Source organism: Uloborus diversus, chromosome 3, assembly GCF_026930045.1.
Source record: "Uloborus diversus isolate 005 chromosome 3, Udiv.v.3.1, whole genome shotgun sequence".
Lineage (NCBI taxonomy): Eukaryota > Metazoa > Arthropoda > Arachnida > Araneae > Uloboridae > Uloborus > Uloborus diversus.
This window is the reverse complement of record NC_072733.1, coordinates 16629905-16774083: the sequence shown is the minus strand read 5'-3', so window position 1 is coordinate 16774083 and position 144179 is coordinate 16629905. Positions and strand designations below refer to the sequence as shown.

Below are 144179 nucleotides of genomic sequence, written 5' to 3'. Positions count from 1 at the left end.
AAAATCTGTGAAAAGGAAATTGTGTCTAACAGAAAAGACATCAACAGACACAAAGGCAAAAGAAAAAAAAATGCAAAAAGGTGCGTCCAAACATTGCATCCTTCGGATGAAGCTGAAGAAGATTAGTTCTGCATAGAGTGCTCTAAACCGTACTCAGAATCCAAAAAACCAACTAAACGGCTTCAATGCCGTAATTGTGACAAATGGGCACATGACCGATGTGCTAAGTTTAATAAATTATATGCTTGTGAAAATTGTAATTCGCGAACAATGATAATGATGATGATAGTTTATTAGAATAAGTCATTAATGAAGTAAATTTGTAAAGCCAAAAAGTTTTTGATTTTTAACGTGGTTAAGAATTTTTAAAATTTAACAGAATAGGCCATAAAATGTGTAAAATTCATTTCATTACTAAAATATATCTCATGTAACAACTAACCCCATACACTGTAATAACATGCCCCGTGGTGGGGTAAGTTGTTACAATCTACATATATTCAAAAAACTTTAAATATTTTGGAGTAGTGGCTTCTAATCATTTTTAAAAAATATGTTACGAATGTTAAACAAACTAGATGCATTTTAAAGTTTCATGAGTGTAAATAATTAAAATAGTTAAGCGTAAAAAATTATTGAAAAAAATTGTAAGAACTAACCCCGGTCTCCCCTACACACTCTTTGTGTGCTCCACAGACCAGTGGCCAGCATATTTTAGTATTTTTTCGTGCAATTTATATACTTAATAGAGTAACTAAAAATGGGACTCAAATCTATGCTTAAGTCAAATTATAAAATTTATGGGTTAGACGACTAACATTTTAACCCATCCATGTTTAGTGCCCGCTTCAGATAGACATTGACAGTGAAAATTTTATGCATTGAAGTTTTTTTCTTCAGTTAAAAAATTGCCGAAATCAAAATATGTTTATGCAGCTGCAACTTGTTTTTTTCTGTAAGAGTGATTAAGATCCTGTTATACTAGGCAGTGAGAATGATGAGCATTTTGCTAATCTTTGTCTAGACTAAGCAAAACCTCCAGAGGCAACTTCAAATTCCTTATACTTCCAGGACCCCCCCCCCCCCGTCATATACTTGTTACGAGATACGGTCAAATTACTCTAACATTCAGATTCTAAGGTGAAAGTTCTAACCACTTTTTCTTTGTCAGGGAAGAAGTTTATAATCCCAAGTCCAGACGTAATAAGGTTGAATAATCTGGTGACTAGACGATTGAAGTTCGTCTTTGAAGTTCGTCTTAAAAATCACAGCTTTTTTTAAGAAAATCTAATTGGAATCTTGTTAACAAAACGATAACTCCTTATTGATTGTTCATGAGAAGATATAATTATAATCAACCAGGTTCTATATTAGCCATTAAAAAAAAAGCATTTTAAATCTTTTTAATACCTCACATTACTTTAAACTCTTAATTCTAAAAAAAAAAGATTACACTAGCCTGAAATGAAATGGCTGCCTCCGAAGTTTGATTTTATTTATTTTTATAAATTAATTTATTTATTTATTTATTTTTTAGAATATATTTTTATCATGTCCAAATCAAGTTTGAAGTCATCATGAACCATCGATTTTTTAAGATTAAGTAGAGTTAGTAAATTTAAAAAAAAAGCATATTTTTGGTATTTTTAGACACACAGTTAATATATATTTATTGAAAAATTACTACATAATAAAGTAACAGTTGAAGAATGTTCCGTAAAATTTTCATCAGTTTTGTGGAGAAATTAGCCATTTACTGCGACTCTCCATGGATGACTGAAGACAAAAAAAAAGTTTAGTTATGGTAGCCTCATAACCCATCAAATTTGCATTGAGTAAACACCTTCTCCCACCCCTCAAACCCTGGAAAAATTCAAAATGACAAGCCTGCTTATACGAAGTGTAGTTACGATAAGCAGTTCGGGAATATTAAGAAATTTAGAATTTCTGTACTTATTCATGTCTTGAGCAAACCAATGTGATTTTAGTCAATAGTAATAATTACTGTGAATAAGAAACAATTACCTTTTCACAGATTATAGGTAGTTCAAGTATTTGGTAAATATTCACTTCAAATTACTTCCGAGTTAGCAGAAGATCAGTTTTCAGTGGTAGATTTATGGGTTTAAGGGGCTCGTTGAAATATATTTTTGGGGACCCCTTTGTCTATAATTATCATCATAATTGGTTGGATAGCCCATTGCGAACCTTGGCCTTCTTCAGGAGATCACGCCAGGCTGTCCTCCTCTTTGTCGTTGACCTCCAGTTTTTGATTTTAATAAAATCAAAATTAGTGTCCACACAGTAGATCTATCTCATTTTTGGTCTACCCATTGGTCGCTGTCCAAATGGGACCGCACTGAAGACCGTCAACGCAGCTCTATCATTTTCCATTCTCGAGCGATGACCAGCCCATCCCATTGTTTAGTTTGGTAAATTTGAAAATATTGATATTTCTAAAAAGTTTATTAAGTCTTTGTCTATCATAGAACTAAGTAAAAAAATAAAAAAAAAAGGCTGCAATTTTGAATCATCTTTATAATCTTATGATCCTGGGAGCCCCTTACAATTGCAACATGGTAGATCTGCCTCTGCATCTTTAGAATTTTTTTTTTTTTTTACTTGTCTTGATGCTGTTCTATATATTTCGGTCTAAGCTCGGATTTTTTTAATGCAAAACCGAAATACGTCATAGCTTCAGAACAACTGTAACATATCTAATTCCAGATATAACACTAAGATATCTTACTGTTGCTTTGAGCGGACAACATAGGGTTTTTTTAAAGAAATACAACCGAGATTTTATTAGTATTTGAAATAAATTGATATGATATTTTTAATTGTCATTCTTTATTTTCAACTTTAACTTTTTAATCACCAGTAGAATTGCTGGAAAAGTAGGAAAAATTCTTAACATTTTTTGACTGTTCCACAACCCAACTAGTTTTTAACTCATAAATAAAATGCATTTTCATGTGATTATGCTTAACTTCAACACACAGAAGAATCAAACTGAAGTATATTTACGAATAAAAATACATTGAATCAATACTGAATTAAAAGAAATGTCAAATATATCATTAAAAATTCATATATTTTTTACATTATATTAGTCAACAATATAACAACTTTTTAGTAACGCTAACAAAATTCGTGGTTGTTTCACAAAATAAGATTGTATGTGACAAAACATAAGTTTCAAGGATTTTAAATATAATACGAGTTAAAATATGAAAGCCATAAGGTATGAAGATGAAGCCAAGCTTTCACGGCTGCAAACGGAGCATTTGTAAATGGAGATGTAAAATTTCCGGAAATTTTGAAGTGGTGGAAAAAGACCGGTTTTTTACCGGTTTTTTTCGGGAAAATTTGGAAAAAATGGACATTTTGATTTCTTTATGAATAAAATTAGGGTTTCTTAATAGCTCTGTGTTTCTTTTAATATATAAAGGGTTAAGCATTAAAAAACATATGCAATCTGGGCATCTTCTTTTTCTTCTTGACAGAAATACACATAAAGGTAAGATTAATTAGAAAAAAGAACCTTTCTGTTTTATAACTGAGAGCTTTCATGGTCAAACACCAGGAATAAGTCCAGTCGTCATTCAACCATTAATATTGGGTAATGTGTGTCTAATCATAAAAATTACGTTTTATATTTTAGATTGCCTTTGAAACTTGAAACATTAATTGAAATTTTCGACTTTCAAACATGATTTTTTTTTTTTTTTTTTGAAAGAAAAATAATACAATGTTACTGTCTGAAAGTAAAAGCAATTGAGTTTTGATTTTTTCCAACTCAGTCTAAGTCCAAATCAAAACTAAATCGGTTTTTCATAAGCTGAACCAAAACTTAAACTGGAGTTTCAGTTTATTCATATGGCCGTGCTAAGCACAGTAGTAAATGTAGTCATACCAGCACTTTTAAACAAAACTGAGTTATTAGAACCAAGTTGTTCTGTGTTTCGTATTTTACATAATGAATAAAATGTTTTGGGGTCATTTGATCAAGAACTTAAAAAAAGAAAAAAAGAAAAGAAATCTGAATCAAATATATGGAAGAGCCAAACTTTAAACACAATATATCAGCTTGAGCCCAACTTCAAATTCCACTTTTTTGCTTAGCACGGCAGTATACAGGGTGCGGCAAAAAAATATATCGGACGAAAATTGCACCATCGAATAAAAGTAAAGTAATTTCATTTTAATAAGTGCCTAATTTATTTTTGTCTCTCACTTGATTAGAAAATAGTTTACAATATATTTCCTAGTTTATGTATTGTTTTTCGGTTTTCTTACAATTTCAGATAAAATACCTGCTATTTTAAGTTGTTTAACCAAGTATAACGACAGTTCGTTTGCTTGTTGTGCCCCGGCAAACAGTATTTGAAACGGTATGTCGTTTCGAGTGACTCAGAAATGATAGTCGATGTCCTGAAAGTTGACAAAATGAACAATGAACATTTGAGTTAATCGTTAGGTCATCCAAAAGTGAGTTCAATGAAATCCTTGGGTTTCCACGAGAGCAGTCGTTCGAAAGATGTTAATTTTTGACCGATAAGTGCGACTAAGCGAAAAAACAGCTCAAACAGAAGTTTTACGAGTTCCAAAAAGTTCATGCATTTGTATGACTCCAAAGGTGCCAAAAACGTTTGAGACGGGCCGCAAAGCCACACTGAAAGAGGTAGTATTCAACAAGCTCATATCCCCCAGAACAATAAGAATTGGTCTGTAGCCAAGCACCTTAAAAAACGTTAAATATCGCAAAAATCCGGAGTCAGGCTTGGTCTGTGATGGAATCAGCAAAAACGAAAAAAAATCTCTAGTTTTTCGGGGATGAGGGCCGTAAAATGAATAAAAAAAAGTGAGCCAGAAGGACATTTTAGAAGTTATTGTACTTCTGTGAGCCTAAGAGCACTTCAGCAATGTAAACAGGACATTTTTCTTGATCCACACCGATCCATATGGGCAAAAAGACAATAATGGTGCAGGGCGCATTTTTTTTTTTTTTTCCTTTTTTTTTTTTTTGACATGATATTATCTTTTGAGTGAACGCTTTACTCGCTAGCCCTCAACCCCATTTATTACTGTATGGCCTAGTTAGGAGTCGAAGGTCTACCTAAACTACACGTAAGTTTGAACTCTCTAAACCAATTGCTTTATAGGGAATAGGATTGATTAAAGGACTTGTGGCCCTTGAATAAAAAATTCAATAAGCAGTTGCATCTCTGTATTACTGCAAAAGCCTGCTAGTTTGAAACCAATTAAATTTATTGATTGCTAAAGGTCTACTCATATTATTATGTTTTGTATTTTGTTAATTTATTCATTTTTAATAAAGTTTAGTGGAAAATTGCTTGCCCGGGTTTTTTTGCGGCATCCTGTATATTTGATTCGCACAATCAGCAGAAACATAGTTTTGTGGTTGATGTTATGCTTGTTTGTTTCATGAAGAAGGAAAATAAGTTCTTCACTAAAGTTATTGGTTTAAGCTTTTTTGCAAAAGGTATTTTTAAATGTTTTTTGATCAATATGCAAATTATATTATCATACAAAAACTTGCATTAAGGTTAGACAGTATTTTAACATAAAATGGGGGGGGGGAGGAAATCGCATCAGAATTTAAGTGGGAAAAAATTCTAATCACTTTTTGCTGAAAATTTCGATTAAAACTCTGAAAAGTTGAAAAAATTCATTTTTTTTGTTTCAATTTTTCCGAAGTGGAAATTTACTAATTCGGAAAAAAACGGATTTTTCCGTTTTCTTCGGAAATTTTCCGGTTTTTTCCGACTGTTTTCATCTCTATTTGTAAACAAAATTTATAAGTCTCAATGCAAAATTTAACTACGTAATATCCATCCACGACTTGCAACATTTGAAAACTTGATTCATATTGTATTCAAATAATTGTTTAATTAGACCAAGAATATCGTTCAGAGTTTAAAAAATACAGAACTTTATGACAATCGTGACTATTACAATGAACTGTGTTTTCAAACACAGGTTGCAAGCAGAGGCGCTTGAGCAGAGTATAAGCAGCATTGCGCTCCGCAAAGAGCAGCACTGCGAAATTCTCGAAAACCATTTTGGCAGCTTTCGAATTTCGCCAATGCACTGTAATTGAGAGGGTTTCAAAATTCGCTTCCCGGCGCCTAAAATGCTCGGCGCCCAAAGTTTCCGGAGCCCAAAGTTCTCGGCGCCCACCCAAAATGCTCGGCACCCAAAGTTCCCGGCGCCTAAAGTGCTCGGAGCCCAATGTTCCCGGCGCCCAATCGACGGCGCCCAATCTTCGGCGCCCAATCTTCCCATTTCGTCTACCAGCACCACCGTCGCGTTGGCCTCACGATGCTGCTCCTCTTGCGAAAACCGTCCCCAGGTTGCGTCCATATCCTACACACACAAGCATACACACACACGCCTACACACTCATGCCTGCGCACAAACACAAACACACACTCATTCCTGCACACAGACACAAACACATATGCCTAATACATACACACTAGGGTGGTCACAAGGTACATGGAGAAAACCTTTTTTCAACTAATCTTTTACAGCACTCCCCTAAAATGTGCAAATAGATTGTAAAATGTGATTTGCAAAATTTTAAGTCATTTCGATGATATTAACACGTGCCGCAAAGGGGCTGGAGTTACAAAAAAAAAGCGGTTTTTAGCAAAAAATCGTAGTTTTTCATTTGTAAAACCAAAACTATTCATTCTAAAACTTTCTTTCCGGTTTCATTTTATAGGGAATTTAATTTTCTTTAAGTCTAATTTCATTTAAATTCTTGTAAAAATTTATTGAACATTATTCAGGATTTTCCAAGTCAGGTCGTAGCTAATATCCTCAAAATCGCTTAAAAAGAATGAATCATTAAAAAATAATTGTATTAGTTCTTTTAGTTAATGGTTGTAACCCCCTTATAATGCTAAGTAATCAGAGCAAAAACAGCAATATTATCAGAAATATTTACAGTGAAACTCCGTTACGACCGATACAACGAAAAATCCGATTTAACGAAAGAAAATTTCAGCCCTGATTTGATTTCCATTACATTGCTTGAATTTCATTACTACTAAAACCTCGTTACAACTAAAAGTTCTGGTAATTCGAAGTTCGTTGTAACAGAATTTCACTGTACAATCGTTATGTCTCTAAAACTCAAAGCAAAAACAAACAACTGCGAGTAAAACTTTGGAAATTAGCTGTAGAGACCATAAATACGGAACGTTGCTTTATTCCTTGGTGGTCAGATCTAAGCAATAGCTTAAAAATCCCAGTCTTGTAAGGGCTTTCGATCACCTAGAGAAAGGAAAATTTACGATTCCCAGGAAAGTGATCTGTGTTCTTGGACGGGGACTTGTTAGGGCTTCGGCAGTGCAAAACTGCGTTTTGTGAGTACAGTTGTTACAGAAAAAGTTTTTGTATTTAGCAAATCTCTACCACATTTTAGAAGTTGGTTTAAAAGACGATTTGATTTGCAAAATAGGTACGTCCACTAGTCCTCAACCAGATATTTTTCAAGAATTTCAGGATGAATGATAGAGATAAGAAGCAATCCAAAGCAAGTATAGAACATTAAAAACAAAATAAGCAATCCTGGTGAAATTTCAAGCTTTCTTTATGAAAAATAAAATCAGTAGCAGCCTAAGGATGACTACAAGCAATTCATTTAACTTTGCCTAACTTGTTTAGGGAGTCTTTCTCCAAACAACGTTACTTTTCGAGTACCTGGCGCTATTCATCGCATCAGATGGATGACAAAGCCCGTATAGGTAGTGAGAAGCAAAGGGATGTAAGTGGACTTTTTTTTTAAAGTTCTTTATAAAACGCTTTCAGATCCTAGGCTTTCATTTGAACTTTTTTTTTCTAAATCATGCTACATGACAGCCCCTACCAGAGCTAGTAGTACCATCTCTTGCCCCTAAGCAGAGTAGAGGTTCTCCTCAAAATTTTAATTCTGTCAATTACATCCCTTTTCTTCTCACTGCCTCATATACTCTTTAAAAATATATCTTTTCATGAGTCTACTTTCCTTAATCGATTTAAAGATAAAAGGTATTGAAGATATTTGGTTGTTTATCATCGATATTTACGGAAAAGTATGGTTTATGTCTGCGATTTAGCTTTGGCCCCCAACCAAGATCTACAGTTAGTAAAATGTTTGGTTCAATACTAGAGTATTTATGAAGATGATATAGGCACAGAACTACATAAAATAATTAGCCATATGTGGTCCTGAACTCAGAGAAAGTTGCATTTCCCTTTTTTGATGATACAAAAAAAAAAAAAAAAAAAAAATCAAAACAAGGGAGGCTGCAAAATTAAAATCTAAAGCAGGAGATAATGAAGATGATTTTGATGATAGGGGTACAAAAGGCACAGCTCAATCTGAAAAAAGCTTAGTTTATTGAACAAAGAAGTATATTTTTTTCATTTCTCCTCCAACTATTTAACAGATTCAACTTTTTTACAGAGATTCGAAATCGATACAAAGTTTTCAAATACTGATCTTGATGAATAGTGTAGAAACCAATATTATATTAAAACTAAAAAGATAGTAAACAATTTAAGGGTTGTCAATGTCACAGCTGAAAGAGGTGTAAAACTAATTTGTAACTAACTTGTTTCTACTACAAGTTATATCTGAATGCAGGCACATTTTTCCACATTTATCAAAATCTGTCATATCGAAGCTATTACCACTTTGATTTGTCAATGAAAGTAATAACATAATGACGTATGTCTTTTAGGGCTCGACCGATGGCATTTTTGGCCGATGGGCCGATGCCGATTGTTGACCGATTGTTCAAAGATGGCCGATGGCCGATTGTTTTCCTCCAAATGGCCGATTGCCGATGGCCGATGGCCGATGCCGTTGGCCGATGGCAAAAAAAAAAAAAAAAAAAGAAAAAAAAATCATACAAAAATAAATTGATGAGATTGTCAGGGATTTAAAGTATCATTGATTCATTTCACTTTACTTCCTTTTTACGAATAAGGAATTGTAAACACAAAAAAGAATTAGATTTCGAGTTAAATTTCTATTTTACGATCACCATATTTATACATATACTCTTGTGATGTCTTCATGCGCGTAAACTTGCGTCCCTCAAAAACGTTATGAAATAGTAAGTTGAAAACTCATACGTATGTAGGTAGTATGATCTAAAAGTTCGAGGACAAATTCTATAAAACCTTACCCTGAATAGTTCACATTGCTGAAGCACATCTATCTACAAAATAGTCACCTTGAACGACTATGCACTTCTGCCAACGTTCGTATAGCTTTTAGAAGCACTCCTGGAAGACATTTTTCGTAACCTCCTGCAAGACCTCTTACGCTGCTGCTTTTAACTTCATCGTGGGGAAGAAGGCGACTTTCATGTTGAGGATGCACGTTTCAATTGGTCAATACTCTGATATGATAAACAAATAACATAACGTTTCGTCGGACTTAGTTCCGTGTGATTTTTACCTGTTCCCAGCAAAAAAAAAAAAAAAAAAATGCGCGCCGCTTTCTTCCGTGAGGAGAAGATAAAGATGCATCATAGAAGGTAGCGAAAAATGTTTCCAGGAGTGTTTCCAAAAGTTATATGAACACTGGCAGAAGTACACATTCACAAGACGACCTTTTGAAGGTGGATGTGCTTCGTTAATGTGAACTATTCTGGGTAAGGTTTTATACAGCTGGTCCTCGAACTTTTGGATCGTACTACGTACAATCTGTATAGGGTGTAGTTGTGCTTCTCCTTTTTTGACTGCTGTGATTAAAAAGAAAGAACAACAGCAAAAAAAAAAAAAAAAAGAGACTGTTTAATAACCAATTGATTTGTCTTTTTTTTAAATTGAACATATAGCTAAGATTTCAGTAATATTGTAATAATGTATGGATTTAGGTACATTAAACATAATTATAAAACATTAAATTATGTTGTTTAATCATTCAAAAAAAAATTAAGAATAAAACTATGAAACAGGAATATTTTTATACTTATTTAAAATTTATGAATAGAAAAGTTTGCATTTTTCAAAAAAAAAAAAAACCTATAACAGTGACATAAATTTTGCTGGAAAAAGATGTAGCCATGAAAAGAGCGAGATTCTTAAAATGCAACTACAATAAAAAAAAAACTCAATATTTACACCAAGTTAATAACTGAATACATATACTACGTGATCTGATGTTTGCACAATATTGAGCAGTTGGATTGTTTAATCTTTTATGAAGCTTTACAAACAAGTTCAAATTAATTTTTTCAATTTAACAATAATTTTCTGAAATTTAAAAAAATTGCATAATAGAAAATCCTTGAAACTTTTAATGAAAAAACTAAAATAACTTATTCATTGATTTTATATAAATACATAAAAATAGTTACAACAGAAAAAAATCGATTGCTATTAATGATGCAAAAAAGACGGCGCATTACGAAATATAAGTGAAACAAGTATGAGAAATACGCAAAATGACACTTCTTGACCGAAATAAATAATCGCTAAATATTTAAAAAATACTTGAAACGACGAGGTAGGGTTAGGGGATCACCCTCTGATTTTGGAGTAACTCACACTTCGGCCCCAACCTCGACCTCATTTTTTCAGTACAGAACCGCTACCCCCCAACGCCTCGGAAGAGTTTCTGAATCTACTTCAGCACTTCTGATAAAAAATTCAGAAGTCCCTTTGATTTCCGAATTATGTCACCATTGAAAACGTCTTTAATCAATTTCTTACATTAATGCTTTAAATTCTTTCTAAACAATAGATAAAGTTTGAAGAAAAAAAAATCTTTCATTTTATGAACGGTGTTAGTTTTAAATAACTCAGAAGTACAACTAGAGTTTAATTTCAGAAATATAGGGAGTGGAAGGAGGGGCACGCAAATGTTCTCGGAAATTCAAAAAAATAGTCGTAAAAAATAGAGTTCATAATAATCATAAACATTCAGCAGAAAAACCCTTTCAAAACTTGCACCCGAGTTTGTTTTGACGTGCAGTGGCGGAATTGAAACATAGCAAATGTTGCAATTGCGCGAGAGGCCCCATAACCATAGGGGCACCGTAGGAGTTACAAAAATGCTTATGATAAATGTTTTACAACTTCTGCGATAGAGAAATAGGGCCCTAAAATGTATTTCGACGGGCCCCAAACTTGTAACTCCGCCGAAGCGATACAGAAAAGACTGCATAACTGTGATTCATATAACAAATACCGAAAAATTACAAATTGCCGTCGGTTCAAAGGGACTCTAATAAAATGACACAAAAACCGGTTTCGCCATCTCATATTTGTTTCAGTGATCTGAGATGCTATATTAGTTTCGCATTGAAATAAGTAATAAATAGCCACAAAAAATGAGTAAACAGGCTTTTCAGAACACCCGAGCGAAAACAAAAAGGGAAGTGCACAACTGGAACGTACGCACACCCCACATGCGAAAATTTATCCTTCTACAGCTTACCATTTTTGAGTTATGACTTAGGAGAGATGCATACGTATTAACTTGTTTGGTACCTGAATGCAGTATTAAAAACTCTTTTAGGGGTGACTAAAATAGAAATTCATACTGAAATTTAAGTAAGCAATTTTATATAATAACAATAACTCCCTTTACTTTGTACTAAAAAATAAAACAGCAAAGGTCCTTTCTTTTTCAAAAACATCGGCCAATTCCATCGGCTTTTCGATGTTTTTTAAGGCCGATGGGCCGATGTTTCCTGCAAGTTAGCATCGGCCGCCGATGCCGATGCCGATGGCTAAATTGTTGAACCATCGGCGCCGATGCATCGGCCAGGCCGATGCATCGGTCGAGTCCTAATGCCTTTTCAGTGTATGTCATTTAACAGTGTAAGTAATAAAATGCATTAGATTTTTTTTTCTTTTTTGTAGTTTATAAACCCTTTGCTTTCTCTGATAAACAGCTTAGTCCCTTTATTTTAAATCAGCAATTTGATGCATTTTATTTTTAAAATACCTCCAAATGAAGCCTTTTTAATGGATAAATTAAAATTAACAAAGAGCAAATAAATGTAATTGAATATTGTAATGCTTTTAGGTCTTTGCATGAAAATTCCTTATTGATGATATCATCCATAACCTGACTTGAATAATGCCAAGAATCATTCTGTAACTTTTATTTAAATAAATGGATAAAACATCTCATCACGAGAATAAAAATTTCTATAAAATGAAACCAGAACGAAGTTTCTAGGATGAAAAGTTTTGGTTTTAAAGGGGAAAAATTACGATTTTTTTGCTAAAAATCGCTGTTTTACGTAACTTTAGCCTCTTTGCGGCACGTGTTAATATTATCGATTAAGCTGAAACTTTGTAAATCATGTTTTCTAGTCCATTGGCACATTTTAGGGGGGTGCCGCGGAAGAAATTCGAAAATCGATTTTTTGTGACCACCCTAATACACACACACGAATGCCTACACACACACACGCGCGCGTACACACACAATACTGCATACACAACACGCACACACATGCATACATACACACATATACACGCACCCACATCCATGCGCCTACACAAACACACACTCTCATTCATACACACACACGCTCGTGATTGCGAAAAACATAATTTGAATTAAAGATGCCAAACATTCAAATTATTATAATTTTTTTATCTGGTTTTAATTTGGCCAATGCTGGTGACATTTAAAGAGTTACTCACTGAATCACGTTAATATTGCCGATAATGTGGAAAAAATCTGTGTAAAACGTCTTTTTGCTTCGGTTCGCAAGAACCTAGGGGTGAAAATATTTAGTGTTTCCTTGCTTCCTCCAAGGCGCTATTACCATTATAAATTGGCGTAAAAGGAAGTCATGTGACTCACACATCAGCTCGTTTGTAAAAGGAAGTAAAAATGAATAATAAAAAAAAAAGCACGGATACGATTTACTATGCACGTCATGAGCTGCCCTCTTTGCGCAACACCTGAGAGCAGGAAATTTACTTTAATGTTTGCTTCAACGCCAATTTTTGATTCGCGTTCTTCTTTCACCCTACGTCGGAAGCGGACATCGGTCACTCCGGTACCTGTTTACGAAAGTACTATGGGTTTTTCTCTACTTGAGACCCAAATTTTAATTTATTATGCAGTAGATTTTTTTAATGGCTATTTTAAAGAATACTGCTGTTAAGAGCAGGGAAGATTTATTTTTGGGGAAAAAAAAATCCTATTCGTAAGTGTAAGGTACCTTTCCGTTAAATTGCTACTCCATAAGATAATTCGAAGAAAGTGAAGAAACATACTGTTACTATGGATACGTCAATGCTTATTTATAATGAAAACGAGATGTGATCACTGCCCTTTCCTTGGTAAATATGTTATTTTCTTTCATTTGTGCTTTCAAGTATCAAATTTCATTATTTTCTAGTGTTGAATTTATTTTGGTGGAGATGATCAAAATTTTAGGTGATGTTGGAAATATTTTTTGTTCGCTTTCTAATGTTGTTGTTGTTGTTGTCGTGTCCAAAGAAGTGCAGAATGCGAAAGGTTTAAATGGCTCCAAAAGTCTTAAGAACAAGATGCGCTAATTCTGGAGCCCGATGACTGTAAAGGATTTCATGTGGTGGTGCTCCAAGTTGGAGGAGGGAGCGAATAATGGCCTGGCAATTAAAGACATGGTCAGGGGTTAGTTGTGAATAGGGACAGTGCTTGCAGATGGGATAGGATTTAATATTATTTGGTAGAATCTTCATGCCCTTGAAATGTCCAGTACGTAGCCTAACTATTGTAGAAGAGAGGTTTCTTGGGCAGTGGAGGTCAGGGATTGTTGCCTTGCTGAAAAGCTGATTATAGATCCTTCGCCTGGCTACAGCATTAACGTCTTTGAAGGTGGCTGTTAGTGGTTGGTCTTGGTCACGTGCCTCCTTTGCAAGGGCATCTGCACACTCATTTCCCTCGAATCCGACATGAGCTGGGATCCACTGGAGAATGCAGGTTGTCTTGAGTGATTGGAGAAAAAAATTAATTTCTTGTGTCAATCTTGTCATACCGTTACGTATGGCTTCAAGTGCTGATTTTGAGTCGAAAAAAATCACGATTTCTTCTATTAGGTCTTCAGGAGTAGGGGAAGAAAGACAATGAGCAAGAGCCTCTTTAATAGCAACAAATTCGCTAGTAAAGTTTGAGGCGATTTGGCCAGTGGGTATTTTAAGCTTGACATTATTTCCTGAGGGATAAATGATGGAGATTCCTGCGCCACCTCTATTACAGTCAATGTCAGAGGAACCATCTGTGTAGATTAATACACTGTTTTCTTTTGCAAGTGAACGAATAGTGTCTTCGCCTTTCTGTAATAACATTTGATTTGGTTCCTTCTTAGAGCATGGTTCAAGTAGGTAGGTATTGATTTTAGTACTCTTTGGAGGTCTAAAAGTAGAGTGGTTCTTGCGTTATGTCCAGGGAAGAATCGCTTTCTAATGATTAAATAAATTATGCAACTACTTGGAAGGATAAGATACCATAAAGTTGTTTGTGGATTGCTAGAAACAGTGGCGTAGCTAGACCCGACTTTCGGGGGGGGGGGGGTTACTTCTTTTACATATATATATATATATATATATATATATATATATATATATATATATAATATGTGTTTATATATATAATCGCTTGGAATTTTTTCCTTTTCTTCTTTTTTTTCTTTCTCTTCTCTCTTCTTTTTCTCTTTTTTTTTTTTTTTGAGACTAACGTTTCGGGGGGGGGGGGGGTTGTCCCCAAACCCCCCCCCCCCTTAGCTACGCCCCTGGCTAGAAAAACCTTTCTGACACATTTTTTTGAAATGTGTTCATGTGTTTCACCATAAAATGTGTGTGTACAAATTTCAATAATAGTTTACTTTAATGGAGTAGGATAAATATAGCAGTAAAAGTTATGAACATGCAATGGGTTCAAATATCTAAATTATGTTTATTTGATGGTATTCTTTATACCAGGGTTTCCTTATTTGTTTGACAAGTGGAACCCTTTTGAACGTCCACTTTTTTATTGGAAACCCCCCCCCCCCCCAGTAGTACAGTTTCAATTCAACTCAACTTTTTAGGAATGGTTTATTTGCAATAAAAGTGTGTTTTTATTTGAAAAAAAAGTATTAATAGCCTTAAAAAAGTAATTTTAAACTTAACACAATGTTTCTGAAAAATTCTTTAAACAGCATAGTTTCAAACAAAATTTTAAAAATTTAATTTTAATGATACAAGTGGTATCTATTTTTACTATGGCAAATACAGCCTTAATATCAGACTTTATGGATGAAATTTGCATTTTCTGATCTGGTTCAACACAAAGTCTGTTGAGATATTTTTTTTTTTGCCGAGAATAAGTGGGAACACACATGTAGAGCAAATGGTATACGTGCCAACACGAAATTTCGTGACAGTAAAAAAATTAATCTTTTAAATTTCAGTTGGAATCGCAATAAATGTCATCAATTGATATTTCTGGTGCAAAGAAAGATCAGATGGTAGTTTAATGAAAAAGAGTCATATATTCTGGAACTGATATAATTTTATGCCATAGATTTACAACATACGGGTTTTTAATCCACTATTAATATGTTTTCCACTGCTTCTTTGGAAAATATTTATTAAAAACTTCACTCAAGCCTTTTGTGATTAATTTGAACATTTTGAAAAAAAAAGACTGCTAGTTTTGTGAACCCTTGAGAGATACCCATGGAACCATGCTGATCCCGCAGAACACAATTTAAAAATGCTGTTTTATACTTTTGCAAAAAAATGTTGTAGTAGCATTAATTTTAATCTTCTAATGTACTGATATTTTTATGTACAGACAACTCTCATTTATTGAGGTTAATTAGTTCCAGCCTTCTCTGCAATAATTGAATTTCTGCAAAGTAGGTTTATTTATTTATAAAGGAAATGTTTTCCTTGTTAGAGCCTGAGAAACTTATTTACGGTCTTTTGAATACGTTTTTAAAACTAATTAGAGTCCTAAAGACATGAAATAACATTCTTCAGCCACTATTACACTCATATAATTCAATATATTACACCAACTATGAAAATAAGACCGTATTAGGCATTATTATGAATACCACATTTTCACATAGTTATTACAGTGCCCACCGCTTATTAAAATTGCATTCGTTCTAAGGACATTTGATTTTATAAAATGGATAATTTTATAAACCTGCATACCTACACTTAAAGAAAGGAAAGGTTTTGGAGTTAAAACACTCTAAAAACAAAATGAATTACTTTATTTATTTTTCTTTTTAAGTATTTTAAAAAACGATTGACATTTTAACTAAACATGCGAAGTATATTCCTTTTATTTCCATAAGGATTTTAAAATGTTGGTGTATTGTTGTTTGATTAATAGAAATGGAGAGCAAAGATTTACTATCTTTTGAACGTTCACAAAATGTTTCGTAACTTTTAACATTATGTTTTCCTCTTTGCTCTAAAGTGCATCATATAACCATTCGCCTTTCTGACATCTATTAAGGAGGGTAAATTTGGCAGAGATTTCCTCATGATTGGAGACCGCTTCCCTGACTTCTTGGTGTTTCTTGATCAATTTTTTTACCTATGATGACAAAAGTTTGATTTTATAAAACGGCGATAGTGATTTTATTAAAAGATGATTTTAACATATTTTGATATTGCAACCATTCTGTTCTTCCAGATTTAATTTTAAAAATCGGCTGATTTTATAATCCAGTGATTTTATTAGTGGTGGGCACTGTATTGACTACTCATTGAACTGTGCATTGAACTACTCATACATCGAGAATTTTTATGCACTATCACTAATCTGTAAAACAGTGTAACATGTTTGATGATAAAATGAGTGAATTTTAAATACCCAGGTAGGCAAAATTTTCCCTACCTGGCCTCTGCATTATTTCTTTATTGAAGGTTTTGTTCACTGTTTGAAAAGCAAGAAGTTTAATGCTACTTACAAATACATTTAGCCTTTTTCTATAATACAGTGATATACACTTCCTAGTGAGTGTTTAACGATTGAAAACAGATAGCAATAATTGACGCTTTCTGAAGCATTTTATAAATCCCCCCACCCCTGAACTGACTCTACTATAACCCTTTATAAGAACATGCGTTATTGAAAATCATTGTTTTGTAACTTTTTAAAGGAAAAACCTAATCTGAGACCATCATAAAAGCTAATGAATTAATTAAGACTGTTTATTTAAAATGTCATAAATTTATGTACATTTTACCAGATTATTAATAATGTAATGTCACTGTTTATATTTACTAAAATCCTGTTTATTTATAAGTAGAAAAAAATATATGGTATCTTTTGGCTCAAAAAAAAAAGACATCAACTAACTATAGGAATTTTTAAAATTAAGGATTACAAATTACTTTATAGGTTCATTTGCATACTGCTACCAGTCGACCAGTGACTAACCATAGCGTTCTGATAGAGCTACCGGTTAACTCGTTGTTTCCGAAGTCATTCTAATAGTTTCACTGGTAGATCCACCGGTCGATCGCTGGTTGATTAGTTGATTAAACCAAGTAACATTTTTGACCAATAATAAGTATTTTTCACCTGCATGTTATTCATCTGCACAAGTAACCAGTGATCAACCAAAAGCGTTCGATGAAGCATCAGTTGGTGACCAGTTGAACAACTGGTTAATAACTGCTGAAGTCATTAGCTGTCATGTGATCAACCAACCGGTAGCAGTATGTGAACGAAACTTATATATTGTTTCTTAGTATCCTAAACAGTTTCTTGTTTTGCATAATGTATTTTAATGGGTTTTTATATAATTATTTAATGAATATACTAAAAAGTTTTAAATAGTTGCAGGAAATAAATTAGTGCAAAAAAATTTTACCTAAAATATGCCTCAAGTTGCCTAAACTTTTACTGATGAAGGAAGATATGTGTTAAAATGTGGACAATTGCAGCTGTTAATAAGAAGTTTGATGGGTAAGAAAATAGATTTTAGTTGTAAGCTAATTTTTATCTTAGTGTAGAACAGTAGTGATCAACCTTCTTTTACCTGAGGGCCGCACTTCATATTAAGATAACTCTGGTGGGTCAGAGTGCACATTATTCTTTTTTCTTTTTCTTTTCCAGATAATGCGGGAAAGTTGCTGAAAAAGAAGAAAAGTTATAAACCGAGAATTTGTTGTCATTAAATATGTTTACTTTGTCAATACAAAGTTTCCATCTCTTTTAGAGACTAATTTCTGACTATTTGGCATCCAATTTGCAACAATCATTCTTAATGTCAAATTAAGATTATTGGTTGTTTCAGAAGTCTCCTCAGAACATAGTTTAACGTTTCATAACCTTTTCACCTTTTCGGCCGCTAGAGGGCGCCTGTGATGCAGGGAGTGTTTTTTGCTGCTAATTTGATAAGTGTTTTTTTACTATAATTTTTCATTATTACTGTCTAGTTTTAGGTTTTTTTACTTCACTTTATCATGTAATTTAGTTTTATTGTGTTTTGGGGGCTCATTTTTGCTGTTATTGTATTCTTGAAGTGTTTTTGCATTTTTTGGAGCTAAGCCTAACATGTGGTGATCTCCTGGTTTTTGATCTTGTGTGCTTTATTGGGTGTAGCAACTCTGTTTATTTACTGCTGTTTTTTAGTATTTATTCTGTGTTTTTTTGCATTTTTATCTTACTGTTTTGCCTTTTGGAACATATTCACTGAGTAGAAATGGGTGTTATATGCATTATGAAAGAGGTAAAGAGTGGGAAGGGGGACAGGTGGATCTCTTGTGATTTATGTCATATGTTCTGCCTGTATAAGGGGGAAAATGAGTCTGTTTTTGAAGAGGATTATATTTGCACTAAATGTGCTGAACTCTCAGACTTAAGACTTAAGATGCTAGTTTTGGAAGCCCAGTTAGCATTAGGGTGTAAGCCAGTTGTAGAGGGTATAAATGTTCCAGAGATTCAGGGGGAAGTTTCAAATGAGGAGTTAGATTGGGAAACTAAGGGTGTAATTTTGGGGGACTCTATGGTAAGGGAGGTGGGTAACACAGTTGGGAGAGTAAAGCGTAAGGTGGCTAGGTGTTGTTTACCAGGGGCTCGGGTAAAAGACGTTAATATGGTTGCTGAAAAGAAGGGAGTATTGAATAAGGAGGACATGGTTACTTTGTGGGTGGGAACAAATGATGTAGGCCACAGTAAAAATGAGGAGTTTTCTAGGGAATGGGAAACCCTGTAGGATAAAGCAACCAGCTTTTCGACGAATGTCCAAGTGGTATGTTTGCTTCCCAGGTATGGAGTGCATAGGAGCTGGCTAAATCAACGTGCTAGGTGTATGAACTTGCTACTGAAGTCAATTTGCGAAAAGCGCAGTATCAGGTTCATTGATGTATGGAGTCACTGTAAACGGGATTGGATTGCTAGGGATGGCCTGCATCTGAGCTCTACAGGGGTCAAAATGGTTAGTGGATTGATTTTAAGGGCTTTGGAGTCAAAAAACTAAGTTGGAATGGGGGGCATGGTTCAAGCACCAGGTATCGAGAGAATGTAATGTTTTTGGGTATTGCTAGAAATGGAAATAAAGTGACAAACAAGAGTAGTAATGTTAACAATTGTAATTTAGGAAATTTCAGGGTGTTAAATAAAAGCAACTTAGGCATGCTTAAAGTTTTCTATACCAATGCTCGCAGTATTAGGAACAAGATGGATGAATTGAAAAGCATAGTTATGGATGAGAAGTTGGATGTTATCGGAATTACAGAGACATGGGCTACCGAATCTGATGCAGAGTTATTACATATTGCTGGGTATAATTTGTTCAGACAGGATAGAGTAGGTAAAAGAGGTGGTGGGGTTTTATTTTATGTTAGAGACAATTTTATTTGCAATGAATTGGTCATAAATGATAAGCCTACTGATATTGATATGGTTTGGCTGGAGTTGATGAGCAGTAAGGGCATAAAGCTACGCTTTGGAAACATTTATAGGCCACCTAATTCAAACCAGGGACAAGATGAACAGATGTACCGTATTATTAGTGACATGTCTAGTAAGGGATCCGTTATCATAATGGGGGATTTCAATTTTCCGGGTATTGATTGGAATAATTTTTATCCTGGTAATGGCAAAGAAGAGGAATTTTTAAAAGTAATTGGTGACTGTTTCTTAGATCAAGTTGTAACTCAGGGAACTCGAGAGGAGGCCATTTTGGATCTAGTTTTTTGTGACATAGGTAGTTTTGTTCAGGGGTTGAGTGTAGGGGAGCATATTGGAGATAGTGATCATAACAGCATTAGGTTCCGGGTTAAATTTGAAGTGTGCAAAGATGATAATTTTAGGTTTGTGCCCAATTTCAGAAACACCGATTTTGTTGCACTTAGGCAGAGCTTGAAAGAGGTTTTTTCGTCAGGGTTGGAAAATAGCGACGTAGATCAGCAGTGGACGGAATTTAAGGATAAACTTGCTAAAACCGTTGGGGACTATGTTCCATTTAGGAGAAAAGGTGTTAGTACCAAAATTTGGCCCATGTGGTTCTCCAGGGAGACTAAAGAAGCTCTTAATTATAAGCAAGCCACTTTTCGTAAGTTTAAAGAAACTGGTCAGAGTGCGGAGAGGCTCCAGTATGGTAAGGCAAGGCGAAATTTTAAGTATTTGGTACGGATTCAGAAAAGGGAATTGGAGCAAAGGCTGGCAGATGACATTGATGGGAACCCTAAGAGGTTTTTTGTTTACGCTAATTCCGGGAAAGCTCGAAACAGTCAAATTGGGCCTTTGGTTGATGAGCATGGAAATTTAATCCAAAACGATAGGGATATTGCAAATGTTCTAAATAACTTTTTTTCCAGTGTGTTTAACGATAACTGTATCTCAACAGTTGACACTAACAAGACACAAGCTATTATACAGCTTGAGGATTTTGTATTTTCCAGGGAGGAGGTTTTATTTCATTTGAAAAAGATTAAAGCAACTAAAGCTCCGGGACCAGATAATATTTATCCAAAAATTTTAGTTGAGTGTGCAGAGGAATTAGTGGATGTTATTTTGAATATTTTCAATGCTTCTTATAACTCGGGGACGGTGCCAGAGGACTGGAAGCTGGCTAACATAACGCCACTCTTCAAGAAGGGGTCTAAAGGTATTGCTGGGAATTATAGACCTGTAAGTTTGACTTCGGTGATTTGTAAGATTTTCGAAACTTTGATCAAAATTAAGATCATGATGTTCTTAGAGACTAATAGTCTGTTGACTAGTTTGCAGTATGGTTTCAGGAAAGGTAAATCCTGTACTACTAATTTATTGCATTTCTACGACAAGGTTACCTCAGCTTTAGATAACAAAAAATGTGTGGATGTTGTTTATATTGATTTTCAAAAAGCTTTTGACAAGGTACCGCATGTTGCTCTTCTCAGCAAGTTAGCTGACATTGGAATAGGAGGAAAAACTTTACTTTGGGTTAGAAATTGGCTTACTGGTAGGAAGCAAAGAGTAGTTGTGTGAGGAAATTATTCTAATTGGAGTGATGTTTTAAGTGGGGTTCCTCAGGGATCAGTTTTAGGGCCTCTTTTGTTTATTATATTTATGAATGACATCAATGAAAATATTTCTGGAAGCATGAATTGTTTTGCTGACGATGTAAAAGTTATGGGGATTGTCGAAAATGAAGAACAAGTAAAACAGCTGCAAGAGGATTTAGATCATATTACTAAGTGGGCAGATAAATGGGGTATGGCAGTTAATGTAGGGAAATGTCAAGTGCTACACTTAGGTCTTGGAAATAAGCGTATGAGATATCGTTTACAGGGTTCAGTCATAAATCAGGCAGATAATGTTATGGATCTGGGTGTCTTTATAAATCAGGACTTCAAGTTTAGTCAACAGTGCAGTATTGCTAGTAACAAAGCCAACAAAATGCTTGGGTTCATCAATAGGTCTATTTCAAACAAATCTAAGAAAGTTCTTCTGCCTTTATATAGGAGTTTAGTAAGACCTCATTTGGAGTATGCTGTTCAGTTTTGGTCGCCTTATCTGAAGAAAGATATTTTTGTATTGGAAAGGGTTCAAAGAAGGGTAACTAAATTAGTAAGGGGACTCTCAGATTTAGATTATGATACCAGACTTAATAGGCTTAACATGTATAGCCTGGAGCAAAGGAGAGTCAGAGGGGACATGATTCAGTTATTTAAATTTATCAAAATGAAAGATGTAAATGGATTAAATTTTTGCGGGGAAAGCAGGACAAGGGGTCATTGTTTTAAGCTATTTAAATCTCAGGCTAACTTGGAAATCAGGAAAAACTACTACTTTAGCAGGGTCGTGGGCACTTGGAATAGCTTACCGGAAGAGGCGGTAATGAGCAAGGGAGTGGATAGCTTTAAGAGGGCCATTGATCTTCATTGGGGACTAATTAATTGACTAGGACCAGCCTAGCTGGGCCCAGTGCCTGTTGCTGGTCGTCACATTTGTATTTGTATTTGTATAATATTGCACAGAACAACCTCAACATTGATCAGCTTTGCAGACCACATGTGGCTCGGAGGTCATAGGTTGAGCACTAATTGTGTGGAATGTTTTTGTATACTTATATGTGGAACATTATGACTAATGAAAATATTGTCATTCTCATATTGGCATGGCAGAGGTTTTTTTTTTTTTTTTTGTAAATGTCATTGTCATATAATTTGTTTTGAAAACTATATGTTTTTGTTTTTCCTGGTTCAGCAATTTTATTGGGTTTCGGTTTCATCTTTTTTCTTCAATTTAAAAAAAATATTTCTATTTATTTTGAACTTTATCAAAACATTGATTCATATATTTTTACAGGCCCTTAGGTTCGTATAATGGATTAACTGACATTCATTTAGCACATTATTTTGCACGACCAATCAGGCGTTCACATCTACAATTTGCTAATTTGGTATGTATGATTTCATTACTCATCCATATTTTGCATGCTTAGATTTACAGCAGTTTGATAGAGTATATCAAGAGATTTCAAAAATTTTCATCCTATTTATCCTTTTTTGGTGTGTGTATCATGAACTATGCCTACCTCAGCAAAACACTTTAGTGTTATTAAAATGTGTTTTCACTTAAGTTCAACTGCTAAAGTTGAAGTATTAATTGGTAATTTAAACTAAAAACTGTACATTTTATTTTAATAGACATTTTAACTACAATGTTTTTACTAATCAGAAATAAAATCTAAACAGTTTCAGGAATTAATTAGTGAGAATGCTGGATAAGGAAGTAATTCATGTGATTGCCATTGATCATCATCTCCAAAAATAGTTTAAATCTAGTAACGTCATAGAGAATAGCTTAAGTGGTGCAATTTTAGGCATCACAACTTCGAAAAATTTCTGAGGGAGAGTACTCACCTCCTCCCTCAATACCTCAGCATGTAATGTATGAAACTGCAAATATTTCAATATCGATATTTTTCTGGAGATAGTCTGAAATGAGTTTTTAGTGCTTCCTTTCGAGAAAATTTCCAGAGGAACGTCTGCAAACCCCAATCCTTTCCCTAATTTCTCCCCTCAGTAGTATCAAACCTCCCCTTCATGCCTGAGGTTGAGTTTTTGCAACAGAGCAAAAACAGAGACTGTAGCTCTATTACTAGTACTGAACAGCTTTTGTACATGCTGGATAAAACTAGCTGTCAGTCAAAATCCAGATGTTTTTCTATTCAGTGCAGGAATCTTGCATCATTAAGAGCGCCCTCACCCAAGTAGCATTGAATCTTGGCGCAATATTGTACTTGGTTGGCTGAATGTTGGCGTACGATTTACACCCAATATTGGCTGAAGCTCGTAGGGGATACATTTTAACAATATCGGCCAATATTGCTATTGCAATCTTGAGCCATTATTGCATGCCGATCTAATGCCAATATTGGCGTTACGTTGGCTAAATAGTGGCTCACAATATTGGCTGAAGCACGGAGGGGATACATTTTGACAATATCGGCCAATATTGCTATTGCAATCTTGAGCCATTATTGCATGCCGATCTAAGGCCAATATTGGCGTTACGTTGGCTAAATAGTGGCTCACAATATTGGCTGAAGCACGGAGGGGATACATTTTGACAATATTGGCCAATATTGCAATCACACTCTTTAGCCATTATTGCATGCCGATTTTAAGCCAATATTGGTTAAATAGTGGCTTCCATTATTGTTATTGTTATATATACTGCTGTCTACACAAAATGCGACATCAAGAAGGTGCAGTCAGAATGATACAAAATTTTACACTTGATGACAACATTGATTACAAAATAAAAATAAAATGAACATTTATTACTGAAAAATCCCAAATGAATGGAGGTTTAAGTACCCTGTTGAATCAACTCTAGCTTGAATGTACAACACTATACAGTCGAACATTGAGGTATACTAGTCTCATATGATGTAATACGTCAATTCCTATCAGTTAATGTAAAGCACTACTAATTCAATCAAACTCATAGATTGTTCAATTTACCGCCAAGTCATTCCAGATATGCTCAATTTGTGACAAATCATGACATCACGCAGGTCAGAAAAGGTGATAATGTGGGAGAGGAACCCCCCCCCCCCCTCCCTGCTGTGTGTGACGGTGCATTGCCTTATTGAACACGAGTCTCAACACATGACAAAAATATACCATTAGGTTGTGATAGTGCAGCGAGTCAATGTTAGAGGTGATCCTGTCCTACACACAATATAGCACCCCATAGCATCACTACAGCTGTCAATGTGGTGTGCTCCTAAAAAGCAGGCTTTATTAGGATCGCATACACTTGGAGTAGGTTCGAGTTCAAATCGATTTGCTAGCAACCGAATGGTTTCTGATTGCTCTCATAGCGATGAATCCAGATCGAATTTCGCAAAAATAACATTTTTTTAAGGTTATGGAGAACACGTTGTGAACTACCAAATAATGCTTTGGCTTTTCAGCGGCATACCCCACCCACAGCTGGGATGCCTTTATGGGTTGCAATCATGTACAAAACATAGTCACTTCTAATATTGATCCACAGCACTACGACAGGTCACCATGTGGTCCCCATGACACCAAACTGCGTTAATATCATTATTCAGTCACATGTGTTGGCACTCATGGCGGGGCTCCCAGGAAGACACTGCTTGATCACACACAACAAGGGTGTGAAGGGACTTCCTTTTCCACTTTCTATGTCCAGTGCGTCACCCTGCTTTGTCACAAATTGAGCATATCTGGGATCACTTGAGATGGTAAATTGCGTAGGCTATGAGCTTGATGGAATTAGGTGCACATTTCTAGTACCTGTGTAGTAGGATATCCTACAAGACTGATATGCTTCAATGTTTGACTGTATTACCTCGTACATTCACGCAATAGGTAGCTCGACAGGAGACTTAAACCTCCATTCATTTGGGATTTTTCCAGTAATAAATGATCAATTTGTTCTCATTTTGTAATCACTTTCTGATAGTAAGGTTGCCATCACGTGTATAAAATTTCATTTCACTCTGACAACTATCCTTCTTGGTGTTGCATTTCGTGTGGCCAGCAGTGTAGCTAGCTGTTACAGTTTAACCAGGACTGAAATTGTTAGGATTCCAACAATTTCAACGAAAAGGAAGAAGGAATTAAAAGTCGCTTTCCTGGAAGCTTCGACCACGTAAACACTGAAGATGACTGCTGCAGATGCAGTTGAAACGTTTGTGGTAACAACACTCAGACCACAGCAGAACAGCCCAAAATCTCACAACATCATCAATTTAATTCATACTAAAAGTGCCTAGTTATTAAATGTTGGTCAGAAAAAAAGAGAATTTCTTATGACTGTGCACCAATTAATGTATATTTTATTTTTGAATCATATAACTGTAAAAGTAGCTAACAGAAGAAAAATGAAACAGTCAATGCTAACTCCATAAAAATTGATGAAAATGTAAAATGAAATATAATAAAAAGAAAACTTAATTTTAATTCTACATATTGTAATAATAACATAAGAAAATAAAGAGTGATTTGAGGAAGCATTTACTATTTTAAAGACTTTAATTTGTGCTAACTGAAAATATCGGATATTTCCGAATTCTGCTCAAAACTTACTAACATTGCTAAATATTAGTTACAAAAGTTCCTGAGCAGAATTCATAGAGTTAATTCTCCCTCGACGAACAAATAGAAAATTTGTACACATTTGGTTTCATTGCAATTCTACGGTTGCACAGAAAGTAAATGTAATTGAAGTACAGTGCAAAAGTTGCTCAAAATCTGTGCTTGATCGTTTTCATTGTCATTCAAATTAATAATAAACTTTTAAATTTGAAATAACTGATTAGTAAAGTTATTTTGCAATATTGAACAATTAATGGTAGGAATTTTTATTCCTATTTAAAAAAAATAAATATGAACATCATTTTTAAGTACCCTTTTCTTTGACCCGAATAGTTCAGAAATAGCAACTTAATTTTGCAAGAATTAACTCCTTCAGTAAAATGTTTGACCATGTTTATGTAAATAAAGTAAGTAGATCTTTAAAATTTCTTTATCAAATACTCCAGCATATGTCTAATATTTTCACATAAACAAAAAGTATTCAGTAATGAACTAACAATTATTGTCAAAGAAAAATAATAAGATCTATTTCACAAAATTGGCATTCATTATAATAAATGTGGAAACAAACTACACTCAAACCTAGTTTTGTGTGGTGGATAGGGACCGCATAAAAAAATTCACTCAAAACTTCACTATTAGCTACAAAAAAATGTTTTGGTAACACAGTCTCACTTGAAAATAACCCAAAACTTACGAAACAACTGTAGGAATTTCTTCTTTAAACAAATTCAAGACACTTTTCACTCCAGGTATCCCCGTACCTACCACTTTTTGTGGCTTAACCAGTTAGATGGAACCCTGAAGACAGCTCTGCTTTTGCAACTACTTTGAATCTCGCCAACCATTTAAATCCGCTTTTAAAATATACATCAGAGAACGATTCATCACTTAAAAATACTACCGAGCACTTGTTTTATAGACAAGTTAGTCAATTGAGTCACAATTTGATTGAAATTTTCATGTACCACAAAGAAAAAGGATCCCACACAAACAGGTTTGAGTGTACTGCAAACAAAGTTGTTAAGTTTTCTTTTTTAAAATGGATGTAATGTAGGTGACAATGAACACTGAATAATCTAAAAATCATTTATTATTGATGCAAATATAGGTTGCACTTATTGCTGTGAAATTATGGACAAGCAGTCAGTCTAGTACATATGTTTGAAAACTAAAACACATAAAAAAATACTTCCACTTACCATAATGAAAGGAAAATTTAAAAAGTTGAAAATGATTATTAAACCCTTTGCATTTTGGCTTAACTTTTGACATCACTTTTTAGCTCTGTGTTGTCTTAGTTTTTATAAAAAATAAAAACATTTATTTTTATTTATAAACAAATAAATATTCCAAACATAGTGCAAAAGAACTTATGGCTTACTTTACATGTTTTTCCCCTCACCTTTAAATTTCCAAATTCTTCAACATTATTAAATTTTAATCTATTTGATATCACTTTTAATAGACGAAAGAGTATGAACACTTAATTTTTTTGTGCAAAAGAGATGATGTGGAACAATTTATAATTTGTTTTAAGGTTGAAAAGGAACATTCACTAGAACAGTTTGATACAGGCAACGGTATAAATAGAATTATTTGTAAAGCAAATGGACAATTCTATGGTGTTGGACCTAGAATTTGCACAACATTTATCAATAAAAGTTCAGATTTTCTAGATAAACAGAGCCATTTTTTTTTTTTTTTGCTCAATACTTATGCATGTAGAAACAATTAAAAAACCTACGAAATTTATAGAAAAAAGTTATAACTTGAAATATGAAAAACGTCATGGTGTTGAACATACATTCAAGAGATTCTTCACATGTCACGTCAAAAATAAGGGTTTGGCACAAAAAATTCAACACTGGTGTAAAATCATAGTTAATCAAAGCATCTTGGTTTTATTCGAATTTGGATACATTTCTTGTACTTTATCAGATAGAACTTCAATTATTTCCGTAACAATGGTTGACGCTAAATAGTTTACACTACCTTTACTGCCATTTAATCGTACATGCTCAGCTGAAAATAGACCATGGAACTTAATTCTCATTCCGTAATGAGTCAAAAGTCTTATGATCATCAAAACGCAAGTCCGTGTAGAGAAATGAACTTGGTAGCATAAAACTAGTCCGTAAAACCTTCTTTCAGATTTCTAAAAGTTTACTTGATTATTGTCAATAAAATTAGGTGTTATAGAGCATTGTGAAAAGGAATGCAGTTTTCCAGTAGAAATTTGAATTTTCACGGAAAGTTTTTCTCATGATACATTCTCACTTTTTCCCAGATTTTTTTTTTTTAGAGTTCCTGCCACATCCACAATGTAGAATCATGAAAATAAAACTCCTGGAATCTTCATCATATGTTTTCAAAGTCAAATATCGATCCAGAATTTACTCCAGTTTCAAATGTTAGTTCAGAATTCTCAATGTTCGACGCAATTTAGAATGTCACTGTTCGATTATGATTTCGAGTTTTGAAAACACAATGTCGATCCAAAATTTTCAGTTTCACATCGTTTCAGCAATTTCTTCAATGTTAGATATCTACCCAGAATTTTATTCAGCATTTAATATTTCTTCAAAAATTTTTTGCCTTATTTCATTACTTTTATTTTGGAAGACAAAGTTCATCATAAAATATCATTTAAGAAATGAAGGCAACAATAAAATTTTAAGGAAAGTATCTCCGATATACGGACAAAAGCATTTACCATGTGCAGCGGCGAGGAAGAGCAACAAAACACAAAATGTGCAGACAAAGTTGAAGTTTCTTTTTCGCTGGTTTTTAAAAAAATACAAATGCGTTTAAAGTGAACTCAAATAGCTCCATTTTTTGAGGACTCTCTCTACGTTCAAAATTTGTTTTAGCATTCTAAAACAGTTTGTGGAGCTTCAGGTAATCAGGCTCAGTGTTTAATTGCTCATTCAGGAAAATGAATCATTTTTCAGATTTTAAAGTCAGAACAAACAACGTAAGTAGAAGCACAAATTTGTAACAAATTTGTTTACAAATTTGTGCTTCTACTTACGTTGTTTGTTCTGACTTTACTATTCAGCACAAAGGTATTTATTTATCTTATTATTTTTCAGATTTGTTTCAAAATCGGTTGAACATCAAAGAGCCATCTTCCGCCCAATATTGGCTTTCCAGAGTTTGACCAATTTTTTGCCAATATTGTCTCACAGTCTAAATACAACAATGGTTGCGCATTGTTAAGCCAATATTGGGACAAGATTGTATGTCAATCTAAGTACAATATTGCTAATGCAATGAGATGCCAATATTGGCACAAGATTATCTGCCAATCTAAGTACAATATTGTTAATGCAATGGGAAGCCAATATTGGCTTAACATTGCAAAACTCGTGCCAATATTGGCCAAGACATTGCCAACGTGAACAATCTCACGCCAATATTGAGCCAAGATAAAATGCTACTTGGGCAGTTGGTATTATCTTAGAGTAAAAACATAACTTTGGTCAGGATTTTCATCTGGATAGTGAAGTTACTCTGAATAAGGTAGGTAGGTGTTTTCACAATGATTCTACTACTACAAATCCCATGCTCTTTTTCACTACTGACAGTGAAAATCTGGACAGCATTAGATAAAATACCGTTCTGTGTTTCCAGGGCAATCCATTGATGCTAATCTGGTAAATCCTTCGTTTTTCTTTGCACTAGTATAAGGGACTAAGTCTTTTTGAGAATGAATGCTAAGAAGTCCTTGCAAAAGACTAATAGTTTCATTGAGTGTCTCTCAATGAATATCTATTATGATGTATGATTTGCTAAGAAAAAAGGCTCTTTCTTTTTAGTCTTTTATTAGAAATCCACTTATAAAGAAGCATAGAGGAATAATTATAAGTATAACCATTGTAGAGTTTATTAAAGCAGTTTGCCAGTTTAACTTACATTAAATTCAATGTGTTGCTTATGGTATTCAAAGAAAGCAATTTCAGCTGAGAAACTATTTTGTAAACCAGCAATTCAGCAGGCGGTACGTAATTGAATATGCTTAAGTTTATACAAATTAGTTGAAGTACTGGATCGTTTATCTTCATTTCCTGGTGTTTTTTTTTTTTTTTTTTTTTTTTCATTTTCAAAATTTCTTTAGATCACATCTGATGGTGTTATTGTTCCTGAAAGAAGAGTTAAAGTTGAAAATTTGCAGTATGAAAAAAAGAAAAAATTATGTGATATATTAGCAACTGCTGTGGTGCAAAATGCTGTTCATGAAGAAGGGAGCTGGAATAAAAAGCTGTGCAATTACTTGGAAAATATTTCAAAAATGAACAATGTTGAAAACATTAAGGTGAGCATTCTGTCATAAATTGTGGATCAATTTTTTTTACAGAACATCTTAAAATTACGTTGTTTTTTTCCTAACTATAATGAAGCACAAAATGGGATTCAATTGGTAAAATAAGGATAATACGACCAAGGGAGGATCCAGAAAATATTCAAGGAGGAAGCAATCGATTTCACACACACACACACAGATATCCAGGAGCTGTTTTATAAATTCCCAAACCTCTGCCATCTAACATCATGGAAGACCATCTCAAGTTAAGTTGTTTTATTTTTTTTCCAGGGGGAGGGGGGGATTTTATTTTTTAAAAAATTGCAAAGGAGTGTACTGAAACCCCTCATCAAAGATGTTCAATAGTTTTTTTTTTTTTTTTTTTTTTTTGACTTCAATTTAAAGAACTTTTTAGGGGAGATCCCCTGAACCCCATCTTATGTATATTCAGCTAAGATCATCTAAAATTAAGCTTTTGGAACTTCGAAAAAACTTCCTGTACTAAGTTCCAATCCCTGTCACAAAAAGTATTAAGCAATGTGCTACAACTGCTTTTCCCAGTCTACAATTCTGAAAAAATTCCAAGGGAGAGCGCTCTTTTTCATAACTCAGCTCCAAGCTCTGTAATGTCCTAGCTCTTCTCTTAAAGCTTTTCCTTCCAACACCACAAGGTGCCATAGTCAGACCCTTAGTGAGTTAGTTGCCTTGGTTCTCTGCTATATAAAGCTTTGTTTTTTAACGTAAATTTTTTAGGAACTAAAAGCCCCCTCTTTTATAGTAAGCCCTTCTTACTATAAAAGAGAGTAACATTCATGCAATTTTCCTGCAATGGATTTCATTGTAAATTCTTGAGGGTTACTAAATCCACTAAAATTCATTATATAGTCTAATAATTCGTTTTATATGTAGCTGTTCAGCTTGTCTGTGATCATTATGTTTATATGGCTCAGAAAGAAAAGCATTAAGCATGAAGAGAGAATTTAACTTGAGCATACAAAATTGACTCATACACTGTGAAGGGATCTCTTTTCTCTGAGTCAATTGATAGCAAAGGCATGCTCACTGTATACATGCAATATACCAGACAGTCTAGTTATCTAGGTGGTAACTTATTGCAATAAAGTGGTAGATAAAATTAATTTATCTCACTAGCGAGTGTCTATAGCATGATGCGGTTTTACTCATGGATTGAGGTTATAGCTTCGGTATTTAGCAATAAGTTACCACCTTTAAGTCAGGGCTACCAGGCTGTCTGGTATATTGAATGTAGTAGCCTTAACCACGGCTTAGGGGTGGTAACTTATTGCAAAATACCCAAGCTATGCTCTCAATTCATGAGTCAAACCGCACCATGAAGCGGACACTCGCTGGCAAGATAAATATATTTTATTTACCAGTTTATTGGCACTCTCAGCTTCAGTGAAATAACCTCTGCCTCCAGCTTGGTTAATCACTATTCCAGGCATAAGAGTTCTAACAAGAACAAAACTGCAGTCTCTGGATATGATAACCAGCCTGCCTGGTATAATGCATGTAGTTCTGCCTTAGCACTGGCTTAGGAGCAGTAACTTATTGCTAAATGCTCACTACATATTTTAAACTTCCTATTTATTCAGGAAATGGAATTTAGTACAATAGTGTAAACAAAAGTACTTTGTTTTCATAAGCATAATTTATGTATAAATTTTCATGAAATATGAACTTTTCTTTAAATTTGTATAAATTTAAATTAAATAATAGCGTCTTACATTCAATTTTTTTACAGAAAACAAAAAAGAAGTGTGCCAAATTTGATTCTGAGGGTTCTAACAAGAAAAGCTTATCAAGTGAATTTTTTCATGAATGTTCTTATTTCAAACCAAATCAACAAAATATTGATGGAAAACCAATTAATTTTTGTCATTCAGCACCAGCAGATTTTTCTTATATACCGTATGCTAGTAAAGCAGCAACTTCTATGCAAAAGGTACGACATTTTTCTCTATCATTTATTATTAAAATAAAATTAACTATTGGAGCTGACTTTCAATTAGCCTACATTTTAAAACTGAAGCAGTTATTCAGAGCCTCACTAAATGACACTACAATTATTTGTACTAATGAAAGAGCACACAAAGAGTTTAGTCAGAACAAACAACGTAAGTAGAAGCACAAATTATTACAGCAGACACGTGTTTCGGCGTTACAGGGAACGCCTTTTTCAATGCAAAAAATAATGAGCTTATGGATGAAAAGACATCCATTTGGCTTTTGTCGGATGTCTTTTCATCCATAAGCTCATTATTTTTTGCATTGAAAAAGGCGTTCCCTGTAACGCCGAAACACGTGTCTGCTGTAATAATTTGTGCTTCTACTTACGTTGTTTGTTCTGACTTTACTATTCAGCACAAAGGTATTTATTTATCTTAACACAAAGAGTTTGTTTAATGTCAGCTCCACCTGTGAGGTAATACTCAGTTGATTTTCTCCCCAAATTTGGAATATGGATATAAACACTTCAGTAATATTAGTTCCTTCATAATAGCTCCATTCCTCATCAGCAGTATTTTTGACACTATTAATTGTAAGTTAAAAACCAGAGTTATGGCCTATTAATACTCAAGTAGTTATTAGGGTTTCCAATCCCAAAATCCCGCAGGATCCCGCATGATATTTAGCAAGACTGATCCCGCGGTATCAAGAGCAAAATCCCATGGGATTCTCAATCCCACAAAGATTTTCCATGCAAGCGTTTTCAACTTTTGCCTTTCATAAAACAAATGTTTTCACAAACATCATCTGAAGTTTGAATCCCCCTCCTTGTATATTTGAAAGAAAAACTTTGGGCCGCATATGATGAACAGTGGATTTACCATTTAAGACACAATAAAATAAGAGTTTATTTTTCTGAGAATGCATTGGGTATTCTGATTCGAGGTTTTGGTTTTCATTATTTCAGATATTGAGAATATGCGTAAAATTTACAAACGTTTTCGAAAACCATCCCTAAAACTTGAATCCCAGAAAATTGCGCTTTAGAAAAAGATTGAGAAAGTGTATAACTGATTATAAAATCCACTGGAGTAACCAAAATGCAATATTGGAACGCTTATGTAAGCTTAAGGAATGCACTCAAAACTTTTAACTTACTGAAAGTGCACCAAGTGTTAATAATACGAGGTAGTAAGAAGCAAAGGGATGTAAGTGGCAAAATAATAAAATTGGAGATAACCAGTACACATGGTAGGTGAACCTCTCCTCTGTCTGGGGCAAGAGATGGTACTAGTAGCTCTGGTAGTTGCTGCTATACAGCATGATTTAAGGAAAAAAGTTCAATGAAAGCCTATCTAGGACGTTATCTTTAAATGCATATTTACTCAAAACTTGAAAACGTCCACTTACATTCCTTTGCTTCGTACTGCCTCACATGTTTCTCCAAAGAAAAAAAGCAACGAAACGCCTGACATTATTTAAGCTCTAACCTGTAGAAGGTGCCTGTCAATGTCTTTATCATCGTGAAGCTAATATTTTAATATGAATGGATTTCGAAAATTATGTTGGATAAATTATCTGAGTTACTGCAATATTCTGCTCTGCACGGCTCTAAAAGAGTGACTTGGCTGATTGACTGAAACTAGGATGAAACACAGTTATCCAAAATTTTTTACTGAGGCTACGATTTGAAGAACCAATTGGCATTCACCCCCTGCCGTAATGAATTAAATGCCCTGATATATTGATGAACGTTAATTAAGCAACAAGCTTGTTCTCAGTGCAAGTTATATTGGATATAGCAAGATACGCAAATCAAATATATATGGTTTTTGTCCGAAATTTGTAATTATTAAACAAAACTAAACATGACCTCCATTGGAAAAGAAAAGTCTATTTTAGAAGGTGATGAAGTTTATTGGGGATCTTTTGCTGAATGTCCACAATTATTTAATCTCTGTAAAACCAAATGCAGTGGCACCACAGTGCACGTTTTGGGCAAGGCATTATTTTTTGTGCAAAAACCTTTTCCATCCCATACGATTTCCATGACGCACTGGACTTTTTTAGGGCACAGTTTTGCGTGCCAAACGATAGTTGCTGATAGGGATGTGAATTTGTAGTACTCTACAACTGGTGTACAGAATTCGAACAAACTATTAATTTAAATAACAATCAGTTCTAAGAGCACAACTTTTTCTATTTGAAATTAAAATCTAACATTTTGAAGAAAGAATTCCATCCTGTGGGATCCCAGGATACTGCGGGATTGGCTCCTTCCAATTCTGAAATCCTGCGGGACTGAAATAGGCAAGGGATTGGAAACCCTAGTAGTTATCCTGATACATTGTATTGGCCACCTTATTCACTGGACATGCATCCAAGGAATTCTATCTTTGGATTCACATGAGATGTTTGATAACAACAAAAGCCAATACTGCCATTGGCTGATAAATGGAAGCATCTACAAAAGTAAGTTTTTGAGATGTTTGAAGAAATGTTTTTTTTTTTTTTTTTTTTTTAAATTCTCCACAAACACCAGTCAAGTTTAGGAATAGGGTAGTATTTTTATGCTTACTTTTCTGCAGAAACCATATAAACAAGGTTATACAATAAAGCTCAAGTAAAATATATGCCAAAAAAGAATTAAAAAAAAATAAAAAAATTGTAGCTGCTGCTGTTTATCTGCCCATGGCAGAACAGTCAATTTGTCTCAAAAAATCTATAACTGACTCATTTTCAAGCATAAAAAAAGAAATGCTTGAATACACGTAAGCATGTAATTGACAACTTTAGTTGTGCTATTGTATCATCTCTGCGGATCCATTAAATTCCTTTTCTGCATACTCTTCAATTAAAAAAAAAAAAAAAAAAACTCATAGTGCTTCTGCAATAGCTTTAGATCCATTTCAGTGAAATTTGTAGGTAAATTAAAATTCGCCCTAAATTTCCAACTGTGTGCAAGTTTGAAAAAAAAATTACTAGCTGATAAAAAGACTTCTTTGTTGGGTAAACAATGCAAATTTTAATGCTTGTCTTTATTTTATTGGGTATAAATATTTCTCATACTTTTACTTACATGTTTCAAATGTCTTGAATTGCAAACAAAATCTTTGTACTTTTATCAATTTTGTATTTTTAAAAATGTATTTGCAGTTTTTAGTGAATATTTTGTAGCGGAAGGTTTAGATGAAAAAGAATTAAACTTTTTTTAAAGGGTCGATTCTCTCAGAAATTACTAATCTTACAAAAACTAATGCTGATTTTTAATTTAATATACTTAATTTTTCAGCCTTTAGAATTCATTTCTTTACATTCTCAAGAATTAAAATAGTGCAAATGATTTGTTTCAATATGATATTGTACTTTCACTATTATTTTTAAATACAGCTTTAAGATTCCTTATTTTAATGCGCAAAATCTTTCTGTGATAAATTTAAAAAATGAAATAAAATAAAACAGCATAGAAAAAGTGTTTATAAACATTACAGTAAACTCTCAATTTATCTGCAACTTTCAGAACTTTTACATTTTCAGAAAAAAAAATACTTTTCGGTGATTATTAACTGAATGTAGATAAATAAACATTTGAACTTACGTGTAAAATCTATTTTTAAACATTCCGGTTTTTTCTTAACCCTCCCGACCAATGACATCAAACCTTCCAAGGTCACAGATCTGCACTACTTACAGCTTTAGATCTACACCACTTACTGATTTTTAGATCAACACTACTTACTGAATTTTAGATCTACTTTACTGATATGCATTAACGAGTGACTGGACCTGGCTTGAGAAAATTCTCCCCCCCCCCCTTTTCCCTGTGCATTTTTTGTGTAACCTTGTTTCATCTGTTGTAGGTAATCTATCGGGTGAGTGCAAAAGTTCGTGCGGAGTTTGTGAAAGAAAGTCATACACTGATTAGGCAAGAAAAACTCTTTATTCAATTAATGATATATTCTCCATCGTTGTCTATAATCTTCGTCTAACGTTCTGGCAGCATACGGATGCCCCGATCATAAAAACTGCGTGGTTTAGATTCGAAGAACGAAGACACGACGTTTTGTAAGACATTCAAAGAGTCAAGTTTTTTCATTTAAATGACTTTGCAATGACCGGAATAAGTGATAATCCGATGGTGCGATATCAGGAGAATACGGTGGATGAGTTAGGACATCCCATTTCAGGCTGTTCAGTTTGTGTAGCGTCGGTCTAGCCTTATCTTGATGAAAGACTACGCCTTTGCGATTTGACAAACTCGGACTTTTCTGTTTGATTTCTCGGTTCAGATTAGTTAATTGACGACAGTACTTGTCCGAATCAATCCTTTGACCCACGGGGAGAAACTCAAAATGAATTATACCCTTGCAATCCCACCAAACACAGAGCATCACCTTCATCGGGTGCAAACTGGCCTTTGCCTTTGCGTCACCATGTTCACCTGCCTGTTTCCATGTGCGTTTGCGCTGAATGTTGTTGTACAGGACCCATCACTAATCGATCCAAAAACGGCTCGTTTTTGAGCCGCCTGAGTAAAGATACGGCAGCAGAAATTCGTTGGATTTTGTTGCTCTCGGTCAACAAATGGGGCACCCATATATCGAGCTTTAAACCAAATCCGATTTTTTTAAACGCCAAAAAGTGGTTGATTGGTCAACTTCAAGTGCTGTAGCAACTTCCTCTGTTGAAATTCGCGGAGTATTCTAAACTAAAGAACGCAAAACATCGTCATCAATGTTGGAAGGTCGACCTGAGTGTGGCTCGTCTTCCAGCTTAAAATCTCTGCATCGAAATTTTGCAAACCATTTTTCCACAGTTCGTTTTGCTGGTGCTTGATCTTGATAAACGTCTTGAATGTTTTTTACGACTGCTGCAACGTTTATTGCCTTCCGAAATGCGCAAAGCGTAAATGCACCTTATCAACACTCATTTTAAAAGTAATCTTTCTCAAAGCAGTTTGTATCTGCACAAATTATTTTGATTGGAATGGAAGCTGCACACGTCACCTTTCCAACGATCTGACTTACGTAGATAGTGGTATTAATGACAACACGTTACGCCCGTTCTAACACCATCTATTGCAACTCCGCACGAACTTTTGCACTCACCCAATAGTTCCTCGATTTCCTCGCATACATGTGTAATCTGCTTGCAATAATTAGGGATCCTTTTTTAGCTTTTACATACACTATTGTTTTTAGCAATAGGTTTAGTACAAGTGTTATTGATATTTTTAAGCTTTTGCATACAATAGCATTGTTTTTATCTAGTTTTCGGATTATCAGCGAATTTGTTATTATCTGCGGTTACCGTGCCACCCTGTTCTGCTTGTAATCAGAGGTTTACTGTAATGAAGTAACTATAATTTTTAAGATCTTGTTCTCTAAATATATACTTTGACACTGTTTCAGCGCTGCATATCTGCAACAGAGCATTCTCCATACATTACACCTCTTTTTATGAGCAAATTCTTTAAGCAGACGATTAAGCCTACACATAAAAAAGCACATGTAAGAAAAAGAAAGAAACGTAGAAGACACATTCATTCAGGAGAAACATTGAAGACACCCGATTTTGACTTATCAAAAGATACTTTTAAAAAGGTAAAATGTTTTTCTTTTGTATATGAATATATGTATATTATATGTATATTATAAATTAATTTTGTATATGTATATTATAAATTAATTAAAGGATATCCCTAAAATATCCCCCCCCCCTTTTTTTGAAAGATCAAATGCTGCAACATAAGATTAAATTATGAGAAAATTTTCTGTTTTAGCTCTTTATATACCACTTTAGTGCTTCCATTGTGTTTATTTTGCACTAACTATGGCAACATGTAATGGACAAAAATATTTCTTTTAGGGTTATTAGTTATTCATTAAACAACAAAATGGTGTACAAGAACAATTTTTCATCACAAGTATTTAAAAATTGTTGATGATGTACTATGTTCCATTAAAGTCTTTTTATAGAGCAATGATGGTTACCAAACTGAGAAATCACTTAATTATATTTGAAAACATAAATATAATGGCCAGCAACACTTGCCTGAGCCCAGCTTGGAGAGTCCAAGCTGGTCTCAGAGCCTATCAGAGAACTCTGACTTTCTGAAAAAAAGAGAAAGTGATGCAGAAATTGAAAACTTATCAAGGATTCCTTTGCCTAGTTTTTAATCTGTAAAATTTTTTGCAGTGATTGTAATATTTTCTCCTTATTAGGAATGCAATTCTAAAATTATTTAACGAAAAGAATATATTTTAATAATTTATTTTTAGATTCGTTTATGCCCAAATTTTGAAATGTGCTATCTTTTTCATGCCCTAGTGAAATAAGAATTTTTCAATTTTTTACTCATATTAAATTTTCTAAAGGCATGAAGGGGGAAAACCCTTATCTAAAAATTGTATATGATTTTATTTTTTTTTTAAAGAAAGGTTTTTAGGTTTGGCGGAATTTAATTGCATTGCATTTTTTTTTTCTTTTTTTCTGTTATTAAAGTTTTGTAATCTGCAAAATTTACTTCTCTGTAGTATTAGCAAAAAAAAGTTTAGGACAGAAAGGGTTAATGGTTCCATTTCAGTGAAGTGCCCTTTTATATGAAGACTTGACTGTCAGAAACAGGTTAAGGGTTTAACGGCCCAAGAAATTGAAAAAAAAAAATAAGAAACTAGCATTAAGACTTATTAACCTTGCAAATATATACTGCAGGCCTCTGGGGAGGGCCCAACAGATTTTGTTGCATGGAGGCCCAAAATTTATAGATTGGTACCTGGTCAGGAACAAAAAGAGTTCCAATATTTTTTTGATATTGTGAAACGTCTATGAGCATCTTCCTACATAGAACTACCTCCATTAATGACCAATTTTCTAAGACACAAATTTTCCTCCCTATCTACTCAGTGTTAAAAAATCCTCCAGAAAAGACCGCTGAAATCTCTCATAATGACCAGCAAATTGAAAACTCAGCAGCAAAAAATGAAAGAGTTTTTGAAAAGAGATAAAAGCAATAAGATATTTAGTCCAACCTTTTGAGGCAATGGCACCAATTTTTCCGTCGTAGTTGATTAGGGACACGCCAACAACAACAACCAAAATAAGAGAAAAAGCTTATTTTTTTTAGGCATTTCAAATATATTCCTTTTGTGCCTCTTTGTTTAGAGTCACAAAAATGTTACAAAATAGAGAGAGTAGCTTTTTGCACCTTTGGGAAGCTAAGGTGTTGTATATCTCGAATCAGGTTTGGCATGCAGTTATCTTTGTGGGAGGTAATTGATAGGGAAAAGTAGTTTTCCAAAAGGTTGTTCTTCATATTTAGTTGTTGCTTACAAACAGAACAAGGGAATTTCTAGGTTATTTAAGTGGTCATAATCTATTTTAGCTCACTAGAACAGGTAATACAAAGAAAGGCTCATACAATATACTAACATCTCGGTTATCCCATCTGGAGAATGCAGTTTCATCCTTGTTATGTTACTGGTGAGAAAATCGCATTATAACAATTTTGTGTAAGTCGGATCGCATTGTAGCGGGACTCGACTGTAACCAAATGTAATTCTTACTGAATAGCGTCAATGTTATGACTTGAAATGCATTCTTAATTCCTAGTTCCAAAATAATTATAGTTGGATTTTATATATTTGCTATTTTCCTATGTGGAAAAACTATTGTTTCTAGAATTGCACAGTAGTTTTAAAATGTAATCAAATTGTAAATTTTCCATTATCATTTTGATAGTTGTTATATCAAATGCACCTTGCATTGGGCCCACCTAGCAAACAAATATCTCTCCTTACTTGCCCAATGATGATCCAGGGATGGATACACAAGGGGAGGGGGGGAGCACAAGTGTTATTTATTTGGACATTATTAAACAGCTTAATTTAAAATTGAATATTGTAATTCTTACATATTAACAGATAACAAATTCCAGATGTAACATAATTCAATCACTTTATTAGTTTCTTTCTTTTTAATTTTGTTTGTAGAGTGTTGTTTATGAAAAACAAATTGATATGAAGCAGTGTAAAATTACGTTATACTATCATGGACGTTCTCCAATAATTCACAGCTCTAATCATGTAATGCAAGATGTACTTATAAAGCAGCAACATCGCGGAGGAACTCCTGTTGTTGTTTACAAAGGAAAAATTGTCATTGAAGGTAATTCTATACTTTTTACATTTCTATTTTTATAACCTAATACATTCTGATAGTGAAATTTTAATATTTATTGAAACTATATTGCTGAGAGCAAGAGTTATATAAGCCATGGATTAAAGTAGATTTTCTTTTCAAATAGTCCATGGTTGTATATAATTAGATAATGTTTACATTCCTTCAACAAATAAAATAAAAACGTTAAAATTTTTTTATCAACTTTACATTGCGCAAACAAAAAAGGACTTAAAATTTTGAAATGATTTCTTGTAGTAGGGGAATGTGGGCAAAATGAAACATTTACTCCGCTTTTAGCGCCACCTATCTGGTAATAATTTAACTATATAGTAGCACATGAAATCTATTCCAGCCAGGAAAAGAATACCACCGGATTAAAGCGTATGATAATACAGGCAATTTTCAAAAATTGATACTCATATTGTAATATTTTGTTGCAAGTCAAAAATTGTTTTTTGTTTTCTTTTCCCTGATAAAGTTCTTGTTATTAACATTTCAAATATTAATTGAGAACTTCTAATACTCTGAAATATTTATTTAGTTAAGCTTATTTGTATTTTAAATCTTTTGTATAATTAGTCAAGTCCTTGCTGGGGCAAAGTGAAATAGTTTGTATTGCTTACTTACTCAATCATTTACTTATACATTTATAAATTAATTCATTTACCTTCTTCCATTTAGTTATTCACTTAATTATTCATTCATTCACTTTTTTGCTCACTCATTTATTTATTTTTCTTAATGCAATAATTAATTTATTTATTGAATTTTCAGTTTATTGTTTCAGTATCTTTTCATTTTTTTCATTAAATCTTGTATTTACTGACTCATTTAATCAAAAATATTTTCAATATTTGAATAGAAAATGTTTCATTTCTCACTTTGCCCCATGGAAAAAAAAGTGAAATTTTTCCACTTTTTTTTTTCATATCGCAAATGAAAATTGATATAAAAAAATCTGTTTCTTCGCAAGTTTTATTATAAAATAGAATGTTTCTTTTTCATGCAGCGTAATTTTTAAAATAAATATCCAATTTGTTCATTTTGAAAAAGCTCAGTCATCTTAATTATTTTACTTTGCCCCTCATTCCCCTATAACTAAAGTAATGATCTAAGATTTTATTTTGTGAAATAATGCATTAACTCGCAGTATGTTTTTATGTAACATGAGCCTTCTGCAATAAGGTTTTATTCTGACTATTTTTTCTAGTTGTTACTCACATCCAATTGTTTGGATTACATTTTGTGATCAAATTTAAAAAATGTCAGCAAAAGCAGATAGACATATGATACACAAGACTTTGTTCTTTCATGATCACCCCCACTATCAGAGGTACTTTTAATGCCTCCATAGGCATATTTAAGCTATTAAGAAGCAAAAATATACCTGAAAAATTTAGTAAATAGTATTTTTACGCTTTGTATGTTGAGTAAAAATTTAAAATTTAGCTTTGTGGAAAATTAAAACAAAGTAATTTGAATTTTTAAAATATTATATTGAACGCTTTTTTTCAAATTCAAAATATCAGAAATTCTAAAAGTTGAAAACTTCATCTTTTATCTTAGCCTTAGAAAGTTAGCTTACTTTATGGAATTATCACTATTATTTTTTTCATTGTTTTCAAATATTTCACTCCTCTGCAAAATGTCAAGGATTATTTCTATGCCTGGAAAAAAAAACTCTAGCAATATCTATAAGTATACATGATGGCATTTTCAATTTTGAAAGAAATATGCTTTTGATTTCTGATAAATTTTTGAAAAAATGATTACCTACTAGTCTGTATTTATGTATTAAAACATTTTGGTAAAAATTAAGCTTTTTTAAAAACCTTTTTGGAATAATAAAAATAACCTTTCGTTGAAAAGCTTTTAAATTTGCTACCTATTTTAGATTCCTTGACATTTGTTTCTTTGGATCACCAAGGATTTTCATTCAGCATAACTGTATTTATTGATGGAATTCGAGATCTTAAGTTAAGCTCTTGCTGTGTGTTTCGTTATCCATCAGGAAAACGTTTAGGAGGTTCTAGTGGCAGCTTTTCAATTCGGAAAATTGAAGGTGGAACACCATGCCTGAAGTAATTTCATTTATTTACTGATGTATTATGATACATTTTCAATCTGAATGAACATTACTTAATTTATATTCAAACATCTCCAATGTTATATCATAACTTATTTGCATTAAAAGAAATATTTTTGCTCCAGGTGTCAATATAATGCAGTTCAAACAAAAAGTACGCAGTCTAAACATGAGAATGACATGCGTGAAATTCTGTTAAATGATAACAACTCTAAGTCATTTGAAATTATAGACGTAACTAAAATTGACTGTAAGTATTAATTTTTCTTTTATGTTTTACAATCCGTACATAAAATACACATTGCTTTTATGATATATATATATATATATATATATATATATATATATATATATATATATATATATGTAAATGAAAAAAAAATTAAGGAAAAGAAAGAAGAAAATAAATCCAATGCAGGCACATAAATCTTCTAAACTGAGTGCAAAGTTTAGTAAAAAGTTCTTAGGAACTAAGGTCATATACTCCACCCTTGGCAACTATTTCCTGTTGGCGCCAAGAAAACAATGTATGATGACATATGTCATACATCGTTCTTAGCGATGCTTTTTTAGCTCCAACAGGAAAAATTCAGGTGAAAAAACATGATCAAAGCACTTCAGAACACAATATATAAAAACAACATAAAACCACAACAAAAAACATCGCCAATATTTGTTTCAAAAATACCAGAAACTAAAAAGTTTTTGCACACAAAGAAAAATTACTAGAAGGTATTTAAAATGCTTAAACAAACAAATTACTATCACAGCAAGAAACTGGCATTTTCTAATATTTATTCATCGAAATACAACTACTGAATTTAAACTAACACAAAATAAGCTTTCCTATAAGGTATATTGCACGAAAAAACAATAATCTATCAAACGCGGAACCCGCTAACAAGTAAACAAGTTTGAACAGATCTAAGGTTGCCTTCGGGATGCAAACTCAAGTTAGTTTCGCCAGGGATGCCATGCTTAAAAAATTATCTCCGCATTGGCGAGAAAAATATTCCAATTTTGTGCAAAAAATTGGATGTCGCCAAATGGGGAGGGGGGCGGTATATCACATCTGTACCAGTTCTAAATCTAAAACTTTTTTCCTAAGGTTGTCTTTAATTTTATTTCTACATGCTTAAAAAAGTATTACAGTAGTGTAGGAATTATTTGGGACAAACATATTTTTAAAGAAAACTTCTTTTATCGAGGATTGTCTGCTTCAAACCAGTTTCAAGTGTATTGTCTAAGAATGTGGGACTGCCCTTGACTAACTAAAACCTATTTGACTACACAAACATGACATTTCGAAAGTTTTCCCTTCATTTGCTGTAAGAAATGGTTGATTGTGTGAATTGTCTGCTTCTGAGGCATGTTTAAAAAATGGATATCACTCCAAGAAAAAGGTCTAGAAATGCTACCCTTAGTCAGCATATACTTCTATGGCTGTGAGGGATATTGCTGCATCAGTTGGAATTGGAAAATCCAGTATTTCTAGGACTATTAATTAGCAGAAGAATTTTTGGACAGTGTCTCCAAAACAGAAGGGTAAATGTTGGCGCAAGCGTAAGACCACACCTCTAACAGACAAATTTCTTGTAAAAAATAGTAATATGCATCCTTGAAAAACAAGTAAAGATCTTTAGAGCGAATTATTAGTTACTGGTTTGAGCATAGGTTCATTGAAAGCTTTCTGAATCTGAGAGATTTGCAAGAACAAAAATCGAAAAAAAATTATTTACACCTGCAATGAAGAGAAACATTTTGACTGGGTTAAGAAATATTAATCCTGCACTGCACAAGATTAGAAGAAGGTTGTATTCAGTTACAAAACTCATTTTATTGTGCGAGAATTTCGACAAAGATTTGTCAAGTGAAGTAAAGGAGAACTCATTAGGAAAAAACATCTTATTCAAACAGTTAAGCACCCTCAGGAAGAGATGTTGGGGTTATTTTACATTTGGAGGATCTGGCCACTTAGTACTAGTGAAAGGGATGATAAACTCTAAAAAAATTGTGTTTAGTAATAGAAAGATAAAATCTTGAGCATGATGCAAATGATCGCTGGTGGTGTTAGTATCTGTTGACAAGTCCTTTCAAACATGTTTTTTCAAGAACAGACATTAACGGTTTTGGATTGCCCTGGTAATTTTCCTGATGGAAACCCTATCAAAAATTTGTGGAGCATTGTCTGTGACATGTGAGTAAAATGGACTGCTCAACAAAGAAAACAAAGATTGAGAATGCTATAAAAGTTTTGTTTGGTGAAGGACGAGATCAAAAATTCATATTCTAATTTAGTGAAATCCATGCCAAACCATGGACACGATCTTATTCAAGCTAGAGGAGGACATATTTCGTATTAGATTGCTGTACCGGGCATGTACATTAACCTAGACCAGTTGAACAACATTTGTAAACACTTTTGAGCTTGTCCCAATTAATTTGCACAGTACTGTATATGCTGAAAGTGCATATGCATGTTCTAAGTAGTGATGAAAAATGGTGATAACAGCAGAGATTTTGAGTGTCAAATAAATGAGAGAATAACTACTCACTGGTATCATAAACTTTTGTTGATCAAAAGAAAAAACTGCCATGTTTAAGTATTCATTAAGATCTTAATATATAAGGATAAAGTGGAACCTTGAAATACTTTTAGAACTTTGTTCATTATGAACATTTAAAAAATGATTTAGAAATTATGAAAATCAATAAAAATACTTAAAAAGCTGGTGACATATCAAGTACTAATGGAGAAAAAAGACATATTTTGAGAAAATTAAACTTCTCCACATTACTTTTTTTTTCACCAAATTCTGATAGAGCCCCAAAAAAGTAGAAAAAAAAAATAGGTCACAAGAACAAATTTATAGAATAACATTTTTTATTAGTTTTCATGACTTCGTCTTAAAACTTGTATTTTATGTGCTTAGTAAAATGAACCTTTAACATTCTACTACGAATATAAAATGTAAAATGGCATGTCAGACTTCTAAATGGCACTATCAGACAAGGTACATAACAAAGGTGTACACACCATTTATATGCTGTAAAATAGAAAGCAATAAAAAGAAATTGTTGGTAGTCTGATGAGAAATGTTATAACTGGCTAACTCATTTATATTGAAACTGTGCTACTAGTTGCTCTACAGTGAGTGGAAGACTTTAAAATTTGTAAAATAAAAAGCATGCATGCTAGTCTTGTCATGTCCATACAAGACTTTTAGTTCAACTGCATCAGAGTTTACATAAGCTAACACTTTTCGTAATGAATGGCACCGATTTTTACAGAGCAGTGCAAAAAGTTTTTAAACATCAGAATTTCATAGTGTTTAAGATCTGCTTTAGATTGTGTATGAAAAATACTAAATTTTAAGAACATGTTTTGAGGGTTCACCATTGAACCAAGATTCAGAAGAAAAAGGGATTTCAATATTGTTTACAGTTCATACTCAAATGCCTTACCTTATATTTAGTTTATTGAGCAAACGTTTAGTTGAATGTTACTTTAGGGCTGCATAAATGTTTTATACTATCAGAGAACATCTTGCTTGAAAAAGAGTTTCTTTTTTTTTTTTTGACATAATCCCACGAAAATCCTAGGCAGCATGAGTCAAATTACGTTTCACAGAAAGCAAGTTGTCATCAGTGCCGACTTTTTATTTTTTTCTGGCATTGCAGTGAACCCTCAAGATATTTTCCAAAAACTTTTCGCAGTCCTCAAACAACATTCAACTTAGTTTTATTCACTGTTGATATTAGGAACAATATATGTATATAATTAGGCACAAAATATTAAAATGATGTTTTTAAAAATACAAAGTATTATAGCAAATCATTGCAGGTTGTTAAATGTATCTATGACAAGATGTTATATGCATGGGAAATGTGCTAATAAGTTACATTTTTGAATATTTCTTATAATTTTGTATTTCAGTGTAAGTTATAATCTAAAAAATAACTGAAATTAAGAAAGTTATGTTGCGAGTTGTTGTTTGCATATAAATGTTTTAACAAAATGCTTTGTATTTAGACCAAAATTTAGAGAAAACTTTGCAATTTTGCTCATGCTGTTGTCTTCCACACTGCCTTCATAAAGTTTAAAAAATGCTCTCATAAAATACTTTAAAATTAAGTAATAAAAGAATTAAAAGTTTAAATGTACTCTCATTTTTGTGCATTCTGCTGAATTTAAAATTAAAATCTGTCAGTATGTTAATACATATAAGCTTAGTTTTACTTGTGTCAAGGAGGTAAAACTCTCTACCTTTCTAACTACAAATTACTCTCTCTGTTTCGAATCGGCCGCTACATTTAGGTCAAAATTTTTGTCAAAAATTAGTTGCTACATTTAAATAGTTTTGTACTAAATATTGAAACTGATGATTTAATGACTTTGTTTAAACATTTTTCAGAGTATTATGCCATCAATCATTTTTATGCATTTATTTAGCATACCTTCCTTTATAGTAGTTTCCAAAAACCAGGATTCACAGTCTTAAGCCCATGCCCCACTATGTAAGGATTATTCTCAATAATCGCATAAAAGTATCTTCTAGCATAAAAGTATCTTCTAATGAATTCTGAATTCATTATAAAGCAAACTGATCGGTATACTAATGGTAGAGTACTTACAAAAAGGATTGATGAAACTTATTTTATTATGAATTTAAGGAAGGAAGGAGATAATACATGGTTAGTGTAAATGTTGTTCATTTAGACAGCAAAGCACCCTGAAATCCTTAAATAATTTTCAAACAAAATCATAAAATCAACAGTATCAATAATCAGTACAAAAGTATTCAAATATAGCTACTAGTTTAGAATGAAGAGAGTATAGTGTTGCTCTAATAAGTTGAGCTATAAGCATGACAATGTTTACCTCTTTTTGGGGAGTTTAGTGAAAAAGGAACGTGCTAATGGGTGGATTTGAGTTGGAATATTTGAACAGAACTACTACAAAAGTAACTCAATTCAATTCCATCACCAGTTTGGGTAATTACCCTTCCCTTTTACCTGGTAAACACTGTAAACCAGGGCCAAATTAAGGCATAGGACATTGGCCCAGGGTACCAAATCTAACTGAAGTTTTAAATAACTGCATTAATTTCATATCTCACTCTAGGAAGGTGTAAATAAAATCTTTTAAAAGTTTCACATTAAAATTATCTCTTTCCCAAATCCCAAAAGCTTCTCCAGGCTCAATGCTATATTTACATTAAAAACGTATACAATGTATGCTTTTAGTATTTACATCGGACTGTAACCAAGCAAAAAAAGACAACCTCTTACATTATAATGCATAATTATCATCATACACTGAATGCCAAAATAACTGGTATAGGCATGTTTATGCAAATAACACATGCATCAGAGAGCTAATCAGATTAATGTGATGCAATCAGCAGTTGTTATATCAGAGTAAACGTCTGTCAACGTTTTTAGATGAGGTAATAGTGATTTAAATGAGTTTGATCCTGGTGCTATAATTGGTGCATGAGAAACAGGACACGGCATTTCCGAGGTTTTGATAAAGTTCAGATTGTCATCTAAAACCATTTCTAGCGTGTAACATGAACATAAAGAAACAGGTGAAACAAGCATCTCAGGTATCACTGTGACTGGGAACCGATGGAGAAAGAGCGGGATCAAAGATGGTAGACGAGAATCATTAAACGTGGTAGACGAGCAATCCACCTATCCACAACTTACTAAATAATTCAACGCTGGAACATCAAAAATTGTCAGCGTAAAATCTGTTCATGAGGGATTTGGGCTTTCTGAGTTGAAAACATACTTGTATAAAATTGTTGACTGAACAACACAAAGCTTTACACCCTGCCTGAACCCAACAACACCACCATTGAACTGTTGGGGACTGAAAGCACATTGTCTGGTCTGACAAGTCTTGTTTTCAGTTGCATTTTTCAGATGGATTTACAGAGATATGAATATAACCTAATGAATTTATGGGCCATTCATGCCAACAAGAGTGTTTAGGGTGTGTGTTGTGCATGTTATGCAATGTGGTCAGTTGGAATGATATTGGACCCCTGTGTGTGTGTGTGGTATGTCTGGATATGGATACAAATTTAATAGCTAGTAAATACATAAACATCCTATTCGACCACCCACACCTATTCATGTCTATCGTGCATTCAGACAGACATGGACAATTCCAGTAGGACAATGTATCACCCAATGCATCAGGAATTGATACCGACCAGCTGCATGAACAGTGACTTGAAACATTTCCACTGTCCAACTAAACCTCTTTAAAGAATATTAGTAAAAATATCTGCCATGCCTTCAAACGTGTTGTTCAGGAGAGATCAACCCTACCTTGCACTACCACAGATTTGGATTACACTGCAGTATTTGTAGAATAAATTATCTCCAGGATAATTTCAGATAGTAGTGGAGCTCGTGTTCAGGCAATTATGTGTGGTGTCGGGATCGTAACATGATATACCAGTTCTTAAGAAGGTATACCAGTTATTTTTGCTCTTTAGTGCATTACTCTTATGCTATTGCTACTTATATAATATGATACATACTGTATAATGTATGATAACATATTAAATTTCAATTAAAATACTGCGAATTTGGCCTGGTTGTAATAATATTTAGGTATTAAAAAAAATCCCCACCCCCGGCCACAAATTATAGCCTAAATGTGAGGTGGAGGCACCAAAAAAAGTTTGTACTCAGTGTCCTTAAAACGTCATAGTCTGGCCTCGTTGTCAAGATCATAGCTAAACTTATCAGATCCTATTTTATTCTTATACCAGAAAATGTAAACAAGCACTGAACATAGAATAAAGAATTCAGACTTGAACATTACTGCTCTGATGCAATCATTTTTGATTGAATCATACATGTAGCCACATCTGTTATTATATTGCAAAAACCAGTTTTGAAAGAGTGAAGAGTGAAATTTTTCAATTTAGTTAGAAAAGTTATATTTTGAGATAAGTTTTCTGTGAGTCAAAATGCACATAATGTTAAAAATTTTAGATTTTATGGTCATATTTCACCATATTAGGAACACTGTCTTTGCTGCTGTTAATAATTCATGATATTAAAATTGAAAAGTAATACTCACTTAATAAAATAAAATGAATTTTATAAATTAGTACAAGAGTTTATTTATGTATTTTGCACATTCAGGCCCTACTGTGCAACCTAACCAGTTACTCAGCAATCAGGTAAGAAAATTATTACCTATTTATTTCACACAATTTTATTGCTTTGCATTTTTGCACTTAAGCAATAACAGTTCATTAGGTTGAAATTTATGCACAATTTGTAACTTTTGACACTGATTTTTATTATTATTTTAATGCTAGATACACCAACCTCTTATTTTCCTTTTTATGAATGTCAGTTATGCTTTCAATGTACATGCTCATCTAATACATATTATTCTCTCAAACAAAACAGAGCAACAATGAAATTTCAAAAACATCAGCTGAATCTATTAGTAATGCAGAGGAGGATATTGAAGAAATATCTGACATTACTGACCATGATGAGGATGGTGATGAAATTAGAAGTAGTAAAGCAGAAAAAATTGCTGAGGAAGTTAATTCGGCTGAAGAATCAAAAAGTAATTTACTCTAAAAGTTTTATATTTTAATTTAAGAGTTCAATCAGTTCAAATATTTCAAGTTTCATCTCTCTCCTATTTACATTCAGAAAAAAAAGTCTACATTAAAAAAAAAACAATAACCAATAGGTTAATTTTTATCTTTTTCTTTGAAATTTTATAGACCAGTGCTTTCTTTTAAAAGGCTAACAGCTATCAAACTAGGCCAGCTTCAATGATTATGAGTTCAATGAAGCTGTTATTCTAACTTTTTTAAAATTAGCATCAAATTTGGTTGAAACTCGACCAATCATTTGTAGTCTCTCTCCCTATCTCTTTGCATTTCAATTCAACCTGAAAGCGTTCATCTGAGAGGCTTTGCACACACACACGCACTCTCATATATATATATATATATATATATATATATATATATATATATATATATATATATATATATATATATATATATAAACAACAATATATATATATATATATATATCAATAAAACAACAAGCAGACAAGGTTACAACACAGATAAATGACAAAGATGAAGCCAGAACTCTTCAGTAGTGGAAACTTCATCCTATGGTCAAAAGACCAAAAACTTTATACTAAAACTAAATGTAGGATGTCCAGGTCCAAAAAAGCTAGCATTCAGGACTACATTGGGCTAAACCTACCACATGTGAAAAATGAATGCAGATATTTGGAACTAAGACCTGAAACTATAAGCACAGGGGTTTCGTCTCGGATATTAGAAGCTAAGGCTATCAATAATATCCCTCCACCGTACCACCAGCGAAAACTACAAAGTCTTACCTAAGTGTCCGGGTGCAAATTCAAATCTGTGATCATCATGTTAGTTTTCGTACCAGTCGATAAAAATAAAAATAAAACAAAACCAATCAAATGAATAAAAAATAAATAAAGGATCATCCATTAAAATCAGGTCCAAAAAGCATAACAGGTCGGCCAAAAAACAAACTTCAAAAGACATCATCAATTGAAGTCCAAACGCATGGCTTCCTCCAGAAAGTTCATAGTAGTGAATAGTTAGATGGTTGCAGTGAAGCAAAGTGTCCCAAATAATCTCGCAAATAGTATTTTCTCTGATTGAAAACAATTTCCGACTGCCATCTCCAAAGTATGGGATCGGGAGTTTGTAACCCCAGTTTTTTCCAATTTAAGCTCTGTAAATGTACTCAATAGAGATGATGTTTCGATGCATCTTACATGGGGGCATATCAAATTCTTTTTAACCAGAGGTTTTTCCTAAGGTATTGCTTTTACCAAAACGCACTTAAGTTAAAAATATTCCATAAACCACTTGAAAGAATAGCAAATGGATTATGATCTACGAAGACTTGCATCAGCTCTTGCGGTGCGAACACTGCGCTTCAAAAATCTGATTAATATCCTTTTTCAGTGTGAAATTTACTTTTATTTGACACCACCTATGATTTTTTCCTTTTTTTTTAATTTTGGAAATGTTTCATGATTTTTCAAGATGGTGGCAAAAAAAAAAAAAAAACACTTTTATGGGGTAGCATGGGTGTATATTTTTACTATGTTCACTTCACTTTAAATATCTCATTCTGTATTCCTTTTCAGCTTGAAATTTCCTTTCATTTTATACCACACAATTTCTTTTAATTTTAAATTTTTTTCATGACTTATCAAGATGGCGGCTAAAAAAAAACATTTTTTGCGATAGTATGGGTGAACATTTTTAGTATGTTCACTTCTCTTTTAATGTCTCACATTTTATTCCTTTTTAGCTAGAAATTTTAAATCATTTGATCCCACTAAAGATATTTTTTTATGATTTTTCAAAATAGTGGCCAAAAAACATTTGTCCCAACAGTAGGGATTTATATTTTTAGTATGTTCATTAGAAGCATGTTACCTACCATTTCCCACAAGAATCATTTCTGTTGCAATTTGTTTGACCCCTAACGCTATTTCTACTGGACTAATACACATAAAAGAGAACAGTGTTGTAGCCTTGTCTATCTTACTACCGTGCCATGAGAAAATACTAATTCTTCAAAGGTTGCCCCAAATTGGAAAAATTTAAGAATTCCTGACATAAGAGAAAATTGATTTTTATTATGGTACAGTTAATTCTGTATACTTCTAAGAATTAAGAGAACAAAATTGATTTTATGGGAGGGGGGAGGATTTTTATGCATATCTATGACACAGTATAATTTGAATGGCATGAGTTTGATTCCCATCTTAAACCTTGTTCCAAAAGTATTTGTTTAGTACCAAATCAGTTTTGCCATTTTTTCTGTCTGCAATCTGATTTGTATTTGATTGGTATGTTGAATTACGTGGTTTACATTTATGGTTTCCAACTATATTCAACAAGTAATTCAATTATTAGTCAGAATTTTATTCTTTGTGAATTATGTCACTTTATGAACCTTATTATGAATTTATAAACACCTAGAAGGTGATTTATGTATCTAAAATCATCTCTGGTATAGGTAGAAAATAATAATAATAGTTACTTCTATAATAATCATTTCAATTATTTGTCAACTACTTAAAATACAATTTTCATATAAGATAGAGGACCCCAAAAACGGTGCCGCAAAGAGAGGCAACGGGTGCGATGGTAACAGTATATACACATAAAAGAGAACGGTGCTGTAGCCTTGTCTATCTTACTAGTGTGCCATGAGAAATTCCTAATTCTCCAAAGGTTGCCCCCAAATTGGAAAACTTTAAGAATCCCTGACCATAAGAGAATATTGACTTTTATTATAGTACGGTTAATTCTGTACATTTCTCTGGTGAATTGAGTATAAATGTAAGATTTTCTGTAAGAAATTAGACTGCATATTTTAAGAGCTCAAAAAGAGTTCAAATGATACTCATAATTCTAATACTAGTCCCCATTTGCATTAATTTAAAAATAAAAATATAATTGGTATCCTTTTAACATTCTGTTCCAAATAAATATTCATGTTATATACCTAAAAAAAACCATTACTAAAAAAATATTTTTTATAACATAGGTTCTGAAGTTTCCAGTTATAATTCCAGTTCATCTATTGCAAGCATTAAGGAAACTCTTCAAACACCACCCAAAATGAAAGCAAATGAAGATATTTATATAAACACTGACAACTCTTCTGAAGATGATGGGGAGAAACAACATTTAATTGTAGCTTCTGTCCATGCCTCACCAATTCATCATTGAGTATTGGTGCCAACCAAGTTTTCAGCATAAATGCATTTACAATAGTTGTTTCTGCAAACTTAAAAGAGATGACAAAACTTTAAAATAAAATTTCTATAAATAAAATTAAAAATGTTTAAAATAAAATGTTAATGTTGTCTCTACATTAGGTACAAAGAAAGCAATCCTTAGTCACATTGGTGATAGTAGAAGGTCAAAGGAGGTGACAGGTTAGGTGGGCGGTGCCCCTACAGTTGACTTTTTTTTATGAATTGAAGTTTGACATTATTAGATAAATAACCTCCAAAAAAATCATAATGCGACCTCAAAAATTGGGATGGATGGCTACAGTAGACTTTTTTCTTCCAATTATATAAAAGAAATAATAACTTGATAAAAACCTAAAACCCACACTTATCAAATCAATTCTTTCTTCTTCAAACACATGAACCGATCGATTTTATAATTTTTGATTTACCGTTAATTTTGAACTTAGAAAAGTGGAGGGCAAAGTCCCTTTACTTTCAAAAGTGAGGGGGGTGATTGCCCCCCCCCCACCTCCCCCCCCCCGTGTGAGCCACTTATGGATGGTCTAAAACTTTGAAAATTTTCCAGAGAAGAAACCGCAAACTCCATCCCATCACCCAGCACCATCAGATGCTTTAAAGTTGCTTTAATTTTTGAAACTTTTTTGGAAAGCTCCACCTCCACATCATAACAGATGACCTAAAACTTCGTTCTTAGGACCTCAAGTACGAAAACTTTCCTGGTGAGAGTCCCTAACTTCAATCTGCCTACTACCTTATTAATATTGTACAAGATCTCGCTTTCAGGACCTCAATTTTAAAAATTTTCCCAGAAAGCACCTCCGACTTCAACCATCCTCTAACATTAATAAAATTTTGTTTTTACGAATTTTTGAACATTTATGGAAAAGAGTTACTGAACCCCATCCCTTCTCCTAATGTGATCAAAGATGGCCTACAATTGCGTTTTTAGGTCTTCAATTTCTAAAACTTTCTGGGGAAGAATGGTAAAACTCCATAGATTTCCTTAACATCATAAGATTTCCTACGATTTTGGGGTCTTCAGTTTTGAAAAATTTACTCACTAGAGTCATCAATCGCTCCCGAATAATAAATTAATAAATAAAAACAAAAAACCCAACTGCATAAAAAACAAAAAAACTAAAAAGAAAAATGTATAAACCCTGTAGTTTAGAATGTTATTAAGTACTACTGAATAACTACACCGTTGAAATAGTTTTATAACCTTACACAGATAAGACAAATCATAAATTCAAAAGCAGAATAGAAGGATCAACAGTCGGGGCTCATTCAAATTTTACAGGGCTCCTTGAATCAGAAAGGAATGGACCCCGACTGTTGATCCTTCTATTCTGCTTTTGAATTCATGATTTGTCTTATCTGTGTACGGTTATAAAACTATTTCAATGGTGTAGTTATTCAGTAGTACTTAATAACATTCTAAACTACTGGGCTTATACATTTTTCTTTTTAGTTTTTACGCAGTCAGGTTTTTTGTTTTTACTTAATGATTTTTTATTTTACACTTTTTAGTTAATTTTCATTGATTTAGTTGTTATGATTATGTTACGGTACATTTCGCAATCTTGTTATTTCATTGAGAGAGTTTGCTTGTATTGTGAGGTCTATTAAGTAACTTGCGGTGGTCTAAGCTACTGATAATTAGTCCCTCTAGGCAGGGACCTAACTCTGTTTAAAGCTACATGTGCTTAGCTTTCGGCAAAAATGCGCGAACATAAGTCAACCACAGCACAGCTATATAAACAGCCTTTATAACTCATGATGACGCAAAATCGGAACCGTCCCCGTCAATCAAATCTTTCTTGCAAAACTAAAAAAAGCCTGTCGAGAAAGTACACGTTGCGAAACTCAGTCCCTTGAATCAAGGCAAAAACAAATGCAACATGTTAAATATGAAAATCGAATTAGTAGACTTTCTTTCTTTTGGTGATTTTTGCACAGGTTTATTTTGATGAGGACTACAATCTGAGTGCTTTGCCTTCGTTACCCATAATAAACTTTTTATTACAGTACAGAATACAAATAAAGAACACATGAAAGAATTTACATCAGAAAGAGGGGACAATACATCCGGAGCAAGGGTGTCTTGATCCACTGCCTGAAGTGGGAGAATCAACCACTTAGACTACTCGGCCATTGAGATCCCAATTAGTAGACTTAGTAAACAAAAAAATTCAGGCAGCGAAAACTGCCTGCATTTGTCGCTCTCAGGTAGTGAGCGACACAGTGTGCAACACCAAACATGCGCCGATCCCGAACTGACAAAATATGGCAACTGGTTGTTGATATGGTGAATTTTGATTACTGTCATGTGTTCAGTGACACTCCCAAGGTTAAGACAAATCGATTGACGTAATAATTACCAAAATTGACAAAGGCATTTAGCCCCTAGAATGCCACATAGGAAGGGACATACATACATAGATTGATAAACACTTTACCCTCCTTTGCGTTGCGCATTCGGGTAAAAAAAATGAAAAAATAAGTCTAAAATTGCATTATGAGAGAGTGCAACTTATATGAGAGTATATATTGTGTTGCTTTTCCTACCTGTGGATAGTTTTCAGTTGTTTGCACAGATACTTGATATTTTTATATTACCATGAGAAAAAGTTGCTCTTTACTGTTTTTTCTTTTTTATTAAAACTTTTAATACTTTAACTCTGCATTTTATTTTGACCATTTTTGCAATTGGAAGTATGCATCTTGGATTAATGGTTTCAAAAATAGAGATTATACATGTGTGTATATATATGGGTCATTCTTCAAAAAGAGGTAACTTTTCTGTCACACGGCTTTTACAGTAAAAACTTTAGGGAACAATTCATTTAATAATAATTTTTATTTTAGTATATTTTTGGTTCACAGCATGTGAATTCTCACCTCCGTGGCATGTCACACACCTTGTGTGACTGCAGGGTTCATACTCATTTTTAAAAGAGAAAATTAAGGACTTTTTAAGGATTTTCAAAAAAATTTAAGGACTCATCGGAAATAATTAGATAACTTTAGGTACACCATTTCTAAGTTTTCCAGGTGGCAAAGTACTTGATACATATTATATATACCATGGGTTCTCAAACTGGAGTGCTGCTAAGTGTCTGGATAAGTTGAGTGCACCAAATAATTACTGGTTGACCAGTAAGCAAATCCTCCATTTTTTTGATACAATATGACATAAATTCACTAAATCCTCTTTCATCATCATCAAAAAGCATGACTGATGATAAAGCGTTATCAACAAGCCATTTTTAACTACCAGGCAACAGTGCAAAAATGTAACAAAACTTGTTGCAGAAGAGTGATATCAAAACCAACTGATCTTTTGCGGTAAAATTTTGTTTCTACGTGCTTCTCGGAAGTTGAACTAGAATAAAAAAAGTTACATACTGTTCTTGAAACCTAAATTATGTAGGTCACGAATTCAAAAAGAAAAATGTTGTTGTGTGCCGTCATTTTCTCCTAAGGTTTGACAACATAGAAAAGTAGATTGTAGAACAATAGGACCATAGTTCGCACCATAGTTCGTCATTAACACTTGTAGTTTTATATAACACTAGAGTATTTGGGAGGAGGATATGATCTTGTGCTGCAAATGCTGCACATATGTGCAAACTGTGCTCAGGTGTGGGGAATCCCCCCCTGAAAATAACGACTTATTTTAGAGATGGACTACAGTGCCGTGAGAAAATTCTAAATCTTCAAAGGGTGCTGCGAGACAAAATTGTTTGAGAACCCCTGATGTATAAATAAACAGGGGCAATTGACTGCGAGTTCACATTGTCAGTGAATTATATTTTAAATTTTCATAGATCACAGGGATGAGAGTAGTCAGAGAGAGCAAAAAAGAGGAAATCCAAAAAAAAAATAATAATAATAATTTCTTAAATCATGCAGAAAGGGGATGCGATCAAAATAGCCCCTGGAGTCAGTCCATGATATTCCAAAATTTAACAAAAAATGGCTAATTTACCAGTTTCAAAGATAATACGAAAATTTTTCCCTATTAATTTTGCTTGAAATAATTGGGTAGTAATTAATACAATACATGACACATATTGTTATTGAAGCATGATATTTATTTCTCAAATTTTAATTCTAAAAAAAGATCAGGAAAATGGGGATAACTAGAAAATTATCTGTACAGTAAAGCATCATTTTTTTTTTTTTTTTAGCATACATTATTGGAGTAAGTGAGAGGCAAATTGAAGGAAAAGAACTGAAATCTCTTTTCTTCAAGACTATGGTTTTGTTTTTATTGCTTTTCATTTGCTATTGCTACTAACATCCCATTTTGTACAAATTTGCTGCCTTAAGACCATTTCTTGCATTTTTTTTTATATATATATATAAATTTAAATGTTGAAAAAGAGGCAGCTATTTCTAGCTCCCAAGTCCTCAAACATGGTTGAGGGAACCCGAGTTCAATCCTGGCTGCATCACTCAATAATATCAATTTTTCATAATTTTTAGAGAAAAATGTTTTTTAAATATCATTTCAATTTAAGGTATTGAAAATAAGAACTAGGTTTGTTTGTAAAGTAAAAATTTACAACAGAGTGAAAAATAAATAATTGATCATCCTTTTTTCTTGCATTGGAACTCAAAATTTACAAATACAAATACAAATGTGACGACCAGCAACAGGCTCTGGGCCCAGCTAGGCTGGTCCTAGTCAATTAATTAGTCCCCAATGAAGATCAATGGCCCTCTTAAAGCTATCCACTCCCTTGCTCATTACCGCCTCTTCCGGTAAGCTATTCCAAGTGCCCACGACCCTGCTAAAGTAGTAGTTTTTCCTGATTTCCAAGTTAGCCTGAGATTTAAATAGCTTAAAACAATGACCCCTTGTCCTGCTTTCCCCGCAAAAATTTAATCCATTTACATCTTTCATTTTGATAAATTTAAATAACTGAATCATGTCCCCTCTGACTCTCCTTTGCTCCAGGCTATACATGTTAAGCCTATTAAGTCTGGTATCATAATCTAAATCTGAGAGTCCCCTTACTAATTTAGTTACCCTTCTTTGAACCCTTTCCAATACAAAAATATCTTTCTTCAGATAAGGCGACCAAAACTGAACAGCATACTCCAAATGAGGTCTTACTAAACTCCTATATAAAGGCAGAAGAACTTTCTTAGATTTGTTTGAAATAGATCTTTTGATGAACCGAAGCATTTTGTTGGCTTTGTTACTAGCAATACTGCACTGTTGACTAAACTTGAAGTCCCGATTTATAAAGACACCCAGATCCATAACATTTTCTGCCTGATTTATGACTGAACCCTGTAGACGATATCTCATATGCTTATTTCCATAACCTAAGTGTAGCACTTGACATTTCCCTACATTAACTGCCATACCCCATTTATCTGCCCACTTAGTAATATGATCTAAATCCTCTTGCAGCTGTTTTACTTGTTCTTCATTTTCGACAATCCCCATAACTTTTACATCGTCAGCAAAACAATTCATGCTTCCAGAAATATTTTCATTGATGTCATTCATAAATATAATAAACAAAAGAGGCCCTAAAACTGATCCCTGAGGAACCCCACTTAAAACATCACTCCAATTAGAATGATTTCCTCTCACAACTACTCTTTGCTTCCTACCAGTAAGCCAATTTCTAACCCAAAGTAAAGTTTTTCCTCCTATTCCAATGTCAGCTAACTTGCTGAGAAGAGCAACATGCGGTACCTTGTCAAAAGCTTTTTGAAAATCAATATAAACAACATCCACACATTTTTTGTTATCTAAAGCTGAGGTAACCTTGTCGTAGAAATGCAATAAATTAGTAGTACAGGATTTACCTTTCCTGAAACCATACTGCAAACTAGTCAACAGACTATTAGTCTCTAAGAACATCATGATCTTAATTTTGATCAAAGTTTCGAAAATCTTACAAATCACCGAAGTCAAACTTACAGGTATATAATTCCCAGCAATACCTTTAGACCCCTTCTTGAAGAGTGGCGTTATGTTAGCCAGCTTCCAGTCCTCTGGCACCGTCCCCGAGTTATAAGAAGCATTGAAAATATTCAAAATAACATCCACTAATTCCTCTGCACATTCAACTAAAATTTTTGGATATATATTATCTGGTCCTGGAGCTTTAGTTGCTTTAATCTTTTTCAAATGAAATAAAACCTCCTCCCTGGAAAATACAAAATCCTCAAGCTTATAATAGCTTGTGTCTTGTTAGTGTCAACTGTTGAGATACAGTTATCGTTAAACACACTGGAAAAAAAGTTATTTAGAACATTTGCAATATCCCTATCGTTTTGGATTAAATTTCCATAATCATCAACCAAAGGTCCAATTTGACTGTTTCGAGCTTTCCCAGAATTAGCGTAAGCAAAAAACCTCTTAGGGTTCCCATCAATGTCATCTGCCAGCCTTTGCTCCAATTCCCTTTTCTGAATTCGTACCAAATACTTAAAATTTCGCCTTGCCTTACCATACTGGAGCCTCTCCGCACTCTGACCAGTTTCTTTAAACTTATGAAAAGTGGCTTGCTTATAATTAAGAGCTTCTTTAGTCTCCCTGGAGAACCACATGGGCCAAATTTTGGTACTAACACCTTTTCTCCTAAATGGAACATAGTCCCTAACGGTTTTAGCAAGTTTATCCTTAAATTCCGTCCACTGCTGATCTACGTCGCTATTTTCCAACCTTGATGAAAAAACCTCTTTCAAGCTCTGCCTAAGTGCAACAAAATCGGTGTTTCTGAAATTGGGCACAAACCTAAAATTATCATCTTTGCACACTTCAAATTTAACCCGGAACCTAATGCTGTTATGATCACTATCTCCAATATGCTCCCCTACACTCAACCCCTGAACAAAACTACCTATGTCACAAAAAACTAGATCCAAAATGGCCTCCTCTCGAGTTCCCTGAGTTACAACTTGATCTAAGAAACAGTCACCAATTACTTTTAAAAATTCCTCTTCTTTGCCATTACCAGGATAAAAATTATTCCAATCAATACCCGGAAAATTGAAATCCCCCATTATGATAACGGATCCCTTACTGGACATGTCACTAATAATACGGTACATCTGTTCATCTTGTCCCTGGTTTGAATTAGGTGGCCTATAAATGTTTCCAAAGCGTAGCTTTTTGCCCTTACTGCTCATCAACTCCAGCCAAACCATATCAATATCAGTAGGCTTATCATTTATGACCAATTCATTGCAAATAAAATTGCCTCTAACATAAAATAAAACCCCACCACCTCTTTTACCTACTCTATCCTGTCTGAACAAATTATACCCAGCAATATGTAATAACTCTGCATCAGATTCGGTAACCCATGTCTCTGTAATTCCAATAACATCCAACTTCTCATCCATAACTATGCTTTTCAATTTATCCATCTTGTTCCAAATACTGCGAGCATTGGTATAGAAAACTTTAAGCATGCCTAAGTTGCTTTTATTTAACACCCTGAAATTTCCTAAATTACAATTGTTAACATTACTACTCTTGTTCGTCACTTTATTTCCATTTCTAGCAATACCCAAAAAAATTTCATTCTCTCGATACCTGATGCCTGAACCATGCCCCCCATTCCAACTTAGTTTTTTGACTCCAAAGCCCTTAAAATTAATCCACTAACCATTTTGACCCCTGTAGAGCTCAGATGCAGGCCATCCCTAGCAATCCAATCCCGTTTACAATGACTCCATACATCAATGAACCTGATACTGCGCTTTTCGCAAATTGATTTCAGTAGTAAGTTCATACACCTTGCACGTTGATTTAGCCAGCTCCTATGCACTCCATACCTGGGAAGCAAACCAACCACTTGGACATTCGTCGAAAAGCTGGTTGCTTTATCCAACAGGGATTCCCATTCCCTAGAAAACTCCTCATTTTTACTGTGGCCTACATCATTTGTTCCCACCCACAAAGTAACTATATCCTCCTTATTCAATATTCCCTTCTTTTCAGCAACCATATTAACGTCTTTTACCCGAGCCCCTGGTAAACAACACCTAGCCACCTTATGCTTTACTCTCCCAACTGTGTTACCCACCTCCCTTACCATAGAGTCCCCCAAAATTACACCCTTAGTTTCCCAATCTAACTCCTCATTTGAAACTTCCCCCTGAATCTCTGGAACATTTATACCCTCTACAACTGGCCCACACCCTAATGCTAACTGGGCTTCCAAAACTAGCATCTTAAGTCTTAAGTCTGAGAGTTCAGCACATTTAGTGCAAATATAATCCTCCTCAAAAACAGACTCATTTTCCCCCTTATACAGGCAGAACATATGACATAAATCACAAGAGATCCACCTGTCCCCCTTCCCACTCTTTACCTCTTTCATAATGCATATAACACCCATTTCTACTCAGTGAATATGTTCCAAAAGGCAAAACAGAAAGATAAAAATGCAAAAAAAAAAAAAAAAAACACAGAATAAATACTAAAAACAGCAGTAAATAAACAGAGTTGCTACACCCAATAAAGCACACAAGATCAAAAACCAGGAGATCACCACATGTTAGGCTTAGCTCCAAAAAATGCAAAAACACTTCAAGAATACAATAACAGCAAAAATGAGCCCCCAAAACACAATAAAACTAAATTGCATGATAAAGTGAAGTAAAAAAAAAACCTAAAACTAGACAGTAATTTGGTTTTAAAAACTTCATAATACTATTTCAGGATCAAAAGAATAACTTGAAGTTGCTTCATTTAATCATGAAATTCCAAAATGTTTTACAGGTTTTAAAGCTTAAACCTTTTGAGATTCAGCATAAATATTTTGAACCCTTTTTTAAATGCATAAAAAAGTAAACATGCCAAGTTTCAATACAATCTGAGATTGTGGGAGTTAGACCACATTTTTTGACTGACTTTTGCATTTTTTCTAAAATAAATTTAAGAAATAAAAATATTATTGAAATAATGAATAAAATAAGCAGATATAAAGTAACATATGGTAAAAAATCCTTCCAACATTAAAAATGACTGAAATATTAGCAGGATGCAAAAAGATTGAAATCTCAAACAAGGCATGCATTTTTCGGCGAAACATCGTTAGTATATTTCCCAAACATACGTTTTCGGCAAATATCGCGGAGAATGAAGGTTTGATTGGGGGGAATAGAAAAAAATAGCAAAATGAGAACCAAACTTAATACAGTTTTTAAAAAATTAAGGACTTTTTAAGGATTTTTTAGGGACCTTAATTTTGTTTGATGAAATGAAGGGTTTTTTAAGGAAGTACGAACCTTGGACTGTGTTTGTTGCTTAATAACTTGTTTAATTAAAAGTAAATACTTATTTATCATTCCTTTAACCAAATGTCTCAAATACTAAATGTTTAAGTATATTTAATTTTTTAATATTGTGTTTTGGTTCGTTTTAGAAGGATAAGCAGTCATGTCACACAATAAATTCTCACCACCGTTACCTAAACACAAAAGGAAATTCCTCATTAACACATGGCAGTAATGAAATAAATTTTTTTTTGCATGATACAAGAGAGCCCCCTTGTTTATTTTCAGCCATAGTTAAAGTTGTGAAACTTTTGTCGAAAACAAGAAGATAGAGAGAGATTTCGCTTTAAAAAATTTGTGTGGTGATTCCAACTTCTCACCTCCATGCACTTGAATTTCAGGGATGTAAATAAATATAAAAAAAAGAAGTGAAGATGTTTTCATATGCTCAACATGTGCAGATTGTAGCAACGAAGAAAAAAAAATTTTCCATGAAAAATGTATCTAATAGGCCTATATTAATGGAAAGATCCTCACCCCCGTGAATCTCACCTCCGTGACAGATTTTATCAATGTCATTATTTCTGAGGTGAAAATAACTGATGGAGGGGAAATACATCAATAATAGGCATTCTACCAAAATTATAAACTGCCTCAAATTTACTAAATACTATTTTTTTAACATACATTTGAAACTACTAATTAAGCCGTACTTTAAGAGAGCTTAATATTATATTCCCACTAATCAATAAAATAGCCGATTGTTTCCACAACTAATAAAATTACTACTTTGATATTAAATTGACCTCAATTTTTTAATATTTAAAGTTTTTTTCTTTATTTTAAATTTCCGTGAACAAAGCTTTTTTTTATTTAAGAGTAAAATAATTTGAACATAGCTGGGCATTGTTTATGGTTACTTCTAGTAGGTAACATTTTCATGTAAGAATGAAAAAAAAAAGAAAACAAAAGGTTTTGAAATTGAAAAATATTTGCGTTCAAAAGTTACGTTTTCTGGAGAATGACCTATATATATATATATATATATATTCAAATATCCTTGATATGAAATTGCTTAGCGTGAAATATTTCTTTACATGAAATACTTCTTTAATCCCATGAGTCAACAATCACTTTATAATTTATCGGATAAGATTAAAGCCGATCCACATAATATTATGGTAATATCATAAATAATTATCATAGTCCAGTAAATTTCACGTTAACTAGATTCCACTGCACAGTAGACTCTCATTTTATGTGGGGGTTATATTCCACACAAGTGCTGTGTATATCAAAGTTGCATAAATTAAAAGTATTATATAACAAATTTAATGAAAAATTATTTTGAACACATACACGAGGTGCAGAAAGAAAATATAAATACATAAATAAACTTACTATTTATGAAAATAGCTGGTTATGATAATCTGATCTCTGAATTCTTGCATCACTTCCATGATAGGATTTTGCTTCACCAACAAATCAGAAAGATCATTTATCAATGTCAAGGAATGGCTCAAAACTTTCAATGAGCAAGTTTTTTGTTGTATGTTAGTGTAGTGTGTAATGTCAGTATTTTTGTTGGTTTCATCCTCTGTCAATTCCAAAAGCTTTTCTTCAGTGAGATCTGAATTTTGAGAGTTATTAAACTTAACTTATAGAAAGAAAGAGTTATGGAAACCATCGCAAGAAATGATGGAGTGATCCAAGCTTGCTTTATTAGCATCCCGAAATGCAGTTCATTGCATGTTATCTGCAATCTCAGGATTTAGGGCCTTCAAGAGAGTAAAATTTTCTCTGAGTGCAATGTGTTTTTCCGGGTAAAATCACTCCTCCATGTAAAAGAAAATCAAGTAGGCAATTCTTTAATAATCAACATTTATAATCAAATTCGCATAAAATTAACCCATGTAAAATAAGGGTTTACTGTATATACACGGTGGTAATAAAAGTTATGGAATAGAAAGATGCAAATATACATATATGGTAATAGTGTCGCCTATAAAATGTATAAATGGGCAATGCATTGGTAAGTCTTTCAGTGATTCATATAAAATGGTTTCTAACCTGATTAGGCTCTGCCACACTAATTAAGACTTAGAATGCAGAATAGTAGCTATAGATAGAAGCCACAGATATTCCATTTGTAAGATTGTTAGGGGATTCAACATTGTGTTATGTTTGGTAGCAAAAGAGACCTTTGGAAATTCTTAAAATCAAGTATAGCCTCACACTATGGACCACGCAATGGCCGACCGCCTGCACTTAAGTACCCAGACCAACAATGTATGTGCAGATTTATCGGTGCTGATAGACAAGCAACACTGCATGAAATAACTATAGGAATCAATGTGGGATGAACGATGTATGTGCCTTAAAACAGGGCAGTCAGATTAGGCTTTAAGATATACTCTGGTATCTGGTTCCTTCACAACCAGTACGTACGTTGATTGTAGCATCCGCTTCCTAGGCTCGCGACCATATCGTTGGATCTTAGATGATTGGTAAACTGCGGTTCAAGTTGACTCAAAATTTCAGTTGATAGAGCTGATGTTAAGGTTAGAGAGCTGCTGAGTCCATGAGGCCCAGAACCCAAGTTGTCAACAAGGCATTGTACAAGTTGGTGTTAGCTCCTTATAGGTGAGGGTAGTTTTTACATGTCATGAACTAGGTTCAACTACTTTAGGACTACTTGCCAGACATTTTTATGTACTTCATCAACCCAAATGACTACGGGTTTTTTTGTAGATGGCAGTGCACAATGTTACTTGGACACAACCGTCTGGGGTTGGCTTGAAAAGCATTCTGGATAGTCCCAGTGAATGATTCAGCAACCTAGATCATCCACAACATGTTTATGGCACATAATCGAGAGGCCAAGTCGTGCATGAAATTCCACCCTGGTAATGCTTTCAGAATTATGGACGTCTATAGCAGCAACATGGCACAATATTTTTGCTGCGAACTTCTAAGGACGTGTTGAGTCCATGCCATAGTTCTGTATTTCACCAAACAAAAGGAAGTTCAACATATTAGGACCATGACTTTTGTCACCTCAGTGTGTATTTACAGTGGAGTGCCAAAAATTTGCCAACGTCCAAAATTGCAATACATTCTTTCCGAAACTGATCTTTCAGTAAAGTCATTTTTGCAACAAAAAAAAAAATAATTTCGGAACATAATCTGTTGATTTTAGAACTTCGGCATGTTAAACCACAAAAGCTAAGACATGCTACCAATAACCACCGGCAAGGACAAAAAACTGGCGATTGAAAAAAAAGGGGGAAACAATCGGACACTTTTCCCTAGATTTTTTTTTTCTTTACCGCTGCAAATTGAATCGTCTGACACTTTGTGACAAAGGTACAAAAGGAAGAACGAAAAGTTGCCAAGTGCCGGAAGACAAGCGACTTCTCCTAGTAAATGAACAGTACAAATTTTTTAAAAATATTAATTACTGATACTTTCAAACAATTAATGAACCAATCATGATATTATGCACCCTTGAACTTGAAATCAGTGAATTTAAGGTGTTATTTTGCATTGACTCTGACCCTAATATTACTCCTGTAGTAAACTAAAGTGATTTAATTTCAATATCCTTGTGTGTGCAGCTTGTTTTCAGTAAGAGTAAAAAATTTGATTTATGTTGTGAAGAAATGTATTAAAACTTTCAATAAGATAGTAAATTAATTATATCCCTTTGGGAGAGACATGCATTCCCTCCTCCTTAAAGCCCACTATTGCTTAGCAGTATCTGCCAAGGTTACAAAAAACTGAGTCTCACTATTAGGTATACTGCCAAGCAGGGCTGCGGAGTCGAATCAGACTGATTGTGGGGTAAAGGAGTAGCAGTCTGTCATTTTCCTTCAGAGTATGCAACTCTGTCGGTGCTGCAGACTTAGAGTTGGAGCCAGACTAATTTTAGGATAGAGGTGTCAGCATCAAAGAGTGTCAGCCTCAAATTCCCAGACTCAGAATTGGTCACCCCACACCCTTCCCGACTCTGCAGCCCTGCTGCCAAGTTAGTGCTGCCATGACTCGACTTTAGTGTAGATAAACCTTCAAACACAAAAGTGATTCGTTTTTTTCCCCCATGACTGTAAAGTTCCTCTTTTTTAACTACATTACAAGTGAAACATTGTTCAACTGCTAGCAACATATTATGTTTGTTATTTCTGTATCAAAAGCGTATCAGTAGAATTCTATGAACGTTCTATAGTACATGCATATTTAGCATAAAAAAGGCTGTTGTATTGGAAAAATATTTGGACATGACATATAACTGACAGGCTTTTACTTTTTTTTTTCTTTTTGCAAAGCAATTTGAGCTATATAAATTGTTTACAATGTAGGTAAAGTGGGAAAAAGTTGTTTGATGAATTTCTGAATAATATGAAAATTCTTTCCATAAAAATTTCTTTTGAAAAACTTCAGAGTCCCATAATTCTTTTATTATGTCTAGATACATTTTTAGGATGAAATATTTTAATATGTTACATGCTATTCACAAAGAAAATGATACTATTTGAATAGTTCTGATAGAGCATGTGATGTTTTCTCATAAATCACAAATGTTATAGCTGTAGCAGGAGTTACTTTCAGCAAATTTGGAACTATTCCTTTGTAGTAACCTTTGAAGCCTTCATACCTGCAGAAAACATCCCAAATAAACCAAATTACGAGCCAGAATACGTTATTCTTTTTATTAGAAAATCATAAACAATAAGCATGTTTTGACATAAAAGACACGACTGACGTTTGAAATGTAACGAAAAAGTAATTTATTAAAAGCAATCAGCATAATTTTTTTTTCTAAATGTATGTCACATAATGGTCCCAAATAATGCACATAAGGAAGTACATATTTTATACAAAAAGACCACTGTATGTAATAAACATATAAACATGAAAAGCATAACACTAAAGAACATTGTTTTGCATGAGTAAAATCATTTTCTGCATAGTTACCTACTAGTGCATTTTTTCCCCTCAATTCTATTTTCTTTCAGTTTAATTTTTAATGGTGAATTTAATGCAAAAATATGCTATTTTTTAAAAGGTTTTTAGTGAAACTAATTTTTAGAACATTTTTTACAGCATTATTATTTTTTTCCCTTGCTAAAAAATTCATGATGAGCAACATAATGTTAAGTAACATAAATATTTCTTTGTTCCCACCAGTACAATTTGCAATGATAGACCTTTTTAATTGTACCGTTTTATAACACTGCTTTATATACACATACAGTGGTTCCCAAAAGTGTCCATATACTTCAAAAATTTGGAATAAAACCAAAGTCCCCTAGACTTTTAGACCAAAATTGGGGAGAGACCAAGTTTTGAAAATATAATGGAACATATTCGAGAAGAACTGGAAGTTAGAGCACAAAAACATGACATTAGAATGTAAAGCAAAAAAAAGTATACTGAGCGAAAAGTGGATGACACTGACTTGGAGATCACAAAAAACAAATGAAACATATTCTGAGATGTCTAAAAGCTGTTGTAGATGCTAAATATTAGTTTCATTAAAAAAAAAATAATAATACTATTTACTAAAGTATAAATGTTTTTTGAAGTGTCCGAAGACTTTTGTGAGGCAAAGTTTGATACTTTTTGGTAATTAATTTCTTAAAAAACAAGTTTTATTATTTTTAAACTATTAGCTGCCTCACCCAGTGTTACTCAATCTACTTTGAAAATAAAAGTTACTTCAAATGACGCATGTTTAGCATTAAAATAAAATTAAACAAAATAGCGTAAAATTTTATATTAATGTGCAGAGAAGAGCAATTTTCTGACTCAAAATTTAATTTAGATCCACTGCATTCTTTTTTAAATTCCCCGAGCATCAAAGGACCTCTGTGCCAAATTTGGCAAAGTTCCGACGTAAACAATGGATTTGTATAGTGGAACGTACACACACATACATCCAATTTTTTCTTCAGTTTTGCTGAAAATAGTTTATTGATTGAGATTCTATTACTGAATCCCTTTTCTGAAACATTAATTTAAAGTAATGGATAGAGCCATATTTCACTGAAAATGGGTGCATAAAAACTTTTGAGAGTCACTGTACATATCAGGAGTAAATATTCCAAACTAGAAAGAGAGTTTGACAAATATCAATTGCATAAAAGTAGAGGTTTTTAATATGTTTTATAGATTTTCATGTTTATTTGAAGTTTAATCTTTAGAAGGACTACTTTAATTTGGTTCTGTCATTTTGCAATAGACCCTCGCTCTAACCCTACATTTCCATATACACTTCAAGTACCTACTAGAGCTAGATTGCTCAACTTTAAAACTCATCATATGTTATGTACAAGGTGTCCCAAAATTCATGGTACATTCAACAGAGGCTGATGGAACACAACAAGACTACCAATTAATCACCATATGCTGCCGGAATGCAAGCCCTGAAGTGCAACAGGACAATCAGCAAGAGCAATCCCCGAACCGAAAATATTGAACCCTTTGAATTTTGACCTCTGAGAGTACTTCAAGGTATGAAACACCCATTTCATCAGAAATGTGCGTTACGGCACCTTCACAGCAGAAGGTAAGGAATTACAAAACTCGAAGCCAATTTCACAGAATAATAGAATTGGCCAGGAGTCGTCTGGTAATGTGTTTGCCATATCATCAGTGCTGTAATTGGAGGCAACACCGCCTTCTTCTTCAAAATAACAATAAAAAATAATTAAATTAATTTATGAACATTAAAAAGAGTAGAGTTTGGGTCTGGTAACTTGAAGCTTGACCTTGGATGAGCTAAATAATATTTGGATTGAAAGATAAGCTCTCAACTTGGCACATTGCCAAAAAATGTTATTGACACCAATTGGCATACTTTATCTCTATTTTAACAAATGGAATTATTTAAGCCTCAGTGAAGTGGAAGTCAACTTATCAGAGCCAGACTTTAAATCTACAAAACAAGTAACAAATAGCATTTGGTGGAAAAATAAATCGACACAATTTGGTCGAGTATAGTGAAACCTTCAATATTAAAAGTCAAAGTAAATTTTAAAAAGCATTTCTAAATGCTGATGTATAAAAATGCACTTTAAAATAAATTTTCCCTGATGGGATTTCATATAATGAACATTTCTTTCAAATGTACAGTCATTAAATAAGGAGAAACCAATGTAAGAACATTGGTCTTTAGAATGATTATTTCTATGATCAAGTAGCAAGTTGTGCATAGTCACGGATTTTTGATTTTGACTTTTTTACACGTAACCATACTTTTTATCGGTTACATTCTGTATTTCAAATATTTTTCAATGATTAGAAATATTATGTATGTATTACAAAACTAAATAAAATTAAAGTAAATATAAAATTAAACTAGCTACTCAGCATTTAACTTTATGACATTTGAATGCTCTCTCTTGAAATCATCTCAGAGTTTCATTAAAAAAATTTTTCAATTTTTTTTCATGAAGTTTTTACTGAAAATAAACAGATTTATGTACTAGCCTAAAAGAATAAAAAAAAGAGAAAATTCCATTATCCACAATGACGCCAAAAGATTACAAGTTTCAAAATGTAGACATCAGATCCAGGGGCATCGTGAGCGTAAATTCTAAGGAGGGTGAAACTTCTCAATTTGCGGATCAGAACTCAACATTTTGCTGATCGATTAAATATGGGTATGTAAATGCAAGTTCATACAATGGAAAAGGACATTGGGCATTTAAAAATTGCAATTTTCGAAAAATTTGTCGAGCCGAGCCATTACATAAAATTTGCCCAATAAGGAAATTTTTGGGAGGTCACAGTGATCTCCCATTGGTGTAACCCTAATCAGATGTGTGAAAACGGCACACAAAAGAACAAGGATTTGTAGCAACAACACATTATTATTTCTGCAAAAATATTTTTTAAAGAGGGAGAAATACTTTATGCAGAAAATTAGAAAACAGAAAATTTAGACCTAAAAAAATGAATTTGGCAAGTATAACTCTGACCTTTTTTTTCCAAGACATTTTAGAGCAACTATGTGATGCATAATTCTTTCATATAGGCACTCTTTTTTGTCATTATTAAATTATTTGTGGAACATTTGACTAATTTCACACAAATGTAGAACAATAGAAGACTTTATTTTTATTATACAAGTTTTAAAAAATGTTATTAGAAACTTTCAATATTTTTTCCACATATTTAAAATAGCCTTCCAACTGTAACACAAACACACACAACTAGTATTTCTTCCTTTTATAGCATTCATTATGTAACAAAAAACTTAAGTCGTTAGTACAATTAAAAGTATTTGAAATGTAATTGAAACTTTGTGATTACACATCAATCATCCTAAACAAATGCATGAAATAATCTTAACAACATTTTAAATAAAGTCTGATTAACATGTAATTATAATGCATAAGTTCATTGAGAATTTTTGAAAGTCATACATACTCTAGTTTTGCCATCTGCTTAGAAATACAATACATTACAGTTATGACTTTACACCAGTACATAGTTAAGAATTATGATGAACATTTCCAAACCCATGCAATGTAAGCAGTTATTGTTTTGTAAATGCAGAATACAAACGGCTTTCACAAAGAAGTACCATCTACCAACTAACAATTCATACAATAAAAAAGTTATTCTTTGAAGCAGGGGTTCCCAAACATTTTTGATTCGCGACACGCTTTGAAGAATTAGCATGAAGGCACCCTAGCCTGTCTCTGTTACATTGGTACCATGAACATCTCGCGACACCCCTTGTCTCTACCTGCACCTCCATAGGGTGCCACAGCACTAGTTTGAGAACCTCTGCTTTGAAGAATCAATGCATTTATTGGTAATAAACCTTTGTTTTTACATACTTATTACATAAGTCACCTTTTAATTATTTCTGATAATAATGAAAATTTAACAAGTCAACGCTTTACCTAAAGTATTTAAGCATTATTAGTAAGAAAGTTCTGAAATTTAAGAACTAAGCTAGCCATATAAAAGTATTACATGGACATTTATCAAGATTCAAGCCAAAATAACCAAAGAACTGAGAAAACAATTTGGGAATGATCATTAAGGTCTACTAATACAATGACAAAAACTAAACCTTCAGTCATCAAACATATGTGAAGGAGATGTCTTGATTGGGGATAATGTGCAAAAACATTTTCCATGTCCTTTGACTTGAGTGCCAGAACTTATTGCTGGAAAGGATGTACTTGAGCCCATCATATCAATTTTTTGGGGGGAGAGGGCAAAAGGATGGTACTCAATGCACATTATATCGAAAAACAATAAAAACTACGCTCAAATATATATAAATACATTGATTTCTCAAAGCCAGGGTGCAGGGGCAGTTGCTCTCCTGAACCAACTAAATGACAGACCAATATAGGATAAGCTAGTTGAGGATTAATGTGAGCTACTAAAATAAAAGACTCAGTGTGATACATTAATCCATCAATTCAATGTGATTTCCCTTCAGGTCAGTGGAAATGACTTGAAAAGTTTACTGATCTAGAAAGTTCAACTGATTGAATCAGCTTGGAAATTTGAATCCAGAAACAGCAAAGGTTCAACCACAAATTACCATATTTAGTCCACCATAAAGAAAATGAACTTTGTATCACTGAGTCAGTTTTGAGTATCTATCTGAAATCAGGCGTCTCATATTTAAATTTCAGAAACAAAAATAGAGAACTACTCCAAATAAGGAAGATCTTTTGACACTAGTCAATTCTAAGAAATTTAGTTTGTTGTGCATGGTTACCCTAAAAATTCAGAACACCACCCTGCTCCTGGCTACTGTGCCAGTCGCAAGCAGAAGGAGAATGCCAAGAAGAGGCAAAAGCAGATTTTACCATTGAACGGAATTCCATAAATTTTCTTTACTTTCTACTAAGTTGCCTCAACGTGATGAGAGGGTGACACTAGGTGGAATGTGTCATGTATATCAGGAGTTTTTCTCATGGTAGATTTATCAGTCCCCAGTTAACATTAATAGCCCTCTTAAAGATATCTGCACAGTTGTTTGCTACAACTTCTTCCAGTAGGCTCTTCCAAGTGCCTACAACCACATTGAAATAGTAAATTTTCATGATTTCAAAATTAGCCTGAGCTTAAAAAAACCACCTGAGGTCTAACCTTCAGTAAAAAGTTTAGCCGATCAACATCCTTCATTTTGATAAATGAAGGATGCAACAGCACTATGCAACACAAAAAATGCATCCGGCTCAAAAATAGCTATTTCTAAAGAGTTTTGCCTTGCTAAACACAAAAATCACCACAGAGTTGAGATTAGCTCTAGTTTTCAAGTTATAGAGCCAACTAGGATAGTGAAATCTCACTAATGCTCTTTTTTAATGGCAGATAGAAGCACTGTCACAGAACTGGCTGTCTTCTAAACTTCAACCCCTGGTTGGGATAGAAAATCTCACCACATAAAACCGACATAAGACTTCAAGAAATTCAACAGGGTGGCGACAGGAACTGTGAAAAAAAGTTCCCTGACTTTTCCCTGATTTTCCCGATTAAGTTCACCAAATTTCCCTGATTTACGTTACCAATGATAATGGTTTTCTTTCTTTGCTTTACTTGAAATCCATTGTATGTTTGTATAAAATGCAGTATTTTAAACGTTCGAAGTTATGTAAAGTTGTTGAATTAAAGATATGTTTTAAAAAGATGCTACTTTTTTTAATGAAATGGTTAAAAAAAACAAGACTATTTTTTTGGGGGGGGGGATAACCTACAAAACAGTATAGTAAATTTTTATACAATGAAAAGATTATAGAAAATTAAAAAAAAAAAACTTTACATCCAGAAACCACTTAGCATAAGAATTTTAAGAAACTATTAAAATTACTTTTAAAAACATATGTATTTATGATAGAACTAAAAAGTAATTGAAATTATTTTGACCTAAGTTTTCAAACAGTATAGTAATTGTTGCAAGAATAACAAGTAATAGTGAAATAATAGAAGTAATGCAGTTATTCTTATATAACTAATTGACATATTTATGCAAAACAGATGAAACCATTTGACAAACATTCATAGGGAGCTTTTCTCTAATGAAGAACATAGGTTTTTAAAGAATGAATACAGCATTTTAACAATAAAAAAAATAAAGATATTTGCTTAAGTACACAAATTAACTCTATTTCAAATGATTTCAGTATGTAACGAGAAAAAATCCTCAATTGCTTTTGTAACAAACAACTTTGAAATGCAAGGGGGGAAAATGAAAAAAAAAGCAATTAGTTAATTTCAAAATATATAAAAGAAGAATACAACTTGGTTATAAAGTTAAAGAATCACTAAAGTCTGAAGAAAAGAAAACCTTTATAATCTGCGGTGACAACAAATAGTATAATGGCAAAGGTTTTTTAATTGAAAATTCAATTTTAGCAATTAAATTAAAAACGCGAAGAAGTAATAACTTTCAAGCTTTTATCAGTATTAATTCAAAAACCAAAGATTTCTTTTTGAAATCGTGATTACAGTAAACTAATTACTTCGAGACAATGGAATAAAGGCAAACGAGCTAAGGCATAATTGAAGGCTTCCTCTTTGCCTGTATGGTTGTTTATTTTACGTAGCATTGAAAGGGTAAAAGGAAATTTCAAGCTATGTAAAATAAACAACCTAACAGACACAAAAGCAATCTTAGGAAGTTCATCCTGTGGTTAATAAGTAAGATTCAATACTTTGACGTTGAGGAAAAAAGATGCACAAATATGCAGCAGTATAATCGCACCTCATTAATTTTACTTTTTTTTTTGAACAGATAATTGGCGGAAAATGCATAGGGAATTAAGAGTACTTAACTTTGTAAAGCAAAAAAAAAATTTTCTTCAAAAAAATCAATTTTCCCTGATTTTTTGTTATTTTTTTCAAAATTCCCTGATATTTCCCTGACTTTTCCCTGATTAATAAAGTTCCCTGACTTTTCCCTGATCTCCCTGATTTCCCTGATCTGTCGCCACCCTGTTCAAATTCTGGGAAGGGCCCAAAATGAGCCTCTAGTAGATCCAACCATATCTGCTACCACACATGCTCTTTCTGCTGGAAATAATGAAGAACTTTGTGAAAGCTGTGAACAAAGATGGTTTTTCAATACCTAAGAAGGAAATTTCGGAAAAGGAAGATATATTGAAGCAAAAGTCAAGGAGGGAATTTCTAACAGCCCTTCAAATATGTGCAGTTACAAGAATCAGTTTTTGAAAAATAATAGAAAGGAAGAAAAAAACACCTAGGAAGCCTTTAAGGGTGAATTACAAATATTTCTAAGCAGCAAAGAAGACAAGAACTTAAAGCAGTTGGTCAAAAAATTGAAGTTCTGTGACCATTGATGAATGATATGGGAAGCTCTATTTTTTTCATTCCCTCCAAGATATTTTGCATGAGTGATGAGCATGAGGTTAGGTGTCACGAAAATATCTTTACAATGGAATGTTGATTGCAGGGTCATTGGACTGAGATAATGCTCAATAAATCCTGCTGAACTATTACAAGAGATGGTCCTTCTTTGATGCACAAAAAGCAATCGAAAATGAAGCGTTTACAGCAATATACCAAAAGCAACTACTGCTTTCGGGAAAATAAACATTGTTTAATAAAACAGGACCTATTTAATAACATTTATTGCATAGGATTCTTTTTCTTTGAACCTTACCTTCAAATTGATGTGTGGTTGTTGTGTTAATTTGGTTGCAAGAGGCTTATACAAGAGCCCCCATATGCAAAATTTTAAGGGGGGGGGCTCAGATATTTTCCCCATGGTTTAGCAGGATATTTTACCCATAGAAACTGATTTCAGTACAGATTAGAGTTATTAAAGTTTGACATTTTTAATGAATTATCCATTAACGGCTGGAGAAGAAATGTTTTTACATTTTTGCAAAGAAAAAGTACTGAAAGCAAGGAAATTCTAAATTCTATTTGGCTTGAGCCCCCTTTGCCCCCCTACACGGGCACCATTGGGCTTATATGAAACAATCAACTACATTACTATGGCAAAGTAGTTGATGATCCCTCCTCCTCCTCCCCCACCTAATTATAGAGAAAAAAATCTGAAAGTTTTTCTTCTGTCTATAAAATAAAACTTATCCGCAAAAGAAAAAAAAAGAAAAAAGCAGTATTTTTTCTGATAAAAAACGGCACCCATACTAAACTATTGATTTGTGGAGGTGTTGAAGAAATCAGCTGTTAGACTTTTAGACAAGCTGGAATGACGGATCAACCAGCTAATTTTCTATCATGAAAACACTTGATTCTAAATAGAGCTGAGCCTATTAAGGTCAATCTCACCCAGTAAATCCTAAATAAATCCAGTATATTCTTTTAAATAGCTCACTTTCACACCAACATTTCTTGACTGCTCAGTAGTTAGAGCACTGGTCCAGAGGATGATGTTTAAGTTCAATATATACCTAAAACGCTTGAGTTGTGGACAAATTCAATCTTGTACTTCATCTTAGTGAAGCAAGTTCAAAGACAAAGGGCACTTTCATGTAAAAAGTATGCTTATGCATAGTACCCTCTTGTGGAATAAAAACTAATTTAATTGTTTACATCACAGCTTCTACTCTCTTGCTTTCCCCAAGATGCAGAATATTGTCTCAAAGGAATTTACATATTTTTAAATAAATTTAACAACAAAAATAACTGTATACCAGTGGTCAGCAGTAGAACTATATTTGTGGCTTGAGTATTTTAATAGTATTGAAAAATTAGCTGAAATATTACCATCACCTTTAAACAATTCTTTGCACACATAAAAATGCACTGCAGATCAAATTAATATACTGTTTGATCATGAAATAGGACACCCAAACAGTTCTGCATATGGCAGGAAAGGGATGAATACACTTATGCAATATGTATCACATCAGGGGCGGCACTAAGGATTTCGAATTGTTAGCCAGTAAATTAGTCAAATTTTAAAAGTGTTAGCTAAAGACTTACTAACTGATTTTAATGTATTTTTATCTGTCGAAATATTTTATCAGAGAGTGAAGTATAATTTGATTTTTGAAAATCTTTTGAGGATAAAGAGGAGATTTTTTTAATGGAAATTTCAGAGAATTTTCTGTTTGGTAATAAATTTGTCAAATAAGATTTTTTTTCGCTGAATTTACGATTTTATCGCAGCGGCAAATGCTTAACACAGTCCCTGTGTATCTTCACAACTATTGGATCTACTTATGGTAGTGAACTCTTTATTTTTAGATTTAAACATTATAAAAAAAAAAAAATTAAGAGGTACACCTAGTGGCGAAAGACACAAAAGTTACTTGAAGTTCATAGAACTACTGAATATTTAACAAAGCTTCAACCCTGCAGCAGAAGCAGAGCAGTGCTGCCATGTACATCTCATATTCTTGAGAAAGTTTGCAGACTGTTTTTCAATAGGGGCAAGAAAATAAAATTTTTTAAGAAAAAAAATTTAATTGAGCAAATGAAGCTTGTTTTCTGGAATCAACTCTGCAGGCAACATGTACTAGTAGTTTTTCGTCTATCATATTATTTCTATGCATGTTTTTCTGCTGATTCAAATTTCACAATTAACCTAATGTTTGTCTCCTAGATTTTTTTCTGATTTCAAATTTGCCTTGCAGATTGCTGCAAAAATTCTGCTTTTGAAGCCACAACAACATTGTGCATCTACTCAGTCTCAAAAATATCTCGAATACAGCATGCTTCCATTTCCATTATTTTTTTACACCCAATTTGTGCTTTTAGCAAAGCTATTTCACCCACTGAAATTAGATTTCTAATTATAAGGTTTATTTTGATTAGTCATAAAAAATGTTTCATCATTTTCTTTAAAACATATGTTCTGTTATTACATGTAATTACCCATTTGTTTTCAAAATGCATATTTTACAGAAAATAATCAGAATATAATTTTCACTTACAGTACCCATGTAGTACCAATATTTGGCTCTTCAAAAGTCCTAGTTTACCACATCTAAAAACAAATTGCACTTGACTCCTAAAAGATTGTCCAGCTTTAGCCTACCACTATATCCAATGAACCTCTCAGAGCAAGCACAAGATGAATGGCACAGAATGTCTTCAAGAGCAGAAGGCATGGCTGTTGTAATAGGACGCAGATAATATTTCTGTGGTGCTTTCTCCTTCTTTGTACCATCAAAAATGACACTAGCTTTCCCATACTTAAAGTGACACTTGCAATACACTGCATTGCTGGCATATTTCCTTGAAGCTTGCAGATTATTATCGGGGAAAAAAAAAAAAAAAAAAAAAAAAAAACAGGATCAAGAAGGTATCTTCCATTTATAACATATATGACACCAGCTGTTTGTTTTGTGATGGTGGATGGACCTTTTGCTTCAGATAATAACTTAAACAATACAGGGTTTCTTTCCGTCTGAAACCAGATTCATCGAATACTGATGGAAGATCAGCGCATAACTCTTGCTAGAAGATTTTAGCAGTTTGTTATTCCATCTTTACTGTTCATACCATTCGGTGTAAAAGATGGTTTGGGCTTACACATCTTACAGATAGTAACTACTTTCCTAGAGACATAACTGCATATCTATTTTACAAAGAAATGCCACTAAATTTTTTACCTTCTATATCCTTTTATGTTATTACTCCAACGTTAACCCTTACAGGTGCGGGGCATTAAAATTTTAGAAATATAATAAAAAACACAATGGATGGGATAAATTGGTTATCTGGACATAGATTTTACAGTCAAATTTTTTTTTTAATTCACCCCCTCCATCTCGGGGTGGTGTCCCCATTTGTGACCACCGCCCTCCTAGAGCAGAGATTGTTTTCTGAAGTGGTTATGCTTACCACGTATGACAATTGGAGTAATTTCAAATATTTTAAGCTCTTAAGCATTTTTACTAATTATTTCAATAATTTATGCCGTTAAGAATATTTAGAACACAAAATTCAATATTTTTACTATAAAAATTCAAAGATAAAGATGAAGTAAAATTCAAGAAAGTTCATATAGATTATATAAAATTATCTAAATAAACAATTTAAAATGTTAAAAATATTTTTGGCACGTTGTTCTTGCTTTATGTGCATTCCTTTTGTGCTATAAAATATTAAATGAAAAAATACAACTGTATAATACCATTTACAGAAAAAATAATATCAAAGCTGATAATAAAAATAGTATACAACTGTCTGGTAGGAAAAGCAGATCTCAAATGTGTGCAGGCATGGACCTTCAAATTCACCTGTTCTGGGTCAAGAACCCAAAATAAATAAACAAAAGCCCATTGTAAACTATTCTTTTGGTCCCCCTTTTCTGAAATGTATCAAATTACATCTTTCACCCACAACAGTGCGATCAATGCTCTAGACGGGCGGTGTCCACATTTGGGGGACACCTGGAAAGCAACTTTGTTTATGCATTCAAAAATGAACTCGAATCTTTTACAAAATTATGATTGATTAGCTCAGGATTCCTGAGGGAAAATGGTTGACTAATTTAGTTTATGGTGTAAATTTTAAAATCTTGAAAAAAATATTGTATTTGAGCTTGAAAATCGAGGTATTTTGAACAAGAAATTAAGACAACAAAAAGAGTCATATTTAATAGTGCTGCCATCTGTGTGCATTAAAGAGAAATAAAAGCAACTAATGCAGCGATTTTTGGAGTTTTAAAGAAAAAACTTTTTTTTAAAGAAATTTTCAAAATTGGTGTCCCTTTTTGTGACCACCGCGCCGGAAAGGGTTCAAGGCCTCATCATATTTCATCAACATTTCACCTTTTTATCAAAGAAATATCGAGCAACACAACTACCAACTTGAGTCAATACAAATAGAGAGGGAAGAGCAGAATTTAACATTCTACTGTGTTGTATTGCTCATTGCTCTCATCAAGACTTCTTCCATCATTGAATAACTACAGGTTCTGGATCACCTAATTTTGTCACTGCGTTGGATCGTTGGGTAGCTGATGTAACATTTTTATCAATTTTTTTTTAATCGCATAATGTACTCAAAAGTTTCAGATAGTGTTGCAAGTATATGTGCGAATATTTAGCATAATTCACATAGCTGGCTGCGTAAAAGAGAGATGGCTAGGTGTTTGCAAACAAGGACCCCCACCGACTTAGAGGGTGCAGAATTGCAGCATTACCCGTCTCACTGTTGCAATTTCGGTTTATCCTCCCTTACGATGATGGAAAAAGATTATAGAAAAGTTGAAGTAAATTAGTTAAGAAGAAGGAGGGAAACTTCAATCAATTTGGACTTTTTTTTAATGCCGCACAGGGATTTTGTTTTAGATATCACTCCAGGGCTCTAAACAGTTTGATAACTACAGTCACTACTAAATTGGTTACTGAGCTTGCTTAGATCTTTTAGAGTTATCCTTCTGACATTACTATACCATGGTGTAGCATTTTGTATTTCGGAAAAGCTTAAAATCAGAGAAATTTTTCCGTGAACTTCACTGCAATCGTTGATTTTAGAATGCAAATTCAGGGTGCCCTCACTCCCCCCCCCCCAAGGGATGGTGCACCCCTCAATTGTGATGGAGTACCCATCCAGAATAAAAGCCCTCAAAAAAGAAAGAAATACTCCTTGAAAAAACTGCCTTAAAAATTCCAATGATGCAATCTACGCCATGAACACCCCCCCCCCCCTCCACCTGTGCATCTTGATTAATTAGCATTATTTTCTATGAGAATTAATTATTTTACTTTTATAGAGTGTGGTTTCTGTGACTTTAGAGTACTTTTTTTAAGTAACAGAAATTATTTTTACTAAGTGCTGGCACTTTTTACCCCTTCTTGCTGGAAGGGTAAGAAGTAATTTGCAACAGGTTTCAACTTTTTTTTTTTTGGATGTTTGGGTTTGGCCACTTTTGGCCTAATTTAACTGTACTATATATATATATATATATATATACAGTGGTGGACAAAATTATAGACTCATTTTTTTTTTCTTTTGTTTCAATTACAACATGACTCAGTTTTAATTATTTTCATTGAAGTAATGATGAATAGTTGAAGAAATAAGTTCTAAAATTAGTACATCTTATCAATTAAATTAAAAAATTCATAAAATTAGAAAATTTGCAAATTTAATATTTTATCATTACGTGAAACCTGGACAAAAGTAAAAACTCAGAGGTAAAAAATCCAGGATTACGAGAAAGTTTCGTTCCAAAATGTTAATTTAACGCCATAGAATGAATAAATGTTGCCATCAGTGATTGCTAAAAGGTTTGTTTTTGGAAATGAATGAGAAACTTATAACTGCATCGCTGGACAAAATTATAAACTCATTTTTTTTTTTCATTTTTTCAATCATAATTTAACTCAGTTAAAAAACGTTTTGTTCCAATAAAGATAAATAACTGACTAAATACTCCTAAATTCAGTATAACTCATAAACTTTATAAAATAAATAATTTAATTAAAAAAATCTCAGCTTTAATATCTTTATAATACATGAAGCCGGGACAAAAGTATCAACTAAAAATTAAGAAACTCTGAAGTTTGGTAGAATTTTATTCAAATACGTAATCATTTCATAACCAAAAATGTACCAATGCTGAATAACAAAATTACAAACTTACAATACTGCATAAACACAATTTTAAGTTGACAAAATTTAAATTTTTTTTTTTGAGTTTAATTAAGTTACATTTGCAATTACTTCAGTAAAACAAACGCATAGATTTGGGAAAATGTAATTTTGCTATTAACATGGATAAATTGAAAAAAAATCAATATTTGAAATGTTTTAAAAATTAACACTGCGTTAAATCTAGCCATTCGTGTAAACTACAAACTTTTAAAAACGAGTTGGGCCCCAAATTTTCTGAATTACCTCGAATATGCGGCTGGGCATGTAGATTGCACAAGAGTTTCCAACAGCTGCAGTGGCATATGGTTCCATCACTGTAAAAACAATTCAGAAACGTTCCTGAAAAATAATAGGCAGCTGAGGTGCCCAATTTCTGCCAGTAACATATCTCGCAAAAACCAGGACCTTTTTTCGATAAAATTCAGTAACCTTCCTGAAAAATCCAGAAATCTTCCCATTTAAAGCCAGTCTCCGGAACTTCAGAGTAATCTTAGGTAGTGATAATATAACAGTTTGGCACCTTCTTGACGAATCAAGACAGTTGCAAAAGCGGCCACAGCTAAGCATGAATTGCAAGTATTAAGCATCTGGCTTGATTGCAATTCTTGCAAAGCTACGTAGTCCATACTTATTTGCCCCCTTTAGGAGTTGAATCAGCATGGACGAGCCGTAACCGACCGGAAACCGATACACTTTATAAGTACTCTTAGTTAATCTTTAAACTGGGAGCTAAAATTTTTTTTTACAACAGAGAGGAGTCTGCATTTGGACAACTTGTAGCAATTCAGGAAACTTTTTGACAATGATACTTGATATTTCCAGGAAGTGGATAAAAGCCATTGAAATCCCGAAACGTTACACGGAAACACTCAGGAACGTTTCGGAATTTTTTTACAGTGATGCTGAAAGTGTTGCCCTTTTTAATTCCTCTGTGGTTTGGTATTGGTGCCGAGCATGATAAACTTTGCGAACCGTGGTCCCTCAAAGATTTTCAATCGGATTAAGATCCGGACTACGAGCTGGCCATTTGATAACTTTGATACCCCAGTGCTTGACCCATTCTTTTGTACTTTTTGCTGTGTGTACACTCGCGTTATCTGGCTGAAATAACCAGTTACCCCCAGGAATCAGATGAGCAAAAGGTAAGAGATGATCTTCCAGTATTAATTGGTAATCTTCAGCGTTCTATCTTCCATTAAGAAATGCCAACCCTGCTTTACCATGCTGAGAGAGTTATTTATCTTTACTCGAACAAATTTTTTTTTAACTGAGTTAAATTATGATTGAAAAAAAAGAAAAAAAATGAGTTTATAATTTTGTCCAGCAGTGCATTTATATGTTTCTCATAAATTTCCAAAAACAAAACTTTTAGTAATCACTGATGGCAACATTTATTAATTCTATGGCGTTAAATTAACATTTTCGAACGAAACTTTCTCGAAATCCTGGATTTTTTACCTAGGAGTTTATACTTTTGTCCAGGTTTCACGTAATGATAAAATATTAAATTTGCAAATTTTCTAATTTTATGAATTTTTTAAATTAACTGATAAGATGTACTAATTTTAGAACTATTTCTTCAACTATTCATCTTTACTTCAATGAAAATAATTTAAACTGAGTCATGTTGTAATTGAAACAAAATAGAAAACATTTGAGTCTATAATTTTGTCCACCACTGTATATAACGTTTTCTAACATATATAACGTTACTTTGTATTGGCACTTGAAATGTTAAAACAATCTGGATTACATGTTGCTTTAAAGTTATCAAGAAAATGGGGAAGAATGAGTATTTAGAATGTCAAAATGAGAATACAGTCTAAAAGATTTTTCTAGAGCAAATAACAGCTTTGCAGGGCTTGTACAGCAAACATTTTTGAATATGTTCCAGAGGATAAAGCAGTTGCCATTTATGCAAAATGCACAACTACACTGGTAATCACATTGCTGTGACAATGGCATAAGAAATCTGAGATAGCCAATTCGTAACAACGATCTCTAGGAATATTTACCTGCAGAACTAGGATGGAGAGCCATTGGGAGACAGGTCAAACAGGCAGGTCAAAGTCAAACAAAAGTAGTCAGCTGGCTAAATGTTAGTCCTTATGGGGTTGATAGACTTCGGCGCCAATTTCAAAGCCACATATTCAATATCCAGGAGGTTCAGCCAAGAATGGTCAATGCCTTCAACGAGCACCAATAACCAATATTTAATGTCACGGGAATTCAGGAATCGAATTGCTACTTCGACTCATCTCAGATTCTCCCTTGCTGAAGCCACCAGAAGGTTGGTGTCAATGTCAACCATTTGTAGAAGGCTTCACAAAGGGATCTGTATGGGAGGCCACCAGCCATTTGTATGCCGTTCACATCACGTCATAGGAAGAACCGTTAGGAGTAGACCTGATGACAAAATGTCCATTGGACACCTGATCAATAGAGGGCTGATCTCTTCACAGATGAGTCCAGGTCTAGACAGCAATATTCGACATTATTAAGTATACCTAGAACCCGCTATCATCCGTCAAGCAATCATGAAAAAGATGCATACGTAAGAGGCAGCATCTGCGTTTGGGTTGGAACCTTTTTTGGTGAACACAGACCTTCATATCTTTCCAAGGGGAACTGTGAATGCTCAGATTTCTAGAGATGACATCCTTGATGTTTATGTGGGCTCATATGCCAGAGCAATAGGTGATGCTTCCTGCTACAGGAAAACAATTCAAGACCACACCTATATGATTACCTTCATCAGGCAACAATTATGCACAAATGGAGTAGCCAGTATGGTCCCCAGACTTGAATCCTATCGAGAATGTTTGGGATGCTTTAGGGTGATGTCTAGCTGCTCTTAATCCATGTCTTGCTTATACTGCTTTGCAAAAGCAATGGCTCTCATTTCTATGGAATTGATAAATCCCATAATTAACAACATCACACATTGCTGTATGTGTTGTGTTGTTTCTAGAGAGGGACTCATTCCATATTGAAGGTACTTTCTTCATAGCAAACTGACACATTAGAAGTTTATTTTATACATGGGCTTATTCATATACTACCTTAATTGTCTGGTAATTTTTCATTACGTTATTTTATTCGTTATTATGTGCTGTAATATTGTGGGTAAGTTTTTTAGAATTCTATATGTAATGTTTTGAGCAATGATCACTTTTGGGATATTTCCTTAATTTAAAATAACCAGTGTGTATAAAATTATTAAATTTTAGTTTTCAATGTTTTAACTTAAGTTATTTTAGTGCTTTTACTACAAAATAAATATTTGTGTTATGAAGATATTTTTCCTCAACTCTTTTAAAATAAACGGATTTGCTTTTCAATCTGTACTATAAGAAAACTAATAATAATTGTATATATGATGCAAATTTGATAATATTGTAATTAAACTAGGAACCCTAGAAATTCTGGAGGCACAGTTTCTCAAATGCTACATGTAGGATCTGATACTATAACTATTGATTACTGAACACTCCGATGTTAACCATTCAGTTACAAAATGATCAAGCAAAGGGTTACATGTTAAAGGAAATATTTAACATTCAGCTAAACTGTTTTGCATTCCATCACTGATACATATATATTTACAAATTTACACTTTATACACATAATCTCAAAGAAACTCACACATAAATTTCATTTACTAAAGAAAAGCTTCATTTTTACACACACACATACATTTTAGCACATAATGCAAGTTACGTCAAACGGTAAAATTTCTTTAAAAATGGTATATCAAACCAAATACAATAGAATGATTAAAAGATTTGCATTTAGTTATAGCTTTTTCACATATTTTATATGTAAGCATTGCTCTTTTTACTTTGAACTTTGAAATCAATCATGATATTTTATATTGCCATATACAGCTAGGCATAATCTTTGATGGAGAAAAAGAAAAAAAGGCTAGTTCTTATAACAAGAACATAAAATCCAGTTATGTACACATAAATTATTGTTTAACAATCAATATCAACAAACACTTAACAGACATATAGTACATATAAAAGCTTTGTATTACTTTTCTTAAATAAGTATGTATCACCAATGCACCTAATTATCTTTTATTCTTCTCATTTTACTTCAGATTAGGCTTGATTTATATACAGACATTTGAACATGTACAGAAAGATTGCACTGCATCACAAGAATATATTTTTCGAAGAATTAAATCTTCGCAAAAGCTTTTAGCCCAACAACAATTCATCAAAATAATACAAAATATCACAATTCAGTAGTTTGTAATAGTTTAGCCCTGAATCAGCATTCAGAGTACTTATTGGGAGTGTGGACAACATAGTTTCAATCATTTTGAAATCCGGATATAGTCTGGCTCTGGTAAAAAGATGCTTGATCTTGGATGAGCTCATTTATGTTTTGATTAAAAGAGGAGAAATTCTTGGATTATCAAAAAGTCAATAATCATTATTGAGAGCACAAACTGGCTTCCTTGACCTCTATTTTGACAAATGGAATCTTTTAAGACCAATTTATCAGACCCAGACTATACCAAAAAACAACTCAAAATGAAAAAAAAAAACAAAAAAACAAAAACATAGTTCATCCATAAAGGAGAACAGCTCAATATAAAAGCATGATAAACAACAAAACATTTAAAAAAAAATTGGAGAGAATATATATGACATAGTTAGGTTTCTTACTGACATGCTAGAGTATCTAATACCCTGAATTTGAAAAGTAAAATGTGAAAAATGAAATTCCACATATCTTCCTTTTTAGTTTCCATTTTTATATTGCTGTCAATAATAATATTGCTACAACTGTCTTTAAGAATTTTTTTCCATGTACTCTAGTAATAAATATTTTTATAATTCTGAACTTTTATCAACATTTAAAAAATTTTGAGACCCTTTTTTCCTTTAAAGAATCCATATTTACCAGGATGACAGTGTGATTAGGACCCAGAATGAGTAAGACTCAGTGGCAACCCTGACAGTAAAATAAACTGCATCTGAAGTACATATACAGTAGGGTGGGCTGAAAAAACTCATTTTTTTATTTCTAAGTTGTAATAGCACGGAAAAGTTGCAAATTATCAAGACAAATAAAGGAAAAAAATAATTATGGAAATCGATTGACATCTTCCGTTTGCGCATGGGGCCTAAAATTTGACAAAATATAATTAAAAAAAAACATCATTTTTCAGATTTTTAAATTTTTTTTAATTAGATGTTTTCTTAATGTAATAGTTTGTAACGTCTTTAAACAGAGCCTCAAAACATTGTGTTTAAATTTGGTTTTGATCAGCTAATATCTTTCGGTCACATATGGGCCCCAAAATTTTCCAAAATAATGAAAAAGTTAACATTTTTGTGGGTTTTCAGTATTTGATGAATAATCAGCATTTAAATATAATAGACGAAATATTTTTCTAGTCGAACTGAAAATGGGATAGAAAAAAAACTGTCAGGTTCAGTCAATGTTTTCTGGTAGCGCAAAGCCTTAGAAACTCTTGTGCACAGACGTTGGACAGCAATCCAGACAACGTCACTCGCCTGGCTGGGGACGCTCTCCTCCATGCTGTCCCCGCCTTCCTAGAACCACGTTAGCTGTCTCCCAACATTATTTTTTCATTCTGCATGTGTCAGTAGTGATCTCGGTAAACTATTACTTAGTTCGATCTAGCTGTTTTCATTCTGCAACTCTTGTAGTTTTCTGTCCTGATATATGCCTATACAATGGGCAGTTTGTCTCCTCTATTTCAATGAGTTGCTATTTTGCCACAAGTTTAAGCTCTTGGATGGCAAGACAACTAGCTAAGTATGTCTAAAGGGTTGATTGGTCTTGGTGAAAAGTTTGTTGGTTGCCTGGAACATTACTTTCAAGCAATTCCCAGTGCACACGCAGACTATTAAACCCTGCGTAAAACTTGTCACGGTAGTCTTAGGAAGAGTTTGTGAGCTGAATTTCAAGACGGATTTATAAGAACCACCCTACTGTCCAGATCATCCATGCCTAACTTCACCAGCAAATAGGTCTTCAGAGTCAGGGATTGAGTCACTGTCGATGTGTGATTCGATGTAGTCATCGTCACCGATTTGTACCAACAATGGGGAAGAACATTCACAGTACATCCAGTTGACCATTTCTGAGTATTCTTGCACATAGAAGTTTATATAGCTCTTTTGCATGAATGTTCTGTTTCTCATCTTGGATCTGTATTTCTTGAATTCAAAATTCTTGAGCCATGAATAACTTTTCTGGGTGACCAAAAAAAACCATTCCGTTCGATCGCAGGGTTGACAACACAAAGCAAAAATTTTGGCAAGTACCTCATATATTGTATTGCTTGGTAAACAAGTTTTGGGCCGTCTTAAGATGGTTTTATAGAAAACCACATTGGCATGAATGATTTCAATATAAACTATACTAATTCTTGAAGTTCAGATGTGAGGCTTTCTTGACCTATATACACAATATGAGAGTTCTATTTGCCTTTGTCAACCACCTTGAATGTGACTAACCCCAAGGATTTCCATACAACCAAATCTTCTTTACAGGTTCTTGATTCAATCGTCTTAAAAATATCAAATTAACGATGCTTTTCTTTGCTGAACGCATTTCGCTCCACCCCTGGGATCAGGCAATCAATACTCTGAAAGTTAATTACCGGAAGATTCTGGCACTCAAATAACTTTTCCCCAATCAACCCTTTAGAGGTACTAGACCTAGTTGTCTTGCCATTCAAGAGTTGAAACATGTGGTGGAATGGCAACTCATTGAAATGGTAGAGACAAACTGCTCATTGCATAGTCATACATCATGACAGCAAACTACAAGAGTTGCAGAACTAAAACAGCTACATTCAGTAAGTTACCGCCCTATAGCCTGGGATAAGGCAGAAATACATGAAATACACCGCCAGCTCAGTCCAGTCAATTGCAATATTCGAGTTGAACTGAACCATTGTTTCGGTCACTCGTATGGTCAGTGCTAATTCTATATTAGCTACCAGTTTGTTTGGCACTCTTGGCTTCCTTAAGAGGTTTTCCACCTCCAGCTCAGTTAGTCCTATGCCAGGATGATGAGTGCTAATAAGCACGAAACTGCAGTCCTCGGTTGGAATTGACTGAGCTGGCGGTGTATTTCATGTAAAACAGCTAGTTCGAACTAAATAATAGTTTACTGAGATCACTACTAACATATGCTGAAAAAACAATGTTGAAAGACAGCTAACAGGTTCTAGAAAGGTGGGGGTGGCATGGAGGGGAGCACCCATTGATCTTTAAAAGGGATAGATACGCATTTCTCCTACAGTGCAACGTATTTCGCTTGGAGAAAGTAGGGTCATCATGATTCTTCCGAGAATCACGTGATCAAGGGACATCGTATCTCCCTCTTCTCGGGCAGCAGTGATATAACAATGCGAAGCGTCATTAAAAGTCAAGGGATTGTCTGAAGATTTTCATTATACTAACGTGAGAAATCTCTATCTGTGTGAATTTGAGCTTTTCTAGCGAAAGAGGGTTTGATGAATGCTATGCTAGTGCCAATTTTATTAAAAAATAAAGACATTTTGACTTTCTGACTAACAGAAATCTTTCTGCTAAAGGCAACAAAAGTCCCCTGCAGAGTCGAAATTAAGAATATTTTAAACAATTTACTATAGATACCGAGCATTATATTAAATTACTAAAAACAAGCAATGGAAAATTAGTTATAAGATGTCCGCAAAAAACTAGACTTTAGATTTCCTAGTTTCTATGAAAAGTGTGCTGGGAACATATGAAAAAGTATGTAGGAGCCCAAATTTTCCAGTTTTAAACTACGGAATGACTTATAAGCTTACTCAGGATCACCTTGAAATCTTTTTCAGCGCGATCAGGTTGTGAGGGGGATTCAACAATAATCGTCGGACAGTTTCAAATTGCGAAAAAAAGATTATTTATTCATACGGAAATTAAAGAGTCCAGTTTTTCGAACTGCATTGATTTTGACAACCTTCAAATGCTAAGCTTAAATTTGAAGCATAAAAAACGCTTTGAAAGAAAGCCTTTTCTTCCAATTCCTTGACGACGATTTGGAAAATTCAGAAATCATCTCAATTAACATGATGCAGTATATTAATGATGTTTCTGATTACGATGGATTTATTGTCCGGCAAGTGCACTCTGTTGTGAATTGCGACTGTAATGCAGTCTTAACTACAACAAACCAAAAAATAGGCCTAATAAAATTTCAGAATTTGGGGACACATTTAAGTATGATAGCTTATTGCAAGATTGCAACCACTGAAAGGTGTACATTTGTGAAGAACAACTGAGCTTGTTTATCGAGAATAAGAAAAAATTTTGGGAATAAAAAATAAAAATATAATGTTACTTATGAGACCCCTGGAAGTTACGAGAAAAATTTTGAATTCCGTTTTTCTAGGTTTAAATGAGCATATATTGGAAACAGAAGCAGCAGATTTACTTGTTAACAAGTTTATAAAATCAACCGTTATTAAATATTTAAGCACTTTAGAATGTTTCACACAGTTAATTCATACAATGAAAATAATTCACAAAGACCAATCTGTGGGAGACTAACCAAATTAGTACTCTTAAGGGACAATAATCACCATTTTTATTCACCCTAGAGTTTAAACTGTCAGAATTATCATATTTTGTGGGACAAAAGAAAAAGAAAAATTGGGGAGGGGGGAGTCGAATGACCATTCATGTAGATTATAATTGCAAATGAATTTATTTTCTGAGTACTTAAAAAAACACTGAAATTGCTTAAAAATCACAAATAAACCAAAGTTATTTGTTTGACTAATATATTGTTGGTGTGTAACACATGCAAATATTATTTAATTGAATTAATTGATATTCCATACTATTTACATTTGTATTTCTAACTGGTTTATGGTTTTAGACAGGGTTTTATGTTAAATTGTTGCACTGGCTTCAAAAGTTGTAGAAGAAGCATGTATTGAAACTATTTATTGTATTTGAAAAATTTGATTGAAATAAAAGAAAATTTAGAAGGTTAATTTTCGTCTAAAATTTTTGAAGACGTCTATTTCTACTTAGTATTCAAAGCACTTGAAAAAAAATTTAAATAGCTTGTGCGTCTGCTTCAAAAGTTATGATGAGAAAATATCTAATGGACCATTAATAATTAATGGACCATTTTAAATAATTTTTTAAAATCTCAAACATGACATTTTTTTCATATTCATATTCGCAAATGGAAGATGTCAAATGATTTCCATAATTCATTTTTTCTTTTGTTTGTCTTTATAATTCGCAACTTTTCCATGCTATTACAACTTCGAAATAAAAAAAATGAGTTTTTTCGCCCATCCTAATATACAGTCAAACATTGTTATGGTGATACCCGGATTTTAGGACACTCCAGACATCATATAAATTTTTCAAAGTTCGTAACTTTTTGCACATAACCTTAATGTCAAGTGACTTTGGATTTCAAAATAGTGTCTTTTTTTTGGGGGGGGGGACTTGTGGAACCACGACACTTTAAGCTGTTTAGCTAAGGATTGAATTCTCTTTTACAACTGAAATATCTTCATTAAAATAATGAACACATCTGAAAAAGTTTATTGAAGGAATTTCTGATATGAAATAAGAGACATGAGTTTAGCCCATGCATGCTATCTCAAGAAACGCGGCACATGTACACAATTTCTAAAAGCAAGACTTTAGCCATTTTACATCGACAATTAAAAGGAATGCAAAGTAGACGGATTTCAAAACTGGATGTTCATTACAAGCTTCTCCCAAGAGAGAAATAAGCAACATTAAGTCATTTAGATTGACAAGGAGCACACAACATAGAAATACAGAAAAAAATTAGAATGTGCTCCTCCCTGCTTGATAAGTAAAATTAGGTGTCAGAATCTAACCAGATTGTGGTCAAAAAAGTTCTCCACTGGTATTTCTTTCTGACTAAAAATTTATTTCAATATAGCACCTTTTTTTTAACTTTCAAAACTACAACTTGTTTAAAGTGTTACTCCAAAATTAAGCAAACTTTTTTTGGATATTTTATTCAAAACTACATGAATCTAATTAATAACATCAAATTACTAATTAAACTATTATATCTGAAAATGAATATTACTGTATGATATCTGTAGTTTTATTATAAATTGTTTAATTACATATTTTTTACCTATAACGCTTAAGGTATTGCTCCAATTATGACTACATTTTGTAAACAGTCTCAAGGGTGATGTGATAAATGAGGTAAGACTGTATTTCAATTTAAATGATTACTGATTCTAAATTACATATAATCATCAATAGGATTTAATGACTTGAAATACTTGTTTTTTAAATTCCCATTAAATAATAGATTGCATATAGAATATAAATAATAAATAAGAAAAAGTGAGTATTGCAGCACATCATTATACAAACATGTATATAAGCAGGGCCAAATCCTTATCATTTTATGAAAACAAAGGAATGACAAAGAAATGTTAAAATTAAATACTGTTTCACTGGAAATAGAACATGCAATACGCCTTTTTCAAAGAGGCTGTATCATACAAACAGAGGTAAATCTTAAAAATGATGCCTTCCGGCAACTTACTTGACACATGCATGCTGTAAAATCAAAACATTGTGGAAATTACAAGAGAGTTCAGTATTTGAAATATTTTCAAAAATGCCTTACATCATGTTTTGCCATTGAGATTCATAAAACAAAATCTCGCAAAACATTTCAAGGGGCTACTTCAAGTTTTCAATTCCTAACATTTCATGAATGTTAGAAGATATATTTTGCAATGTCTATGCTTAAAGAGCGTCATAGGACATCTTCTTCAGAAAAGATGTCAGGTTCAGGTACATAGGTCAGTTTCTCATAAATGAGGAAGACGATACAAATGTTGGGTGTTACATGGAGGAAGTAAGCAGGCAAACCCTTGTAAAAACCTCGCAAGCCTTCATACCTATGGATAAAGATATATCACCTGTCTCATGAGCAGGTTAAAAAAGTACTAGTTTCCATTAAAAAAGGAAATAAATTTTAAGTATGCATACCATACTACATCATTGCGAATTTAGGAAAATGAGTGATGCTGAAATATTCAGCTCAAAAACGGAACTAATTTTTAGGTATATTTTTAGAATCCACACAAAAAAATCTACATGCATTATATCTTCTGCCTTATGATAAAAACAAGAATAGTGTGACATAGTTTTAAATAAACATTAAATTTGGATTTACTTAAGCTACAGAAAGCACTGTTTTTAGCATCAGAAAGTTATTTATCAAATGTGTAACAAATATATTCCAAAATATTGTTATTTTACTAACTGCATTAAAATCAAAGTTTAATATATCCTAATTTAGTTTTTTTAGTTAGTTAATTTGACTGCCAAAATTGTTACTTTGTTATTTAAATGAGTTTTAAACCAGTCTAGCATGGTAATAAATAGGTAATAGAGTACAAAAAATGAGAATTTAAATTAGGAGTTTAAACATGTTTAGGAAGTTTGCAACAGAAATTTTTACAGCATTCGGTAGTTTAAGTAAATTAATATAGCATACATCTAACACCTATATATTTTGACGTACGCAAAAAGAAAACGTATGCAATTATTTTGTGGAACAAGATAAAAGAAGAAAAATGTGTTAAATATAAGCAATATCTGAGCAGTACTCTTGAACTGCTATGAACTATTTAATTGGGCAGGAAAAAAAAGTAAAAACCATTTTTACCTCCATGTCCTTTTGATGACCTCCAACACACCAGAGTACTCTTTATATTGATCTTGTAGCCTAGCTCTAATAACTTGATATGGATATGTCACACTAGCAGCAAACAACTTAGACAATGCAGCAAAACATAAGTATTGCGAAGTTCCCTGAACAACAAAAATAAAATAAACAAATAAAAACAATAAAAAAACAATTGTAAAATAAGAAACAAAAAAAAGTAATTTAAGTTAAATTTTGAGGTTATTTTCATTGAAATTTTCAAGCACCGTTATTTTCAGTCTCTTTCCATGTTGCAATGGCTGCCATCTAGCGATACATTAACAAGTTCAATTATAGAAATATATCATGAAAATGGAAACAATTATATTTTAAATTGTTCATAAGCTAAAGTTAAAACAATGACACTGCGATGAAAAATATCAAATGAATAACAAAAATCCATAACACAACAAGAATTTCTTTCATCAGAACTTAAATTTTTCTCATGGCAGAAATATAAATGAATAAATAAGTTTTACTGAAAAGCATAGCTTTTAAAAATGTAAATATCATCACACTAATAATATAAAGCTGTAGAGTTTGTTAGTTTGAACGCCCTAATCTCAGGAACTACTGGTTCAAATTGAAAAAATCTTTTGTGTTGAAGTCCAATTTATTGAGGAAAGCTATAGGTTATGTAACATCACACTATGACTAAAATATGAGTGGAGCAGCAATAAATTGAAGTTCAATCAATAATACTTTATGATGCGTTACTTATTGAATCACTAAATTCTAGAAAACATGTCTGTTTAGCTCAGTCGGTTAAGCGCTTGGCCAGTGATGCAACTACCTCGGGTTCAAATCCCACTGCAGATGGGATGAATTTTAGCGTTCTGTTTCATTAAAGTTACTGACAATATCATATAAATTTTCAAATCAAGGGTTTTCAATTATTTTAATTGAATTTTTTTTTCGGTTTTCTTACTTATCGGAAAACATCGATGGACAAGGGTGTGTAATTTTATATCATAGCGTGACATACTTAAAATTGTTTTTTAATACATTGTTGTCTTATTAACGGAGGTGAAACTGCGGGGTACAGCTAAAAATAAATAAAGGAAAGTGTGCATAAATTGTTTCTTAATATTATTAATGATCCTGGAAAAATTAAAATGAATAAAAAAATAGATATAAAAAGACAAAAATTTGCTAAAACGTGTTTCCGAGTTACAAGGAACCCCTTTTACCTTTCGAAAAAGATGTGAGCTTGCGGATTTAAAAACTCCACTGCAGCCTCAGCTCACATCTTTTCTGTATTAAAAAGAAAGAGTTCTTTGCGACTACAAAACACGGGTCTGAGAGGTTTTGCAAATTGACCATTTTATACTTATTTATTTATTAATTTTCATTTTTAATTTCAGGAAAAAATTTCAAACTTTATATTTTTTATGATATTTACATTATTAAAAGCTATGCTTTTTAGTAAAACTTATTTGTTTTTATATTTCAACTGCATTTTCCTTGTAGTGTTATTAATATTATTTTTTAATTAATGTTGTGAGAAAAATTTAAATTATCAAGAAATAAATTCTTTTTGTATTACAAATTTTTGTTGATCATTTCACAACACTTGATATTTTTCATAGCTGTGGCATTGTTTGAGTTCTAGCTTACGAACAATCTAAAATGTAATTGTTTTTATTCTAATGATTTATTTCTAAAATTGTTCATTGCAAAAAAGTGAAAAGGGAAAAAAATAAAAGTTCTTTCCGTTTTCATTACTTTTAAATTTTGGCAATCTGCCCCCCCCCCCCCGGCCTCCCCCGGCTGTAAAGCAACAACATTTGGATAACAAGCTTTATTTCATCGATTATACCTCTTTCAGGTTCTAAAATTGATTTTTGTTTCCTAGCTGCGTCACCCAACTTTGCATGGTCTACCTTAAAAATAAAAGTTACGTCAAGTGACGCATGTTTAACAAGCCAGGTTTGAACAACAAAAAATTGTTAAATTCCTTGACAGATTGTGGAAAAATAACCAGAAAGGAAAAATTTAAAATCCCCCGATTTCAGGAAAAGTCTCAAAACAAAAGCCCGAATTTTATTTGTTTATAATCGAAGGGGGAAAAGACAACATATCTTTCTTCTTAATGATTTTCTTCACGCTACAAATTTTAATGAAAGAATTGTTCAACGATGAGCGTTATCAACAATAGATTTCTAATTGAACGCTTACCTACAGTTTAGCATGAAATTAGTCAAGAATAGTTACAATTCACGTTCTAATTACCTTGGAACATTGGAATTCATTGGAACATATTTAACATCTCCCAGTCACCATTATTGATGATGGTGGGCCTTCGATCAAGCGAGGATCGAACCCGGGACCCTCCGGTCACAAATTCAATGCCTTACCGATCAGGCCACCATGGCCCCAACTACTTTTGTACTCGACAAATAGTTTCAGCAAAATTCCAGTCAATATTTCCTTCGCTAATTTTGCAATCAACTATAATAAAATAAAAATTAACTTTTTCTATAGCAGCACATATATAATAAGCAGCACAAGTTTTCTACGTGGAAACAGACTGAAATTAATGCTTCGTAAATTTTCCGGGTAACTGCTGTATTATTCACATAAGCTGATAATGAGGATATAAGTGCAACAAGGGTAAACTAGACAGGACTATGATTTCAGAGTTATCCTTTTTTGCACGCATAGCCTCATATGTTAACTCATTCAGAAAAGGTAAATGAAGAATCAAATTTTAGAAACATGGCAGAAGAATATTCTTGAGTTCAAAGGATTGAACAGCACATTTCTACAGGACAAAAATCATATTATAAGAAACAGTGGCCTCATTACACACAACAGTGGGGCCACCACTACCCCCTTAGTGGGGAGGGGGTACACCCCGGAAGTCACCCGACTGGGGGGGTGACACCTAAAGTGAAATTGCCAATTTTTGAAAATATAAATATTCAAATTCAGATATCCCCCCTCCATCTTTTTTAACCGACTTCAAAAAGGAGGCGGTTATCAGTTCATACCGTATGTAAGTTTTTTTTTGTTTGTCCACTCACAGCGTCTCACCTAGTGAACCGATTTTGATGATTAAAAAAAATAATGGATAGGGGATGGCTCAACTTAGGTCCCATTACTTTGTTTGACCATATTTGTCCTTTAGAAAAAAAGTTATGGGCAAAAAACAATAAATTTCATCCAATTTCCCTATTAAATGATTAAATTTAAAACCCATTGTTATGAAAGTTTGGTGCCATACGACAGTAACATTAATGGTAATTGTAATGATAATTTTGAATGAAGGCTTCTTTGAAGCAAGCATCAAGTTTCTTCAGGGGGATATTTCGATAATAATCAGGAATCTGGCGCTGTCGTCTCATTTTTGGCATAAATAATTTTATTTTGGTAACCTTGCTGACTTATAGTAACTCTATGTGAATTATCGAAATCTTCCCTTCTTCAGTGCTATTGCTCCATAGTGGGGGTAAACCTAACCTGGAAGCGAGGTGATGCAGTGATTAGGATCTGCTTAGCCTTCACAATGCTACCATTAGGTTTGCCTCAACTACAGTAGTATTTTTTTCGTTATCATCTATGCCAATAACTGATGATGGGGGCTAAGTAAGAAAATACAGAATTGCATCATGAGCAACTTAAATGCTGTGAAATGTAAATTAGTTAGGAAAAACGTAATACTTAAATGGTTATAATTAAATTAACTACACATTAATTCCAAAGAGGAACAAAGATAAGTTTTTAGTGCCAATTGCTTAAAGTTTAACGCGTGTTTATAGTTTTTTTTTTTTTTAGTATGGAGCATTTTTATGAAAAAATAAGGTGAAGTTTCGTGATGGTAACTTCTTACTATTTTGGAAATACCTACATTTACACTAAAAAGAATGAAATAAAAAAAATTTGAAAAAAAAAAATAGAACCGACTTCAAAATTGCTCTAAAAAGTGAAAAATAATTTTATTCTTTAAACACCATCGATAATGCTTTTAAACATAATTTTTGAAGTTGGCGCAAAAATGATAGATAAAATCATTCACAGCCATAACTCAACTACAACTATAAATTTAACCAGGCTCAGTTTCTTCACTATCACATAAATTATGCATTGATGACAACATATTTGAATAACGATATAAATGTTTCGTTCGTAACTTTGGATGCTTTTCTGAAAAAAATATGAACGAAGCATGGTTACACTGGATTTTATGTTTTGTTTTTGCGCCAACTTCAAAAATTATGTTTAAAAGCATTATCGATGGTGTTTAAAGAATAAAATTATTTTTCACTTTTTAGAGCAATTTTGAAGTCGGTTCTATTTTTTTTTTTCAAATTTTTTTTATTTCCATTGTATTTACAATACCAAACACAATTGTATCAACACTGAGGGAGGGGAGCCCTTGCATTGTGAGAGACACTCATTGGAGGGAGCCAGTACGAAATTGCTTTTAAGAATTTCAATTTTTCATGTATAAAAATTAAAACCTGTTTTTTTTTTGTGTGTGTGTTTGTAGGGGGGGGGTGACACTACAAATTACAGCCTCGGGTGTCACCCGTGCCATGTGTGCCACTGATAAGAATACATATTGGCAACTAATAAAATAAAAATCTTTGCTGAGATAAACAAGTTTTATTGAAACCTCCTCCAATTGTTCAGCTTCCGAATGTTAATTCTTATTCTTACTATATTCTATATTATGAGACATAAAGTATCATATCAAGAAAAGAAAAAAAAGCACTTGAGCTATAATGCAGACACTTGCAACTGAAAACATAAAAGCAATTTACAAGGATAAATGCTTTAAAATATAATAGCACTTTTGATTATTACAAAAACAGGGCACTTGGAACTTTTAGTTTACTAAGCAGTATATTTTGATAGTTTCTCTGATTGAACTATACTGCTTATGAAACTAAAAGCTCCAAAACAATGAATAAAATGAAACCATAAAATAAAACAACTTAATAACTACAAATTTGAAACTATTTGCAGGAATTTCTTTTTCAATGAAACAAAGTGTGAGCTTTTGGACATCAAGTCATCCTTTTGTCAATTTTAACACTGTTAATAAAAGTTCATGATGGTCATTAAGTTATTATATATTAAGTTTTTTATACGTGTAGGTATAGGTAGTACACAAATAAAAGTAAACCAAGTTATCAATAAAAATACAAGTTCCAAGTAATCAAGGAATAAGGATATTAAGTTATAAATAAAAATACAAATTAATCAGAAGTATTTTTATTTCTAGTTGTTATTGCAAGATAAACTTGAATGGCATTTAGAGTTACATAAAATATTTGCTGCTTTGCAAAAACATTTTTTGGTTCCACATTTTGTTTTACAGTGACATTTTTTGAATTCTTGACCACCAGAAGTTGATTGTAGGTTTGCAAGTTGTTGTAAAGACTTGATCTCATCTGAAACATCCCTAATGTTTATAATTTGGGATTCACATACAGTAAATTGATTTCTTGAAAACATTTCAGGAATTGTTCCTTTCTCATTACCCAATTTATACAATCTGTTCTCATTACATTCAAGAACTGTTAAAATAATATTTCTAAAATCACCGCTACCTCTATCTATGTCAGGAATTTTAACTCTTACGTTATCACCAACTTTGCATGGTGGATACTTAGTATTGGACATAGAAATCATTTTTTAGCCTGTTCTGCTAAGTTTGCTTTTGCTTCGTTTCTATTATTAATTATGTTATCTCTTTTAAAGCATAATCCATTTCTGTTTTTGCACAGTTCACACTCAGCACTAAATACCATTTCTTCTTCACTTTCAGTTTCTTTGAGGTTTTGTTCTTGCTCTTTCTGGTTCTTAATTAGTTCCTCTAAGTGCTCTTCATTAAGGATAGTATCAATTATTTCATTCGAGAGACTAGATGACTTCAAACCAACTTTCATATCACAGCCGAACATTGCTTTATAAGGTGAACATTTTATGCCAGCATGGTAGGCTCTGTTTTTCATTAGGTAAACAAATCTAAGTCCTTCAGACCATTCCTCATTTGCTCTTTCCATGCTACCTTGGTTTTGACTGTGACATGGTTTCGCATGTATTATTTTTAATCCTGTCCACAGAGATCTTAAATTTTTAACCACTTTGTTGAAAAACTCCCTCCCATTCCTGCAAAATTAACGGGGATCTGAATATGCAAAAAATGTCCAACAGCACTTTAGTGACCTCTTCAGCAGTTTTACTGTTCAAGGGTCTAAGCTGCACAAACTTTGTCAGCTGATCTTGGTATACAAGAATAAATTTATAATTGCTATCAGGATTAGTCTGCATGTCAATCAAATCTACTTGGCAATGACTATTCATTTCATTTGATAAAATCAGTTTGGATCACAAAACTTTTTTACCGGATTTTAACTTCATTTGGCATGACTTGCAGTGCTGAAGGTATAACATTAGCTTCCCGAATGATATTTCTGTATATTTTTTTGAGCTTCGTTCACCATTCTGTTTCTACCACCATGTTCCATGAACACATGTATTTTATGAAGGATGTCAAACATATCTTCATTTCGCACATAATATTTAATTACATGGTCTGTTGTAGAAACAGGAGCTATTAGTTTATCAATGTTACCAACATTACATATGCCGAAGCGCTTCAAACGACGATAAAGCATCGTTGTTCTTTTAGCAGATTGCTTAGTTTCTTTCACGTCTTCAATAAACTGATCATATTGTACACTATTCATATAAAAAGTATTATTGATTAAGGTGAAAAAACAACGTAAATAAAGCACAAATATTCGAGAAAATACAGCAATTGCTGCTGTATTTTCTCGAATATTTGTGCTTTATTTACGTTGTTTTTTCACCTTAATCATATTGTAGCACAAAGCTTATATGATAATTTTTCATTTAAAAAGTATCATTACCTACCTTAGAAGATAGAATGTTTTCGAACTTTTCATAGAAACATGATTTAAACATACATTTGATCTACATTTTTTAACTCTGTCTGCCGAAGCAAATACACATATGCGTTAAGAACGAACTGCATAGCAAAAATGCTTTGAATTTGCTCACAAATTGGTAAGACCCAGTATTAGCCGACTAAAAGCGGAAGCGTTGAGAACACTTCGGGCTTTAACCAACTCGGGTAGGTTGGACCCAGTTTTAGCCAGTTAAAGGGGGAACATTAGGAGCTCTTCGTGCTTTAGTCGCAAAGCATTGCTAATTCCTGCTTTAACCGGTTAAAGCTAAGCTTACTCGCTATTCTTACTTTAGCCATAACACACACACACACATATATATATATATATATATACTTCTCAGTTTATTCTTCCACACATCCCTCATGCTTCCTTTTTTTTTAAATTCTGGATATGACTAACCTAGATTGTGAATTTGAAATCCTGAAGTTCATCATTGAATTGCTTATACTTCTCCAATTATGACATTGAAAAGAAAGATATCGTGTTTCTTTCATAATTTCATCATGTTTTTCAATAAAAAATATTATAAACTGTGCAATACATATGTATGTATTGTTAGATTTAAGACTTTAAATCAGTTTAAAACAATGAGCTTCATTTACATAATTTTTCTAAACAATGTTTTTATCTGCATTTCAGTTTGGCAACAATCTTAATGTTTTGTACGTGCTGCATTCTTCTAAATTAAGTTTAACAGATTATTCCATGTTTTGATGTGTTGTGTTTCGTAGTTTTGTTATATGTTTAATATGTTCTTTGTGTGCCATGTTTAATTTTAGTCAAAATAAAATTATTTTTTAAAAGAATACTGCTGAACTCTACTAAATAATTTAACATGTATCAGTTTTACCAATTATTTCATATTTAATAAAAAAAAAATCCCATTCACTTTTTGCAATTTTTTTGTAAAATACCCAGTTTTTGGGTATTTACCCAGGCCTTGGGTAAATACCCAAAAAATATTTACCTACTTGCTGGGTATTTACCCGATCCACATCACTAATATAGACAGATATAGATTGTTCAATGCCGCCGCAAAAAGATGAAAGTTTGCCGCCAAAAGAAAGATTACCGCCAAAGGCGGCAATCTTGGGGTAAAAAGGCGAATGATAATAATGATAAAGAGAAATATAGATTGATTAATACCATCGCCAAATTTATTCAAGCAGACGCCAAAGCCAGCAATCTTGGCGTACAAAGGCAAACCAGCTGGTCGCTGCAGGCGGTTAGTAATTATTATAAGTTACATAACATTGTACATTAATCATCAAAGTAAAATAAATATAAATTTGGTTTTAGCATGTGAGGGTGAAAGCAGGGTACTTAAACTATTCTGTATAGGAATTTTTCAAATGCAAAGACAAAGTTTTAAAAAAAATGGATTAGAATTCAACCTACCAATTTATCATCATATGGCAACTGATAATAACTAATATAGAACTTTTTCATTTCTTCATAAGCCATAAATTGCAAAGCACCGTGAGATACCCCAAACATTCCAGGAACAAGTCCCTGTAAAGAAAATTCAGTAGTATTTATTATGAAACATTCTAATGCAATATGCATGCAGGTAAATACATAAAACACATGGCTAGATTTGCATCAGAATTACAGTTATAAGAAATTAAGGGAAAAGCACGAAACCAACAGAATTTCTGTAAGTATAATAGAATAGCAATAGAACTGCATCATAGATAAACTTAAACTAATAGATAAACTTCAATTCTTAACCAAATGCATGTTCTATATTTGTTGACATTCAATAAATTTACAGAGACTAACCCATAATTTATAGGATAATTATAACTAGAGTATAACATCATTATTTTTTGGAATATGTTGTTAAAAAAAATAATATATGTGGTATGGACTTTGAAGTAGTTTCACCAGGTTTTTTTTCTGTATTTTTGGTATGAACTGAAGGTGGGACTACATTGGCTGGTCATTGTGATATTTTTTAGAAATTTAACAAAAATTGTTTTTGAATTTTCCTATGAATATTTGGGGTTTCTTTTCTAGTTAAAATTGTAATGGGATTATGTATTGTTATACATACACTTGTTGCTTTTTTCCCCTATTTAATTTTTAATAAAATTACTTTTTGACTGTTAAAATGCATCTGTAATCTCCCCCCCCCCCCCCCGGGCAGGGCACTCCAAAGTTTTCCATTGGGCTTGCATTAGCCCGGCTTTAGTTCCTTGAACTGCGAGTTGTTTCATCCGCCGTAGTAGGCAAGTCCAATATATGTATATTATTACGCTTAAGTATTAGACCAGACTTTCTAAGAGGAGTCCAGTCTACATTGCTAAGCCACAAAATTTCTTTAGAAGTCAAACTCTTTAGAAGTAAAATACAACCAAAGTGACAAAGGTGGTCAAATATAAAGAACCATATTTGCATAAAGAGGTAAGCAGTAATAGTATCTATAGGCAATACATTTTTTCTTCAAAATGTATAACAAATTAAGCACGAAATTCCATGAAACATTTTTATCTACATATAAAATTTGATACAGGTTATGTTATCAATAATAGTTTGGTTAAATCATAATATTTTCATAGTTTGTGTATTATTCTCTTTTAATACCTGGTTCCTGAAGATCCCAGTAACAAATGGGAAAATACAGAAAATATAAATTTCAATTAAATGAAATTTAAAAACGACGACAACAGCATAAACAAATATTGAGAATAAAAATGCAAAATTTAAGCTTAATGCAGGATTCAAATTGTTAAACAAAGGATTTGAGAACCATCTACTGAGGTTTTGTGGAGCATCTTATGATTTTGCAAAATAGTTCAATATTGTGTCTAAAATTTATTTTTAAAACCGACTTAAGATTTGTGCTTGTATTTAAATAATTTAAATGACTAGCATTAAAATAATTCTTAGAATTTAATTAATAAAACATTTATAAACTAAACCAAACTCAGAGTAGAAAGAACTTGGATTTCTCATATAGAGACATATGTGATTATAATGTTTAGATAACAAAATATAATAGAATATATATAATAAATAGAAACAACTGGATAATATTAAAATTTTCAAAGTTAGTTATAGTTTCAAAACTTCAATTTTTAATTATATGCCTTTGAAATGATGTTATGAGTATGTTCCGTAAAATCAAGCTTAGTACTAAAAGCAGGGTTTCCACTCCAAAATGGATATCAAAATAAAGCAATTTAAAGCACCCAACTTTTTCTCCAACTAGGGTGATTTCTTTGTGTTCTTGGTTAAATCATAATATTTTCATAGTTTATGTATTATTGTCTTTTAATACCTGGTTACTGAAAAGATCCCAGTAAGAGATGGGAAAATAAAGAAAATATAAATTTAATTAAATTTAAAAACGAGGACAACAGCATAAACGAACGTTGACAGTAAAAATGCAAAATTTAAGCTTAGTGCAGGATTGAAATTATTAAACAAAGGATTTGAGAACCATCTACTGAGGTTCTGTAGAGCATTTTGTGATTTGGCAAAATGGTTCAAAATTGCGTTTAAAAATTATTTTTAAAAACTGACCTAAGGTTTGCATTTGTATTTCATAATTTAAAACACTAGCATAAAAATAATTCTTAGAATTTACTTAATAAAACATTTATAAACTAAATCAAACTGAGTACAAAGAACCTTGCTTTCTCATATAGACACATATGTGATAATGTTAAGATAACAAAATATAATACTAATAGAAAAGACTGGATAATATTAAAAGTTTCAAAGTTATAGTTTCAAAACTTGAAATTATAATTAGAAATTACAATAATACAATAGAAAGGATCAGAAAAAAAAAAACAGGATACACAAGAACAAAAATTTTGACAGGAAAAATGAGTATTTATGCAAAATTGATTGAAAATGCTTGTTTAAATCAAAGCAAAACAACTTCTTTGCTGTGTTTCAATTTTTGCAAAAGGAAACAGAAAATGGGAGTAGGGAAAGTCTTTTGAAAATTTTTGATATTAATTTTGAAAAAAAAAAAAAAACATTTCAAATCATCAACAAAGTTCCCTTAATAATTCATTCAAATGTCAAATTTCAGACAAAAAAATCAACAATGGGATTTAAAATAATAAGAGAAAGAGATGATTGAAAACAATTGACAGAAGTTTTCATTTTCAATACTTGCTCAAAAATAAAAATAAAGCACCTTGGCAATAAAAAAAAAAACGAAAAAAAACAGGATTTTTGTTCAAAATTAAGCCTGTTAAAGGGCCCTTTGCAACACAGCTCTAAAATAAAGCACTTTAAAGGATTTTGAAGGATATGTGGGAACCCTGTCAAAGTGATACCCAAATCCTTAACAAAGTCAGAACGTGATCAACACTGTTCTTTAATTTTATAAGGATGAATGAATGGCTCAGATTTACGACTGTAACTTAAAGCACTGCATTTACTAATACAGTCAAAACTCGTTATCACGACACCTCTGGGACTGCCAACAAAGTGCTGTCATAGCCGGAGCGACATTATAAACGGAATAGTTATAAAATTCAGAGTTAAACATTAGTTCACAGTAAAGTTAGATTTAATAAAGTAATTAATAGTGTTTATGCTTCAAAATAGATTCAACTAATGTAAATTTGAGTTATTGGTGAGTATAACAAAAACAAATTTCAAGAAAAACTTCACTTATTATTTTTTTTCTTTTGAATTCTACAATACTTTAAAGTAAGTGTTTGCTAAACTTTCGAATAACACTTTTAATCCTCCTTCCAACGAAATTATCAGAAATAAAGAAATCAATTCAAGACTCTTTACTTTTGTCCGCAATTTCATTAGATTTTGATGACCTAGCCTCACCTTTCGAAGGTAAAAAAAAAACTTTCTACATTTTTCATCCACTGTGTCCCTTTTCAATATAATGAGAAGCTCTTATCCCTTTTTCTATCATGGTAGAAGCTTTGTAGTGACCGCTTACAGCTTAAGGAAACTATGGTCTTTCTCTTCTCCTGCTATTTCCCTCGTCCAGAATTACAATCCACCCGCTTTGAATTCTTTTCTATTGTCCCCCTTGTCAAAGTCTGAAACCTGTACCTTTCAGAACTTATCAACTCGTCCTCCACCATTTTTGAGGTGTCATGCCTGGTCAAATCTCTCATCTGAATGTGAAGTTCCTACAACAAACATTTCCAGATGTTATCATTATTTTACGGAAAATTTTTCAACTGCAAAGAAATATTTGATCCAGTCTGAGCAGCTCGAAGTGTCGTCGTAACCGGAGTTGCCCCCAAAAAAATGTCGTAAAAACCGGAGCTACTAAACATTAAAACTGTATGGCATTAGTTCGGGACTTTGAAAACGTGACGTGACATAAGGAGTGTTGTGAAATCTAGGTGTCACGATAACGAGGTTTGACTGTATTTAAAAAAAGCTTATTCTCTCTGCACTACTGGTACAGATTATCCAAATAGTAAAGAGAGTTGTGTCACAGATAGTATGAATGTTTCTAAAGAGTTTTAAATCATCAGCGAACAAAAGGTAGTCACAATATTGAAACATATTACAAACACCATTTATGAATGAAATAAAAAGCAAGAGTCCTAAATTAGTCTTGAGGCAAGATAGAAGTATTAGTAAAATCATTGGAAATAGCACCATTGAAAAAAACATATAACATATGACAACTTAAAAAAATGAAAAAACCCAGTCAGTAAGATTAATGAGAAAACCAATGTAGTTCAATTTCCCCAAAAGAATACTGAAGTCAACCGCATTAAACACTTTTGCAAAATCAGTGTAGGTAACATCAAATTGACCACTACTTTCAAATGAAGAAATGATTTTATTAGTTAAACAGAACAAATTGGTCTCGTAGAATGTTTGGGGAAAAAACCGTGCTGAGCAGGTGAGACTAAATTTTTTACTTGATGAAAGAGCTTTTTATAAATAATAGTTCCAAACATTTTAGAAAAAGGGCTCAAAATTGCAATTGGGTGATAATTTCTGCATTCATTTCTATCACCTGTTTTAAAAACAGGAATAATTATTGTATCCTTTCAAGCATCAGGGAATGTGTTCATGTTAAAAGAAAGGTTAAAAATATAGGATGATAAATTAACTCATCAGCACAACATTTAATGATAAAAGAAGGCACATTATCAACCCCAACTGTTTAAGGGGACTTTAGCGTTAATGGCAAAGATCATATATCATCATAACACCAATACTATCAACTTTAATTAGGTCACAAACATTGTTATCATAAAGACTAAAATTTCTTTCATAACTAGTATTAGGCTGATACACAGAACTAAAATGGTTGGTGAATACCCCAGCACTATCACTATCATAACACACATTGTAATAAAACATTTTGTTAGGCAGGGAGTAGCTTTTATTAAAGTAGGATCAAAACTTCTTAGGATCAGAAATAAGATCATTTTTGGTAATTACGCGAATATTTACTGTAATCTTCATTAATGCTGTTTTTAAGAGTAGATCTCAGAGTTTTAAATTCGCTAAACACATTGGAATCATCAGTTCTTAAAGCCAAATTTGTGAACTTTATTTGTATGCCTTATCAATCTTTTGGTTTCAGTTGAGTACCAGAAGGGAAATTTCCTGTAATTAATTTTAATGGGAATAGTTTGACAAAAAACGCTGAATAATACATTAAAAAATTTAGACGCCAAATTGACATTTTTAAAAGCATTTAGAAAGTTCTAGTCAATCTCTGAAAGCATGCAAAACATTTTTAAAAAATCAGCTCTTTTAAAATCATAGTTAGCACTTTTAGCGCAATGGTTTCTATAACGAGCAAGCATAAAATTAACACTAATAACAAGAGGAAGATGATGTAGACCTTCCGAAACAAGAGGATTTACACAATACACAACCGAAATATCACAATACTGAATGTTAGATAACATTTAAGTCTAAGTATTTGTGATTATGATTGAGAACATTATTGAATTGTTAAAGGTCATACAGATTTATAAAATTAAAAAAATTTCTAAATGAAATTTGTAAAATGATACCATAAAATTTGAAGTTGCCTAACACAAAGTAAATAATTCATCATTTTAAAATCTTTAGCAATTTAATGTGTTAGAAATAGGTAAAAGTAAAGCAAAATTTCTTTTCGATATCAAGATTTCCAAATCTTGGGCCTAATTCATACCAAAGTTTTGGTTTGCACAAAATCTTTTTAACTTATCAAGATCGGAGATTTATGCAAAACAATAGAAAAAACGCTTCTTCAGTTTTGACGTTTTGAAACATAAAATATCTTGTTATCCTGCACCTGTATTATTTCTAATCAATAACCTTTTTATAACCACATAGATATTTTATTAATTAAAAATAATACCTAGATTTCTCATTTTCATGCCCAAAAATTTTGAATGAGACATCAAACATACAGGTTTTAGTTCTTATTTCTAACATTGATGATAAAGAGTTTGGGAAATTTTGTCTGATGATTCAGCAAAATTATCATCACTTGGTTTATTTTGATTGCATTTAACGACGCAATTCCTAGTTATTTCGTAAGTATTCGGGTTATTTTCTACGTGAGTCTTTTTTAACGGTTTATATTTTATAGCTAATCCTGAAATTTCGAACGATTTTTTTAAAGTGAGTTTTATGCTGTCCCTATCAACCACACAAAAGTAGGTTTGAGTGTATATTCTAAGAGCTATGCATGCATATATTCATTCCATTTAAGCCAACAATAATTGAAGAGGATTACCTCATTCAAAGTCACTACACATTTAAGTATTAGCAAATATATAAATTTTTATACATGACAATGCATATTTTTTAGGTATTTTACATCAAAAACAAGTCTTTTGCATTGAAGAAATTGAATCTCTACTCAGGGGTTAATTTCTAACAAAAGAGAAAGAGGTCCTATGTTATTCAGAGCTTATAAAATCATGAGTAAAATATGAAAAGCAATTAGACGAAAATTCACAGAAAAAGGAAAGTACAGGATCTTTTTTTAAGCATGCTAGATTTAAGATGAATCTGCCATCATTTGAGACATGAGTAAATTAAATGACATTTTATGATCTCTTAAACACTTGATTTTAAACCTCACCTTGTACATTCCAGGCACTCCTTCATGACGATATACCTTAACTAGTGCATCAACCATTCCATTATAGTGTTTTGATGGAGGTAAACCAGTTGACTGGGAGTACTGTAAACACATTCTGGTTTTTACAACCCAAATAGGGTTTGTTATGAAAAGGGTAATAACACCTATGAGAGAAAACAAATTGAGGAATGAAATGAGAGATATTAAATATCAAACTCTGAAACAAATTGTGGAAGCAAATTTTAACATACGAAAGAAAAATAATTTCGAACACAATCAAAAGTATATATTGTGAACCATTTTAACACCATTATCCATGCTTAGTTCAAATAGTAAAATTTTTGACTCACACAATCATTCTAGTCTGCTTAATTTATACATAAAAAAGCAAGCAGACAATACCAATGACTAGTGTTCCCGCTAGGCCGTTTTTGAAGGGTGCAGCGCCCTGCCCTTTTCCATATCAGCAGAATGCGCCCTTCTTTTAGATCGTGAAATGCGCCCCGCCCTTTTCAAAAAAAGGAAATTGCACCCTGTGTTTTTAAAAAGATGCCTCAACCATCGTTTCGATCTGCCGCGATATTGGGGCAATTTTATTTGTCCAGCGATCGTCTGCAAAACGCCCATGTCATATCCTTGTTCCCAGAATTTCACCCTGAAAACGGCCCCATAAACAAAAGGGGAAACAAATACCTAGGTGAAGAAGGGATGAGATTCTCAGAATTCAAAGAGGCTTATCAGTAGGAAACAAAGGCATGTTCTTCCCTTCTACTGAGGGTGGGTTTTTGAAAGGTTGTGGGGGAAGGAGTAGGGTCTTCTGGGAAGGGAGATATCTTTGTTTCATTCCTTCCCATCCTTGATCTTCTGAGAATCAACAATGAGAGAGGGAATAGGACAATTTTGTAACATTTCAGCCCTTTGTGTCCGTTTTTCGTCTGCATGTGGAAATTAGGCTTAGCTAATTTTAGCACGTTGCTAGTGATTGTGTAGCAATCTTTTCAAATCTGTTTCTGGAAAGTTAACTTTCTGATTGTTTCCTAAGAAGAACATAGTACAAAACTTACTGGGCTAAAATGCAAGGGTATTTTTTTAATATCTTGGATTTTCAACCTCCATCCCTGCCCCCCCCCCCCAAAAAAAAACCGTTTGAAATGGAAACATTGCATTGACAGGGCGTTCATTCAATTCTTTCCTTTTTGCTAAGTATTTTTATTATCTTTGTATATGATTCATATAACAATTATTTAAAACACTTATTGACATAATAAAAAGCATACTTTTGACATACTTGTGCTTTTTTCTAACTAAAATAATCTTGCACTGTTTCTTTTTCTTTCATAAATATTATACATCTAATTTTTTAAAAAATCACAAAATTAAAATGCTGAAATATTAAATTTTCACAAAAATTGTCTGAGATAAAAATCTTAGCTTGGCCCAAGCTGCTAATGCATTGCATTTAGGAGTGCATACATCTGCCAACACATTTGTGTTATGAATCTGAACAACTCCAAGACTAGGAAATAGAGCTCAAATAAAGTCTTTTTAGTTTTGCAACTTATAACCCCTGCATTTTTGAAGCACTGCACACAGTATTTTAAGTTAATTATTCTGCTTGAAATATAATATATTTAAAAAAGGAGAATTTACACTCGTCACAATTTTGATGTCTACTAAAATACTTAATGGCATAATGCACATTACTAGGCAGTTTCTTTGGTAGGAAGGGGAGATCAGTAATTAAATACTGTTCTTCTTAAATTAAAATTCAAAGGGTTTTGAAACGTCTAGAATTTTTTTTACTCTTATAGGTAGTTAAAATTATGGCCTGAAAAGTGTTGAAAAACACCCAAAGCCAAGTTTCAGCATTAGCTAAATGTTCCTATGGAGTGTGGAAAATGTGCTTAGCTTAGTTGGCATTTGTGTGGGGGGGGGGAGCTAACCCTATTCTGAAGACAAGTGCATTTTCAGGATGAAAGCATATTTAATACTAAAGTCGGTGGTGACGGCGATCGGGGGGGGGGGCATGGTGCAGACTAGACTATTTGAATTTTTGCAAGGTGTTTTAAGTGTTATTTCTCTACTTAATTTTTTTTGGGGGGGGGGGGATTGGCGTTCAGTACTTTTTGAGTGGTGCATCATTGGTCTTGGATGGGGGGGGACACCGCGTTGAAATAGTGCCCTTTTTTAAAAAAGTGCCCCTTTCAAAGGCCAGTACCCTGCCCTTTTTTTTCTAGAGTGAACACTACCAATGACTAATGAGGCAGTGAAAAGCATAGAGATGTAAGTGGACATTTTCTACTTTTGAGTTAAACATGTTTAAAGATAACTCCCTAGGTAAGCTTTCATTGATTTTTTTTTTTTTTTTTTTAATAAATCATGCTGCACATCAGCACCTACCAGGGCTTCTAATACTATCTCTTGCTATGAGACAGAGGAGAGGTTCAACTACCATTTGCACTGGTTATCTCCAAATTTTTGATTTTGGCACTTACATTCCTTTGCTTCTCATTGCCTCAAATGTATTAGGGCCATTTTCAAAATGATTGACAGTTTGGTACCCTGACTTTATCCGTTCATTTTTATGTTGATAAAATTATTTTTTGACATTGCAAAAGCATGCAGCAAAGCATTGTCTGACATTTAATTTAGTGTATTCAGTGCTTTTTTTCATGACTGTAGATTAATAAGGCTTTTATATTACTTTAGTTAGCTAGTAACGGAAATTTCTTTGTCCTGACTAGAAAATTCACATTTTCTAAATATTTTTTGTTCACTTTCAAGCAGCTATTTTACTTTTTGTGCATTGAAGAAGGAAGTAATATATGTTAGTTACACACAGTTAAAATAGATTTTATTGAACTGCTCATCTAACAAATTAAAATTTCAATGAAGTTTCTGTCTTTAAGTGCAACTCTTGAGTGTTACCCCAAGGAATTAAATTTTCTTATGTGCAAAACATTTTTTTATCATAGCTATCAAATAGCGTTAAAGAAGCTATATTTGTTTCTTCTTAGAATGTGTAAGTCTAAAAATGGATATATTTATTCCTTATATGTTGTATTCAATGGGAAGAGTAATTTATTGTACAATTCAATGTGAGTATTTTAGAAGAGTATTTTAATCATATGTCATGAGTGTTACCTATTTATTTTGTAATATTTTTTTAAGTATAGAAATGTACAATTTGGCAGTAATGTATTTTTTGTTAAGGAAACAAGAGAATTAATTAAATATTCAAAAACACCGATAGAATTTATTCCAGTGAAGAATTCTTTTATAAATCTCATGAGTGTTACTGCTCATGAATTACTTAAACAGGTAAAAGAGTAACAATCATAAAATAAAAGAGACCCAAATAATGAGTAGATCCATAGTTATAGATATTGTATTACCTTTAACTCATACCTTTTATGTATAATAAATTCACTTTTATTAAAAATTGAAGAGTGAACACTGATACATAGTTAATGTTCACAAAAATGAAATTTGTGTGCATAATTTAAGACTAATTCTCAAGATATGGTATTCAAATAACTACATATTTTAGAAGAATTACGGCCAAAACTCTACAATAAATAATTTAACGAGTCCATCTCTTATGAATGTTACTATAGCTAAAATTTAGCATTTGTATTAATAAACTTTTTCTTGAATCTTTAAAAATTGGTTTCAATATTGTAATTTTTTAAGCTATTCAAAGTAATTGCAAGAAAACATTTAATGTTTAATTTAATACGTTTTTATCGTAAATTTTACCCTTTATTTAGGAAACAAAATAACATTCATGAGAAAAAATTTTTACAAATACTTAAAACTTCTTAAATAAATAAATATTTATACCAGTTTGACTTAAAACTGAGTATTTGAGATAGTTTAATTAAGATTTGTTAGATTATTTATTTTTAAAAAATAAATTACAGAATGGTTTATAAAGGTAACACTCACAAGAAAAATGGTGACTTGCCAAGACTTTTTTTGAAATTTTTAATTGATTAACTCACAAATAATCACCTGGTTAGAAATCTGTGAATTGTAAGGAATTTATACCTAGAAAAGTTTTAATGTTTTTTACAACAAAAATTTTCATATTGTGTCGAACCAAATGTTTCAATGCAATTGAAAATCACCTATTACAGATAAAGGTTTTAAAAAATCTGTAAACACAAAATGTTAACCAAACAATATAAAGTTAGCAATAAACCTGCTTCAGCAGCTGCCAGCATGTGACTTCCAGCTCCTAAAGTCTTTTTATTCCCTTTTTCCAACATCCATGCTTTAATAGCATTATAACTGAAAAATGAAAAAGAAAATTTATGTGGTTTTGTTTGCTAGACATGATAGAAAGCCTCGATTACTCTACAAAAACTTTCATTGTTATATTATAAAATAAGAAATATAATTTACTTTAGTTGAAAAGGTAGCATTAATCACAAGAAAAATTTAAACAACCATCTATGAAATAGAATTTTACCTTTGATACACAGTAAAATCCTTTTATAGCATGTACTAGAAGGATCTTCTTGCTTTTGGTTTTAAAATCACAACAGATTTAAAATCAGAGGTTGAAATTAGCATCCATCAATTACGTTTTTCTTAGTTGCCAAAATATTTGGTTTGGTTGCAATTTCTAAATTACGTTGATTAGATCCATAAATCACGCAAAGATTTATGTAAAACAATATAAAATAATCATTAACGTTCAAACTAGCTTTAAAAAATATAAAACAACCCTGAAATATATATGGTACAAAGTTATCGCTATTATGCATTATAAATATGAAGAGTAGAATGTCAATCCCTTCCCTTAGAATGAAAAGTTGCTAATAAACTTGATCAATTTTAATTCAACTGCTATTTAAATAAGTTTATACACTACAGCACAAAGCAAATAGGGCCAACAACATATAACACTTTTTAAAAATTATTTTAAGATCACTTGTTTAGTTCATATGACTATGATAATTCATAATTACGTTAACACAATTTTTCATACAAAACCAAAAAATATGTTCTATTAATTATTTCAAGGAAAATAGCCAGAGTGGCATTTTAAACGGGAAAGAAAGCTTTTAACTTTCAGAAGAATAAAATACTTTCAGGATGCAAAAGGATTGGAATCTCAAAGTTAGCGAGCCATTTTTGGCCCATGCATGTGTTTAATGTTGGCATGTCTCCAAAACAATTCATTTTTCACTAAATGATAATACTTCTTCTAAACTACAAGAAATCTGTTGAAATATTATCCCCCCCCCCCCCCCCCGCTCTACTATTTGGTCACAAGTCTCTCAACGGATTTAGATCAATCTAAAAGCGTTTTAAAAAAAGCAGATTTCTGTAAAAACACAGAAAATAGTCCTGAATATATGAGTCATTCCACATCAACGGACCTAATTTTTCATATCGCCCCCACTTGACCATCTCCGATTTGGATGGCACTTTATAGAGGTGTACAGATGCTTTAGAAACTAACCTATGCAAATTTTCAGCTACCTAGATCCAAACCCTGAGGATCTAGGATCTCTGAAAAATGATCCAAAATGGTGGATCAGCTTTTTGTACCCAATTGCCAAGTTTAGAGTAAGTTTACAGAAAATTTTATTATACTGGAAGCCTGAAATTTTAGGCACTTAAAGTTGGCTGTCAATATATTCAAGTATTTTTGTGAATTTGAGCTTGTTAGATTTTGTGTAGCATGCGCGTCAACTTATGAAAAAGCGTGATGGGGAACATTTTTTTCTGGATTTTAGGTTGTCATAAAATCTGAATAAAAATTATTCAAAAGCTCATACTTCGTGATTTCATTGTAAAAATACTTGTTTTTAATGGGTTACAGTTGCAGAGCTAAAATATCTATTTTCTAAAAGATATTTAAATCCAAAGTGGCTATCAAAACTGTTCAAGCGAAAAACAGCCTATTTTCAAAGCGCTATAGCTCAAGTTTGTCACCTCGTATTTTCTTTTCGTTAAAACCATTAGAAAGAACAGATTTTTTCCTTTCAAAATAAGATTTTTTTTCTTTGATGGTGTTCTTTTGTTTAAGGATTAAAAAAATGAGCTTAAAATTCGAACTGTCGTAACGAATTGCAATGATTAAGAACAGGTTGCGGAAAATTTTATCACACTGGAAACGTGAAATTTTAGGGGATTAAAGTACTTTTGATTGTCAATACATTCTAGTATTTTGATGAATTTGAGTTTATTAACTTTTATGTAGCACGCATGCTAAATCGCAAGAAAAACTCAGTGGAGAAACTTTTTCCTAAGTTTTAGAATGTTATAAAATCTGAACAAAAATGATTCAAAAGCTCGTACTTTGTAATTCTATTGTCAATATACGTGTTTTTAACGGGTTAAAGTTGCAGAACATCAATATTGATTTTATAAAAAATATTGACTGCCAAAGTGGCTGTCAAATTTATTCACCTGAAAAATAGCCTATTTTTAATGCGCTGTAGGTCAAGTTTGTTACCTTGCATCTTCTTTTCATTGGTACCATTAGAAAGAACATATTTTTTCGTATAAAAAGTTTCTCTTTATGATGGTGTTCTTTCAGATAATAGTAAAAAAATGAGCTTGAAATATTATTTGTCGTTAGCAAAAAATCTCGTTCTAGAATAAATAAAGAATGGTGAAATGTCATGGAAACCGACTACAGTGAAACCTGTGTAAGTTGACCACTCGAGGTGCAGTACTTTGGTGATCAACTTAGACAGGTGGTCAACTTATAAAGGGTTTTAATGATTTTTTTTTAAATTTTTTGTCATTTCTTACACTATGTACTCATTTTTTGAGTAATTCACCCTTATTCTTTCTGTTCAACTCACTTTCATTGTTTAACATTATTGAAAGTGAAACAACAGTTAAAAATACTATTCAAATAATTTTGTTACTTTTTCCTTGTTTTTAACTGCATTAGACACTGTAGTTTTAGAAATTCCATATGTGCCAGCTGATTTTCTCTGGCTTTCTCTATTTTCAATTAATTTTAATATAATATTTCATACTTTTTATTAATCTCAAGTTCAGCTAACTTTCTTTTCAAGATTTTTTTTGTACAACTTATAGCACAAAGAGCAATAAGCGCGACTCTCCCAGTTCATAAAGGCAAAATTAAAATGTCCTATATCTTAATCCTTTGCACCAGAAACATGTAACTTTATTCATTAGCAGGCCCAGATCTGCGTACCCGCAGTGCGAGGGGCCCACGTACTTAAAGGGGCTAACGACCCTAGAAATTGAAGAAAAAATAGAAAAAAAAACTAGCACTAAGACTTATTCACTTTACAAATAGACACTGCTGGCCACTAGGGAGGGGCCCTAGATATTTTGCTGCAGGGGTGACCCAAAATGTATAGATCCGGGCCTGCTCTTTTTAGCACGATTCCTGTGTTGCCACAACATATTGCAACTGAAAGAAAAGACTGAACTTTTCTACTGACACCTGTTTTCACTGAATAGAGTACAAAAAGCTATCTCAAATAGAACAACAAATGAAAAACAAGTGTGGAGAATAAAGAGCAGCATAAGCTTTATGCTGCTGTTTAGTTAGTAAAATGCTATTCTGTCATCAAAGCATTAAAAACATTTTTGGAAAGCTTTAAAAAAAAAAAGAAAGAAAGAAAAAGAAATAATAATAAAAAAATAAGTAAATAATAAAATAAAATAATTTGCTGAAGAAAGTTTAAAAAAATAAACCAAGTGGTCAACTTATAAAGGGTTTTTTACAATACTCCAAACCAAATTTGGAGTACATTAGCGGTCAAGATAGACAGGTGGTCAAGATAGAGAGGTGGTCAAGTTACAGAGGTTTTCCTTCATTATATGAGATAGGACTAATTACATTCCTGACAACAGCCGTCAACATAGACAGGTGGTCAACTTACAAGGGTGGTCAACTTTACAGGTTTTACTGTAAGTTTTTTTTTTAACTGTAATAAGTCAGAAATTGTTTTTTATTTATCATTCAAAAAGACACTTTGCAAATGAAATATAATAGTAAAAGAAAATTATCTTGTTCTGTCTGATGTATCAATCTGTTTCCAGAACAGGACATTTTTCTGTTTCTATCATATTTATTTTGCAAAAGAACTTTTTAAAAGAGAAATAAAAACCTAAGTTTTTGACAGTCTGAGGTTTTACCTGGTTTTAACCACGGTTTTTAACGTCATGTCAAAAACCACTTTTTGACATGGTTTTTCACAAAATTGTCAAAAACCTAAATTTCTGTCCAAAACCTTCCTATGTTTGATTTTGATTACAAAAATACATTTAAAAATTCATCAGAATTTTATAGTTCCTTATTTCAGACACTGGAATGCATTTTTGGAGTTTTAGAATTCTAAAATGATGAGCAGTTACAATCCCAAGCATAATTTTAACTCAACAAGCTGCTCGTCTGTAGAAAAAGAAGAGAAATAAATGAAAGATTTATTATAATTATAGAATAGAAAGTAATCATAAATAGCTAAAATTAAACTTAATGACTATTTATTCTTTTAATTTTCCAACGCTGTAAGAAGATTGCTCATTTATCTAGTATACTTTCAAACTAGCAAACTTAATAAAATAGATATCTTTATTTAACTGTCACTTATTTTATTTTATTTAGTCTCATTTTAAATATTTTTTCCCTTGGAGCATACCGTATATACTCGCGTATAGGTCGATCTCGCGTATAAGTCGACCCCCCCCTTTTTCAGAGAAAAAATCCAGAAAAAATCTAAAACCCGCGTATAAGTCGACCCCCATACTTTCCAAAAACATCGCGAATTATTTTCAAAGAAATTTCAAAATAATGAACACATTTATTTACAAATAAAATAGGAATTAAATAGGAAAACATTTCTAAAAGCCTTCAAACTCGGATTCCGAGTCGGACGCAAAAAAAAGTTCATTAAAGTCCGCTTCCGTCATCACCGCGTCATCGTATACATTGGCGGCTGCAGAATCGTCAATGATATCAGAGGATGCGTTCGACGAACCTCACCGGTCAACCGGTAAGTAACCAGTTACTAAACGCGGCGTTCTATGATCAACCGGTTACCGCAGCGGTTACCATTCTAAGCAGTTGATTTGTTGATTTGAGCACGCGATCATTAGCAGTCCCGTGATTAACTAACCGGTCGCTCCCGGTCGTGCTCGTCGAACGCACTCTCAGTCTGAATGGCGTGACTGTTGACGATAAATATTTTAATACGTTTCACGATATGTTAGCATAAAATATTATTTTATTTTATTTTTTATTCTCGGTCCACAGCCGATAATTTAAAGAAAATAATTTAAAGTTAAGTGTACCTACTTTAAGCCCAGTCTGGTAAAAGTAGAACCTGTCAACTAGTTGGTGCTAACACTTCAATCGACGATTCCCCCACGCCATAATTAATGGCGACTGTTTACTGAAACCATCGGAGATTGCATGTCTCGATGTGTCGATTCAGAAAAGTTGAGTTGTCACCTGATCGACTCGAATTAATTCCACTCGTTGACAGCACGTGCTATGGAGAGGAGTACGAATATTCGCGGCAGTGGAATATGCAAATGAGTGATGGTCGAAGTAGAAGTTAGTGTGGTGACGTCATCGAGGCATGGAATCTCATTGGTTGATAAAACATATATATTGTGGCGAGTGGCAGCAAGCGATCACTCTCGACTCTCGTCTTCTCTTCTCTCAACGATCCCCAGTTGTTGTGTTTGATCGTGAAGCCTAGTCCGGCTCACGTGTGGGGGGGTTTTTCCCCGCGATGCTAGCGGGGGTTTTTTGTGGTATGTGATATTTAATCTTCCAAGTCCTGGAATTAGTGAGTCCAGGTGAAGAAACAGTTGTGTTGTGTCCGGCCAATTAAAATGTCGGGGAAGTGAGTTCCACGTGTCTACCTGTGATGTTCACCGATCTACGAATTGTGTAATGTTGCCTGTTCAGTACGGACATTCCTGAAGTGTGATTCGGCGGACCTTTTGTGAGTCTTCAAGCTGATCCTTCGGAGTGGCAAGCTATTGCATCGACATTTTGGTGACATTTTTCTTTATTTTCTGGAACCACTTTTGTTATGATATTTTGGGGGTGTATTTTATGGGGATGTTATTCTAGTCATATTTAATAAATGTATTTTTCTGAAACATGTTTTTTGCTTGTCTCCAACTTGACATTACACGGCCAGTTAATGTTGGCTTAGTTTAAATATCTTAACTTCTGGATTTTAAACTTAACTTTAATTTATGCCAACACGATATTTGTTAATTGCTGATTTGATCCTTAATAAAGAGGAATAAAATTATCTTTATTTATGTGTACTATTTAGGTTTTTTTAGTTATTATTTTTGAATAAGTTTACTTTTTCACACGAGCAACTTATCAGCGACTACTTGTAACCTCACATCGGCATTTCTCGTAGCTTCCCAGCTCTCGTTGATCGGAAAAAAATTTTCGGAAAATTTGACCCGTGTATAAGTCGACTCCCCTTCCTTTGATCTCATTTTCTGGACAAAATTTCTCGACTTATACGCGAGTATATACGGTAGTAGAAAAATACCAGTTTTGTAGCCTTTCGCATACCAAGTTTATTTCTAAGTTTAAAATGGATCAATCCAAAACTAGAGAAGATCTTCTCAATAAATGCTGAACAACATGGGCTTGAATGTAAACGCACCATGAGTTATACAAATTTGACAGAAATATTGAGTTTTCTTAGACCTTTCCACCCATAATGTTGTAGAGACATTCTGAACCGAGAACTAATTTCCTGGATATGATGCAGATTCAGCTTAAAAAGCTATCAATTTTTGTTTTAAGAGTAGTTTTTATTACATAGCTATCTATATAATTTTGCTGGAGAAGAACTCTCTTAAGACCTGCACCTTTTGATGGAAAACATTAATTTTCTTAAACAAAACACATATGAAGGGCCATGGGGAAGAATGATCACAGTCCACCATGCTCAAATTTTCCTCATTACGTTTGTGAACTTGAAATCTCGAATCGTTTCCAAGTTAGCCTCATTCTTCCCTGTTGAAACTCACTCACTATGATGATTCTTGTCTGAATAATATTTCTCTTGAATACTATCTGTAATAATCTACGTGTTCCCATAGGTTAACCAGAGTTTTTTAGAAAAATGGGCTTTGATCGTTCTTCCCCGTAGCTCTTCATATTTTTTCACTTCTAGATTTACAGAAGAGAAAAAAATCATTAATAATATTTAGCTGACTTATAACTAATCACTGCATGCTAACCAATTTAGTTTTGCCTTTACTCAAAAGAAAAAGGATATTACATAAGTAATTATGTAGAAAGTTTTTTAGATAGATAAAATTATTGTAACTAATTGTTAATAATTAAAAAAATTTAAACAGACCCACTTTAAAAACTGGATTTCAGTTTTAATGTTTGTGACTATTTTTTGTCACACAAATTAATTTTAAGGAATTATTTTTATTTTAATGAAATTTTTTAATTTAATTTTTATTTTACTTAAATGATAAATAAAATAAATTATAATGCAGGCCTAGGAACAAAATAAGCACCCAAAAAAGTACAGAAATACTTTAAACCATAAAAAAGAGACTAAAACTAGACAAGCTCAGGCCTATTTTGCAGTAGCTCAGGGGCATGTGCCTTCAATCTTTTCGGGTAGAATAAATTTGACTAATCCATTAAATATTTTAATACTATGAAAAAAAAAAAACCTTTATAAGTATTGTATAAAAATCATATTATATTTGAAAAAAAAAAAAAATTGCTCAACAATCATAGCCGAAGCACTGACTGTGCGTTATATGCCAAAAGAGTGATATTCGAATCTGTACAAAAGAATACATTTTGCTTTAGAACTAGTTCACTTCAGATTCAAGGCGCATTTTAATAATTTTATATTTCAATTCATTCACCGACGTTTCTCTGATAAGATCATTAAGATGACAAGGTGAGTGTGTGCCTGTGTGCTTAGCATTTATTTCAGGATGCAAATTTGAATTGAGGACTGCTATTTGAACTTATAAGGAAAAAGGAAATAAACATGGCACATAAACAGCAAAACTATAACATAATGGGTTAATGGTACCAATGTAATCTTAACTGCATAATGGGTTCAGAAACAAAAAGGAACACTTGATGTTAAATTCAAGTTTTAACATTATTCTATACAATAAATGCTATAATGTATAATTGCTCAATATATGTAGTCTAGTTAATTTTTTTCCAAAAAACATGCCCAAGATAAAAAATTTGGCTGAAACCCTGCCACATGAAATACAACTTATAAACACTCAATAAAAACCCATAGGTTCATTTATTAAGATTAACACTGGACAGGATTAACTGGATTAACATGAATTTAAAAAAGTATAACCCAATGACAACCTTAAAAATAACTTGAATGATGACAATTTGAATAAATTTGGGTTCTCCCCTCCCTCTCTCAAAAAAATGCAAAAAAAAAGGAAAGATAATGTATTGATAACATATAAAATTTAAATTTTACTTTAAATCTAGTATTTAAAAAAATTCTTCATTAATAATTAAAAAACTAAAATTAATTTACTTAATGTATCAGAGATCAAGAGCAAACCATTAATTTTTTTTTTTGCTTTATTTTTTAAAGTTCTTAAATATTTTTTTTCTCCATTTGAAAAACAGCGATAGTAAATATCATACAAATAAGTTGTGCTTCAAAATACTATCTTAATTTAAAAACAAATAACAACCAAATAACTCGGTCTTTCAAATCTAAAATACTGTGAGCATTAATAAGCAAAACAAGAAAAGTTATTAAAAATAATTCATTCTAAGCCAGAAATATAGCAACAAGATTTCTACAGTGGTTAGGTATGATAAAACAGAGCCTGCGCAAAGCATTTGTCACCACGCCAAATGCTATAAAACTATAACAGCGAAAAAACTTCAGTTGGGCAAAAATATTATCTAACATAAAATTCTTAGAATTTTCCACAAAAAACAGAAATAAGATTTTTCCTCAATCCTCAAAACTATTATTAGAAATTCTGTAATAAAAAATAATAAATTAGGAACTCAATGTCTAATGCATTGTTATTAAGTGTTTATTAAACTTAAGTGTAAACTGCATAATGAAAATAATAAGCACTTACAATGCATATTTTATAAAATTATTCCAGTTTTCTGACTGAAGTGAAAAAAAAAAAAATATTCACCGTTAAAAATTTATTAAATTTAGTTATTAAAAGTTTTGGAATAAGGCTAAAACTTTTAAAATTTGGCTAATTGTTGACTAGCAATTAGAGATCTGTAGTGCAGGCTTTGATAAAATACTTCAAAAAAAAATGATTTCTACACTCTGCAGGATGTAACTTCTAACAAAGCTAACAATTTTCTGCAAAGCAAACAAAGTTGAAAGCTTTTCATTTATTTATATATATTTTTTAATGGATGCCTCAATTGCCAAATCGATTAACTCCACTTTTTAAAAAAATCCTCATTTCTGCTTTAATAGTCTTTTATCAATGCTTAGTACGTGAATTTATTAAATTTGGGTTCAGTATCTTTCTGAGCATGTGACAGCAGAAAATGTAACACGAGGGCCATTACTCTTATGTATAACACCATCTTCTTCATAACTATTATCTACTTTTGTTTAATGGAGTTAGTCAATTTGTCAAGTGAGGCATCCAAATATCTCATTAGAAATTTTTAAATTACTATTTAATTTTAATTTATTCTCTTTTTCCAAATGATGATCAAACAAAAGTGCTAATTTCATTCAAGTTCAGTCTGCAAAAAAGATTTATCAATAATTCATTAAGAATAGATTAAAATAAAAAGGCATTCTAAGCTGATATGATAAAAATAACTTCCACATTTAAAATTAATTGAAATACTCGCAGGATAGAAAAGGATTATAATATCAATTTTGAGAAGAAAAAACTTTTTCAGCTAACTTTTACTTCAGTTTTGAAACAAAACTGAAAAGAAAAGTTCCTCAAAATATCTAACAAAAATAATAATAAATTACGCAAAAGGATTGAAATCTGAAATACAGCAAGCAATTTTCTGCAACACATGTTGCTAAAGTTTGCATACTTCTTTTTATTACTTCATTATTTTTAAATTAATTTCAAATAATAAATCAAATGTTAATTTGTTTCAAATATGATACTTTCCTTAAAGTAAGTTTATTGCAATGAAAAAGCCATTTCATACAAGGATGTGATAGTTTTAAAACTTAATAATGGTATTATTTTCGGATGCAAAAGGATTGAAGTCTAAAATACAATAATCAGTTCTCAGCAAAGCTCAAGTTAAATCAGGGGTGCCCCCTTCCCCTCAGAAAAAGGGCGCACCGCCGCTAAATTTTGCAAAGACCCCCCCCCCCCAATATAAACAAGAGCCTCAGCCCCCTAAATATGAAAAAAAAAAAAAAAACTCTCAAGACAACTCTCCTTAAAAATTTCAATGGCGCAGTCTGTGTCATGACCCCCCCCCCCCCCTTAGTCGGCACCCCTGGTTAAATAAATACCTTTGTGCATGAAAAGTAAAATAAGAAGTAACAACGTTAAGTTGGCATAGTATTATTATTTTATAATTTTCAGTTCTGTTTTTTCAATGCTTTTCAAAAAATGTTTTATTTAAACTTTAAACAAATTAAAAATCAAATGCTTATTTTTTTCTACCCTAAAACTAAGTTCATAAAAAAATAAAGTAATAAAAAAATAAATAAAATTGAAATACATTATATTGCAATAAAAAGAAAGCTATCCTACACTGGCATATGATTGCTCCAAAACTAAAAAATATTTGAAAGATGCAAAAAGAATGAAATATTACACGAAAATTAAAGTTTGCTAAAAGAAAAAAAAAGATAATAAAAATAAAATTAAAATACATTATTGCAGTACAAGAAGCTAACCTATACTTCTATATGAGAGCTTCGAAAGTAAAAAATACATGAAATATTTGAAGGATGCAAAAAGATTGAAATCTCATACACAGCGATCAATTTTCGGAGAAGCAGGTGGCTCCGTGTTCGCAAACTTTTATTTTTCCATTACTTTATTTATTATAAACAGCTTTTCAATAAATGATCTATTTTAGCTCACAACAAATTAAAAATCTAATGCTTACGCCCTTTCGATTCGATATTTCCCTGAAATTAAGTTCGCAAAAAGAAAAAAATAATAATAAACATAAAATAAATTATTTAAATAAAAAAAAGCTGTCCTACATTCCCATATAATAGCTTCCAAACTGAAAAATAACTGAAATATTTGAAAGATGCAAAAAGATTGAAATCTTATGCACAGTGATCAATTTTCCGCAAAGCACGTGGCTCCATGTTCGCATACTTTTATTCTTTCATTAATTTAGTTTAAACAGCTTTTCAATAAATGTTAAATCAAATGCTTATGCCTTTCCGATACGATATTCCCTGAAATAAAGGTCACAAAAAGAAAAAATAATAATCATAAAATGAATTATGAAAATGATAAAAGATGTCCTACATTTGCATATAAGAGCTTCCATACTGAAAAATAATTGAAATATTTGAAAGATGCAAAAAGATTGATATCTTATACACAGCAACGAATTTTCCGCGAAGCTCGTGGCTCCATGTTTGCACATTTTTTATCGTTTTAATCTTCGATTTCTTTAACAGGTTTTCAACAAATATTCTATTTTAATTCTGAAGTAACTGAAAAGCAAATGTTTATCCCTTTCCAATTTGATACTTCCCCCTGAAATTAAGTTCACAAAAGCAAAAAAAAAGAAGAAAAATAAAACTACATTTGCACAATAAAAAAAGTCTATTCTGTATTGATAGCTACTGAACTTTACAGCTTATCCTAGAAATGGTGACACAAAAGGCTTAAGGACTATCCCTCCCCCCCACAAGCTTCACACAATAGCTCTTTGAAAAAAAAAAAAACTGCACATAGGGGAGTGGTTTATTGCACTACTCTCCATTGACAAAACTCCTTTTTTTCCGCCATTTTTCTGATCTTTAGAAGCGATCTGATTGGTCAAGCTGCGTACGTTTGCGAAACGAAATTCCGCGAACTGAAATCGTTTCAACAAGCGTCAAAAGTAAGATTTTCATAGCACTCGCGGAAAAAAAAGAGAGATTTTACAGACTAAATCATGAAAATAGAGACTTAAGAGACACTCAAATAAAAAAGAGACAAATAGCTAGAAAAGAGACTAGTTCCGAGGCCTGTAATGAAATCATGTTTGAGGATGAGGAATCTCATATGTTTATAAAAAATGTCAATAATAGCTGCATTGGAGTTTTTGACAGGTTTCTGACAGTTTCGACAGGTTTTTGACATGCCATGTTAAAAACTGATTTGTGACGTCAAAAACCCAACCCTGACTGTAACCCGATAAAAACAAGTACTGTTACAATGGAATCACAAAGTATGAGCTTTTGAATGATTTTTGTTCAGATTTTATGACAATCTAAAACCCAGGAAAAATTTTCCTCATCGCACTTTTTCACAAATTCACGCGATTGCTACACAAAATCTAACGGACTCAAATTCAGAACAATACTTGAATATATTAAGGGCCAAAAGTACCTTAAGTGCCTAAAATTTCAGGCTTCCAGTGTAATAAAATTTTCTCTAAACTTGGCAATTTGGCACAAATAGCTGATCCGCCACTTTGGATCACATTTTTGGGAGATCCTAAATCCTCAGGATTTGGAAGATGAAAATTTGCATATGTTAGTTTGAAAAGCATCTCTACACCTCTATAAAATTTCATCCAAATCAAAGATGGTTGAGTGGGGACCCCTAGGTCACTTGACATTTAATGACTGATATTTAACACTTCAGAATCATAAGAAAATCAAAATAATAAAGGAAAAAAAGAACAAACGATTTTGTTCAGTTATAAACTCAATTAATCCAACTGGATTTCTGATTCACCCTTGCAGAGAACGCATATGTGTGGCTACTAATGGCTGAATGTTTAAGGTAGGTGCAAATGGAAGCACATGAAACTGAACCACAAATGGAGGACAGCACCTTTGGCCTTTTCCACTGAATGTGTTATCCCATTTCAAGCATGATACTGATAAGGAATGGACCGGTGAAAGGGCAAGGCTGAAATGGGAAGCTATTCCAGGGAGCCCATTATACAGAACAATAGGAAGAAAAGATTAAGAGGAAAGAGAGAAGAAAGGGAACAAAACGTTGTGCTAGTGATGTCTCCAGTACCTATTCAGGGGTCTGTCCAGGATTTTTCTCAGGGTCTGTTTTTTGAGAAAAATCAAATAATTTCGTTAGAAAAAAAAAAGAAAAATTGTAAAAACAAAATTTTAAAGTTTTGAGATGGCGCAACTGCATTATTGAAATTTTTAGTTGGGTGTTTTTTTCTTTTCTGTTGAGTATATCATTATTGAGGGTTTTCTTAGTATTTGAGGGAGGGTGGCATCGCTCTCTGGGAGATGGGCATCTCTCAAGTATCAATATCAGGGGTCTGTCCAGGATTTTTCACAGGGTCCGTTTTTTGTGAAAAAACAAATAATTTTGTGAAAAATGAATTAATTTTGTGAAAAATCAAAAAATTTCGAAATTTTTTTTTGTTTTGTTAAAACGAAATTTTAGAATTTAGAGATGGCACAAACTGCATCAATTAAACTTAAAGTTGAGTGTTTTCTTCTTCTATGACGAGAAAATCATTCTGGATTTTTTTTTCTGATATTTGGCGGGGGGGGGGGGCATCGCACTTTCAAGTATCAATATTTATCTACCATTCTGCATTATGTTAAATTATACTAGATATATTTCTGTACAGTATTTAAAATAATTGTAACAAAAATATAAATAAATAAAACAAAATTCAGAATAGGGTTCAGCATTCAACCTTTTGACCCAACACACTCTTAAAAAGCACGAAATTTCGTTTTTAACTTATAAATTCCGTGATTTTAACAAAAATAAGAAGATATTTCAATTGTTTACCTCTTAACAAAGCGTAATAATCATCAAAAATTCGAAAAATCGGATTCCCATAGCCGATGCAAAGAGATCGCAATTCTCAAAGTGAAGGCATCAAAAGTATAAAAACGGCTTGTAAAAGAAATATTTTCGATACAATTATTTTAAAATTGCATTTTAGAGTCCTATGATAACATATCATTAATATCTGTGAACACAGTTGACCCCCCAAAAAAATAATAATAAAATAAAATAAACCATCTATTCAGCATTTTAATTTTTGACTCATAACAGAAAATGGAATTTTGCTTTAAAAACTTGAAATGAGAGTTCTAACAGAAATAAAAAAGAGACTTTTCATTTATTTGAATCCAAATAAAGCGAAGTTAGCTTGAAAAAAGAACAAAATATGATTCTCATATCGGATGTTAAAAGATTGCATTTTTCAAAATGGAGACATCTAAAGAAAAAAAACGGTAATTAAAAGAGTTTGCTTAAAGTTAATCATCCTTGTTAGCATCGAAAAATCAAAACCCATATAATTTTCTCCCAAAATAACAAGTGAACACCGCACTGTAAAAACGGAAATATTGACAAGCCGACAAAATGATGAGAATATTTTCTAATCTCATTATTAAAGGTTCAACGCCAGACGCTAAGTGGTGATAGTTTTGAAGTTGGTAACCCTATCTGAAGCGATCATATTTTTTCCTCACCCTTACTATCCCTTTGCAGTTCTAAGTTCATTTTGCAGATATATATTATTATTGTTTATTAAATCATGAGCGGAGAAAAGTGCTTACCAATGCCTTTTCAGAAAAGTTTACAACAACACCGCTGTTAATTAGCTAAAACAAACAACCATTATATTTATTTGGCAGTAGCAATTATTTATCGCTTGCAGGAGCATCGCAAGAGTGCCGATTTTTTCTTTTCTTTTTTTTTTTTCAAAATTAGCCGATTTTGTATAAGCTGATCCCTCTATTTTGACTTAAAAAAAGGTTCCAAAAATTATCGGTTTATACACAGAAATATGCGTTATTTTGCTTTCAGATTTGCTCTTTCAATAAACAATTTGTGACAGATCCGATTTTGTTTATCAGAATTTTGTGAAGGGTCCGTTTTGTTTGATCGGGATTTTGTGAAAGGTCCGTTTTGTTTGATCGGGATTTTGTGAAAGGTCCGTTTTGTTTGATCGGATTTTTGTGAAGGGTCCGTTAACGGACCCAAATATCCTCTGGCCAGACCCCTGAATATCTATATTATATACCATTCTACATTGTATTAAATTGTACTAGAAATATATGTGTAGTGTTTAAATCAGTCACGGGTTCAGCATTTAACTTTGTGAATCAAGACGCTCTAATCAGTACAAAATTTCTTTTAAAACTTATAAATTTAGTAGTTTCAACAAAAATATAAAGTTATTTTATTTGTTTACATCTTAACAAATCATACTAGACATCAAGAATTTGCAAAATTCGATTCCCATGGCAGATGCAAAGAGATTGCAATCCTCTAAAGGCATCAAAAGTATAAAAACGACTTGTAAAATAAATATTTTTTGTAAAATTATTTTGAAATTGCATTTTAGAGGCTTATGATAAACATATCATTAATATTTATCGACATAGTCAACGTAAAAATAAAATTAAACCATCGATTTAGCATTTTAATTTTTGACTCACAAAAGAAAATGGAATTTGGCTTTAAAAACTTGAAATAAGCATTGTGACAGAAATAAAGAGACTTTTCATTTATTTCCATCTTAATAAAGCGAAGTGTTTGTGCTGCCTTTTCAGAAGTTTATATCAACACCACTGCAAAAGAGCTAAGATAAAACAAACATGCAAAATTATTTGAAACAAAACTGACTTTCAGCTGTTAATTTCTTTTAAAGAAATAAACATGCATTATATTTATTTGGTAGTATTAGTTATTTATCGCTTGCAGGAGCATCACAAAAGTACCTTTTTTTTTTTTTTTTTTTGCAAAATTAGCAGATTCTGTATAAGGTGATCTCTCTAATTTAACTTTAAAAAGGGTTCCAAACATTGTTGGTTGTGGAAACATGCATTATTTTGATTTCAGATTTTACTCTTTCAATAAACAATTTGTGAAAGTTCCCCTTTGGCTCATCAGAATTTTGTGAAAGATCCGTTCTGCTCGATTGGTCCGTTAACGGATCCTAATTTCCTCTGGATAGACCCCTGTATTATATTACGCAGGGGGAGGGGGGACGTGGCGATAATCTCAGGAAGAGTAGGAAATAGATGTTTGAAAACAAATCTTCTGAAACTGGGAGCTGGACATTGAGGGGGGAAGCAAAAAGTAAGGCATCAGAATGACGACTGGGTTTAAAATTGGGGTCGTCAAAATGAAACTTATAGTTGCAAATTACGACTAAAAACTGTTAATTTCGAGCACTGTTTAAAATATACACTTTTTTGCATCAACATCTTTTTTCTTTATTAGTTTTGTTCATAGATACATAAAATAATCAATGTCGTTTCAACAAGAAAAAAAATATTCTGCATTTCAGATTGTTTAATGTTATTTCCCAATTGGGTTTAAAACTAATTTTAAACTTCGTTCTTCAAAATTTTTCAGTGTGAAGCACATAGGGCCTACCTCTTCAAGGAGTAATTTAAACCCTTATAGTCTCTGGTACAGTGGGATCCCTATTACCCAAGCTCTGCACACTTACAACCAGTACCCCAATTTAACAACTTTTTTTTCCAGAAGTAAAAAAACAGGTGTAATTCAGAATCCTTTTTTTTTTTCAAAATAAAATATACGTTTAATGTACTTAACTTACAAAAGGAAGTAGAATCCCCAAGCTAGGCCAGCACCCCAGCAGTTAGGAGTAACACCTTTATACAGGCCACGTACACCTTCGTCTCTCAAAATTGTGGTGACAGCATTGCCTAAGCCGTGATAGCTAGGCCTGGTTAATAGTTGACCATCATTAACTAAAAATGAAATAAAACCAGTCAGAAAGTTGAGAAATCAAACCTAGTTAGGATAAGAAAACAGCTAATGTACTTAAATGTACATCATTCAGTAATGAATAAAAAATTCTAATAAATACCTAAATGTTTTTTTATTTGAATAAATGTTTTTGTGGTGCGTGTGGGGTATAAGAGCAACGTTTTATCAATAGAAATTTTGAGTTTCGAAAAAAAGTTTTTCTTTTTTATTTGGCCTAGCATTAGAAGTGCTGGTTCACACTTTCAGACAGAAGTCGGCACTGGTTGCTGTTGTTCAAATTATATAAATCTTTTTTTACAAATTTTTGACCTATATGGAAAAATATAAGAGGGAGTGCGACTTGAAAACTCAACTTTTGATTTATTTGGGACACCCTAATACACACACACACCGTAAGAGGATTGAAGGAAAAAAGGTTTAGACTGATAAATTAGCTCATCTGAAGACCTAAGAATTGTCTATTATTTCATTTTTTTCCCCAAAAATGTTTGTTATCATACTCTCATACACTGTGATGCTCGTATTTATTGTAAGCCTGCCAGAACAGTTTAATATTATCCTCTTCTATTACATTTACAGTAGCTTCTCTATTTTGTGAATACTGTAAAAGATTATTTTCGCGAGGCTTTAATTTTCATGATTTTCGCGTGCCCGTTGTAATCACGAAAATTTAAGCCTCACGAAATATTTTTGTTTTCCAATTTTCGGTCTGTTCATATAAAACTCACAAAATTTTCGAAATCACTGATATCTTCATTTTCGCAAAATAATTCCTTTTTTCAATATAAATCAGACATGTGATTTTTCAGTATTTTTACTGAATTCAGTATTTTTTGAGAGAGCAAAATACTGTGTGCAGAAAAAAAGAATGGGCATTAGAAGCTAAATTCAACATGCTCCAGTTAGTTTTATGCGTTTCAAAATCACCAATGTCTTCATTTTTGCAAAATAAGTATTTTTTTTGCAAAATATTATCGAAATATGAAAAATACGATGGCTAACAATCTAATGGTGTCAAACAGATAGAACATATGACGTCGAAATGATATGCTTTAGGTCAGCTCGTATTTTTATGAGTCTTTTTTGTCATTTCATACGCTGATGTACTTGTGTAAAATTTGCGCCAGTCAAATTCATTTGAACCTTGTTTTTTTTTTTTTTAAGTTTATTTAAACGTAATTTTCAGAAATTGCTACAAACTACTATTTTTTGTAATTAACTACTCACTACACTACCTTTTTAAAAAAGTAGTGTGCTACACTACAAACTACTAAAAAATGTAGCTACTATAGTAGCGCCGCTACTTGTAGCGAGCTACTTCCAACCACTGGTTCAAACTAGTTTTCTTGTTATCGGTCTCACGCAGGAGAGATTCTTGTTTTTTCGTGCAATATACCTTACAGGAAAGCTTATTTTGTGGTAGTTTAAACTCAGTAGTTGTGTTTTGATGAATAAATACTAGAAAATGCCAGTTTCTTTAAACTCGAACATTAATTAAAAGTAAACTCCAACTTAGTGCATATCTGTAAGGTGCCATTGTCATATGTTGTTTTGTTTCAGACTGAGTGTGAGGATTTGTGCCGTAAAAAGGTAAGTTCTTTTTTTTTAAATTCAAAAAAAACTCTCGCTTTCAAAATTCTTTGTTTTTACAAAATCTTAAGGGTTTCTTGTAGTTTTTAACTTCATTTTTACTGTATGTAAATTAATTTTACAAAAATAGTACAGTTATTTTATTCTAAAATTTAATTCTTATCGATGTCACGAATTATTTAGACACATTTAGTGATGTAAAATACCTGGGTATTTATTTTTTGGGGTAAATACCCAAATTGGGTATTTACCTGGGTATTTATTTCAAAAATTTATATTCAACTAAAATACTTTTCTGTATGTATTCCACAATGTATATATATAACCAACCATATACAAAACAATAAATTTTTGCCCAAAAATTGTATTTTGATCACATATTAAAAGAATTATTGTGTGAAACTACTTAGCAATCTAATATGATATTCACATTAAATGTGCTGGATATGCTTAATCAATGTTGATAGCCAAATTTCAGATATAAAAAGCCACTCTACAAAAATAAAAAGCTTAACTGGTTACAAAAAAAAAAAAAAAAGCAAACATCAACTTTTTAAAGTCCTAGTCTTTATAACCCAGTAATATGTCCCTGCATGACATCAAAATGTGAAGAAATGTTGCTCAATTTGTTGTTACTATTTATTTATCTGCATCTTTTGCAGAAATTTCCTCCAAACTTAGTTCAAGTGTTCAGGCATATTATGCAGATAACGTAGTCCTTAGTTGGCTTATTTCATTTTGATATTTTGACTTTCTCTTTTTATTGTACTTCAAGCATATGTACTGAGTATGAGAAAAAATAGAGACGTTACAGCTGTTTTACAATGTCTTAATTTAAAGAAAAAAACAATTTAATTCTAAAAATAAATGCAGTACAACATAAATGTTCGCATAAAAATACTTCATCATTCCTTTTTCAGTAAAGTGTGTTTGAAGATGTTTTACGGTTTATGTTTTTTAAAAAGGAAATCATCACCTTTTGATACCACCTTAATTCTTTTGGCAAAATGCGCAGTTATTAGGGGATTTACCCTGCCTTCGGATAAATACCCAAAAAAACATTTACCTTCCTACCCTACATCACTAATTGCATGTATTAAAAATAGTTTGAATAAATTTTCATCATGAAGTACCGAGGAGCAAATGAGCAAGGCAACAAAAAGCAATATTTTGATTTTTTTTTTTTTTTTTTGCTTATGGGTCATTCCATGTCAAATCAACCAATCACTCAAAATGACCATCTCAGATTTTCATGAAACTTTCAAGGATTATACTGTTTGACATTCTAAATTCAGATCTACTTTTAAAAAAAATCTATCTTTTTTGGGTAATGAGTTATTAATTTTTTTAATGTGTAAAAACTCACGTTTTTTTTACTCATCTGTTGTGCTTAAAAATGCTAATTTTAATTCTATGGGGTCAATACAGTTGGTTAACAGCTCATTTTAAAAAGAATTGCATGAGCTTTAATTTGACATGCAACTTGCACATTTACCTTGAATTTTAAATATTTTTTTAAAATTTTAAAATTTAATTTTTTTTAAAGTTAGTGTCCTTTAAAAATTTTGAATAAAATATATGTTTTTTAGGTACAGATGTGATATACCCCCCCCCCCCATTCGATTTTTTTGCACAAAATTAAAATATTTTTCTTGCCAATAAGGCGATAATTTTTTATGCATGGCATCCCTGGCCAAACTAACCTGTGTTTAGCAACCAGAAGGCAATCTTATAGATCTGTTCAAACTTGTTTACTTGGGTTGTTTGGGTTTCACGCAGGAGAGATACTTGGTGTTGTTTCGTGCAATATACCTTACAGGAATGCTTATTTTGTGTTAGTTTAAATTCAGTAGTTGTGTTTTGAAGTAAAAACATTAGAAAATGCCAGTTTCTTCAAACTTGAAGGTTAATTAAAAGTTAACTCCAACGTGGTGTGTATCTGTAACGTGCCATTGTCATATGATGTATTGTTTTAGACTGAGTGTGAATATTTATACCATATAAAAAGGTAAGTTCTTTATTTTAGAATTCAAAAAAAACCTCTCACTTCCAAAATTCTTTGTTTTTACAAATCCTTGAGGGGTTCTTGTAGTTTTTATCTTTATTTTTACTGTATGTAAATTAATTTTACAGAAATAGTAGGTTATTTTGTTCTAAAAGTTAATTCTTATCGATGCCACGAATTATTTAGACATTCTATTAACGTGCCTCCTTTAGGTACTGAATTTTATGTTAACAATTTAAAGTTCTTTCGGTTGTACTCTTAAAAATGCTGAATTTTATTAATAAATCTGCACAATAATGGTGCATATTTCACACTTAAAACTGTGCCATTATTGTACACTGAACGGAAGGAGCCACCCTTGGGTGTCTCCATGAAAATATACATAACTGTGACCATACTCCGACTGTAATGTATATTAACAGTCGAAGGGATAACGGACCGAGCGGAGCGAGGTCCTGGCGAGCCAGAGGTCTCATAGTACTTTCGTAATGAGACCGAGGCAGGGCCGGCGAGCCGAGGTCTCATTACGAAAGTACTATGAGACCGAGGGCTCGTATCCCGGAGAAATGATGAAAAAAAAATTAATGCATTAATTTCGACTTGTAATTAATACAATAATGGGACCGAGGGCTCGTATCCTGGAGAAATGATGAAAAAAAAATTAATGCATTAATTTCGACTTCTAATTAATACAATAATTTATTTCATTGTATTTTAATATGTTTACAAAAAACCCCGGCCCTGTACATTTTTGAAGCATATATTCGTGATGTTTTTTGTTGTGCTTTTATGTTGTTTTTATATATATTGTGTTCTGAAGTGCTTTGATCATGTTTTTTTATCTGATTTTTTCCTGTTGGCACTAAAAAAGCATCGCTAAGAACGATGTATGACATATGTCGTCATACATTGTTTTCTTGGCGACGCTTTCTTGGCGCCAACAGGAAAAAGTCGCCAAGGGTGGGGTATATCACATCAGTTCCGTTTTTTAATATGTTTTAGTTGATTTATCCTAAAAATTTCAGAGTGGGGACATGATGGGATCAGCAGTTATAGCAAATATAATGCAATGACACTTTTTTTGAATATATATATATATATATATATATATATATATATATATATATATATATATATATATATATATATATATATATATATATATATATGTGTGTGTGTGTGTGTGTTTTCATTAAATATTACTCCTTTTCACACCACACAAAAGAAGAGATAGTAAGCAAACATGATGATGCTGATGATTTGGATTTGAATGATATAGTTGGTTTTGTAATATGTGTATATAATAATGAATGAGGAACTGATGTGATATACCCCACCCTTGGCGACTTTTTCCTGTTATTTTGAAATAAATTTAAATTGTTAAAAATAGTTTTATGCATTTAAAAAAGTATTTTTTATTTATTTGTTTTTTTAATTTTTAAACAAAAATACTAAGTAGCACCATTGTATTATTTGCTATAACTGCTGATCCCATCATGTCCCCACTCTGAAATTTTTAGGATAAATCAACTAAAACATATTAAAAAACATATATTTTTTCAAAATTTTTAAAGAACACTAACTTAAAAAAAATTTAATTTAAAAAAAATTAAAAATGCAAGAAAAATATGCAAGTTGCATGTCAAATTAAAGCTCATGCAATTCTCTTTAAAATGAGCTATTAACCAACTGTATTGACCCCATACAACTAAAATTGTAGCATTTTTAAGCACAACAGATGAGTAAAAAAAACGTGTTTTTTACAGATTTAAAAGATTAATAACTCATTAACCAAAAGAAATATTTTTTTTTAAAGTAGATCTGAATTTAGAATGTCAAACAGTATGATCCCTGATATCCTGTCAAACAGTATAATCCTGAGATGGTAAATTTGAAAATAATTTTTCGGTTGATTCGACATGAATGACCCTTATTAATGTGAAAATTGTTTCTATATTTGCCACATTATCACTTAAACAGCAATAAAATAAATAACATCATAGTCTTAATAACTTCTCAGTTTATTCTTCCAAACATCCCTCATGCTTCCTTTTTTTTTTTTCTCATTTTGGATTATGACTAACCTAGATTGTGATTTTGAAATCCTGAAGTTCATCATTGAATAGCTTATACTTCTCCAATTATGACATTAGAAAGAAAGATTCTTTGGTTCACGATATGTTTCCTTCATAATTTCATCAAGTCCTTCAATAAAAATTATTATAAACTCTGTAATACATCCTATGCATGTATCAGTTTTACCAATTATTTCATATTTAGGTTCTTTAAAAAAAATTTCATTCACTTTTTGCATTTTTTTTTTTTTTTTTTTTTGTAAAATACCCAGTTTTTGGGTATTTACCCAGGCCTTGGGTAAATACTCTAAAAATATTTACCTACCCGCTGGGTATTTACCCGATCCACATCACTAGACACATTCTATAAATGTGTCTCCTTTAGGTACTAAATTTCTGAAAATAAGTTGACTCTAGCATTTTATAAAAATAGGAAGGTGTTATTTCATGTAATATATAATACATATTTTGAAAGCATGTCTGGATAGCAAATTAATGTATGATATTTTTGATTATTATGTATGTATTGTTAATGTTTGGGATGTTCTTTTGAGACATTTCTACTTTTCATACATCAAAATTAGAGTAACTATGCGTTTTTTTTTGGCTGAAATAGTTATTGATTTTAGGGATGTTTTCTGTTTTAAACATCCCAATTTGAATCGCTTTGCTCTATTTTAGCAAAGTATAAAAAAAAGTTTTTACTCGATGAAATGCATGTTGGAAAATAGGTTTTATTTCTATTGGTATATATTTCATTGGTGAGCTGTTATAGTAATTTGTTAATTTAAGCATTTTAAATACTTTCTAGTAATTTTTATTTGTGTAAAATTTTTTTCTAGTTTCTGGTATTTCTGAAGCGTATATTCGCGATGTTTTTCGTTGTGGTTTTATGTTGTTTTTATATATATTGTGTTCTGAAGTACTTTGATCATGTTTTTTTATCTGAATTTCCTATTGGCGCTAAAAAAGCATCGCTAAGAACAATGTATGACATATGTCATCATACATAGTTTTCTTGGCGATGCTTTCTAGGAGCCAACAGGAAAAAATCGCCAAGGGTGGGGATATGACATTCATTTCAGATTATCTGACCTAGCCCTGGACCCTTAACTTGCCTAAATGCGGCTTAAATGGCTTTTTTTTTTTTTGATGGCTTTAATTACAAACAACTTCCAACAGGACCGCATCATCCCCACCCCAGGTTAATATTGAGATGATAGTTTTAAAATGAGGTTTCTGGAGGGAAAGCTCACAAATTTTCCATACCCTTTCTCCGACACATTCAAAAATAGCTTAAAATTAGATTTTTAGAGCCTCAATGGCAAAATATTTTCAGGAAGGTGTTTCCAAGCTCTCTTACTTTCCCCTTGAATGTTAGCAAGCATTGCCTAAAGGTGCATTTTTAGGCTGGACAACAGAAAAGCTAGATAAGCACCCACCCCCAAAACATTTTGATTTCCAAGCTTAATTTTGAAAAGTATTTTGGGGTCAGCATCCAAACTATAGCCTAAAATGCGTTTTTATGACCTTAGTTTTTAAAAATTACTCTAAAATTTCCATCCCCCCCCCCCCCTATCCTAAGTCCTAAATCCATTCCCGTCGCCTAATGTTGCTAAAATTGAGTTTTTAAAACTTCATTTTAATAACATTTCTGGAGAGTTTGTTAAAAAATATCAGACTGCCCCTCCCAAAATCATTGGCTAGATTCCCCGCTGTGTCCAACTGGTACTCTTTCTTAATTTGATACAGATATGGAAATCCTATGGCAGCAAGGTTTTGAATGCTGAAATTTCTTTAGTGGCAGAGTACTAACTTCTCCAAATTTCGTTTACTTTTGCAAAAATGTAATATTGTTTTCTGCCTGTTGGCACTCATTTTGTAAATTTTTACAAGCTTTGAAGCAAGCCCTTCAACAAATAGATTGATCCCCCCCCCCCCCCATTTGTTTTTGCAAACTTCATGTATCTACTAAAAGTGGGCGAGGTTCTTTGCTATTCTTTAGTATTTATATCCAGAGGTGGATTTACCTTGTCGCAATTGGGAGCCCCCTCCCCCCCCCCTATATGGGGCCCCATGTAGATTCAAAATACACATGGTCAGTTTTGCATAATTCTGTAATACTCCGAAACCTGTAGATCAGCCGCGGTCTTTGTCCCCCCGCCTGAAAAAATTTGAACTGACTGTTGTTTAGGGGCGGGGGGATAAATCCAAAGCAGAAAAATGTATTTCAGAAAACACTATAAATAAAATTTTCAATACATTTCGAGAAAGAGATTTTCAAAAAGAATGAAATAAACAAACCAGCAAATCTTATTTTAAGCAAATCGAGTGGATGAAGCACCAAAGTTGATGTAACCCCACCACTGACACCAGCAATTAAGTGTTCAACTTTGATATGAGTAAATAAACTACTCATTGAATTACGATTTTGTTGCGTTGCCATAAAACAACGCATGACTAGAAAACATGAGTATTTTCAAGAGAGAATTAAACATAAGTGTCCCAAGCTCGAGCTTCAAGGAAATCGGTCAATGCAGGAACGATCCTTCCTGACAGATAAACGGGAGGCAACCCTATATTTTGGCGCTAAATGATATCATTCTAAGACTTGGCGACAAGGATTCTTCCTGTACCTCGTGCTTGGTTTAAAAAATGGCTTGAAGAATGTAGTAATGTGTTAATGTGTTTATTATGATGAGATTTTTACAATTAAATATGCATGAAAGTAAGTGAAACATTTTCTTGGATGTGACTATAGTAAGTTGTATCTTTTTGTTTTTTTTATTTTGAAAAAGAACATGTTCCTTTATTTATGCTTACTGTCTGACCACGGATTGTATGGAATGACAAACACCGTTTTACAGCCGGAAATGGATAAATTTATTATTTTTTTACCGATGTCAGCTTTTGCAGAAGCAGAGTCTCATTCAAATGAGCGGAATACGCGCATCAAATTTTTACTTTTCCCCCTTATTCACATAGATTCGTTGATCTGGACGTTTGAAAATTCCATGCAATCTGTAGTTGGACAGTACAACGGTCATGAAATTAAAAGCATGTATTAAGATTTATTATGGCTAGGCCTTAGGTTTTTTTTCTAGATTATCATTCTGTGCATCTGTACTTTCTAACCGGACAAAATTTATATTTATTTATGCCATAATTAGACGTCTTTCAGATATCTAATATAATATGGGAATTGTTGTTAGACGTTAGCTTGCATAAGTGTGCATTAAATAAACGTTTCTTGTGTGCTTGAGATTTTTGCTTCCCCCCCCTTGAATAATCGAAACTATTAGGCTTCTTTTAATTTCCCGCCTAAATTAACGTACATTTCTTTAAGACGTCCTTAAGGATTCTTCCTGTAAGCGTGCATGTATTCACATCATTAAACGTTTATCCTTTGTGAAACATTTAGATGTTTCCTTTTCCTTGCATAATTAAAGCTACTGAGTTGCTTAATTATCCAAAATTAACAATCATTTTTCTCAGACGTGTTGACTTTTGTCAGAATTGTTCCTGTCAGCCTTTAGCGTGCGTAGATCTGCGTCAACTAGAAATCTGTTATCGTGAGTAAATTGTTTAATTTCCTTCATTTAGTAAAACCATTTTGATGTATAATTAATTTAATTACTGCCAGAATTAAATTTATTCCTGTCATCTATTCTTAAGGGCAGATTCCTCCTGTTAGCCATTAGCGTGCAAAGATGTGTTTCTAATGAACGCTATTGAAAATTGTACTGTAAAGCATTTTTGTTCCTTGAACAATTAGGAATATTTAGCAGCAAATTTAATTTTCTGCCAAAATTAACTTTCTTTCAGATATCAAGTCTTAAGTAAGGATTCTTTCTGTCTCCTGTGTAGTTGAGCATCAAATAACTTCATTCTGACATTTATTTTCTTTTCCTGTTGCATAGTTGAAACTATTTAGGTCCATTCTTCCGTCACATGTGGGACAAAAATACGCTTAAATTTCATTAACATTTCGTTATATCTCTTAATATTTTAATGAAACTGGGGTAAGCAATTTTTTTAATCTTTAAATTTGATACAAAGATACTTCTGAAACAATTTTGTTATTTAAATTAAAATTTATTTACATGCGTCACGTGCGTGACATCTAAAGTCAACCTCTGGTAACTTGCTTGTGGATAATCTAATATTTTTGCTCTATTAATACAGCAATGACGAAACAAACTGCAGATTTTGAAAGCTATGGTTCCAATGTAAAGGAAACATATCTCATAAGTTTAGAAATAATTATTTAAACCATTGAAAAAAAATATGTCTATGCCTATTCCATTGAAAATGGTCATTTTGTCCCGCACGTGACGGTTTCTGTATTTCATAAAAAAGAAATAATTTTTGAAGAAAGTTTTGCTAAAGAAGTCACACATGCGTTTGTGATGTCTTAAGCAACAAAATTTTGTTCATTACCCTTTTAAATTATTTTTTATGAAATATATGAAGCGTCACGTGCAGGAAAAAATTACCGTTTTCCGTGGAATAGCCCTTTAACTGTTCAATTTCCCGGCAAAATATTTCCTTCAAAAATTAACTCTGTAAAGGTTCTTCCTGTTATGTCCCCTTCCCTTCAACCATCATATCTTGTCTTCTTGTTGAATATTCTCCCTATTAGCCTTCCCGGGTGTTCCAAAAATGAACATTTATTAATTTTCATATTCTTGGTGTCAGAAATCAGTATGCTGTTTAATTTACTGTCAAAATTCATGCATTTTAGGTATTATTCTTATCCAGCATTATAGATGTGTAACAAATAGGTGTTTATCATGAGTAAAATACTTATTTCCTAATCCGTACATAATTAAACTATTTAGCTGCTTAATTCATTACTTAAAATTATATGCCAGATTTTTAATTTCTACTGAACTTTAACTTTGTCTAGCAACAAATGAAAGATTTTTGTAGTTTGCTAAGAGCTAAATTATTTAAGCATGAAACACTATTCTATTAAATAAGTAGGGCACCTGGTACATTTGTCAATAGAACCTAAAGTATAAGTTCACCTTTCAGTGAGCAGTCATTGTTAGAGCAATGATTGAAATCTTTGAGATTGTGGGTTTTTCACTGGTCAGTCATCAGTTCCAAGTTCATCTGATGCACAAAATTCCTGCGGACATGTGTATAAAAATGCTTTATTTCAGTGTGCCCAAAGTTTAATGTTCTATTTGTATTATGAATACATTTTTCGCTTATTGTATATTTTTCAGAAGGGTTCCTCCATGTTAGTTTACCAAGATGGCAATTGTTTGATCCTGAATAACGAGAAGATGGATGATTTTATGGAAACTTAAAGCACGACACTAGTTGAATTTAGATTTTGCATGACAGTTACTTTATTAAAGTCTGCTGCAAAGTCTTAATTTTGCTGGTAATAATGCTTTAACTGGACCTTGCAATGTACAAGAACAACCATTAGAATCTTTGAAATGCTGGGTCTATGCTTTGCAGTCAGAAATCAGTATTACGTTCATCTGATGCACAAACTTCCTGTGGGATAAGTATGAAAATAATTATTTCATTGTGCCCAAAGTTGAATGTAAAATTTGTACTGTGAATTATGAATACATTTTTTGCTTATTGTATCTATTTTTCAGAAGGGTTCCTCCATGTTAGTTTACCAAGATGTCAATTGTTTGATCCTGAATGGCGAGAAGATGGATGATTTCATGGAAACTTAAAGCACGACACTAGTTGAATTTAGATTTTGCATGACAGTTACTTTATTAAAGTCTGCTGCAAAGTCTTAATTTTGCTGGTAATAATGCTTTAACTGGACCTTGCAATGAACAAGAACAACCATTAGAATCTTTGAAATGCTGGGTCTATGCTTTGCAGTCAGAAATCAGTATTAAGTTCATCTGATGCACAAACTTCCTGTGGGATAAGTATAAAAATAATTATTTCATTGTGCCCAAAGTTGAATGTAAAATTTGTACTGTGAATTATGAATACATTTTTTGCTTATTGTATCTATTTTTCAGAAGGGTTCCTCCATGCTAGTTTACCAAGATGTCAATTGTTTGATCCTGAATGGCGAGAAGATGGATGATTTCATGGAAACTTAAGGCACAATACTAGTTGAATTTAGACCTTGCATGACAGTTACTTTATTAAAGTTGGCTGCTAAGTCCTAATTTTGCTGGTAATAATGCCTTAACTGGACCTTTCAAAGAGCAAGAACAACCATTAGAATCTTTGAAATGGTGGGTCTATGCTTTGCAGTCAGAAATCAGTTTTTAAGCTCATCTGATGCACAAACTTCCTGTGGGATAAGTATAAAAATAATTATTTCATTGTGCCCAAAGTTGAATGTAAAATTTGTACTGTGAATTATGAATACATTTTTTGCTTATTGTATCTATTTTTCAGAAGGGTTCCTCCATGCTAGTTTACCAAGATGTCAATTGTTTGATCCTGAATGGCGAGAAGATGAATGATTTCATGGAAACTTAAGGCACAATACTAGTTGAATTTAGACCTTGCATGACAGTTACTTTATTAAAGTTGGCTGCTAAGTCCTAATTTTGCTGGTAATAATGCCTTAACTGGACCTTTCAAAGAGCAAGAACAACCATTAGAATCTTTGAAATGGTGGGTCTATGCTTTGCAGTCAGAAATCAGTTTTTAAGCTCATCTGATGCACAAACTTCCTGTGGATATAAGTCTAAAAATAATTATCTCAATGTGCCCAAAGTTGAATGTCCAATTTGTACTGTGAATTATGAATACATTTTTTGCTTATTGTATCTATTTTTCAGAAGGGTTCCTCTATGTTAGTTTACCAAGATGTCAATTGTTTGATCCTGAATGGCGAAAAGATGGATGATTTTATGGAAACTTAAGGCACAATACTAGTTTAATTTAGACCTTGCATGACAGTTACTTTATTAAAGTCTGCTGTGAAGTCTTAATTTTGCTGGCAATTATGCTTTAAAACCGACTTGTTAAAATTCAAGTGCATTCAACATCATTCATAGTATAGTGTAGACTGTAAATATATGATTCCTGTGGCTGATGTAATAAAAAGCATTTACGGAATTAATATAAAGGGATGTTGTCACTTAATTTATGACTAAAACCCTCTTTATGAATGCTAACATTTTTAAAGCTAATTTTCCCTCGAGATAAAAAGTTTGGTTTGAACATTTTTACTCGATCGCAGATATATTTTATTTCTGGTTTCTGGTACAATTATTTTGCTTAGAATTGTAACACAGCCGGTTTTTAAAAAAAAACTATTATTCTATTTTAAAATAAATTCTTGCTTTTATCACACCAAGAATGAATACGCTTCTCTAAGCTATTTCTGTAGTTAGCTCAGTAGTCTGAAGTTTTTCCTAGTGCAAAAGTTTCATCAATGTCAAAAGAAAACATTTACAAAACGTTCTTTGGCATGCTGGAATTAAGCAAAGTATTCAAGTGAGGGGAATCAAAAGAAAATGAGAATTGAATCAACATTGCATTTTAAATAAAAGGTATCAGCAAAACTTAAGTGTATATTAGTAGTGGTATATATGCTTATGTTATTGATATGTTTCAAAAATCCCATCAAAGCAATGACATATATAGTTCTTTCAATTATGTACTTAATATTACATTTCAGAGCTATACTTAAAAAAGAAAATGATTGTCTTTCTTTGGGTCAAATATATTTTTCTTGTACTTTGATTGTTTTTTACAAAAGCACTATATTAGTAGTAATCGTGAAAATAATATACATAGTTTGGTAACATGTTTAGCATGACAGTCATTTCGGCATGTATTTTCCGTGGGGGTTTTAAAAATATCATTCTTTCAAAGTAACAGAGGAGTAATTTTAAGCTATATTCATATTTCAATGTCAAGAACATTTGAGCAAGAGCATTAAAAATATTCGCACCATGTTGAATGTAAGTGCTGAAAACCATGTGGAGACATTCCTCAATTTATCACACTAACAAATTTTTAAGAATGTTTTATTCTGGATTTGGTTATATGCTGTAATTGCAGGCTTTTTAATAATTGTCTTACAATGTGAGCTATATCTTACATTAAAATAAATGAATTATTTCCTTTTTGCTCTCTTTTTTAGTGTTAGCATTTTAACAACACACATTGAAATTATAAGTGGGTAATTTTGCTTCTAAATTAAAATAAAACCACAGCATTATATTTTGCATATGCTTCACACTTAACAGGTTTAATTTTATAATACAATCAATGTAATTGACCTTCGATTTTAACAAATTTACTGTAGTACATTCGTCCCTCGTATAACACTACTTGCACAGCACGGTTTCGATATTACACGGTACGGAACTTCAATTTAACACTTCATAGTTTTGATATAACACGAAAGTTATCTTTAATAAAGAAGAAATTTCTTTTTTCTTTAATACATTCTGTAAATGTTTGATAACTCGATGTTTTACTTTGTTTTTCATGAAACTTGGTTTCGATATAACACGATAGACATGCTTTGATTTACATTATTTCTAAGTCTCATATAACACGGTTTCGGTACAACGTGATACATATTTACATTATTTTTACTATGTACATGATTAATTAGTGTAAAAAATATGTTAATAAGTTTTAAAAAGTGTTGTATAACACGATTTCGATACTACACGGAACGAATACGAGAGACGCCTGTATATTTACAAGAAAATTATTCAGCTTTATATATTACATAGTTTTATTAAGAATTGTTATTTAACCTTATGTTTCACATCGAGTTTTATTAAGAGTTTGTCAAATTTTAATCTATTCAGAATTCTATCATGTATATCATATGAAACACATTACTTGGAAAATTCTTTTCTATTTTAAGCAAGTGTTATCGTTTTTTTTTTTTTTTTTTTTTTTCTCCTTAAGCCATTTGCTTATATGAACATTTTTCTGTATTAAACTTTTTTTTTTAATTACTAAAAAGTCATAAATAGTTTTTTTTTTTTTAAATGAAGGCTGTTTTGAGTGTACAAACAACTGACAGGCTCGTCATTTCAAAAAGAACCAAGGGAACGATGCGGAAAATACTCAGTTTCTATTGCAGGAGAAAATCAAGAGTAGGGAATTTTTTAAACTAGGGGGGGGGGGTGTGCACCTAGTCACGTTAATTTAATGTCTGTTAATCATGGAGTAGGAGAGGGTAGGAAGTTTTTTAGTTTGTTAGTTTGAACATACATTTGCCCTTTGTATACTTATATGCACATATTATATAAATTGGGCTAAGTAAATAACTTAATGAAGTAGTTAGTAACTTGCTCCTTACCTTTTCGCTGCAATAAATTAATAAATAGTTTAACGTAACAAATCGGTGGGTAGCCTTAAGTCCAGGTAGGTTTGCGTTTTCTTTGAAGTGGAAGGGGGAAAAAATTCCAACATATTCCCTATTAGGGGGCAGCACAACCAGAAATATTTTTCTGCGGTCCTTCATTTTGAAATTTGACATGGAGGGGGGGGGGGGGTGCACTCAATGGGAATTGACTCGGGGAAACACCGAAAAACACGCCCGCTTGCCACTTATAACTAATAAAAAGCATTATTTTTCCAAAGCAAGGGGGACTTTCGACCTT

The 144179-nt window shown here is 32.5% G+C and overlaps 2 protein-coding genes across 2 annotated transcripts; one reads left to right on the top strand and one right to left on the bottom strand.

Annotated features, from left to right (window-relative positions):
- Positions 1-13235: 13235 nt before the first annotated feature.
- On the top strand, positions 13236-53475 carry LOC129218514 (glutamate-rich protein 3-like). The gene is made up of 12 exons (XM_054852802.1): positions 13236-13338; positions 17828-17956; positions 22790-22883; positions 30182-30379; positions 32133-32333; positions 37750-37941; positions 40330-40504; positions 42414-42600; positions 42731-42855; positions 49776-49813; positions 50049-50214; positions 53223-53475. Exons 2-12 carry the CDS (start codon positions 17919-17921, stop codon positions 53405-53407), a joined length of 1599 nt encoding a protein of 532 aa, XP_054708777.1. The 5' UTR covers positions 13236-13338; positions 17828-17918; the 3' UTR covers positions 53408-53475.
- A 13662-nt stretch (positions 53476-67137) lies between these two features.
- On the bottom strand, positions 67138-137137 carry LOC129218120 (mitochondrial folate transporter/carrier-like). The gene is made up of 7 exons (XM_054852327.1): positions 136900-137137; positions 128753-128906; positions 112229-112317; positions 108025-108188; positions 101373-101486; positions 92992-93137; positions 67138-67348 (listed from the first exon to the last, which is right to left on the bottom strand). The coding sequence occupies exons 1-7, from the start codon at positions 137051-137053 to the stop codon at positions 67222-67224; spliced, it is 948 nt and encodes a 315-aa protein (XP_054708302.1). The 5' UTR covers positions 137054-137137; the 3' UTR covers positions 67138-67221.
- Positions 137138-144179: the final 7042 nt, after the last annotated feature.

Excerpts from the sequence above, each read along its gene's own strand:
- LOC129218514 (XM_054852802.1), top strand. The coding sequence starts at position 17,919 with ATGTGGACAATTGCAGCTGTTAATAAGAAGTTTGATGG. Across the intron at positions 32,334-37,749 it reads CAGCAACTTCTATGCAAAAG|CGCTGCATATCTGCAACAGA; the intron begins GTACGACATTTT and ends ACACTGTTTCAG. Across the intron at positions 42,601-42,730 it reads GGTGGAACACCATGCCTGAA|GTGTCAATATAATGCAGTTC; the intron begins GTAATTTCATTT and ends TTTTTGCTCCAG.
- LOC129218120 (XM_054852327.1), bottom strand. The coding sequence starts at position 137,053 with ATGCGTTGTTTTATGGCAACGCAACAAAATCGTAATTCAATGAGTAGT. Across the intron at positions 108,189-112,228 it reads GCTGGCAGCTGCTGAAGCAG|GTGTTATTACCCTTTTCATA; the intron begins GTTTATTGCTAA and ends TTTCTCTCATAG. Across the intron at positions 101,487-108,024 it reads GAGTGCCTGGAATGTACAAG|GGACTTGTTCCTGGAATGTT; the intron begins GTGAGGTTTAAA and ends TTTTCTTTACAG.